General features: G+C 42.0%; 1 protein-coding gene across 4 annotated transcripts; it reads left to right on the top strand.

The window, feature by feature from the left end:
• Window positions 1-43,366: 43,366 nt before the first annotated feature.
• On the top strand, window positions 43,367-103,294 carry ephb3b (eph receptor B3b). 4 transcript variants are annotated; one of them, XM_080032045.1, is made up of 16 exons: window positions 43,367-44,091; window positions 73,895-73,959; window positions 78,453-79,125; window positions 82,116-82,271; window positions 83,246-83,581; window positions 85,798-85,922; window positions 86,295-86,457; window positions 86,927-87,035; window positions 88,607-88,659; window positions 88,952-89,086; window positions 91,098-91,345; window positions 91,793-92,008; window positions 93,224-93,373; window positions 93,762-93,958; window positions 96,666-96,821; window positions 98,831-103,294. In XM_080032045.1, the coding sequence occupies exons 1-16, from the start codon at window positions 44,028-44,030 to the stop codon at window positions 98,937-98,939; spliced, it is 2,955 nt and encodes a 984-aa protein (XP_079888171.1). In that variant the 5' UTR covers window positions 43,367-44,027; the 3' UTR covers window positions 98,940-103,294. The 4 variants fall into 4 exon arrangements, with proteins under 4 accessions (XP_079888171.1, XP_079888170.1, XP_079888173.1 ...); XM_080032044.1 differs by having other exon boundaries at window positions 88,952-89,170; XM_080032047.1 differs by lacking the exon at window positions 96,666-96,821.
• The last annotated feature ends 40,885 nt before the right edge of the window (window positions 103,295-144,179 follow it).

The following is a 144,179-nucleotide window of genomic DNA, read 5'->3' as shown; positions in this document are numbered from 1 at the left end:
ATCTAGACCGCAGCATGAATTCAGATTTCATAAATTCCCACTGACATGTGAGACAAATGTAGAAAATGAGCAGAAATCATAATATGTAGAGTGCTACTATTCCATATTTCTCACAAATAACGAAATAATGATATTAGATTCAATTGAAATTCAAACTACTGCATTCAAATGCAGTGATTATAGAAAGCCCATGAGGAAACCTTGCTTTGAGGCCAGCGCAAACCCCTCTGCTAATGGATAGGGAAATTGATTTCTGGGCCAGGTCAATCCTTTAACCTCCTTTATTGATTCGAAATTGACCACAACTTTGTGCCCTAAACATAAATTAACACTCGCTGACGTGAAAACTCAATCCTGCATTAGGGAGGACTTGGCACGTGCTAAGTAATGACAGGTCCTCGGCATCCATCTTGAGATTCATAAAACCAGACACCAGCTTATTACATATTCAAGTGGCAGAGGGGGGATGAAAGGTTTCTAAGTGTTACCACTTTGGTCTTCGTATTGACTTATTGCCTGCTTAATGTTCAAACCTGCACTCTGTGTTTAACAGCGTCAGTGTGAAGGGAAAATCTGATAGGCTGGGCGCTCAGAACAAGACATACAATCCCCTCTATACATTTGGGCCCCTCATTCATATTTATGCAGGGCAATCATTAAGGAAAACAGATTTGTGAGTTGAGTTATAAACAGGATGGCCATCCTGACTGTACACAGTTATGCCATTGCAACACCCAGACCACTTTTGATCTGAACCCAATGTGTCTAACCATTAGGGAATGGACAGGGAGGCTGGGGCTTACCACTGGTAGCAACTCATGTGCATGTGAACACGGGGCTTAAAATAACGTTGTTAATAAAGACCTATGAAGTGAGGGATCATTGAGGTTGAGTTGGAAAAAAGGTGTTGAGGGACTGTGCTGTCCCCAGGGATGGCGGTTGGACTCAGTCTTTCAGGTTAAGCTACCAAATAGGTGCTTGTTACAGGATAGCAAGGGACGTCACAGAAAGCTAAACGATATGTACCTCAAGCCCGCCCTTACATTACATCGGCATCGCAGGCCTATCCATCTCATTGACAGGTCTGTGGCGTCAAGTGCCAGGGAGTGTGACATTGCTGACAGTGGAGTGAGCCCCCCCCCCAACACACACATACACACACATTACATGAGCCCCAGGATGTCCCCCTGACTCACATCTGGAGGGAGGGAGGGGGGGGGGGCAACTTGATCTGTATCCACAGCGTGGGAGGTCGAAGCAGGAAGGACGAGTGGGGGCCCTTTCACTTAAGCTGATCCCGTCCATGCAACTCTGTGGCACTTGCATATGAGGTCAAGATCGTAAAACCTCAGAATGTACAGTTGCTGGGGTTGCAGGGGATCTGCGGGGGGAGGGCCTGATTGCAAGGGAGGGGATTGAGGCCTATTTGTATCCCTTGGTGGGGTGACATGTTTGGGTGTTTGTGTGCATGCTTTTACATTATGTGTCACGGCTTGTCCTTTCATATGGGGCCAGGCCTAGAGAGGAGCTTTTCTGACGTAATTTGCCGTAGATGCAACCTCTATGATCTCTGTGCTCTTTGGAAAAAAAAATACTTGCAGTTTTTCACTCTGAGAATTTGAGTAAACATTAATGTGTGTGGGTGGTGGTGGAGAGCAGTCCATGGGCAGTTGAGACTTTGCCCAACCTCAGCTGACCATAACGGCCCCATTCATCCTTGTCATGCGAATGGCGTTGCATGCATGTGCGACTGTTTGACTTTCGCCTGTAATGAAAATTCCACATGTGGCACATGGTTGACGCTAGCTGTCGTCACTACTTACTGCTCATCCCGGTCTGAGGGGGCCATGCATATTGCAAACTCACCAAAACACACATGCAGTACATGACCCTGGAAAAAAAATACAAAAGACTTTTTATTTTCTCTTGGGAGATATAGTGACAGGCTAAACTGCTTATGCCAGTACTTCCAACCATTTTCAAAGTACTTCTCTTCCTCAACCATTAAAAAGCCAGCAGAAAACCTATCCAAATGTCCCTTCAACCTATTGTCCCTTGGATCTAAAATGAAGGCATCCTTTATCCTAAAAGGGATTACTTTTAAAGATAATAGTAACTTGTAAGTTTGTGGTAAGTGTCATCCAAACACTGTTTCAGAAACTATTTCAGAGACGTCAAAATCTTTTTGTCGATACCACTTTATAAATGGTTAATCAATGCAGTGGCAAGAGGATCACTTCACAGAGAGATGCATTCTATTGAGCTGCAAATCGACCAAAGAAAATAACCAACAAGTTAATGGCAAAAAAAAGGCTCAACATTGAATGTGACTGAACATTTTCTGACACAATGTGAACCAGTGTTCTGCAGGGCGGCTTTCGGAAATTACTTTGTGTTTTGGTATTCATCCCCACTGACTTCCTCTCTCTTCCTTTTCTCTGGCCGTCTTTCTCTCCGTGTGCTATTTAATAGATTTGTCTCGGGCAGCACAATGGGAGGAGGAATCGTTGTTAACATTATAACGTATCGATTGCTTCGACTCCATTTCCAACGGCCCTGTCAGACAGGAGCCATTACTCACAGCAGTCAAACCCGCCTCCTCCACACATACACGCACATCTCCTTCTCATGGCAGGCTGTGACAGTGCCTGTCTTCTATGTTTCACTATGTCCATGTCTGATGACCCCCTTTAACTCTCCTTGTATCCAGCTTCTTTACAATTTGGTCGTTTTCTTTCCCTCGTCTGCCTAAACAGCATGGGGACATGATTTCAGCTTGAATGGTTGTATTGTACAGTATGTATGCCACTCGAAATACATTTGTTGCATTGTTGATGCTGATTTGTATCTATGCACTGCAGTGTGGTGATGATACCCAGGTTCCCATCATACCAGGGAATCATTGTTTTAAAATAAAATAAATGTTGATTTGGCAATCTTATTAACCTGTCATCTAGAAGAACACAACACATAGTCACTTTCAGTATGGGAGCACATGCACGCAGTGAGCTAAAAATATGTCCGCTAAAGATAACCCATAACCCACAGCTGGAAAACAAATTAAATGACAGTAATTCAAAATCTGAAAAAACACAATATTACATGAACACGGGTTGGACAAAATATATTATGAAAATGATTTGGCACAGTAACAAGGAAACTGCTCACCAAAGTAAACACTAGCTGTCCAATGAGAACTGAATTCCATCAGTTAAGATCAAGGGTAAGGCTCCATATATCCACAAAAGTAAAAAGGGTAAACTGTGACACATGAAAAAGTGAACTTAGTATTGAGCAGTGATTTGTGATTTCTGACACTCCTAATCATTAAGCCTCACTGCCTTCATCCAGAATGTCAGTATGCGTGGTGCTACGTACAATGAGTCCCTTTTATGATTTTTCTACCTGTTTCCATTGCAGTCAGTGTTTGTACATAGACACTGATGACACTCAACACAACTCACAAAATAAGGCAGGATAAAGACAGGCTAGTTGCTCCTTCTTAATAATGGCTAACCAATTAGCTTTTCCCCATCTTGCAAAGCAGTTTCCATTACACACTCTCTCATTACCGCCATCACTACTGCTCTGCAACATAATGCAAATGCTGGAAACTATGAAGGCAAATACTTACCATGTAAAATGCACAACCTTCCCATGTAGTTTTGCGATGCAACACTCAATGGATTAGGCCTCCACAGAATTGCCACTTTAGGTACTTATAACAGTTATGCACGTATTTACACAGAAGTATAATTCAGCTTTTGTTCTGAGCATGGTCTATCAGTGATGGGCAGATATAGGATTAGTAGGAAAAGACAGAATTGTCTTTACGGGCTGCAGATGTCTCTCAGCTGTACAGGCTGTCAAGGATGCAACTGACAGGCTTGAAACGTCCAAAGACAATCGGCTTCAGAGGGACTGTCCAAACCAATATCCAAGGCAATGGATCTTCCGGATTTTAATGAGTTGCGATTGTTACCCGGCTACAGGCTTGACCTTGTTTAAAGGCCAAGTTGTGTGTGTGTGTGTGTGTGTGTGTGTGTGTGTGTGTGTGTGTGTGTGTGTGTGTGTGTGTGTGTGTTTGTGTGTCAGTATATATATGAGAGCCAGTCATGTAACGTAAAACATACTTTTCCCCTACAGACTCAGGGAAACCTACTATTTATTTTTTAAACATTTGAAAACATGCCTGTTCTCACATACCAGAGAACTAACTACTTCAGATCCCAGCTCTCTGTCCCATTGTTCCAAATGTGTTCCAAAATATAAAAGCCACCCAGCAGCCAGCAGTGGATCCATCACAATGGGCGAATCCAATTGCCTTGGCCTACTCTGTCCCTGCCCATTTGATGACCTGGCGAAGATTGATGAGCAGAGCACTCCAGGGTCAGAGAAGATACCTTCTTTGCCCCACCACCATGACAGTGAAAATGTGTCTGTGATCTTCAGGATGAAATCTGTGCTCTTTCTTTCTGCCGATTCCCCTTTTTGAATGATGGTATGGAAAATGGAGAGTGAGGCCTGATACTTAAATATCAATTTCCCGGACGGTCACGCATCACCTACAGGTTATCTGTCTCCTGTGTTATTCTTCTGTGGTTTGATTTAGTCCAGGCACCTACGTTTCACAGCACTGCTGTTTGCGAAATTTAAGTTTTGGACTTCTCTTTTGTTTACTGATTTGCCCCCCCTCCCCCTTGTTTGTCTGGAAGCTGTTCTACTTTAAATACTTCATTATTTTCCTACAAACTCACAAGCAATTTCTGTGAATGGAGTCATTGAGCACAATTTTCAGCATGATGAAATACAATTGCCATCGTGTCTTTCGGTGTCAGTCACACATGGCTTTTTGAATCCCCTCCTCTCAGCTGACTCACTAAATGTTCAGTCAAAGATACTGTCCATTTTCAATGTGCTGGATCATAGTGTACCGACAGTTAACTTTTGTCTGCTTGATTGCACATTGAACACACTGTAGCACAGTTGGGCCTCACTCACGCTTTGTTATGTCAGTTAGTCTACTATGCCTTGAGCCAAGAAGCAATTCACGTTAAGTTTCACATACATTTTTTTAATGTTTACTGTGTGCACATAGGCACAAACATAGGTATTTGTTATTTGTTTTACTGTGAGATCATATTTAGTGTGAGATTGTGGTTAGACTTATAAGCAATTCTAAGCAAGAATGTTAGCATGTGTGTCCCTAACACACATTTTCAGCTCTTTGAGAGGTGACTGGGGCCCCGGCGAGAGAGGACCAGTGCACGTAGCAATCACTTGCTCGCATCCTATTCGGAGATAATTAAAAGGCAATGAAAAAGGAAACACTTTCTCTGCTGTTGAAAAAGCACCCACTCTCAGTCTCCAGGACATGTTCTGGTGCACATCTTTTGTGGACCTCGGCCACACAAAAGGCTGAATGAGTGACTACGCAGCAGGGTTTGAATACTGACTGGCCCACTGAACAAATCACTGAACACATATTGAAAAACAGTTGGTGGAACCCCCCCACTCCCCTCCCCCCCCCACACACACACACACAGAGGAAGCAGTGAGTTGAAAACCAATACAACCATCCCAAGAAGGAGTCACAGCCCAGAGAAACAGCTGATTCAACAAACATGACATTGGAATTTTGTCACACAATCACTCAATGGAGGAAGAACATGAGATGGTCCCTGGAAAGCCTACTGAGTTGACCTTGAGTCAAGTTTTTTTCTTAAATTTTCAAATCATCATATATCATTTGGTTATATTATTTATTTACCTTTATATGTATATATTCTGTCAGTGGATGATTATTTTAGATGCCTCCTGCATCGTAATTCAACACAGCATCTGATTTTCCCCTGTGCCAAGGTGATTCATCACACTTTGCTGCATGCCCTCGTTTGATTATACCTACACTATGCCCTGATGCTATTTAGGAGCATCTGGTAAGAATACAGTCACAGGCACAGACTTACCAAGCAATTACAGGATCATTCTCACATTACCTACTTTTCTCTTACCTGCCTCCTGCCCACTCCGTCTCCACAACTCTATCTTTCTCTCAAACTTCTCTTCTCTTCCCGTCTAAGTCTTCCTTTCTCATTAAGGTTGTTTTGTGTCTCTTGCATATTCTGCTTTCCCATCTCTTATCTCCATGTGCTTCAACACTCCCCCCCCCCCCCATCTCTGCCTGTCATCGTATATTCTGTCTACTTTGTCAAGCTATCACCATAGCCATACATGGTCTTCCAAAAGAGGGCCAGACTGCTCTCCTTGAACTGGAGGGTGGGTCAAGAAACTAATTTGTTATTTGATTTTTGAAGCTACCCAGGCCAGTCACTGGCCCCGACCCTGTGTGAGTCGTGTTGAATTTAAATCACGGCTGAAGTATTAGTCAAGTAATAATGCAGGGTTGTCCCTACCTGAGGGACAACATGTGAGTGCCGGCAGTTCCAGTCCTGACTGCATTGTGAGTAGTCCAACTTACAATGTGTGTGTGTGTGTGTGTGTTCAATTGGAATCCAGGACATATTATGGAGGCATCATGGCCGAGACGTATTGACAGTCTCCAGAAATGCACACTGCATAACATGACATGCGACCACACATACAGTACAGTGCAAACTGACTGCTTATGATAGGGTGTCTGTGTCCGTCTACATGTGTTTGAAAACACAGAGTGACAGAGAAAAAGATCAGGCGATGTACAGATAAGTAGGAGTATTTTTGTGATAGCCCTCAGGCAGGGAAAGTGAAACCGATCATTATTTCGATTTTGCAGGAGCCCACAGTTGTATGGATGCTAGCCATGAAGGTCTTAGTGAATCAATGTGTGCTAAGCCAAGATGCACATACTTTCATTTAGTTATTTTGAATTTGGGCAAGTTAAATACATTGTATTTACGTAGATGTTTAATAAAAATCAAAAACAGTCAAAGAAAGGAGCTAGCCATTTTTCCTTCTGTTTCAATTGTGCTAAGCTAGCACAACCAGCTGATGGTCGTCTTAACAGAAGGGAATCGGGAAAGTATAAACTTGTTTCGCTCTTTGCTTGAAGCATGAAACCCCTGATTATGTATGGGACCTAGTAGCACCGTAAATATCCAATCCAAACTAACACCATGCTAATTTCCAAAATGTCCTATCTTCAATTCAAAACGGTTCACCGTTGTTTTTTTGTAAAACATTACCAGTGGTCTGGGAAGCACATTTGGGGATACAGCGCCATCTTAAAGCATCTGCTTCCATGAGCTTGTTATAAGGCCCTGTTAGGAAACTGGTTAACCTTAATAGCTCATCTTCGATAATTAGGGAAACAGCAAATATTCCTCTGATCGGAGACACATTGTCAATGGATGTCCATTATTTGGTTTTAAAATGCAAGGCTAAAGAAGATAGTTTCAATAGGAATTCATGCTCTTATGATCGAAATGTGGAAGCAGCAATGACAGACTAACTTTGGAATTATAAATTCCAAAATAAATTTTGGTTTGCGTAAATACTGTGGCTGCTGACTTTGCTATGTTTCAGTGTGTTGTTTCAACAGCTAATAGCAGTGTATCACCTTAGTTACTAGTACATGTCAAATATTGGATTTTGCTTAAATGTAGAAGTGTGTTGTTTAGAATATTGCCTTAAACTGAATATCATAAATTAGGTTAGGTTAGGTTAGGTTCAACTGTATTGTCCCTGTGGGGAAATTTGTCTTGGGCACAGTGCATCATTGCTTTCGTACACAGAGTACAACAGAACAAAACACAAACACAACCAGACAAACTAACATTTAAACATTGAGAACATGGAGCTTGATATACTTAAATGGCACTTTGATGTAAAGCATAAAATAAAATACAGTATGGAGATAAAGATAAAGTACCAGTGTGCATTGCACTAGAGCTTATGGATAAAGTGCTTAGTTCTAAAGTGCTATGTGCTAAAGTGCTATGTGCTAAAGTACTATGTACTAAAGTGCTAACCTATTTATTGCACATTATTCTATTGCACATTGTTCGTCAGCTTAATGGAGGCTGGGACAAATGACAATTTAAGGCGGTTAGATTTGCATAGCGGCACCCGGAGTATTTTCCCTGATGGCAGGGTTTCATATTCAGGGAAGAGTGCAGGTGTTGTGAGTTGGAAATTATTTTCTTTGCTTTTTTCCTAACTGCCTGCTCATAGATGCTCTGAATAGGCTCATATTCTTTCCGCCCTACGATTTTCATTACCGTTTTATGCATGCCGGCCAGTTTGTTTTTTAGCTTAACGGTTAGGTTGCCAAACCATGAGGTGATCCCATATCTAATGATGCACTCTACAATGGCATGGTAGAAAATCATCATGATGTGGCTGCTTACGCCGTACAATCGTAATCTTCGCAAAAAATGTAGCCTCTGTTGCAGTCTATTGCACAGGTTGTCAATATGTGTATTCCAGCAGAGCAGATCAATGTGAACCCCTAAATACTTATATGAGGATACCTGGGTGATTTCCTGATTTTTGATGACCACTGGCTCATGGTCAGTCACTTTCCTCGGATCCAAAACAATTTCCTGTGTTTTGGTCACATTTAGAATGAGATGGTTGGTATCACACCACTTAATGAATATGTCTATCTCATCTTGGTACACAGAGGGGTCCATATCCTTGTGTAGAAGGCCCAGGAGCATGGTATCGTCCGCAAATGTCACCATATAATTGTTAGGGTGCACAGTCCTACAATCATTGGTGTACAATGTAAACAGTGTTGGTGATACAACGCAACCCTGTGGGACTCCTGTGTTGCAGTGTTTGGTGTCTGACAGTGTTCTGTTGACCTTCACTTGCTGTGTTCTGTTCGTTAAAAAAGAATAGTACCATTTGATCAAAGTGGTGTTCACACTCATGTTTTTGAGCTTCTCTAAGAGTATGTGAATTTGCACTGTATTAAAAGCTGAGCTGAAATCAACAAATAAAATTCTAGCATAAGCTTTTGTGTTTTCAAGGTGCTTGGAGATAAAGTGCAAGATGCAAAGGATTGCATCGTCAGTACTGCATTCCTGCTTATACGCAAACTGGTACACATCTAGCTTTGGCTCGACATCCTTCATGAGCAGTGACATGAACACATTTTTCAAAACATTTCATAACAATCGAAGTGAGAGCTACGGGGCGGAAATCGTTGTTTACTGTGGCACAGGGCTTTTTAGGCACTGGAGTTATAATTGACTTCTTCCACAGAGCTGGAACTGTGTGAGTGTTAAGTGACTGTTGGAATATTGGACACCATGCTGTAGTGAGTTCCTCTGCACAGCTTTTGAGCAAAAAAGCTGGTAGGCCATCAGGGCCTGCGGCCTTGCCCGTACGTACTCTACTGAAGAGACGGCGGATGCTGGTCGGGTTGACTTCCAGGCAGCAGGTGTCATCAGTGTCTGGCAGGACTGCAAAACACTGTCACACTCCTGAGAGAAGTTTTGACAGTCGAATCTCAGGTAAAAGTCATTCTGCTCGTTTGATTTTTGCCACTTGTCAAGGGTGATGATTTGTTTCTTTGCAGGGTTCATATTAGTGACTGATTTCATTGTGTCCCAAAGTTTTTTTGTATTTGACATTTTGAGGTTATATTCCATTGTTTGCCTATGTTGTTCTCTTGCATTAGTGAGAAGTAGTTTGAGTTATTTTTGGAAAACTGACAGTCCTGCTCTGTCTTTACTTCTAAAGGCCTGCTTTTTCCTATTACAGTCTTTTATTTATTTTGTTACATAGGGTTTGTTATTGGGGTAGACTACAATGTTTTTCTTGGGAACCACATTGCCAACACAAAACTGTATGTAGTCCGTTATAGTTACTGTTGCCTCATCTAGTTCGAGTGCATGGAACAGAGACCAGTCTGTGCACATGAAACACCCCTTTAATGTTTCAATAGCATCGTCTGACCACACATTAACTGTTTTATGCTCAGGTTTCATTGATTTAAAAACAGATTTATATGTGGGTATTAGATGTATGGTGTTGTGATCCGAGTTGGAAAGGGGGGGCTTTTGTTTTGCTGAGTATCCTCCCTTTATATTGCCAGGTTTGGTTCAGAGGTTTTCGAGGAAATTCCTTTTGGCGCAACTATACGAGCTCAGACACTTTGTGACAAGTAATACATGAACAGTGTTGTTGTCTTGGCGGCCAAGACACACAGGGCCGACAGACTGCGGGGGAAAGTGCGATAGTCTTGGGGGGGCCCAAGGCAGAGGGGGGCCCATCAATTTTTTTTTTATTTTTTTTTTTAAACAAGCTGAATGTGGGGCCCCGATCTTCGAAGGCCCTGAACAATGCCATTCCAAAAAAAGAAATAATTGACTGGCTCATGATAGGCCCCTGACCCTTGCAAGGAGATCAGGGGCCTGCGCATGACTAAGGCATGTGTGCGGGAGAGTAAGCAGGAGCAAGCCGACATTGAATTGAACTGGTGGCGAAAATAAACGCAGCGATGTTTCTATGGGGATATTTAGCTGTACAGAAATAAGTGCTGGCAAAGCTACAACAGTTTAAGACTCCACATCACTGTGGCAACACGACCTATCTATCAGCTCAGAAAGCGCAGAGAAAAGTATGATAAAAAATACATGAAGTTTCAGTAAGTTTAAAGAAGTGCCACACTGTTACTGTCTTTGAAATGCGTTTAGACATTTTAAGGGGAAAACACATTGTATTTATTATTCAAGTATTGAGTTATTTGTAGAACAGCATGCTAGTATAGGCCAACAAGATTTATTTTCTGAATTTTCAATGCTGCTTTATTTTTACGTTTTAAATTGGGAAAGACATGTTCCAAAACGACCAATAACCTCTGCATTTAAAAATAAATCAAGCAAGTAGGCTAATAATAACCATTAATGAATCATAGGCTATCGCACCACAGTAGGCCTATTCTGCCCTACAAAGGCAAAAGACCTTAACTCACCAGAGTGTAGAACTGAGAAAAATGAGTTCAAAGTTATTTTGTTGTCCTGCCAAATCAGTTGTAGGTAGATACTTGAAAATTTGGCATGTTATTGTATGAAAAGGAAGTTATTTATCCCCCAAAAATCTAAAATTTTAACTTGACCTTTGACCCTTATTCGGAAGTTACTGTACTCTGCCTTTGTATTATCTGCGAAACAATAATGGGTCATGCAAAGGCAAAAGACCTTAAAGGCCTACTTCACCGGTTTGAATATGAAGGTGAATTGAATTCTGAGATCCTATGTAGTATAAATGTGCAAAGAAAATTAAAATCGGTTCATCCTAGCCTGAGAAAAGGCAGAAAGAGTGTTTTTTTTAACCCTATATTTCTCCTTCTCGTGACATCACAGAAAGAGAAATATAGGGTTAAAAAAAACGTACTTGTAAATATTACTGTGATGTCACAGTAAAAGACATCACAGTAATATTTACAAAGTAAGTTTTTTTTTTTTTAACCCTATATTTCTCTTTCTGTGATGTCACGAGAAGGCCTTTTCTCAGGCTAGGATGAACCGATTTCAATTTTTTTCGCACATTTATACTACATAGGATCTCAGAATTCAATACACCTTCATATTCAAACCGGTGAAGTAGGCCTTTAACTTCTATTCTATTGACAATTTGGATTTGTATCACTCTATATCAACATTTCCTGTTATAACAATGATAGCATTAAGTGAGTGGTGTCTTGTTAGGCATAATACTACACAAATTGATTATATAAAAAAAAATAATAATAATAATGTTATGGCTAAAATTATTAATTTTTGGAAAATTTAAAAAAAATTATGGTTGTACTTATTTGAGATAAAATAACACTTAAAAGTATCCAACTATATTTCTTACATTTGAAAGGTTGGATGTCAGTAAAATGTATTCTCTTATATGCCATTTATAATTTTCTGATAAACGTATAGGAATATGTGTTTGATGCCATTATGTGCAAGTTTTCTAGAGTCAATGAAAAACACTGCGTTTTTGATGGAATAGAAAATGTATGTATATTTGTAAGAGAGAGAGAGAAGAGAGAGAGAGAGAGAGAGAGAGAGAGAGAGAGAGAGAGAGAGAGAGATAGAGAGAGAGAGAGAGAGAGAGAGTCCGGATTTCAGGGACTTAATTCTTCCCACAACTATTCTAATAGGCTACTCTTTATAATTATGAAAAAACATTTTGTAATACACACTTTCACAAACACATTGGTGTTTGGTTAGGCCCCACTTCATACCCTGAAAATCCAGAGATAGCACGAGCAAATTTGCGTTCTTGTATGAAGACATACTTTTAGACTAGGCTACATAGATGTTTAAAAGTGGTATTCAGCAAGTACCGTGAGACCAAAATCACTTTATGACAGCTGATCACTTTATGGCACCGCACCGGAAAATATAGGCCTACAAGCCAGCGAATGGACTAATAATACTGATAACTCTTTGTGGATTTAGACAATGGATTTTTCTACTCGGTGGATATTTTTTTGCCATGGATTTTGACCAGATTTCAAGAAAAGGTAAACTGCGATCTAGGATCTGGATTGGTTTATCGTTCAGGCTATGTTTTCTCCGAGCCAGGGAGGTGTGTCTTGAGGCATCGCCATCTCGCTCGCGTTGTTTTCAGTCAGTGAGTGGACTGGACTGTCATTGGCAGGCAGCTTATTAGCCTACTTACTTTATTGAAGTTAATGTGTGTGTGACAGAAGTAGGTTGACCAGATGTCCCGCTTTGTGCGGGGCAGTCACGCATTTCAATTACTTTTGAGACGTTGTCCCACATTGTTAATTACAGTGAGCCCGCATTTTTAAATGCATGTTTTATAATCTGGCATGTATCCGATAGCTGTGTGGAGACAGCAGTCTTGCTAGTTGCTACTGGAGCGCTGCCGAGCTCAGTGGTGGGCTCTGTGAAGGTGCTGTCCACCTTCCTGTTACTTCAAAATAAAAGCCAACTCACGTTTGTCCAGTGAAATGCTAATGTGATGGCAGTGAAATGCTTTTAATGTGGAAGCGCAGAAGTACTTCAATTACATGCAATACACAGGCAAATCACCGTAACTCCAGCGCTGTAAACAGTAACTCCACTGTGGTGCTTTGTAAAACCATGGACATATAAAGAAGTAAAACAAAGGCAGAGCGCCGTAACTCAGCCGTAACTTCATCCGAACGTTCCATAGCGACGCAAAAACAAAGCCAAAGGACCGTAACTGATGTTACGGTCTTCTGCCTTGGCTTTCCCTCTGCTTTTGGAAGTTACGGCAAAAACAGTATCTTATTTTGATAAGAAAACAACAGAATTGACCCAAGATATTTGTTCACATGATAAAACTGATGGCCAGTGTTCCAAAAATGACAAAAACTAATTTTTGAAAAAAATGAAGTTACGGTCTTTTGCCTTTGCACGGCAGTATTGTCCACAATAATCACAGCCCCCCCATCCATAAAGGAACTTTAAAAAGTGTAATTTGCACTTGATGTGCATACACACGTGTATGGTCTATTATTTGCATTTAGTGTGTCTGCATAGTATTGCACCAACACAGTAGAAGTTTTATTTAATTGTGTTTTGTACTGTCTGTAAAATTGTACCTGCACATAGCAAACAAAATTGCACAACTGTAAGGTCTGTTGTATTTTTGTAGCATCCTTTGAGCCCTGGCCAGTGACTACCTTGACTAAGACATTTTCTGAGGGAAACACTGGTGAAAGTAATGATTTGGTCATTCATCAAATAAAATATTGTGGAGTTGTCTGGCTCAGAGAGCCATGTGTATTGTAAGACCGCCTTTCAGGGGGCCCATCAGTACTTTTTGTATAGGGGCCCAGAATTTGGTGCTACGCCCCTGAAGACACATGCAATGCTGATGCATGCAGTCATACAATCTGTAAAGCTTTTATGGTCTGTATTCCTTAATTTGGTTGGATGTTGTTCACAAATTGTTCCATCGTTGTTGTTGTTATACTTATCTTTTTGATCAAAGGCTTCAATCTTGTGAAAGTGATTCAACATTGTGAATCCAAAATAAGCAATAGTTTCCACAATTGTCTTTTGCCCATGTGACATACTGCTGCTAGATCCACTAAATGATCTCTTCTATTCAGCTGCTGAGGTCCCACACACCTCTCCTGTCTTTCTTTCCCCTTCTATCCATCCGGTCCTTCCTCCTTCCCCCAAACACTCAGCATAGGGGTTGTGCTTGAGTGAAGCATTATAATAGCTCAAGGAAATGGCCCTTCTTGAGAAACTTTCAGGGAGCTGTCAAAGGGAGAAGATTAATGCCTGGCCAGGCTCTCCAGGGGACTGGGGACCCACCCTCCACACCCCCACCTTTCTCTCTTTCTTACCCATTCCTTTCACACCCCTCCTTCTCCTCCCCACTCATCATCTGCACACAGCCAACAATGGCATGTCCCACGCAAACGAAAGATTCAGTAACAGAATCAGTCTAAATACCATGCACACATTCATTCAGTTTAGTCTTTATCCCACAGTTAATATTATGTTAGAAAAGTGCTTTGAGGACAATGCAGCATGGATGTGCTCATGACCCATTCCTAGATGTGTTAATATCAATCAGGTTGACGCAATGGGGCAACAATTAAACTTGCTGTAACCTAAAAACAAATCAGTCACTTGAATCGCCCAGATCTTTCTGCAGGGGACACCAACTTACTCCTCACTCTCCTGTTCCAGCTAAAGAAATAACAAAGTTGAAACCGCAGAAATCATGTGAGGGCAGTGACACCAGTCCACTCACACATTTGCCCACCACTGGCTTGTCTCTGCCTGTCATCAAAACCTCACTTCCTGCCGTTGAGACTCCAGACAAGGAGGCCTGTTCTGTCTCTAGGACTTTTCTTCCTATGTGTTTCCCCCTCACTTTGTCTCACCACTTTCTCGGTTATGTGCTCCACCATCCCTCACTCGGGCTGTCTCTCATCATTTCTGCACATTCTACAATCGATGTACTTGACATTATGTCTGTTTTCCTTCTCCGTGTCGTCTCTCTGTCTCCATCCTTGTCCATCTGCTCCCAGCCTTTCCCTCTGTCTCTCGTCATGCCTTTTGAAATTGATGGACTTGACATATAGGTTTGTATTGTCTGAGATGTGGCCCATTTTGTCTTCGCTGAGCTGTGATCATGGAAGACGGAGCAGGACGTTCCACTAAGTGTGCGTGCGTCCCTTTCCCCTCTCTGCCTCCCTCCCTTGCTATGACTTTTTTGCACTTACCTTTTTTTCCTGGCACAATGAGCTGCATCCTATTTGTTAGTTTCTCTGGCAACTGTGCATGCAACTGAAAAAAAAAGGTACATGAATCATCTTGGATTAAAAATGTATGCCATGCGATCAGTTCCCACATTCCTCCCAGCTACCATACATTCTACATGTGTTTGACAAGAGATGAAGGACACAGACATATACTTGTTCACATGCTTGTGAACTCAGACCCATCCTGATGCACAGCTGTTGCGAAGATGGAAGGATGATCAACTACTCAAACATTCCTCTCTCTCTCTCTAGTCCCTCCTTCCAGCGCTGTCTCCCGCAGTTTTCAGAAAGGCAGGGGAGGTCTCGGCAGGGTGCCTTTCGATCTCTTCTGCGCTGTAGAATCTGCTGTCCTCCTTGGGGACTGCTTGTTTGAACTTTTAGAATCAGAATTTGTGAGGATGTTTGGCAAAGCAAAGACGTTGCGGCTATAACACAGCGGCGCACATCAGACCGAGACAAGGAGGGGCCAGATCAAACGCGCCCCCTTAGGGAGTGATGATGAATCTCAGGGCGAAACCTCCAATCTCATCCCCCAAATCATGGCTGCGCGTGAGACGCCTTTTGTCTCGCAAGCTATCCGAGTTTGTGACCTCAGTCTATCATTTGCATCCAAGCAGAGTAAACAAGTGTGTTATTTGCGCGGCAATCCCCGGGCCACCCACCCATCCCTTCCACTGACAGCAAAGAAAGAGAATTAAACCCTGGGGTAATCCACATTTTTTCTGCAGCATAGTCTTTGAACAAAGAGAGCAGACTGAAACTCCCCCTAGCATGATCTCATGAGCCAAGATATTTCTTTTTTTACCCCAATTCCAGGTCACTGTTGTACATTTGTGTTGGCTCGGCTGCAGTGGCTGTGTGATCGAGATGACAGGGTTAATTACATAGCTCAGAAAACGTACAGACAGAAACGAAAACAGTCATGTTTTTCTGAACACAGAGTTGAAGCAGACAGCCGGTGGCAGTGACCCCAATATCACACCGTATTACTCTTCTGAAAGAAAGCAGCAACATGGTGCTGATTTGTGCCACTAGGGCTTGTCTGCATTGCGGGATCATGCTGTTTTTAATTTCTGTTGAGTCCAACTAACAAGTTGAAACAAACCTTTCTTTACTCTTTAAAGAAAAGACTGTCTTGACAATTGGAGAAACTGGGGCAGTTCAGCTCTTAAGAGAAAAACCTCCATACACAGTATTCTAAAGTCATAGCCCAAACCTAATCTGGGTGTAAAGTGAATTTGCCCTGTGGGAAAATACTGGGAAGACCCTTTAACATTGGGTCTATCATGGATTATGGGGAATAAAAAAGGATTTTCTATAAGTGCTCTGTGAAATCCTTTTCTTCTGCATCTAGTAACCACTGCAATATGTAACAATTTGTACAGAGCAGCACATTATGGTAGAGCGTATCAGTTTAAGTGTGTGTGGGTCTGTGGAAAACCGAATACCCTACTAGCAGCTCAAATCTTTGTGAGAAGGCTGAGAGAAGGTTCCAGAGGTTAGACTCATATTTCACTTTTTTTCAATTTGACTCAATAAATGTCATGTTCACTTCTTCAAACACCCTGTGGTCTGGATTTGTTTGGGTTCACCCCCTCAATGCAGATGAAGATATCGAGTGCAGTAATACATTTGTGTGTGCCCCAGTATGTTTGTATGTTTTCTTAGATGAATCGAATTAGCAAAAAATAACTATGCGCTGTGTTTGTGCATAAACATGCACAGTATATACTGTATATGTTCACATGGACTGCTTATTCACACTGTAAACGGTGTGGTCCATCATTGCATCCAAGACTACATTAGGTCAGGGCCACAGTATAATCTCTTTCTTGACATTGGCAACTGCGACAAATGGGCGTGTTACTCCGCTCACATGCAGAACTGCTGAGACAGAGGTACACTGCAGTATATAATGGTATGACTGTGATGTCCAAGATAAGGTCACACTATTAAGACAAAACTTAGACATGGGCGTTCTCACTGGGTGGCTTGTGCTGAGTTTTGATTCATCTGTTATGTGGTGTGGCTGACAAAGCCCATGCTACAACATCCGATGCAAAGTGAAAAACCCACAAACCCCAAAACTAAATCGAAGAGAAAAGCACCGCTTATCCATTCAACACAATGGAAGTGCGATGGTCGCCGCCACAGTTATGCCAAAGAAAAACAAGCACTAACACAGAAAATGTCTAAAATAACCATCACATGATGCAACAAATTGAAGAAATAAGTACAGGGGCAAGTCCCTATAAAGTAAACACAAAGAACACAAATAATTTAAAGTAAATGAGATATTGTGTGATTGCACAAGACATAATAATATACATACCCAATTATCATTTTCAAAAAAAATGTATCCTATGTTGTACACTGAAGTGTTGACATTTTTGTGCATTTACGATATATACTGTATATACTGTATTTTTTTTTGCTTGAATGAAGTTTCACATTTTACAAAAGATTGGTCCCCAGAGATTCTTTTTTCAGACATGCAAATTTCTCCAAGGACATCGACAAAGACCCTGACATGGGCTCAAAGTCATTTCTGGTAGGTCTGTCAGCACCAGGAGTGATTAAGCACGCTTTGCTTCACCCAGCAGCTCCAAGTGCTGAAGGTGTGTAAAGTGTTATTAGCAGTAGCCTTTCCTGACCTCCCCTACACAGCTGCCGCCCCTTTAACCGACGAGGTCGCACAGGGTCACAGCTTAGCTATCCATGTGACTGCGAGGGGGTCACAGGGGAGAGGTCAAAAGATCATGTCCACTTCCAGAGAGAGGCCAGAGTTTAGGGGCACCACCAGCACAGTGAATTCAGTCACAAGGCTATGTCGCTGATAGTTGTGTTGCTCCACAAACAGTGGACTTTGGTTATTGCTTTGCTGCTCATGTACTTTTGTCAAGTAAATGAATAAATGAAACTCTTCCCTCTCTCTGCACATAAAAAGGGAAATCACAGTTCATTATGGATATTTTTAGTGCTGTGGATGCCTGTGTCCTGCTGAATAAAGCATTGGTACGAAAATACAAGTCTCTTTTCTTCTGACTTCAAAGACCATCCCTGGCACACACACATGCACAAAATCACACGAGGACTCTCGCAAGTGTGTCAATATGCATACATGAATGTATCTCCCTTTTCTTCTTTGATCAACTTTTCATTCTTTTTTTTGTATATCAGCTCTTTTTCCCCCGTTTCACGCATGCACAAGGACACACACCTGCATACATAAACAAATCTCTCACTTTCACACACACACACACACACACACACACACACACACACACACACACACACACACACACACCCACATACATACAAACACACACACACACACACACACACACACACACACACACACACACACACACACACACACACACACACACACACACACACAGTTACTCCCACTTCCTCTCTTCACTCACACAACCTGCCACATGGTTTGATTTCCTGGTGTCTCCTGAAATAATAATATATTTCCTGCTCATGTAACCAGCCTGTATGGGCACTTTCTCATTTAAAAGCAGTAGGGAATGAGATCTCATACATTTATGATTTACATTTATGATATGATTTAAACATGGTGGTTTGAAGCTGTGTACCAATAAAGATTAAGATTTTGGTTTGCTCTAAAAACTAAAGAAATGCAAAAACTCCACACACTTTACACTAGCAGTAATTTGGCTTAGGGGCCACTCACACTAGGGCCGCGGCCCCGTGCCCGAGCTCATTTGCATACTAAAGTCTAGAACGTTTGGCTAGTGTGACCACGCCATCCGTATTCCAGCACGGAACAGCCCCTTGGCCACGGCACACTTGGGAGAGGTGTGCCGTGGCCAAAGTACAGATGCTATTGAGATGACACGCGCACAAGGAAGCGCACAAGCAAGCGCACAGGCGGTGTTCCTGACGTGAATTTATCAAGGATGCATTGTCCGTTAATGTCCGCTGCCTTTCTAGTCGGCACCAGAATTGCCCACCACTTGGACTGTAGCTACATAAAATGTGTGAGAATTAACGTGTGTGTAGGCCTAGGTGTGGGCTAATAAAAGAGGGAGAGAGCTAAATAGGTGAGCGCAGAAAGCAAAGCAAAAAGGTTTTCGTGTTTACTCACGTTCGTCAGATGATTTTTTTCTTTTTCCTCCCGCCAGCTGTCATAATACTGTCTTTACGCATGGCGGTGGAGACAAACACAAAACAACACACAACGGGACTCCGCGGCCCGGTGATAAGGAAACAGTAGCCTACACTAAGGTTTAACAAGAAACTTTATAAAGACAGTTAAAAAAACGATCTCTGCCCATACAAAAAGTTCTGACTTGGATTACTTGATGGAGCGATCGATGTGTATAAAACCATCCGGTACGTATGGTGTGATGACGGGCCGTTATATTAATAATAAACAGCGTGCTGCACAAATATGAGACTGTCCATCGCGACCTATTATGTCAAGGCTATATAAAAAAAAAAAACAAGGGGGCGCCTTTAGCTCAGTTGGTAAGGCGTCCCCCTCCCGGGCCGGGCCCAGCAGCAGACCTGGGTTCGATTCCCACCCGCGGTCGTTCTCTGCGTGTCACTCCCCTCTCTGCCCCATTTCACCTGTCTCTCTGCACTATCAATAAAGCATAAAAATGCCCAAAAAATATCTTTAAAAAACAAAAAAACAATTAAGGATTCTCGTTGCTCTAATTTGGAAGTGGAATATTTGATGCAAATTTGGCCGGATGAAAATATTCACAAACAGTCGTATAGCCTACAAGTAGACTACGCTCCGAATCCTAAACGCGCACGGTGACGTAGGCAAAGTGCAATCGTGCCCAGGCCACGAGCAGTGTGACCACGGGCCAGCGGGGGGATTGGGGAGGGGGGGAATCGTGCTGAATCTTCCTGCAGCACGGAACAGGCAAACGGCCCTAGTGTGAGTGGGCCCTTACATCACTTTAAACAGTGTGATGTAATATATTGCTAGCACAGGCACCAAGGATGCTCATATTGTCAGGATATCGACTTTTATGTTATCTTGTGTAATCAAACATCCATATTATTAAGCCTTCAGAAGTCTTGAGAAAAAAAAACTAACAAACAAGAGCAAGACTATGTTCACTGAACAGCCTTTTTCAGTCTCTTTTCTGGATGATATGTCAAACCAAAGTGTTGATTTGTCTTTCTCCTATCAGACTGGATCTAGGTAAGGTTTGGATTCTACATTCTAAATTTATTGAATATGTTAACAGGTCACTGTCAATCGAATCTGGTCAAACCACACCCATTCAGTCCAGTTGAAGAAGATTGGCATTAGAGTTTTTGACTATTTTTGAAAATCTAAGAATGTTTTTTTTCTTCCTCCTAGATATGGAAAACATGGATTTTCCCTTAACCACAAGAGGTGGTACGGAATTCCACGGACTATATGCATTTCCATGCCTAGAAGACATTCAGACTCGTCTCTCCCATGGGAAGTACGGAGTAATGCATCAGAGTCAGATAAGACGATAATATCCATCTGTGAAGGTTTGCATCCCAGGTACATCACAGGCACCATCTTACAAATGACTTTTACTAGTTAGTGTTATTGGTACATCTCATACTTTTGTTCAACATTTATCATACTCTACATTAAAGGACAACTCTCACTTCTGGAAACCCGGGGGTTGTAGGTGATGTATTGATAGTAATGAGGTTATTCTATGAAAAATGTATGGAGGTTAAGTAAAGTGGGATCATATATTGGTTGTAACTTCCACCTTTCATGGAAGACACACACACACACACATGCTCATGCGTATTCTCTTCTCATCTCCTGGCTCCTAGCAGTCACTGGTGCTTGACTTTGTTCCCCCTGTCCACCCACATGCTAATCTCCTTGCATCATTGATGGCGGGCAGTCGGTGTGACTTCTGGCAGATAAAGTAGCCCCTCAGATCAACTCCCCCATCCCTGTCCTCATTCTCCATCCCTTCCTGGTGATTTCATCACTTCCCTACCAGCCAGCCATTGGACATTTAGCAGTCGACTCACAAAGAAGGCCTGTGTACTTCATCCATGTCAAGATTAAACTGTTAACTAAGGTGTGACAAGTAGGAGAGGCCGTGCCTTTGAAATGCAGAGTGAACATAAATGGGAGCTAATAACCATGATGTTTTTCCCCCGCTTCTCCTCGAGAATGTTGGTCTGAATATTGTCAAGGATTAAATTCATTGCTCACTATGTATAAACTCAATACTGGAGAATGTTCTTAGTCTCGATAGCCTTGGGGTCTGGTGTGACTTTGAAGTGGTTTTGTTGCAAAAAAAAAAATTCAGCAGCATTTCTTTAAGCCCTGAGAAGTAATAAAATGGTTATAGCTGGAGAATGAAATTACTGGACTGTTACATTCCCATTCATCATGTTAAAGAATGTAGTCATCCAGAAAAAAAAGAATGAATAAAAGAACACAGGGGGATGGAGTGGAATACTCCTCTATCGTACTGGAGCTTGGGCCAATCTTTCTCCTTAATTAAACGTAAACCAGGTCGCTTTTGACTGTGTGTTGAAAGGAAGGATGGCCACGGCCATGCGAGAAATAACCTCAACGCCTTGTCACTAGCAAAGATTTTAACCGTATTTAAAATGTGTCTGGTACGTCTGGCCTTGTAGCGACAAATAGGCACAGATGGTCAGGGGTTAGAGGTTTTACAATACCACACTGCTTTGTGCCGCAAAACCAGACTGGTGTAATAGAGAGTGAGCCCTAAAAACCTGAGGTGACAGATGAGGCAGGAAGTGTGAGCCACTTGGCCACCAGGACGTCCTGTGTGACTCATTTTCAAAGGGATAGTGGCCAAGCTGTTTCTGGATGGCTGGTCTTCACAGCAGACTGAGTGCAGGTATCCATTAGACAGTCATTACATCTAATGCGGCCAAAATCTCAAGGAGTTAGTCTGCACACCATCAAAAGGCCCCGTGCCGAAACAAGATCTGACTCTGAATAAAGCAATTATGAGGTGAACACATATAAACATGAATAATGAATGACTGCATGCTGAATAAATGCATTTCCAATCCTGGCATATTGGCTGAAAATAAAGAGCGGTTTTATGTGTTGAAAGTCTAAATTCATGTTAATTCTCATCCCTTAGTATACAGCACTGCGAGCAAAACGGTTTGCATTTCAATGACAAATGCACACTGAGCCTCCACTCAGACATTTAAATCCAAAGTTGGAATTTCAATTGGAGAATTTTCAATTCAGGTTCCCTCATCACCCCCACCCTAGCTTGCTTCCTTCTCTCCATCTGATTGACACCCAGTCTCATTGTCTGTGGTCTATTAAATGGAATGGATGTGCACTTTACTGTCAACCACATAACGGGAGAGAATTCTGTTTATTTTCAATATGGTATGGCAGTTAAAACAATTCCAATGCCAGTTGAAACCCTGGATCATATGATTTGCTGGGACGCAGAATAGCCCACATAACAGTACAAAGAAGCTGTTGCCGATCGGAGGGCATGGGTGAAATGGTGCCATGGGCCAAAAGATGGTTGCAATAAAAAGATAGTCGTGAGAGATCAAACTCAGAGATAAAATGCCTGTTTTTATGTATATCTTTGACTAATGTGTAATGGAAATATGGATGAGAACCCATTTTCTAAATTGGCTCCATCAACATACTTTGAGTTTAGGTTCACAAATACTCACTGCATAATGAGCCAGGTCCACCCTCTCAATGACAAGTCATTGCCAACTTCTTATTCCTTACCCCTGAGAGCACATTCTTTACATGATGAAATGAAAATCCTCTTTTTAATTCTTTGCCAGCAAGTTACTTTCCCCGTTTACATCAGTGCATTTAAAATTTAAATTGTAATTTAATCAAGCAATACATTATTTATTTGCATTTTTCTAAGGCAACATATAGTGGAGTCACTGGAAAGAGATGTGGAGAGCGTTTGAATGAGTTTTAGAATGACTGGGATCATTAAGAAATTGCTGATGTCTGCTAAAAAGGGTTTTTGCTCTTGTATGCGCAATAGCCACTGGCAACTTCATATATATTTTCTTTTTCAAAGACATATGACATGGTAATCCAGTTAGACAAGAACCACATTCACATAAGATCTATCCCTGACCTGAACAATCTTTCACACAATGTAAAACACATTTAATTTTGTGAAGGACTTTACTTATATGACAAGAGTGCAAAGTGGAGCAACACCTTCAGGTTCCGAGTACTCTGTGTTATTTCTCTAACTATTCAGAACTGTAAAGGTTAATAATTCCACGTAGACCAACTTTTTTTTGACAATGTCTTTTTAGTGAGGCAACATGTCTCTGCATAAGAGGTAGGGGAAATGTTTGTCTCTTCTATATCTTGCTTTGATGTTCTAAAGTCTGTTATCTGTAATATATTTGGAGTTTCAGGGAAAAAAATACAGCCATGACTGACATAGTCCATTCAGCCATGCAACTTGCTAAAACAAGTATGTTTGTATGCGAGATATATATCACAGCTGGAAAACAGCCAACATACCCGAACTCTGAACTCCAACAGAAAAAAAACTAATTTTAAAACTTGTGTTCTCTGAGTCTTGTTCCTGCTTTTGGCACAGTTGTCTGGAAGTTAAACATGGGTTATATTCAGATGTTACGTCACAGTAACATAAATACCTCACACAATGCATAGACCCACCTGAAGCGATCACCTCATCTCCTGCCGGCTGTCAAACTGACAAACAAATCCCACCAATCAAAGCTTACTTCGGGGCACAGAGGTAATCTGTCCTCCCCACTGCTCATCAACGGCTCTTCTATCTCCTTCCTCATTCATTATCTTCAGACTAAAACGGACCCTCATCCATCAAAGACCCCCCAATTAAGCCTGTGGATTCAATTTGTCATTCACCCCTTCATTTTATTGCCAATGAGGTGGAGGGAAAATATGTCTTATGTCTGAAAACAAGCGGATAATTGTAACTAATTTGACACTGGCCACAGGCAAAGACGAGGCCGCCTCCGTTTTGTATATCTGTATTTTATTACTATCTGATTTGGCAGAGTAGACACTTCTCTGAGGGAATAGCGATTTCATCAAACAGGTGCTTCATAAAAGAGCTGATCTGATCTTTAAACAAGAAAAGACAAGCCGTCTTAATAGATGAGAGTTTGGGCAGCTTTACAATTATTGATTAGTGCTAAAAGGCAGAGTGGGGTTGTTAGAGATTGGGCTTGTATGGCTGGTGGAGCACTTCTTGACTGAACTGCATTTACTGCATCAAAGCCAGGGACAACACAAAAGCTGCAGTGAATGTGAGTGACATAATTGCCATAGATTATGGTTGAAATTATTTATTTATCTGTTCTCTGTGTATCCAGGTAGATCTCACCCTGCAGTCCAATGTCGAGCAGCACAAGTTTTCCCTAATTCCAAATATGTGTTAACGTTAACTTGAATATGTTTGTGTCCTTTGTTGATTACAAGTAGCAGATATGGAACTCTAGGAATTGATACTTCACCTGCTTAAGGAGAAAAAAGAAAATATACTTCTAACAACAGTTCTTCATATATATCGCAAGGATGAGTTTCAATGATCCCATATCATTCCATTGGAACACTTGTTTTTGTATGTTGTATCCCACTTCCATATTTGATCAGTAGTGATAAATGTATACAACATAATTGTGTAAATAGAATAACTTGGGCCAAGATGGGTTTAAACAGAGCTAATATGTCATTTTACCTTTGTAGCCCTCTCTCCCTCATAAAATTACACCCAGGCTTGTGCGCAAGGCACAAATTCAATCAAGGAAAGGAGTGTAGGCTGGAAGAGGGGGCTATTCTGAGGCTACAAAAATTTAATTTGTTTTTTTTCTCATTCCAGGGATGGGAATCCAAGTGCCACTCCCATACTCGCAACCATCCCTGTGAGCACCTTTCAATTTGCCAGATTAGCACCCCCTTTTGTACCTCTGGCGGGTTCCAGAGACACAGCGCCGCGGCTACACCCAGAAAAACAGCAGCATACCCTCGCTCCTCACCTTCTTTGCTCCGACCACTCCCTGTCTCCCCAATCTTATTAAACTAATTAACTCTTCCCACCAGTTTCATTCCATCTCATTTATTTGCGTCTGCCATACCCCAACCCCTTCTTTAATCACGTTTAAGGTACACTTAATATGCCTTTACCACAACCCTTGCTCTCAGGCATCGGGTGAGCGGTGAGCGACAGAGATGAGCTCGTTATGTGTATAGAGTGGGGTCATAAAAACTGTACAAACTCTCCTCAAAAGGAAAAAAAAGCCTCAATGAGACCAAAAAATATTCTGTTTCCATGGCAATATGGTCTTAGTCAAGCTTCAAGTAGCATACCATATGAGTGTTTAAGGTCTTTTTCGAGCCAGGGAACCAACTGAACAGATTCTGATACAAGTTTTTTTTCTTTCATTTGAATGTTTCTGGTAGCAGCTGCTATGGGAGGAATTACTGTATGCATTCATTAATCTGAAATAATTTTTTTGACTCAAAATTGAGACATTGCCCAATAGAATAGAGCAAAATGTGTCAGCCTTTCAGTGATTATTATTATAGTATCGTATAGTTATAATATGATAAAGTATAGTACATATACACTTTAACAGTGTACATTTTCAGAATACATACTGTATGTCTATAGTAAAAGCGGGATTAATTGAATATATTTGGTTTGGACACTTTAGAAATACAATAATCCAGTGTCCATCCTATCAAATGTTAATATCGGTATCAGTACAAGTATCTGACATAAAGAGTTCATCTATGAATTGTGTGGACGGTACAAAAAAAGGTGCGGGAGTGGAAAGTTCTCTGTGTATTTTATACAAGCCAAATTATTTCTACACATCTGCTTTGCTGTTGGAAACTGTATAAAATTTCCATCACAAGCCAAGAAACCTCACCTTGAATTTAGTTTACCTTGACATGTCTATCGATCATGCCTCATACCATGGATTGCTAGGTGAAATTTCAAATAAACAAGTGCAGTCTACCTTTAATCTTCTCAGTCTTGGTGTTTACGCCAACACAAACACTCAGAGAAAGAGAAAGCGACACACTCCCCTTCCCCACAGCACATGTCTCGTTGCAGGAGAGGATGTGACCTTTTCCTGTCAGGAAGGAACACTTATGTGTGATGAGAGACATTTTATGACAGTCTTAGCCACTGGAATCCAGGTTGCTCTATTTTAAGATAACAATCATGCAGGTAGGATTATTTAGGTATGGCATGCTTTACATTACCTTCACAAACACATTTAATCAGCTTCCTGTTGCTGCCCTCTTCAGAAAACCGGTAATATGTGTTGAATGAGCTATTTACGTCTATGAAGAATTCCTACTGAACATTTACATTTTAATTATTTTTCATATCCAAGTTTACAGGGACATAAATCCCATTTCTGAACGATCTTCATTGTCCTGAATTATAAAATGGAAGGGTTGGGGTTAGGAATTTCACTTAATTTTTTGAAAGAACAATGCACTGTTCTGGGGAACCTTGGCCAGCTCCATCTGTTGATAAAGACTGTGGTATGCAGTCGAAAGCTTCAATAAAGCCTCAAAAGTGGACCTTTTGAGTAGAGATTATTTTGCCCTACAAAACGGTTTTGTTTCAGTCTGGGCCATGATTGGTTTGCTGAATACGGGCCATTGCTGTTAGTTTCTTAAACCAAAAACCTAAAGCATCATGATTGACCAGCACTGTGGAGGCTTAGGCACTCCCCCCCCCCCCTTTACTCCAAACCCTTATCATCGGAGATGAATAGTATAAATAACTGATATTGGACTCATTTTTCAGGATTTATTGGAATTATTGGGTTGATTGTACTGGCAGAGGCACTTATCATCGACCCTTCCATTGTGATTTATTAATTTCTGCCATTTTGAATCGTCATATGCAACTCCTCTTGCACCTTCAGCTGTTCACTGTGTGTGTGTGTGTGTGTGTGTGTGTGTGTGTGTGTGTGTGTGTGTGTGTGTGTGTGTGTGTGTGTGTGTGCGTGTGTGTGTGTGTGTGTGTATGTGTGTGTGTGTGTATGTGTGTGTGGGGGGGGTATTTCTATTTGCTTTGCCTCTCTGGGGCAGAGATGTTTAAAGAAGAACTTGACACCCCCTGAGAATCTTGTCTTGGCTGACCCCCAGTATTTTAACCCCAGGACCCCATGACCTTATTGTTGGGTGTGGTTACAGGTGCAACATAGCACATATCTGAACACACCTATTGCACCTGTGGTCAGGGGAGAAAAACGAGCTTGAAACCTTGAAACCGAGATGACACTTGCTTTTCTGCTTGGTGTGAAGGAAGCTACTCTTTAACATCATTAATCTCTCCTCCTAGAGAACCATACCCTTGTTGATACATTGCAGGCAATTTTAGAAGCCTGAACACGGAGGAAGGCAAAACCAAGTGGTTAGCACCTTCATGAGAATGGCAAAGGACTGTTATCTGTGTGTAAATTATAGCCTGGCCCTAGAATGGAAAGTCGGTGTTAGGAAAAAAAACACCTTTTACGAGTGGTCGATAAACAAGCTGTCCAAATGGTTTCCATGACATTAGTCACACATTCGTCATTGTCTGGCCTACATTAGAGAAGTGCAATAGTTTATATCCATACCGTGAGGTCATTTAAGTTATCATTTTGTCTGTTTGCAACTCCCTCAACGAGTTCCTCCTCTGTGGCTAAACCAACAGTTCACCTTGAAAACAAAGCCACATCCTAGCCACACATCCCCATCCAACTACTGATCCTTGATTTTTGGATCCTGCCTTTTCTTTTCACTCCTTTCAGGGCAGAACCCCCTTGAAGGATTAGAATAACGCAGAGACAGGAACAAGGAAGAAACTGAAGAAAGGATGAGCCCCTGGTAATGGCTGCTGGAGCGGCAGCTGACAGAAGCCACATTGTCAATAGGGTGTGAAATTCCTGCTTGGATGGGACCTCCGTCTGGTAAATAGCTAAAGGACAGAGAGGGGTAGGAAATGTGTCAGCCAGTCTGCCTACACTAGTCCCATGAGCCTTCCCATCATGCAGGGAGAAGAGAGGAGGGTTTATATGTGGTCATCCATGCCCAACCAGTCTCCCCACTGACCTGTGTTGAAAACCAGCAGGGCGGCTGCCATAAGGGCCAACAAAACACTAGGTAAAGAGACCTTGTTGTAGAGGTGTGTGGCCTGAGCTGTTAAAGAAATAGCTTAGGGTACATCATAAAATAACAGCACCACTTGGGACCAAATGGCAAGGAATAAAGGAAATGCCTCACATTAATGAACCCAAGAAGGCACAGAATTCGAACACACTTATTGCCCCAGGATATCACTGTCATTTCCAAGTTGATGTAATGCGAGGACACGCATCCTTTGATGAAAAAAGTAAGGGCTTGATAGACTCAGTTTTCAACTCAAATGCACAGCTGTCACCAATATTTTACTCACTGCCATTATAAAACAAAAAAAATACAATATTAACCTTTTTGGACAAGATAGCCCAACAGGGCTAAACAGTGTGTGCTTTCTGTCGGAAATATGAATTAGGTAGACCGATTCAAAAGCTAGGCTAACGGAGGATTGAAACTTTCAGTCAGTTAAATGACCCGGTTCCATGCTATTAACAAGGACCTCAACCTTTATTGGACTGGGGTCACACCGCTCCACATCGCCTCACCTCAAACTCAGTGACACATTTCTCCAATAACAGCCCATTAATTAGCTGAGCACATTACACTGTTCAGAGGTGGGACACTTTGTTGCCTGGAGCTGGCCAGCCCGTCTCAGGCGGATAGACACATGCAAATCTGTTTGTTTCATCAAGTGTGAATTCAATTTGCGTTCTTTTTAATCTAGAGCACCTTTGCCCCCAGCGCATTGGAGGAGACCGCAAAGCTCCCATTTTGCAGAAGTTCTGATGAAAAATTGTAAAGGGAAGGGCAAAAGGAGAAGGAGAGGACGACAGAGAGGGCGGTAATGAAAGGCAAAACGTGGGCCGTTGTTAGGGAGGGAGAAAGACTGAAAATCCTGCGACCTTGGGAAGACCATATGAAATGCTGCCAGGTCCTTTTTTTCCCATCAGCGCCCATGGGAAAATAATAAACATTCACACAGGGCAGCAGAAAAATGTTCAAGACAGAATGACAAACTATGACACAGTACTGAATAGAGACGGTGGGGGAAAAGAGATGAAAACAAAAGACTGACATTATCAGCATTTCTGTACAGTTGTTTTTCTGTTTGTCTGCTTTGTTCGGGTGTTTCTCAGGTTTTTTCTGTAGAATGTGTTATGTTCCCCTGGTGGATGCAGCCACTTGAGAAAACAGGGATTTGCCACAAAGGCAGAACACCACATTTTGTGCTGAAGTGGGAAGAGGCGAGATCACAGTCCCCTGTGAAAAGTTTTCTCAAAGCATAAGAGGAGAGGTGTGCATGATGTGTTCACTGAGATGTGTCGAAATACTCACTTACATCCAGACCCACATGCAAGAATGTACACACACACACACACACACACACATAACACCATAAGGGATCTCACACACCAAACACTTTGTCCTACAAAACAGATTGTCGCACACATATCCATTTGAGCCTACATTTTACACTTGTTCGTCCAAGCCAGTCACAATATTTGCATACACACACAAATAATAAACACAACTCACACTCCTACTCATCTTCCAAACTGACGATCTCTGTGACTGAGTGCCATGGAATGTGTTTAGGAAGGCAACAGGAGACACCTTACGTTCTACCTACAATGCCTCATTCAAGACAGAGTGGGTGTAGGCCAGGATGTGTCAGTGTGCTCTGATGACAGACAGCCAACGTTGGCCCTACAGTGTTAAAGTTGAGGCACGCAGTAACATGACATAGTCTGTTATCACATGAATGTGAATCAGCCCCAAAAGCAACAGACCACAAATCACGTCATTGAAAGCAAGAAGACAACATTTACCATTTTAGGAAGAGTTTACAGGGATGAGTAAAAGGCTCCCCGGGCCAAATAGAGATGACGCCTGTACTACTATTGTATCTATTTGTTTGTGTCAGGCTGCTGCTTTGTCATTATAATGACAACATTCTGTGGAATTTGTGGGTGCTATAAATGATATCACAGCTCCCCCCATTGTTTTCTTATTCTTTCTTTCATATTTCTTATGTGGCTGTCTTTTTCACTTGGTTTTGGGGGAAAATAACAAATCTAAGCCTTTCAGTCATGCTATTTATAACTAAATAAAAACTGTCGGCCCGCAAAGTGTCACAGAAAACAACACAATGAGCAATTACAACTCAGAGGACTGCATCTTCCTTAATGGTACAGGGAACGGAATCCCCAAATGGATGCATTATCTGTTTTCCTCTCCCTTAGCTATTTTGAACAAAGATAATACATTATAAAAAATGAAGAGGAGGGATAGGAGGGGGGAAATTGGCTTGTTAGCAAATATTAGAACAGCAAGGGTGCACATTTCTGGACAGTAAATATGTTGTCTCATTAAAACCAGCAAAGGGAGGTGTGAACCATCAAATGCGGGTGTGAGAAACCATGATAAACTTGTTCTCAAAAATATTAAAATTGAACGAGGACTGACGACTTTCAAAATAATGTTCTCATATTAATTATTTGTCAATTTAACTAATTTGAGATTTTTTTTCCTATATAGGATGACTATGTCTGGTGTTGTGGATATCAACATGTATGCAATTATAATCCATTTGAATTTCTCAGATAATCAGTAGACCTCTTAGGATATTAAATCCTCCAGTGAGTTATCATCTTCTTTAAAGATCGTAAAGATTATTCTATGAATTTCCTAGTGATGAAAAAAGAATCATAAAATGGATGGAAACATTTCTCTCCTTTTCTTTGGCTATATGTAACAAACACTTTTTTTTTCATTTTAATTCATACAATGGATATTCTGTGTGATGACCAACCATTTTTTTCCCTCAGTTTAACAGTGTGAAGGTTTGGGATCTGGCTTTGCTCTGTGTGGCTAACTGTTCTAATGACAAGTCCCACAGCCTGCAGGGATGAGGACAGAGTGTCTTGACACACACCACGCCGCTGTTTTGCAGCACCTCAGAGGGTTGCAGTAATCCTACCGTATACCATTACACATGGTATAGACTAAACACAAGGCCAGGTGAGGGAATGACGGAGTGTGTGGTGTATGTATGTGCATATTGTGCATGTACAACTACACGTGCATTTAAAAAATATATTTTTTGGTTTGTTTGTTAAAGTATTTGTGTTAATGCGTGAGCATGTGTGCACGGGGACCTGCTGGCCTGCTGGCCTGTCTCACCCAGAGTCTCCACGGCCCCTATACATTTGTGTTGAACAACAGTGCGTGTGCGTGCAAGTATGCTTGTGCGTATGTCTACATAATGCAGAACAGCCTTGCCGCCCACCCCAACTTGAAAAAAAGTCACAGCCAGGAGGCCACTTTGAAATACCAGGTGCTCATTTGGCAAATCCAGGCAACGGGGTTGTTTACATTTCAGCGACTGAGAAGGGAAAAAGACCAGATGCCCCCTTGAACTGCTCAGCAGCGTTCATACAGAGATCACTCACATCGCCATGGGTGAAAGACCTATGTGTGTGTATGTGTGTGTGGCTGGGTCGTGGGAGGGGTAGAGGTATATAGAGAACACTGGGCAAAGTCACTAAACACCCCATGATGACTTGCAGCAGGGTGACATGATACAATGCAACAATGCTGAAAATCAACCACTTTGGGGAAGTTTGTTTGTTTGATCGGCACACATTCTCTGTCCCCCTCAAAGCACATGCAGATCTCACACACACACACACACACACACACACACACACACACACCTGCACGCGCGCGCACACACACACACACACACACGCACACACACACGCACACACACACACACACACACACACACACACACACACACACACACACACACACACACACACACACACACACACACACACACACACTAAAACTCCTGCTCCTGTCTCCATTTCTCGTTCCATCTTTCCCTATGATTACCCCGTTCTCCTTCTCTCTGGCTTTTGAATAGCTCTATTGTCCTCTCCCATTGTTGACACACTGTTTGCAAACAGCCCAAGTACTTCCTTATCAGTTAAGGAAACAATGGGGCATGAATGAGAGTATGTAATGTGGGGGTTTGGTGAATTGAAAGGCAATGTGTCTTCTCTGACACACACACACACACACACGCGCACGCACGCACGCGCACACGCACACGCACACACACACACACACACACACACACACACACACACACACACACACACACACACACACACACACACACACATTAGCAACTACACAGCACCTTGTCCCAGCCCGGCACTGCAGACATTTTTTATTGTTTCATTGTCTACTATCAATTTAACTGCAGTAAATTCACTCTGCTCTGAGAAAACATTGCCTGTCAATTTTCTTCACAGCACCTGCTCATAACAAATCACTGAGGCACTCTATATGACTGATTGCTTCTTGGCAGAGCGTTCCGTGTTGTCTGTTTGTATCAGTGGCAGGCATAAGGCGGCTGACTGGTGGTTATGGGTTGGTGAGTGGGTAGGTGCTGGCAGGGCAACTGTTTACTTGTGCGTGTATGACTGTGCCATAAAAATGGGTGGGGCCGCTTAAGAGGGTAAAAAAAGAATTCATAACTTGTGCCCGTGCCTGTGCATGTGTATATGCCAGCATGCATAGTTGGCTAACATTTAAACATTGAATAAATCCTTACATGAGGGACTGCACCCATGTACTGTACATATCACCAACGTTCTTCCTTTAATCTGGAAGCATTGCTTTGTAAAATCAGAAAACCAAACACCATTATGATATCAGCTCACATTTTCCAAAGCCGCTTTAATGTTTTTTTAGTGAGTAAACCTGTGTCATGTAAATGTCATTTGGGATTGGAAAGTGGTTAAACTTGGCCACCTCCTGTGTGTTGCTGTCTGTCAAATGCTTGTTGGATACAGTCATGTGTGTGTGTGTGTGTGTGTGTGTGTGTGTGTGTGTGTGTGTGTGTGTGTGTGTGTGTGTGTGTGTGTGTGCCTGCACAACTGCATGCATTCATCCCTACTGCCATGTGCATACTGTGCAGGCTTGTCTGTGCATGTGTTCTAGAATTACATATCCGCTTTACTAAATTACCTTCTCTGCCTGGGATCTTGCCTTTCTATTGCTCTGCCAGTCGGTTGTCACAGCATGCATGAGTAGAGAAAGTGAGAGAACAACATGCTGTACCATTATCCTAACCTCATATTTCAACCACACAACCAGCTACAGCTTTCATTCAGCTTTTGGCTTTGATTTTGTGTATCATTTAGACCGTATAGTAAAGGATAGGACATTTGAAAGTGGTATACTTGGACTGTAATACAAAATGACACAGTACAAATAATGTATGAACTAATATGTGCTAAAGAATATTTTTCAGTCCCAATATAAGTAAGTTCAAGTTGAATAAAAGTTTAATCAACATTAGCAATCGCACACGTTTGCTTACAGTCGTCTGCGGTCGGTCCATGATTATTGGTTCTAGTGGCTGCTTTCTCTGATACCAGACAAAATACAATAGTGACTAAGTGTAAAACAATGTACCCGTATCTATAGCAGCATACCTTGTTGTGACTCATAAGTGGGTGAAATATTATGAGATGCATCCTAGCAGCACTCGTTTCACGCGTTGCCCCAAATATTGATGATGTAACCATGTGCAAGTGTATGGACAAGTCAGAGCCCCGAGGCAAAACAATAACATTGCCCTGCTTTGTCTGCCTCCATTCCAGAGGAGACAACTGTTAAACTGCAGGTGTGAGTGTTAGTTTCATCTATGGCTAGACTATTATGTGTTAGGCTAATCATCAATATGTATGCAAACTATGTAGTATGCACTGCAGTATAGACCGTACAGTCATATGGATATGAAACTGTGCTGCATTTGCACATACATGACAGATGGAATTTGAGCTGCCACAGTTGTTTGCAGCTAGACCTAATTTAGTGTTCAGAATGTTTCTATCAACTCTTGCTTTTTGTGTACTTACAATCTTACATTTACATTGTTTCACTATTGCATACATGCATTAGTACCAGGTGATACTGCAGAGTAAATTACATTTCTTGGGGCACACCCAATTACATTTTTTTTTTTAAATCCAGAAACGATCCAGGATATCTGGATACATCCACAAAATAAGATTTCAATATTTTCGAGGGAGTATTTCTTTCTTTGCATCTGAGACCCCCACTCTTTTCCAATATCTGACAATTTGTTGTAACGGACAACCTGACGTTTATATACCAAATCACTATCATCATCGGTTATGATTTGTTAGTAGAAACTAGGTAGTGCATTCTATAGCAATCAAGACTGTGAGTCTGAGTATCATTAACAGTTAACCTTTAATAGGGTTAAATATGTTTATAAATGTGGCAGTCCTGGCAGAATCCTGATTTGTTTTTAGTTCATGTACATGCAAACTATTGCTCAGGGAGAATATGGTACAGAGGAAGAAGCTAATGGGGACAAACACACGCACACACGCATAATGTCGTGCCAGGGTAATAGGTAATAAGTACGTTGGTTACATTACGCATATGCTAAGGTAATGAGGACTTGGCACGCACGCACACACAGATACAGACCACCTCACACTCACCCACACTGAGGTAATAAGGGCTTGGCTTACACATAAACAAACTCACAGACATACACACTGAATGACTACAGTCTTGCACCATCTTGCCAAGTGTCTGCTCTCTCACCACATGCCAAATAGCCAGCGGGCTAAGCAATTGCCCAGCTTACCAATTGACCAGCTGACTCTCTGTACCAGTAGTACTACCTCTGCAAATCAATCTACTCTCATTTAGCGGATTTTCTTTCAAGTTTCAGATCATTCTGCAACAACCCTCCTTCCCATAAAGGCAGATTATTTACAAATATTAAAAGCATTTACCCTTAAGAAACGGATGACATTTCTTATTTGGTATCCAGATTTGGGGGTGGTGGTGTTAAGGCTCTCTGCTTCCCATTACGCAGCGTACAAGTCATGGTATTTTGTATACCGGTTGTGTGATCGTGCAGAGAGAGAGAGAGAGAGAGAGAGAGAGAGAGAGAGAGAGAGAGAGAGAGAGAGAGAGAGAGAGAGAGTACGACCGGATGGGAGCCATGTTGAATGGTAGGGAGGGCTAAACTAAAACCATGTGCTATTGCGGTAAGCAAGGTTGTCATGACTAACTACCTCTGGGAGAGCCGGAGCAGAGCTGGACACTGAGGGGGAAGAAAATCCCTTTTCACCTGACTGACAGTAAATAGACAGGGACGACTTGTTGTGATTTGATGCTCATGAAAAGTAGACACCGAAGCTATTGACCTCCTGCTTCTGTCGACGGCCTCAAATAGGACTTCTTTATGATATATGAGTGTAGCAGTAACTATGCTATTATAGATTTTTATTTTCTTTCGAATGGCAGAAAATTCCTCCAGGCCTATGTCATGAGCTGATTTCCTGACTTGGATTTGAGGGTTGTTTGTAGTGACCTCCAATCACCTACAGTAGAAAGCATCTGCCACCATTTGCCACTGTTGGCAACCCTCCGGGTCACACATTGCATGGAAGATTACATTTTGCAGCTGGACATGCTGAAAGGTCAAGGGTCAGCCGCGGGTTTCAGGGTATAGAGGAAGAACGGCGCCCACGAGGGAGACACTGTGTTGACATTGTGTTTAGGAAACTTTGAGCAATGTTATCTCAGACAGTGTGGGGCTCTGGGCCAATCAATCATTATGTTATTGGACCAGCACCGGTGATTATTCATCCTGGTCCTTTGATATTGTCCGACGGCGAGCGATTCCTGCGCGAGCCTCCTTTTTTCCCTCTATGCCGGGACTTTGTCCTTGATACTTTGGGTTTTCTTCAAAACATTTAGTTATTTAAGTAAATTGAGTCTCAGTCCAAAGTGAAAGTACACCACTGCTGCGATAAAAATGTCGAAATAATTTATGAATCCGAAGCAATTTTGTTGGCACAAGTTAAGCTCGAGAGATAGGAGCCAAGTCATGGCTGTAAGGAGACAGCATATAAATCTGTAATGTACTGGCAGGCGTACCCCAGCAGCAGATAGGGAGCAGGTTACACATTGAGAAGGCCATGGCAATGATAGTAGCAACATACTGCACACACGATTTTCCATTGTGTTAATGGGAAAAGCTGTGAAGCGTACACTAGTGTTTCTGTTGGCCAATGCACCTGCCTTTACCTTCCCCCACCCACACGCCACACGGGAGGTGAAAGAGCAGGCAGACAAGAAAACATATTTGTGAAATGAAAGCGACTAACTTATGGTTGGTTTTAGTAAATGTTTCTAATATTTAGATCATATCCATTTTGGAAGCATGTTGATTAAACATGAATAATAAAGATCCCCTCCAGACAGTTTTAAAGACATGAAAAAATACGCTGCTCGGAATAATAATTTGTGTAGTGTTAGCACAAACAGAAAGGTTCAACTTAAATGACTTCTACTCTTTTTGAAAGAAATGCATGTGCAAATAAAGTTGAAGTGCTAGACACAAGACCTCACTGAAATATCCATTCTTAATGTAAACCTACTGAAGGGTTCAGGTTCCTACATCACACTTTTGATGATTGCATATTGCAATTTGATTGACTTTCAAACTAGTTAAAAATCAGAAAGGTACATACCTTCATTCCAGGCTTATGCTGAGCATAGATAAACACCCTGCTTTCAGCAGATGAACTTAATGAACTGCCTTCAAGTATCACATTCTATACATACATCATACTGCACAGTAAAGGTCAAACATTCAAGTGAAGTACAAATAACCAATAGACATTTTTGTATTTTATACCTTTCTTTACTGTGTACAGCTGTGACACACCCTGTACCCAGTTATTATTTTGTTCAGGTCTTGGGAGATGTTTAGATGAATTTATGCTGCTTGGGTTTTTTAAATTTCCCATCCAACAGCTATTTCTTTTAAAAAACACTGACTCACCCGGATTATGAATGTGCACGCAAACACTGTGACAGCGTTAAATTTGAAATGCTAATTTTCAAGTCGTGCGGAAATATTAGCAAATCGAGTTTGAGCAAGTTAAGCAACTCCGGCTATAGGCAGCTGAAACACTCGGTTGAGTTTATGGGTGAGGCTTTTGCTGGGGCTTAAAATCTCCCACTACAGTTACAAGCTTCCTGTGACGACAGGAACTGAACATCAGTTGCCGGAGATGAAAGCAAATGTAATCACTTATCCACCAACTCAACCTCAATACCCCAAACTGTCCGTTCCCGTCCTTGTTGTCTTCACACAATCCTGTCATGACGTTGAAAGGTTATTTCTCTCACTTTTTGTCCACGCAGCTTGTAATTTACATGCTCAGGCTGTTTGTCATCCACGGATGTGTGTGCCTGCGTGACACAGTGATCCTCATGCGTGTATGACTGTGTCTATCTATGCCTGCCCGTCTGCCTAAATGCGTGCCTGTCTCTCTGTCTGTCGGCACAAAGACAGTGGGGTCGCGGTGATGGCAGGTTGAGTCATAAATCCACAGTCAGCTGCGACAGTGAAGTATAGCTTTTCTGCGTTAGGTAGAGAAGGTGCTGAAAGGTGATGGATACTCACCAGAGACAGACAGTAGCTAGCTGAGGCAGAAGTTGGGGCGTCAATGGTGGTAAGGGAAGAAGTGTGTGTGTGTGTGTGTGTGTGTGTGTGTGTGTGTGTGTGTGTGTGTGTGTGTGTGTGTGTGTGTGTGTGTGTGTGTGTGTGTGTGTGTGTGTGTGTGTGTGTGTGTGTGTGTGTGTGTGTGTGAGAGAGAGAGAGAGAGAGAGAGAGAGAGAGAGAGAGTGGGGGGTTGGGGGTAGTTGGCAAAGAGGTGCTGATTTACAGTGGCAGGAGTGGAGTCTAAAGAGTGCAGGTTGTGTTGGGGGTGTGCTTTAGCTGGGGTGTGCAGAGTAAGGGTGGACGAAGGTGCTTGTGTGTGTGGTGTGTGTGTGTGTGTGTGTGTGTGTGTGTGTGTGTGTGTGTGTGTGTGGGGAGGGGGGGTCCAGACGGGCCTGCATTTGTGATCCTGTGTTAAGTGCTCGGTCAGTGGTGAAGGCCTTTAGGATTAGACCCCCAACCCCTCCCCATTCCCCAAAAAAACTCTTGTAAACAACCCCCCTCTCTGTCTCTCTCCCACACACACTCACATGCACACCTCCTCTCTCGCCTGGATTCCAGCTTTGAGCCCTTGTGAGATTCTCCAGAGCCATCCACCACCTACTCCTCCTCCTCCTCCACCAGCACTACCAGTACTCTTTGGCTGTCCACTCACACACAGACATACATACACACACATTCTAGTGCGAGTGTGCACACGCATGTCAAAAGACACTTTAACATCAGCATTGGCTCGCCATTCCCTTAATATTGCCCGGGTAAAGCGATCCCCTCACACTCACATCACATTAGTGCTGCTATTAGACCATACACAGACATGAGAGCTACAGAGTGTGTGTGTGTGTGTGTGTGTGTGTGTGTGTGTGTGTGTGTGCGTGCGTGCGTGCGTGCGTGCGTGCGTGCGTGTGTGTGTGTGAAGTCTGCTAGGGTTTTATGCATGTTAGAGGTGGTGTGTTTGTGTTTGCGTCCGGGCATGTGATTTGTGAGGGCGGAAGGGTTAGAAAAGTTTAGTGTGTGTCAGAAAAAGGTCTCAGTTGGGTCTATGTTTGTGTGTTTGTGTGTGTGTGTGTGTGTGTATTTATACGTGCTGCGTTTTAAGAGAGAAAGTAGAGACACTGATATCCTGGCCCGAGATGAGTGGGAGGAAGGATGAATGAGGTTAGCGAGGGTCTGGCGGGGGTGCAGTAGGTGTAAGCTTGAGCAATGTCCATATGGCAGTGTGCAATGTCTGCCACTTTAATTATTGAGTTTCTAATGTGTGCCAGGTGCTTCTAGGGAACACTTAGTGGGCCATTTATTCGGGTCTGTGTACAGTACGTGTGTATATGTGTTTGTTTTAAGTCGCATTTGGAACAAATTGTGGTGGACTCCAAACAAGGTCAGCCAATGCCTCAGGACAACATTGGTTTTGTTACAGAGAGGTGGCACTCAGGCACAGCTGAAATACCCTCATTGGGGTTGGATTATAGGGTAAAGGTAAAGGCAGTGGTTGGGATGAGGCCTGTTTTGGTATTAGGTAATGTTTAAGGTAAGCCAAATAGCATCAATGTTACAGCTCCAGAAAGCTGTGTGTGTGTGTGTGTGTGTGTGTGTGTGTGTGTGTGTGTGTGTGTGTGTGTGTGTGTGTGTGTATATGTGTGTGTGTAAGTGTGTAAGTGTGTTGTGTGTTTTTCTCAGCAACAATTATGTAAAAAAAAGTCTGTTTTTATGGTTTGACTGCTGCCATTCATAGACAAGGAGAATCTCAATCCTCTAACCGGACCAAAATGACACACACTATAAAAACGTAGAAAAATTAACCATTATATGTTTTTTAAAAAGCCAAACCATAGCTTTAAACTACACTACCGCTGATTTATTGATGTGGACGTTCCAGTCACTGGATTCACCCCCAACCCCCCAACACGTATGGTTTGACACACTTATTTTTTTACATTTGCAAACAGTCGGGGGTTCTTTGAGACTCACTCGTGGTGATCTCTTGTTTATCAAAGACCAATATTTTTGCTTGCCGAAAAACCTTCCAATGTGTAACAGACTCCCTGTAAAATCTACTGTATGTTTTCTTTTTCAGCAGAGTTTCTCTAAAGTCTTTCTACCTCATTTCCTTTTAAGAGCAGCCATAAGAAGTAACAGAGGTGGCCGTCGTGAACTCAGTGTGCTTCTGGTTGCCCTTTAATGGCGACCAGGCAGGAGAGCCGGAGCTTCAGTGGTTTTGGCAACAAACGAGACGGTCTTCTTTGAAGCCGCCGCAGATCCCCTTACCCACTCACTTATAAAATGATTTTCCTTTCAAACGGACTTAGTCCTTGTGAGGTATAAAGAATTTCACACGGGAATCTGACAAATTGCGGGTCAGTGAGACTCACCCCCGAGAATACCTCGACTAAGTTTGAAACCAAAATGCTACAATTATTAATCCTAGAAAATAGAATGAAACCAAACTTTGTTTTTAAATTCATGTAAAAAGTGAATCCCTCGTGTACCACAGATAACAAACAAACAAAAAACATTTGGACGTTAAGACATGTTTATTGTAGAATCTATTCACAACAACAGCTGACACCAACAAAGCACTGGTAAAGACACAGTACTGTTGCTAAAGGTAAAGTTGAAATAAACAATTGAACATCAATGTCATGTACATAAAACCAACATCAAATCATTGTAATTAATACAGTTTTATTTATGTTAATTTGCATGTCTTATACTTCGTATCATACTGTACATGCTGTAAGGCTATACCATCAAACAACTGCAACATTAATCACAGGGAAACACTGACACTATTCAAAGGCACATGCAAATGCTCTGTTACTTACAGCAGAGATTATTCTTTAATTACTTTTATTTAGTAATTTGGTTGATTTTGATCTATTAGCTGATCGCTATTCATAATAAGAACAGTGTGGATCAGTAGTTTTTTTTCTTAGAATTTTAAAATATGTATACTCTCTGATATCAGCCAGGTGGTCGCTCTGAAATGTAAAGTTAAAATAAGGATGAGTTTTAGAAAAGTTCTGAAAGTGTAAGAAATGTTAGAAATTTGTTTAGTACAGGAAGTACTTATGGCTTTATTTTGCTAATTAAATCTGTGTTAGGGTTTGCATTCTCCCTTCAAATCATGAATTGTATGGAGGAACCAAATGCAATTTGAATAAAATAACTTGCACTGTTTATTCCTATATAATTTTCAACATTTCTGCCATTGCACTTATAAACTATCATAGAGGGAAAAAAATAAAAAAAAATATTAAAATTATTCTGACATTTAATTGGAGTTTTTGTGATGACAAAAGCAACAACATTGCAGATCATTGTGAACTCAAATGTTACTCAAGTGAGCCAAATGACACACTATTATCCCTGTGAACTAGTTATTAGCAGCCAACTCGGAGACAGTGGCAACACTGACACATAAAACGGAGAGACACTCCGCAGTGCACAGGGTTACATCTGTCTGCCTGCACCTCTCAGGAAATGGCATCCAATCACCTTTCAACGTTATACTAACAGACCAGTCGTTTGGCTTCACTCCGACATTTCACAGGGCTATAGTCTCCTCCTAACACACCTAAACCATCTTCATAAGCCTGCATAGCAGAAGGCATTTTATAAACACAAGTGTTATTCTTTGCATACAGAATAAAGTAAATAAGAGACTGATTGACATTGCATTACAAATCTCTCATATTAAATGTAATAACTGTATTGGAAGAGTGTTCAGCCCCCCACTCCTTATAGCCAAAAACAGCAGAGAACACATCAATATTCAACACAACAAATATTGAAGTCGACTTCTGCTATTTAGCAGCCTAATATTAATGCTGACTGTGCCATGTTCAGCCTGTCATCTCTGACTCTGTTATATAGGTCTGACTTAATTAAATGCATAATTTGCTTATTGCTAGAATAAACAAAACCAATTGACCACACTATGTCAGCATCACGATAAGTGTGGATATTATTTAAACAGTCCCTATACAGTATCGTGTGCCTGTAAGATGTGTTGAGTTACACACCAGCCATTTAATTTACCCATAGATGACAGGATTTTATTTGAGTAGCCAAATGGCTATTTCCGTTCATTCAAACGACCTCCTTAAACTTAAAAGTATGAGAGAAAAAAAGTAAAGTAAGTAAAATGCAACTTATAATAAGGACTGACATGCATATTTTCTTGGCAGATTCCTTAACTTTGTTTACGGCTGTTTTAAGAATAGACTGGAGCACTTACGGCTCCAATAAAGCAACTGTAAAGGCAGAGAGATTAAGGTGAAAGGCTGTAAAAGCCCGGTCGTGACAAATGCCCCCTTCTCCCACATCTCCACGGAGGAGGAAAAGTAAATTGCAGCTCTAAACCTACAGGAAATAAACACTGCCTTCTACCCCCACCGATCGGGTTAAATGTCTCGCAGTATTATAAACACAAACGAGCGATTTAAACAACAGTGAGGTTATATGTGCCGCACAAGCGACAGCGTCGCGTCTCGGAAAGTTTCTCAGATTTGTTTTGCTTTAAATCTAACGGAGAACTTGGATTCCATAGACTCTGAAATCGAAATGAGTGTGTCAAGTTACACTTTTTAATTGCTTATTTTATTCACCATTTATCTCTAGAATATAAACGCATTGGATCTGATGTCACTTTCACACTCACAGTTTATCTCAATTATTTGTTTATTTGTTTTTGATATAATTTAGCCGAATTATTATTATATATTTTTTTAAATGTAGGCTATATTATTTTTTTGTTGGGGGGGAGGGGGGTAATTTAAAGTCACGCATTGGGAAATAATAGCCTATTTGTTTTTAATCAAAGCAAACATTGAGCAAAAAATGTCCTTTCTCCCTTGCATCGAAATGGCGCGACCCGCAGGGAGGCGCTGTGTGTCCATGTGTGCACATGGGCTGGGAGTCCCAGGAAAGGAAAGGGACAGAAAAGCAGTGTCCATGAGTTTGACACACGCTGCAAAAATACATATATATATATAAGAGTCACCATTAATCTCAACTCCCATATCATTGAAATTCTTACATTTATTTTGCTAATTATTCCACAAGTATCCAATTATTTTCTTTTTTGTGTGTAATGAATCAAGTGTCCCGAAGAGAAGATTGTTTGGTAAAAATGGGCCGATAAGAGTTGCGAGAAACATCGACTGCTATTGGGAAAAGAAAAACAATAGCATAAGTTCACGCAATTGTTTGAATGCATTTTGCTAATAAATATGAGAGTAAATGCTTGTCAAGGTAGAATTTTTTTTCAATGCAGCTGCCCCTCCTCCTGCTGTGCCCCCGTCTCTCTCTCTCTTTCTCTCTCTCTCTCTCTCTCTCTCTCTCTCTCTCTCTCTCTCTCTCTCTCTCTCTCTCTCTCTCTCTCTCGTTCTTCCTCCACAGCCGTGTGCTCTTCATTCCAGCGCACTAGCCGAGCGAAGCAGACGGTTCAACACAGCAGCCAAAGCTGATCAATTTGCTCAGGGAATAATTATCTGTAAACCGCGCGGCTGATTGTTTCTCCACAGGAATATCACTGGATCGTGGACGCATAGCCTACATACATGTAAGTGTGCACATGGGACTATACGCCATGGTTCTGACACAAGTGCGGCTGTCGCTGTATCTGCCTCTCTGACAACAGAGAAAGTATTTGGATCTGCCCGAGACGGCTGATATTCTTCTTGCATTCATTGACTATTAACGGCAGAGTGCTGGAAATATTATCCGGATGGTGACCGCGGACTGGACTACCCATTTTCAGCTGATTCGCTCAATGCGAGGGGAAGGGACTGGAACACTTGCGCACGTTGCTTCCTCCCTGGTTTAAAGTGGCACGTTGGAGCTCAGCGAAGAAGGCGAAAAAGAATACTGCTGTATTCACACATTTTTACACCGAGGGCGTTATTTCCTCCCAACACTCACCTTTATGCGTTTTGGTGAATGGGGGTGACTCTCTTCCTGGAGGCTTGACACAGCTGGGACCGGGACTTGGACTGGGACGGGACTGGGTGCGTGGAGCGTCGGCTCACCCAGGATTGTAATTCCCTCCTCTCTCGTGGGTCTATTTACATGTCCGACCTGACTGCTTTATGACAATGGATTACTTTCTGCTTTTATGCAGCCTCTTGCTGCCAGTGGTGTTCGCTATTGAAGGTAAGACAATATTTCTTCTTCGGTTGGTTGCGGGTTGCTTAAAGCGTAGTTTCTCTTCCATGCCATGAGTGAGCCAGCACCCGTGCCAATCTGAGGCTGGGCGCCGCACAGGGCACAACCCCACATCTTCATTTTCTGTCATCCCCGAATTAAAACCAACGTTTAATTTTCGAAGTGGCCATATGGCTCTTTTTCAGGGATCACTATAGGGGCATTATTGGCTTTACGCAGCCGAGCGCTGTGTGACCGGTGGAGCTTTCAGTACGCAATTGTTATGCGCGTCAACGAAAGCTCATCCATTTGAATAGTAACTGTGTATTCGTTTTTGTTAGATCAGCTCTTGTCGGCTGCTGCTGGTGCTTTCTTCGTCAGTTGAAGGAAATTAGCTCCACACTGTATCTCATCGGGGAGTCGCGGCTCCAAGCACCCACCCCCTCCCCCAGACACTTTCCCCCAGGTCGTCTGCGTGTATTTTGGGGCCGTGCGAGTGTGTGGCCTCTTGACAACGTGAAGTATCAGTTTGAGGTCAAAGTATACATTCAAAAATAAATATATTTTTTTTTTAACTAGTTTGATTCGTTAATATATTCAAACGTACTATGTTAACTATGTCTTTCATTTATCTATGTCTTAAATTATATATGTTTTTGCGTTGATGAGTTTTTATTGAAGTAGCATCGATCTTTTATTCAAAATTGTGTTTTATAACAGTTGCTTCCAACAACACAGGCATCTGTTTAAACTGAGTGTTGAGGTTTGCCGTGCGTAAAATCGATGGGCAATTCTATCCGTCTCCCCCCCCCCCCCCCCCCCCCCCCCAGCGAGGAATTATTCCCTTCATTTTCCAATGTTTCACCATACTGTGTCTGGGCAAAGTAAGAATAACAGTGGAAATAAGGTTGAGAGGGGCCTAAAGCTTGGAACTCTGAAGGCTGAAGCCCAAGCGAGGCTCCCGGTTGGCGTGTGATGCCAGTTTGGAAAGTAGGACAGTGGGCCACTGGCTCAATACACGCCTTTATCTCCAAGCTCGTTTCTCGAACTGTTCGCACTACGTCTTCAGAGTTGTTTATCTTCTTCTTTTTTTAAACATGACTTTACGTTAAAGAGACAATTTTTTTTTTGTAATGGAACTTTGACTTTGCTTGACAGTTTTTCCTCGACGTAAATTATTTGACAATAAAATAAATACGTACAGTAGATAGGCTACTTATATACAATAGACATACTGAAAGGGCAGTTAAGACCTATAAAACATTAAGGTGAAAAGAAACGGTTATTTTTTTTCTCTCCATTGGAGCCACATATACCTAAATTAATAATTTAAAATTACGTTTAGTCGTGAGGTTTTGTCATCTGGGAACACGCGCATTTGAATCGCGTCTTATTTCTTAACTCACTACCAAGTGTCTATGTGTAGTCAGCGTTGAAAAGTAGTCAGCACTGAAAAGTGATCACACTGCTTCTTGAACTTTCGATGAAATCACCATTCTGACTTGCTTTTGACACTATATGCACTACCTCCTCTGCCATCGAGAACATGAGTGGGTGAAAATAGTGCACGTCCTATTTGATTTAAACAAAATGTTTTATTGGTACCTCTAAATAACAGGGCGAACGAAGTAGGCCACGGTAAGAGTCACAATACAGGAGGGACTCAAAGATCTCTCATCAGAATCACCACTGGTAGGTGATTCTGATGAGAGGCCAACAGTTCTAATTTTCTTGAATAGAGTACTGCAATCTTTACCGCCCACTCTGTAGGTGGATGGGTATGGCTAGCATTTATATTTTCCAATACCAACTTTTCCTTAGGAAAAAACACATTTTGAAATTCTAGTTCTTTATTTTGACAGGGACCCCCCTACCCCTCTCAGTGACCCCTGGAGGTCACCGGACCCCCAGTTGGGAACCCCTGACTCAAAACACATGGCTTGAATGGATGAGTGGACTCTTGTTGTGCAAAAGTCTGGGGGCTCCAGAGGTGGCTAAACAGAGGGAGAGAGGGAATAAAATGGAGAGAGGCAGAAATAGGAGAGAGAGAGGTAGAGAGAGGGAGAGAGAGAGTGAGGAAAAGAGAGCTTTTCTTGACAATAGCAGCGAGTTGGCTGAGCACATGCTCGAAGTTGATGTATTTCGTTAGAACAATCTATTCCCAACATAAGTGATGCCATAAATTGTACCCGGGTGACCTGGCCAGGGGTTTACCAAAGCTTTTAACGCAGTTGGATGATTAATGGTCGCTGTTGAGACTTTTTTTCTCCCCTGTGATTTCGCTTCATGGTGATTTTAAAGAAGAAACAAGCGGTCTCTTGGGAAAGTTTCCCCGGGCCCACCGTGCCTCTCTGCGGGTACAAGGGTCACATTGCCCGGGGAAAGGCTCTTGAATTAATTCGTGTTGTCTTTTCTTTTTTCCTTGACTCCATTTCCCCTTTTATTCTCGTTCTTTTTTCACACCCGCCCCTTGAACTCACATGTTATAGTTAAACCCAATGTCTTCAGTCTTGTAAATTTAGTTTTCTTTTAATTATTTGATTATGGGGCCTATTATGCCCACACATAGTCTCGCCCGTTTCGGATTTCTAAGTGGCTGCGAAAACAAATATCCAAATCTAAATATTTTCATAGCCTACATTTTATTTCATTTTACTGATTGGGTGCTTTTTACGTGGCACAGATGAGACAGAAGAAAGACATATTAGTTTGTGTTTTTCAGGATTTGCCATTCCTGCCATAAATGGTTTTTATCGTTTATTAATTGGATGGAAGCAGTTTTTTTTTAAATATTATTATTGTTATTTTTTTATTGTTTATTTGTATTTATTATTTTATTGTCATTATTAATATTTAATTTTATAACGCCTATTTAAGAATGTCACGGTGTCTTTTTCCACTTCCCTATCCCCTGTTTTTTTCTTACGAGTAAGGGAAATTCATAAAGTGTTTTCTTCTTCTTTTTATTAAAATGAGAAGGTGATGGATGTGACGCTGGTGAGGTCAGACTATTCGGAAGGCCCGGTACGTGTCAGCGAGGCCTTGACTGTTGAACCTACAGCTGCTATCAGTGCGCTGTGGAGACAAATTGCGTCGATGACAGTTCTGTGTAGCGAGCAGACGGTGTGGTTGGCCCTCGGTGTAAATTACTTGTGATGGAGTGAGGACGCACAGGAAAGAAAAAGCCTCACACACAGGCACCATAATGATATTTAGGCCAGGCACTTCACCCATTTCTAAAGGCCTATTGTTTTGTTTTTTTAAATACATTCTAGTTTATATTATGCTGGAAGGAGATATTTTACTCATATCTAGACTCCCAACAGCCTTTGAACATTAGAAGGGTTTTCTAGTGAACTAACTTTCAAGTGTAGTGGCCGAGGCTGAATAGACTTGATTGAAAATGACGTCAACCCTGTTGCGCGCTTGCATGTCAAAAAACCCAAACTCCCGGAAGAATTCCAGTTGAATGACTCTCACCTGAAATAATGTACTGTTTAAACTCAGACAAACGGTGTTTTATGGCCGCTGCTCGGGGTGCCTCTCTCTCAATCCCCATGATGTAGCCTAGTATTTACGGCGGTGTATCTCATGGTGTGATTACGCACCACTAGTGCACATGTTTATGTTTTTACGTGGGTGTGATCACACCTCCACGGGAGCTTCTTTGTGCCTGTTTGCATTTGGCACATTTCACATGTAACTCTCTCCCATCAAGCTGTATTCTCTCTCCACTGCTCTTAGTAGAGAAGGTATCCTCCTCCTTCTCCTCCTCCTCCTCCTCCTCCTCATTAGACTATTATTTCCCTTTCAATATTATCAGACACATCATCAGACAGAGGCAGTGGCGAATGATAAAAGCTAAGGGAAGAGCGTGTGTAACTTAGTACTTCGAGTTGGTGATGAACAGGCACAACAACAACAACAAAAAACTCACACAAATAGTTCATGTTAATTTCATAAAATAATAATCTTCTGTTTCATCACATACAAGGGAAACCTGTGCGGAGTTGGATTTTTAGCCAGAAGTGAAACATGTGCATAGACTGAAAACAGTAGGCTATACGTTACATACAATTTAGGAAGAGATGGTTTTAGGAGATTATTATGGTTATGGTAAAGGCCTACTGGTAAATGCTAACGTCATGTCCCTTTTTCACCCCTTTATGTGATCCGAGTTCCCTTTTATGTTAATAAAAAGTACAACATCAACGTTTTACGTTCGGAAAGGCTGCATCGTCGCTGAAACTCGACAAACATTATCGATAAAGGGACTAATTTGGCCATTTCTTTCGGCACACTTGCTGCCCGATTTAATTTCAGAGCGCAGCGTCAGTCTGTGTGGCCTGAGCAGGACTGAATGAAGCTGCTATGTTAAATACTTTTCTTCAGGAGGTCCTCTACATTACATTCAAAAGCAAACTCCTGAGTCCTGAGCAAATGTATTTAGGGGAAACAATTGAGGGGACAAAGGGTACTATTAGTGGCTCTATTGGTGGCTATCACCCAGACCATTCAAGGGCCGAGTGGAAACGTAGGCTACTAAAGAGGCGTGAAAGTGAATTTGCAAAATAAAAGCAAAGCCATTCTGGCAGTTCTACTAATGAATCATTCCCGAGGGCATTGTCCAGGTCAGCGAAATGGTAAATCAGTCGGTTCGAGAATCTATCTATCTATCTATCTATCTATCTATCTATCTATCTATCTATCTATCTATCTATCTATCTATCTATCTATCTATCTATCTATCTATCTATCTATCTATCTATCTATCTATCTATCTATCTATCTATCTATCTATCTATCTATCTATCTATCTATCTATCTATCTATCTATCTATCTATCTATCTATCTATCTATCTATCTATCTATCTATCTATCTATCTATCTATCTATCTATCTATTCATACTGCTTTAATAGTTCAATATTTAACAACGTTTTAATAAATATATAAAAGTATAGCCTACTTATCAAACAGAAAAATATTTCTCACGATAAGAAATAAGATAATGTTGGTAAAGGCAGTCGCTTATACGCACGAGCGCGCGTGCACACACACACACGCACGCCCACATAGTTCAAAGTGGCAATTGATGCGGTCTTATTGATCCAGGGAATCAGCGCTGCTCACCCTTTTAAAACCGCGGAATCAGGATTGATGCGGGAGACTGCCTAGCTAGCTGTCTTCTTGCAAGAAGCAATTACCAATTCATAAGGATATTTATCAATGCGTCCTGAATCAATTGGCAGGGTGAAGGTTAACTTCGCCACGTGTGCAACAGCCATAAATGCACAACGGGTACAAAGAGTTCCTGCCATAGGCCTATACTGATTGTATTAATGCCACTATAGGCAACTACTTTCGATAGTATTAATAATAATTTGTTTTAATAATATTAATAATAAAATCCACATTCATAGCAATAATAATAATAATAATAATAATAATAATAATAATAATTATTATTATTAACTGTAAGTAAGATTTTAGACTGATCTAATTATTATTATTATTATTATTATTATTATTATTATTATTATTATTATTATTATTATTATTATTATTATTATTATTATTATTATTATTATTATTATTATTATTATAATAATACTAATTGCAAATGTATCAATGTATCAATGTAAATATTCACAGACATGCACTTGTTTAATAGAATAAACAAAACCACAGAGACACGAAAGAATAACAACAACAACAACAGCCAACCATCACCCTCAGCAGCAGCAGCAGTATCCTGGTATATATTTGACCTCGACATGGCAACCCAGCCTTGGTATAGGTCATATGCTAGTAGGCAGCCGCCATGTTGAACAGATGTACAGTGACTTAAACTCAGGTATGTGTAGGGCATTCAGGAAGAAGAAGGGGGGGGGGGGGGGGGGGGTGACGAAATGTTGGCAGTATGGGTGGGGACGTTATGGGGGAATCTGTGAGGTAGTGGTAGCAGTGGTTGGGATGTGGGGCTGATTTGGATTCAGGGACCCAGGGAGCAGCAGCAGTAGAGTTAGACAGACTTTACAGATGCCACGGGCCTATGGGAGGGCGCTCATGTGCACCGACTGACGGGTCATTGCTCATATGGCGGCGCTGGAAAAGATTCACCGAGCTGGAATTTCACATTTAGGCAGGCAACAGCCGCGTCAGGGCCTGCTGCTGCTGGGGCCTTCACACACACACACACACACACACACACTCACACACACACACACACACACACACACACACACACACACACACACACACACACACACACACACACACACACACACACACACACACACACACACACACACACACACACACCAGGAAGTGGTCGGAGCAGGATGACCGGTGGAAATTAGGCAGCGGGGAGGAAAATAGGGACTCCACTCAGCTTTGAATCTAATAGGAGGACATTTTACCGTCAAGGCTTTTATTGAAGAGGAGACAAAATATGACGAGGGATGTCATTAAGTCATGCCATTTTTACTGTGTTTTGTTGACGGCTTTACAGCATAAAGGCCATTCCTATCCTACCTATACGGAGCTTGTTAAACAGTCTCACCAGAGGCAAAATATAAAACTAGCAGAAACTATTATACTGTCAGAGAACTATGAGTGCAAGCATATTGTTATTGCAGCAATACAATATGTTTTGTAGGTTGTTAAGTGTTAGTTTACATTGACTTTCACATGTAGTTAAATCCCACCGTTGTTTCCCGCAGCTGATATAAATATTTGGATATGAATGTCAATGACTATACCCATACGGGCAGTGTAAATACTAGAAATAGTTTATTTGAGCCATATTTATGACAGTGTAAAGTGACACCATACTCGTTTATGTGACATAAATGTCAGTGTTGTGCTCACAGTTAAATAATGGTGATTAAGGTGAATTTATGGTTTGTCTTATACTGTATTTTACCGCAATGTACAATTGCTTTTACAACATAACCATACTAATATTGTTGTGTGCGACACTGGAATGGGTCCTGCCTTTCTTACATTACTGTCGTAAACAAGTTAAATATTTATGCTCATATAAAACAAGCAGTACGAGTCAGTATATTACAGTATGTCAGCTTTGTGAGAGTAGGATATGCTAAGGATATTTTCTGGACAATTTCCTTTGTGTGTGTGTGTGTGTTTGTGTGCATGCGCGCATGTGTGTGTGCATGTATTTGTGTGTATGTACGTAGCTTTGCGTGCGTGGCTGTTTTGTGTATTAGCGTCTGCAGTCCATCTTGGCATCCGACAGAGGGAAGGTCTTTGCACCTACTGTCAAGAGCAAGCAGAGGAGGGTGAATGTGTCTGGGCCTGCCCACTGCACAGACACACTGCTTGCTGTCTGTAGCTAACCAAGCAGAACAAGGGAGAGAAGGAGACACACATACACGCACGCACACAGACACACACACACACACAGATACACACAGAGTGAAAGCGAGGGAGAGAGAGAGAGAGCTTTTACCCTTAGAGAGAGACAAAGGTGGTCGGTGCATCTAGGGGGTGGTTGTATATCTATATGTGTGTTTTTGCTGTGATACAGTGTGTAACAATATGTCCACTACTCTGACTAAGGCAGATTAACTTAAAATAGACTAAAACTTTAATTGACAACAAGTCCTAATATGTATATTCCTCTCAACCTATTCAGAATGTGTTAATTGTTGTCATAGGAAAGCCGAGCATATGATCCTTTTATAGTGTGTGTGATAGTTTGTGAGGAAGTATAATGAGCATTTCTCATTGCACGGCTCACGGAGACAGTGATGTCCCCCTCTATGGTCCTTACTCAAATATATTAATGGCTTTCAAAATACTGATGAAATGTCTGACATAATATTAATGACCGTCAGATTTGGTGTTTTATGGGCTCTGTCGGCACCGGATGTCCATTTAGTGCAGTTAAATTTGCCATGTGTCAAAATGTCCAGATCATAAGTGAGTTAGGACCTGCTGTGCTTTCCACCCACTCTCAACCCACGTCCCGTGACCCTTACCCAGAGGTCATGATGAGGGAGTCTTTTTGGATACATTTGTAGCTCCACAAGACTAGTCTTGTTCTTTTCTGGACAATAGCTGTTCTGACACAATCAAGCTCCAGGGGTTATCCATTTCCAGCGGCGAATGAAAATACACCGAAAGAGGATGTGTATATTTAGGGGGACCAACTGTGCAACTTTCAATGGCTCGTTGACTCACATAAACACTCACCCAAACAGACCAGGTCAAAAGCAGTCGGAGACTGGGTCAGAGATGTACGCTTGACATCATTTTGTCATTATGGCCAGCCAGCGCGTCAGGACAGTTTCACTATTTTCATGTAGGGCAGGGAAGCACTTATGAGAGATGACTAACAGCTCCAGTGGCCCTGCCATGGTCACTATGCTCATATGTGAAGGAACACAGAGTGGTGTTTGGGGCAGTAGACCTCTCCTAGCAGCAGCTTGATCCACCCCCTCCCACAATTTCTTTACGAGCTACAGACTCCTGTAACAAATTTTGCAGATGGAGCAGAAAGAGAACTTTGATATTTGTCTTTAAAAAATAACTAGTTACATCTGTCTTGGGAGTGGACGCCACTGTAAAACAGTGCCTTGGGCGGGGGGAGGGGGGAGAGAGGAGGAGGGGTGGTGGGGAGGGGGAGAGAAAGGCCACATCACCTGGTTTCAGCCTTTGCCGGCCTTGTTAACTATAAGAAGAAAAGACAGATGGGGTGAATTTCTTTGTTGAGTTTTACTATATCTGCTTAGTGGACGGTGGGACTTTTCAAGGAGCAGGGCTTAGCTCCAGGCCTTGTTCCCTTCAAGAGCAGGAAAACAGCTTTTGCTAATTTTCCAACAGCGTGCTAAGCCTATGTGTGATGATAGGAATGGCTTCAATGGAAAAAGGCAAAGTCATGGCTGATGTCCATTGTAATTAGCCATAATGCATCTGTAGGAACAAGAGTGTTTGACCAGTGTATATTTTACTTAATAAGGGGTCTGTGTGTGAGTGTGAGTGTTCACGTTGAGTGCAGTGTTGCAGCAGGCTTCTACTACAACTTCTTCTGCTGCACTTCTCATCCTTTGTGTCAAACACACTTACCACCTGCACTTCATCTACACTTCAAGAAGCCCCACAGGCAAGAGGAGGACTTCTATTAAACATTTCACTCTGTTCCCTTTTGTCTTCTCAGAGAACGGCAGCCGGTTTAAGGCCCTATTATCAACAATGCACCAAATTCACTTTGAACATGCGTTTCTGCACAGCTCAGACACGGTGAATCCAACACATTTCAGTGGCAGCCCGCACCAATCACACACGACCTTTTGTCGACATATTTACATAATCCCCATGGTTCCACGATGCAGCCTCCTGGAGGTACTGCCAGCTGCGGGGAGCATTTATTTAACCTCAGCTCAAGTTGTGTGGAGTTTCAGTGACTTAGTGACTTTAATGTATAAGCGAGAGCAGTATTTAGAGGGCAATGCGAGGAAGGACAAACACATCTAACTGGCTATTATTAACTTACACATTTTAGAAGGGGCAATGTAGCAAATGTGAAGGTGTTGCTCTTGGTCTTCTGACACAGATGGTCCAACACCTCTCCATTTGGTGGAACCCTAGATTGCAGAGCTATAAAGTGGAGTGTGTGTGAGTGCCATTGCTGTTATTCCAGCAGAAGACAGAGGAAGAGAACACCCTGTGGGTTTGCCATCAGCTTCTCAGTTCACAAAGCTTTTGTTCAAACTTTTACAAGAAAGTCTGTAATAAACTCGTTGAACATATTCACTTCCTATATATTCCTATATAATCCTCCTACATATGTGTTCTTGCCTGTGTGACATGGTGGTTGTTAGCAGGGATTCTTACACGGATTTGACAAAAGGTGCTGTGAAAGACTAATTGCAATGAGCCAGATGAAAGCACAGGAGAATATAAGCTGCCCCCCTCCTGTGCCAAGTCAGGCCATAAACAGCCTCCCTGTGCTCTCTCACACTCTATGTAAATCCCTCCTGACCTTTAAACTCACTCATTGACACGCACGCACACATGCACACACATACACACACACACACACAAATGGTTGACAGTTGCTTAATCACACAGACATACACACATGCACACATTACCTCCGCCCAATACACATGCACACAGGCCCCCTAGAGTCATAACCCACACATCCACTTACTTCATAGGGTCAGGGCACCACGTTCACATCCCCACACTCCTCCAATAATGAATCAATCAGCGGGTTCCATTCACTTCAACGCTGTCACATTCTATCGATCATGCTCCTTTCTCCCCGCCCCGTCAAAGCAGCAGGAAAACCAACAGAGATTGAGAGAAGAAGCTTGAAAATATCATTGAGGCAGTTCAAAGAATTTCGTATCCGCTTTAGTGCACCAGAAATATGGTGTTTTTGATCGTGTGTAGTAGTGTGTGTGTGTGTGTGTGTAGATGTCTGTAATGAAAAATAAAGAAGGGATTACAAAATCATCAAGGAGGCAAGATGTCTTCTCCCAGAGTTTATATGTGGTAGCTGACCTTCCTTTTACCTTTGCGAGACAAGCGTGTCAGCACTGTGGATTCTAACATCACGGGGGATAGCAGGTGGCGGATTTGAGCCAAGTGCAAGCTCACATTGACTTCTGAGGATGCCTCTTCTACCATGAGGTATAAACCGGCCCCCGCCATACTCTGGTGTTTGAGCCTCTGGCTTGACTGTGTGAGCGATGTGTACACTAGGTCCAAATCTCACCATGCACTATTCCCCCTCCTACCAAGTCAAAGTCAAAGGGTTATCAGTTATTAAAGCCCCTCAAAGTTGGAGCTGTGTGTGTGTGTGTGTGTGTGTGTGTGTGTGTGTGTGTGTGTGAGGTCATGCAGTGTGAGGGAGATCAAGGGAAACAGAGAGCGTTTTCACTTTCAAAAGCCACTGAAGTTGAGGTTTTGTTTATGGCAAGCCACTTCATTTCAAAAGGTGTTGATGGAAGCAACTATGCAGGACAGCGGTTGCAGGGTCAATTATGCTGATGTGTGGGGGGTGGTCTACAGGCTTTGATGCTGTCTGGAAGGATTCTGCTGAAATCATATTACTGAATCTGACTGGCAAGCCACTGGCAATCAATTGAAACATTGTGTGACAATATCAAGATTTCATTTCCCATAGTGAAATGGCAGATGGCACCAAATAATTACAGCTGAGAACGAGGCAGAGGCAGTGAGAGAGTAAACAGAAACCTCATATAAGCCGCAAGATTGCAAGCTATCTGATAGCTGAGCATTGTGCTTTTATTATCTGCTCCCAGATAAATGTCTGAGAAATTCAAAACCTTGTTGAACTAGGTTATCAAACAGGACAATGCACAGTGTCAGTTTACAACATAAGTTTAGAGATAGGCTAGGTTTACCTTTGGTTAATATGGCCATTGATTTATATGGAGCAATATATGGTAGTGCCTTTTGATTGGAGGAAGTGTAAGGTTGTACAACTGAAGAACGGAATTAAGCACAACGTAATCTGGTACCACCAATTTAAAGGTCCTTGCATGTATTGTTCCAACCAAACAACTTGGCGAACTGACGTGCCAAAGAGGATCATGCTAAATCTACAAGGACCCAAAAAGGGCCACAATAAGCAGACTCCTCTGCATACAAGGCCTCCTTTTATATGTTGTTTACCTTCCCTTTCTGCACCTACCTGTCACTCTCGTTTGGCCTTGTCCTTTTCCCAGCCTTGTTTCCAGCCTATGATCTCTGTGCCCTTGAACTGTAATTCTCATCCTTTTCTTTCAACCCATCCTTTTCGTCTATCGTTCTGCACTCATGCCCCTCTTGTGTCCCCTCTTCTGTGAGCGCAGCTTATCACAGTTACGGTAGGTCCTAATTGCAGTATAATTTTTCTTTCTGTTATCTCACACCCATGTGATATCGAAATCCCAACAGTGACGGAGATGCCTGGGAGACATATGCTTTTTTACTGTTCACTCCCTCTATTGTGTGTAGATAGAAGAAAGTCTGCAGTTAAAAGGCTTCTCCTCATTCCACAGACAAAAATTGTTTCCTTACATGACAGGTCTGACATGCACTTTTCTTTCAACGTGTCATTGTCGCCCTCGGCTTTGTCCACGATACATGTTGCTTGCCTGTCAGCTTAGACAATAAAAAAGATTAGTGCAGAAGAAACGGCTACAAAAAAGAGGCAAGAGTGCCTTGGTGGGCTGTAACTCAATATGTTGCTTTAGGTTGCAGAGGGTGTCTAAGTGGCAGTCGCATGAGGCTTTAAATACCTCAGCGAAACAGCTTAGAGTGTGAAAACAATCGGCTGAGACATGAAAGTCTGAGTGCGAACACACACTGGGGTCAGATAACCCCTGGACAGATGGGGATGGTCAGCAGGGGAAAAAAGTTGCGGGGGGTTCCAATGTTTATGCCACTAGTGTCAGGAAAGGGATACAAAAGCATTACCCCCTGTGCCACTTTTGGCCTCTGTAAATCCCCAGGGGTGCTGAAATAAAAGGTTGGTGATGATTAGAGATTCAATTTGGCTTGCCATCAATCAATGCCACCAAGATAGACAGGATTGCTGCCGATAGCCCATTCGGGCAACCAGATTGGGTTAGTGCCTCTTGGGATTCACGCCCTTTTTTCACGCTTTGTTAATTAAGCGACCAAGCTGCTCCTGCACTTACTTATTTATGAATCTTGGCTTCGACCAGTACTGGAGACCACTTGGTCTCCCCTAATTAGTCCCTCACTAATGGCCCTGCTTCCAGACAATCCATACAATATCAATCCAGACCGCTGACCTCCATTCTGTCAATGCACACCCAGTACAATAACACCCATATGACCTTGACATTACACAACCCACATTGTCAGGTGTTGTGTTTCTGTGGTACTGGATAAAGTGCCTCAACTGGGATAATGAGGCAACACTTAAAAAAAATCAATTTCCATCTCTGTCTGTTTTAGTATTTCTTCACCTGTTAACCCAACAATAGAGCATGGGTTGAGCCTCGACAGTCAATATGTATGGAGGGTAACCTGGTGGGAGAGAACAGGAGGATTGGTGTTGGTGAAATAATAACACTTTCCCAGAGCACTAAGGGCTTTGCACATTTAACTCTGCCATGATTTATTGATATGTGTATCCACTTTCAAACATGGGCGTGTTGCAAACATGGGAAAACAACAGTTGCATATATACTGATGACTTCATAACAGCTTTTTGAATAAAGTTATCATGTAGGCATCATTGATTTAACCCCAATCGTATTATTACTGTAACTACCAATCAGTCCTGCAAACACCATGCCCAAAAGCCTTTTATCCTCCTATCAAAGACGTCACTCTAAGGTTCAGCAAGCCCATCCACAGTGGCCTTGTGTGGTGTGGTTTGAATGCCATAAACACTGATCCAGAGTCAGATTTACTTTGGGATTAATTTGTATTCTACCTACTTTGGCTGGTTCAGGGTCAGGGCCAATGACTAATCAGGTCAGTGCTGATCCACACCCTGCGGTTGGAGCATTAACAACCTCACCTAACTCACTTAGACCACCACGAGGTCTGGCTTTGGCTTGTGTGTGTGTGTGTGTGTGTGTGTGTGTGTGTGTATATATATATATATGTGTGTGTGGGTGTGTTTGTGTGTGTTGAAGGTAGGTGGAAACATCCAAATCTTTTTGGTGCATCACATTTCCCATGTCTCCATCATGGGGAGAAAAACAGTCTAGCACCATGTTGTGTATTCCCTTCAGACTATATCACCACAGGCCACAACATAACTGAACCCAGGTGAACACTTGTGCTAATGGATGAGTTTAGGCATAAACACTGGGATTGTTATTTTTTAACCAAGTTCGCCAGAGGCTTTGTAATAGGGATCACAATAAGAGGGGTGGGTAGGGGAAACTTCTGGGTGAGTTAACCATTGCTTCTCTTGGACAATCCAGGTGTGAAACAATATTCCTCCTGTTTTAGAGAGAATATTCTAAAAATAAAATACTGCTACCTTTATTGTAGCTGTATAGCTTCACCTCTGAACACTTTGTCACGGACACCCTGTCAGTCAAAGTTTTCTGATTTTTACACACACATACACACAATCTAGCGATACTACAATACTACTGTGGTCATAATGACATTCCCAAATGACCTTTTGTGTCACTGCACTACCACATATGCCCATCCATTCAAGATGAAAATCCATGTTTTAGATACAGGAACATGTTTGCGTGTATATGAGTGTGAGTGTATGTATGTGCGCAGACAAGTACTGTGTGTCAGCACATCAATCAATGGGTGCCTGGCGGCCTTGTGGCTAGAGCCACTGCGTGTGTATGTATGAGTGTGTGTGTGTGTGTGTGTGTGTGTGTGTGTGTGTGTGTGTGTGTGTGTGTGTGTGTGTGTGTGTGTGTGCAGGTAGTGGTGGTGTGGGGGTAATTGGTGACACCCTGCTCCCTCCGAACTGCCAGCTTTAGTTACACATCAATGAAGGGTGAATAATACATTAGCCAGGGTAGCCCATATTCCTCCTACATATCCCAAGAGAAAGACAGACGGATGGAGAGGTAGACAGATGTCAAACTGAAAAACATCTGCACAATGTTTCTTTTACTGGGAATAAACAAACTCAAACAGATATATTATGTTAAATATATAAGCCAAAGATCCCTGTCCCCCACCCCAATCTCTTGTGTCTTCCACATAATTCAAACCATCAAACTTTAACCTACCTCACTTCTTGTTTACATGTTGTCCCTCTCCTCTTCCCGTCTGCTGATGTACGACCAGCTTCCCTCATGTTGCTGTTTAGATGCTTTAAGGAAATCAAGACACCTTCATAAAAATAGAAATAGGAGTTGAGGCATTAACTGATTCTCTAATCAAGGTGTGATTATTTCGTCATCAATCTTACTAGGATGACGACAGGATGGGTTTCCGTTTGTGCGTTGGAGAACGACAGAGAGCTAATTTTGTCTGTCGTCCTCTGTTGTGTGTGTGTGTGTGTGTGTGTGTATTTCTGTCCTTGCCAGTCTGATTCTTTCTATGAATGTGTATTTGGATATAAAGGCAATCCGTGCGCGTGTGTTACTAACCACTGTATGGTCTATTCCCTCTTTTTCCTGGTGTTGCCCGGGGCCCTCTGTGTGTCATGCCAATGCACAGAGGTCTTTATGTAATTGAAGTGGGCCTCTGAAGGCCCCCTGCCATATGGACCCCAGCAGCCTTGGATGTCTGTCTGTCTGTCCATCCCACAATTTATTTTAATTGCCAAGAGCTGGGATTCTGGGTTGTGTCTTTTCCATCGAGTGGTTTCTCCATAGGTTAAATACATTAATATGTAATGAGGTTTGGGACTTCACCAATCCCTGACCATGAGATTGACCAGATAATGCTGAGCTGGGCTGAGAACAGGTAGCGTGTGGATGTTGAAGGCTCCTAGCCTTACTTTCCCTATCCTATCTTGTCATTGTCATCCCCGTTTAATTAACATCCTCTATGGAGATTTATATTTAAAAAAAAAAATGTATTGCTCAAAGCTACCACCCAATTTCTCATTAAAAAGTAGCTGCTGCTGAATCCCCCTTCCAACCTCATTATTAAGTTTAAAAATATGAACCAAAAAAAACCCTTTAAGGTATTGCGATCATGTCATTAAAATAGTGTAACTAGGATTTATGTATTTGAATTGTTTGCAATTTAACATTGTTATTGTTTTGTCTCATTATATGAATCTCCCTTTGTACTGAAGTGTAAGGCAATATCACAACTAGTACCTATATGCTAGGATATATACACATATTCTCCTTCTCCTCTGACTTATTTTTTTCCATCTAAATCCCATACTACCGCTAGAGTCACACGAAGGTCTTGTTGCATCTGTTGTCAGAATGCTGTAATAGCTGACGTTCACATTTTCACGGATCATCTTGCAAACTTGGCAATCCTACCGCGCTGCCAGACTTGAAAAGATGCCACTTTGCAGCAATGTAAGCTAACTGGCTAAAATGTAAATGGAATATGCATGTAAGGTCGAGCCGATGATTCAGCTTTGACCTGGCCACGTTTTAAGCCTTCCCCTGTATGCTCCCAATATCTTTTTTTCTCTCTATGATGCTCTCCTGGCTGGCTCATTACTGCTGCTTTTAGCTGCTAAAGAGGCGAAGTCCATTTGCACAGAAGAGGTCTAACAAGTCAAGTTATTACAGCAGCCAAGTGTGAGATTAATTAACTTAGCGGCGATTAAGAATGCGGGGCAGACAAGAATCTCGGCGGAAGCGAGAAGAGAGGCAGTCGAGAGAGAGAAACAAAACACAGAAGAGTGCGAGAGAGAGAGAGCGAGAGAGAGAGAGAGCCTCCTACAAAACAGATCACTCTGTCATTTGTGAGTATGTGGCATTTAAAAACAAAATAGCCATAAATAATAATGATTTCTCCCATGCACCTCTTACTTAGTTAATGATGCCACAGAACACAGTAAACACATTTATCTGCCACCACCGGCTTCAAAAATTCAATAACAGCCTGTTCCCCAAAAATAAGTATATCAACCTTTTTCAACAAGCGACCCGCAGCTGTTTGTCATCATACACCATTAGCCATCGTTCACAGTGCAATATAACGAAAAAAGGCAGACAGAAATGAGTTTTATTTCTATCAATCTGCGCAGGTTTTGTGGGGTGAACACTGGAACTGCTTTACTCCAAAGCTCCAAAACTGGTTAGTTAGTTATTATAGCCCACACACACACACACACACACACACACACACACACACACACACACACACACACACACACACACACACACACACACACACACACACACACACACACACACACACACACACACACACACACACACACACTAGGGAGAAGAAGAAATAGAGACAAATGGGAGTGGAGCTGTATGTGTCAAGGAGATATTCGGTCTTGAATGTAGAGACAAAGGAGAAACAGATGAGAAAAGGAAAGAATGATTTGTGAGGGAAAGAGAAAGGACAATACCAGTCAACCTGCCCAGGTCAACCTGCCCAGTGTTTTATATAAACAGTATCCGGTGTGTAAGTGCAATGTGACGTTGCCTGTGACAGAAGGATTTTAATTGTTTTTACATGAAGTGCCACTCCCCCAATACTTTGTGTGTGAGGGAACAGAGGAAGCGATATCTGGGCTTTTATGCGATCTTTGTGTAGATAGATTTGCCTGGCTTAAACAGAAAGGGTGTGTTGCACGCATTGGAGTATCTCAGTCACACAGGCCCACAGAGCCCCGACCTGGCGGGTTGCATTCCTGACTTCAACTGCCCCAGCCTCCCCTTTGTTCTCTGTGCCTTTGACCTGCATGGTTAATGACTGGGCAAGCAGGTAAACTGTAGCAAGCCCTCTGCCTGCTTAACGAGCTGCTGTGAAGAGCAGCAGCCTGCCCGCAGGGTCTGCATGTCACCTGGTCCTCCTTATCCTCCCTTTGGAAAGGAGGAGTTGGAGGCTGATGATGTGCATGTGTGCTGGGGGTAGAGTATAATTACTCATCCACTAAAATTCCCCATCTGCCATTTTTTCTCTTTTTTCTTGTTCATAGGTAAACGAGGGCATACCTGGGAAATTAACATGACTGGCGGTGATAATTGACTTGATAATTACCTTGAAACATCTTCATAAATCATCAGCGATTGCTGGATGAGCCTTAAATGGATTTTATTTTAAACTGTTGGTATTTCTAGCTGGAGTCCACCCTAATAGGGTAGTCTCAGTTCCTATTTTGGTTCTGTTTTTTTTGTTTCCTGTGCAAGTTTCCAAGGAGAAGTAAGAAAGAAACAAGCAAACCTCAAAGACTTTTGGTGTCTACCACTGTAACATTTTTTAAACTGTTTTAAAGTAATTGGAAGCCACCAGCATGCAGAAAATGTGGGCCGCATCGGGGCATTGCCCCTCGCTGCAGACGCACAGGCAGCTGCTCCGGGTGTAGCAGGACGTAGCCCGCTTTAATTAGATTCAACACAATCCTAACATGCTGCAGTGGAAGTGCATTGTAAGGTGATCTGATATGATGGCAGGTGACTGTATTAGGAAATGCTGTATTAAGAGACACAATGGTAGAGGGGCAGACAGAGATATAGACAGAAAGAAAGAGGGCATGTGTTTGTGGGAGCGACTCGGTTGCTATTGATAACGAATGGCAACGCTGGGTGCTAAGCCCCTTTCTTGTGGTGCTCAGCCATTCAAAAAGCCACAGCTTTTATTCTATGCCCGGTTCTAGCTCTTTCTAGGCTACACCCCCAGTGAACAAACAGGATTTGTGTGTGTGTTTGCTGTGTGGGCACCTCTGTATGTGTTTGAGTCTTATTAACAATTCTCATTTTCTTGCACGTGTGTTGGTGTTGTTCTTTTTAAAACAATGTAGTATGCATAATGGGTATGTATTAGCATTAAGTGTACAGTACGGGTTTCTGTTCCCATGTGATTGAGGTCTGTGTGTTGAGTCAGCCACTGCTGACACACACAATTGCCTCAGACCTGCTATTAGAGCTGTGAGGTAACTGCTCACACCAAATCTGACTGCACAGGCAGCACAACAGCCCACTCCCTCATTAAACAAAAAGAGTGTTTGTATAAGTATGTTTGGGCATCTAGTGAGACTGTCGGATAATCACTAGCTTCCAACCATACAAGCAAGTACTCATTCGTTCACACAGGTGAGTGTGTATATGCGCACACAAACAACATTCTCTCCACCAATGAAATGTCTCCACTGAAATGCACACATAGCTCCCCAAAGACAAGCTGCTGCCATTATGTTTCCATATCTTTGGTCCTGGACAGTAGTCGACGGCCCCCTGGACTGCAGGGAGGCGATGAGCGAAAACAGCTCCCATCAGGCTGCACGTTAAAAACAGACACTTCAAGCAGAAACACAAACATACACTGGACATTGTAGACATTCTCACACACACACACACACACACACACACACACACACACACACACACACACACACACACACACACACACACACACACACACACACTGTCTCTGAAGGCCACTGCATGTCACCAAAACAGTGGCTATAAAATAAGGCTGTGGGGAATACAACATATATTGTAGCGGCTCTCCATTCACTCATCACCCTCCTTTTTCTCTCCTCTGTGTTCGCTCCTCCCTCCTGCTCCCTCCTTTGTTACCTTGCAGCCCCTCCAGCCTTTCCTTCTCTCTCCTTCGCTGCCTTGCTCCCTTCCTTTTCTCTTTGAACCTCTCTTCTTCTTTTCTTTTCCCTTTCTTGTTCACCCTTCCCTCCCCCTATTTTTTCTATGTTTTCCACTCTTACTTGTCCCCCTTTTCTTTTCTTTTTTCTTTTGCTGTTTGGGGACATACCAGCGACCCTGGTATAAATGAGTGTGCACTGAATTACTATATTCTTCTTGTTTTCTATCACAAGCAGCCACACCCAAATCTGGGAATCTCTCCCTCTCTCTTTCTTTTATTCTCTCTTTTATTCTCTACACACACACACACACACACACACACACACACACACACACACACACACACACACACACACACACACACACACACACACACACACACACACACACACACACACACACACACACACACACACACACACACACACACACACCTTGTCCTCGCTTATCTTGACAAATAAACCCATATTAAATGGTTATTTCCTTTGTGCTGTGGCTGTAAAAAGGGCGGGAAGTAATGCATTGTAATTACAGGCGACTGTTGGCACACATTCCATTCTTTGTTTCACATGGCTCAATCCTCCTTCATTGCTTTTTGTATAGCTAGCGTGGACGTCCCAACAATTTCATTTCCATGCAGTCGGTTTTGCTAGGTGCTCCCAGTGCAGAGGGACTTACAATCAGCTCAGCAAATAGAAGTGTATTTCCTTTTTCAAGGACATTTTAACGGTCTATTAATGGACACGCTGACCTTGATGACCAAACCTGTGAAGTTGAAGTTTCAACTTGGTCTCTGTAACCACAAGGACACATCATTAATGGTAAAGTATGAAGGCAGATTTCCCGAGCCCCAATGGCACACTTGGTATGCTAAATGTGACCTAGAGAAGGTTACTGAGTCCCGACACTAACCTGTCACAATGTTAGCCTGCACCACTAATACCCAAAATCCCTTAGAGGCGCAGAGGCCCCAGGTGAAATTCTGCTCACAGACAGACATGTAAAGACAAACATGCTGGGCTGCTGTCTTTGTTGGATGAAGATATTACGATTGATGGATGGAAGGAGAAACAGACAGACAGACAGACAGATAATCAGAGATACGTAGATACCGTAGATAGATAGATAGATAGATAGATAGATAGATAGATAGATAGATAGATAGATAGATAGATAGATATATAGATAGATAGATAGATAGATAGATAGATAGATAGATAGATAGATGGATAGATAGATAGATAGATAGATAGATAGATAGATAGATAGATAGATAGATAGATAGATAGATAGATAGATAGATAGATAGATAGATAGATAGATAGATAGATAGATAGATAGATAGATAGATAGATAGATAGATAGATAGATAGATAGATAGATAGATAGAAACATAGATAGAAACATAGATAGAAACATAGATAGAAACATAGATAGATGGATAGAGAAGATGTGTATGCTCAACAACTTGTGTGTGTAAGCATGGCTGCGGGCCTCTAATACAGGAATGCATTGCATCTAAATCAGACTGTTGAGTAAGAATTAAACTGATTTCAAGACTCTCTCCCTCTTTCCATTTGACCTTTGAGGCACTTCATATTTATTAGCGTCCCTCACATGATCCTTATCGGGGTTGAGAGATACAGAGCGCCGTTTGTTCATTAGCCTTATCCACAGAGGAGCCATCAGAGCACTCCGCATGTTTGGCCAGACCGAGCAGCAAATCAAAAGAATATCGGCACTGCTTTATCTCATTGATTAAATTACTCCACCGCCCCGTTTGATGCCTCTCTCTTTGTAGAGGAACATAATGAAGCAATTGTTCAACATCAGTAGGTAAATGCTGAAGCACGTGGAATATGGGATGGGTAGATAAAGAGACATGAATGTGTATCAGAGGATGTGAAATAATATTTAACGTCATGCTGGCTGAGTTAGTCTATTTTACCGCAGATAATGTGCAAAATGGAAGTTTCTTGAAAAACAATGTCCTTTATTACAGTATGCTTTTGTGTCAGAAACACCTATGGTGGAGCTAATATTAGGAGCTGCGTTGCCTGCTTGCTATTTTGGTACATGTCAAACAAGTGCCTTCATTGTAGCTGAAGACTAAGAAGTGCAACGTGCACCTACATGTCTCAGAGTGCCTGTGTGTGGTGTATTTGTTTGTCTTTGATGTGCGTGGCAGACCAGTAGATCAATCAGAGCTTGCTGAGGCTGCAGTTACACTACATTGTGTTTTCAATATGAATCGTACCCCCACACCCAATTCCCAGGAAGCCTGAGGTGAAACGGAATGAAATCAACGACTGTACCGACACACACATGCACCCTCAATAATACACAAACACATATGCAGATAGACACCCACATTACTCGGTCTTGCTTCTTTCCTCACGCTGACAAATACACAAATGCACAAATAGCCACAATACGTGAGAGAGAGAGAGAGACATTTTTCCATATGCAGATCCTTGGGGCAAAAGCAAACCTCCACGCAAAAGCTCCTGGCTTGCTTGTTTGCATTTTTCAGTTGCAGTTGGCTGACTTATTTGCCAGGAAATTAGATGATGGCATCTAGGCGTCTCACGCACTTCACAAGTCACCCCTCACTCAGACAGTCACTCAGCATTCTAATTCATGACTAGAGTGTTATGCTTAAACAGTGTTAACTGTTAGCATACAACGTTGCATTTTATTTGAGGGAAACAAATTATAACCCAGACTGATTTATGAAATGTTGTAAAACATATATACTGTATTTAGAGAGAGAGAGCGAGAGAGAGAGAGAGAGCGAGAGAGAGAGAGAGAGAGAGAGAGAGAGAGAGAGAGAGAGAGAGAGAGAGAGAGGTGAGGAGAATTTCCAGGAAGTGTTAGAAAAAGTAAAAATCGCTTCATTTATGGTAAAGGTTGAGGCAATAGTTTCCATGTTGGGTGATGTAAACATCCCGTGTCCCTACAGAAATCTGGTTCTGTGCCCGTTTCCTGCTGGTGGTTAAACACAGGCAGACCTGATGCCCTCAACATAATCCTTTGCAAATGAGGAACATGTCTTTCCAAACTGAAAAGTAAGTGGTACATGTGACACCAAACCTTAAACAAACATTGCTGCAATGAAACAATACAAGGCATATTTAACTTTGAATTATTTTAGGATGTTTTCCTACCCATAAGAAAGAACGAACTCTGAGAAGGTCATATCGAACGAATATCGCCATTCAAATGCACAAGTTATATTTACAATTCAGATGATGTCAAGATCAAATATGCGGCCCCAAGTTTGGTTTCCAGTTAGAGGTGAGTAAAAGCACCGGCAGCCCTAATTAGATTACGCCTGACGAGGCTAAACCTCTCAAGTGTCGTAAACCAGCAGGGTCTGGGATGACTCCGTCAGAGGAATATTTCAGTGGGGAATGAAACCTAGTAAACTTCGAGACACGCAGACTGTTAAAAAAAAAAAAAAAAAAAAAAGAACAAACAAAAGAAAGTGGTTAGACAAAAGGGCCAGTGCTCTGTTATTAGGTCACCATAGTCATAGCATCAGCAGTTGGGAGGAAGCAGCACTCCCACATGAAGATAGCTGTGTACACGTTGAGTAATAGGGCAGAGAGACAGACGCATACAGATAAACGTGCAATGTTACGGACAGTGCACAGAAAGCTTCACATTCCCTTTGGAGTGCAATATGTAAAGTGCGGCTCTCACAGAATGTGAAATGAAGCGGCGACTGAAAGGTTGCAGGTTCAAAACTTACTCCAGTATTTAGCTGTGAACACCAAGTACGTCAGCTCTAAGTTTAACTGCATGTGCAATCTTGGGCTATCTGCTGTGCTGTTATTACGTCGACATTTCCATTTACAAGCTAACAGCAATAGAAAATAATTAGCTGATTAATCGGAGGTAAACTCAAAGGTGCAAAGATGGGACTCCTGATTGAAATGGAGACGGGCACACTAATTATGATTTCTACTGAATCTTTCCGGAATAGGATTTTGAAGGTAATCTAAAGTGCTTGTGTCAGAGAGCAAGTAGCCAATATAAAACAAATGCTGATGGCCCAACCTCCCACCGCGAATGTGTGTGTGTGTGTGTGTGCGTGTTATGTTGTTACCGTTGAAGAAGGGGCTGCAACTTATTCAATAGCAACCGAACACAGAGCCATTCAATGAACCTGCGGGACAATGCAGACAGCTGTGAATGCAGGGTCTCGGGAAGGGTGAGAGGTTGGGTGGTTAACTAGAAAGTTGGGGAGGAGAATGGAGAGAATGTGTGCATTGACACACACACACACACACACACACACACACACACACACACACACACATACACACACACACATGCACACACATGAACACACACATACTCAAAATAATCAGAAGGCAGAGAAAGGGAATTTGCGGGCAACGGTAGTTAGTGTTGATCCTAATCCTATGATATAAGGGTAAAAGCTCCGGTGACAATGCTGTTAACAAAGCAGGAGCTCCGGTTTCAAACAGTCACCTTTCCCTGCATATACATGGATGACTCAGACAGGCACACGTACCATCACTCATACTTAGTACAGCAAGACACACAGGTTTGAAAAGACCGAACATGAAGTCATACATATACGCACTGATACAAACATGCTGAGGCACATGTTTTCACGCACACATTAATGCACGCATGCACACGCACATGCACACACACACTAAAAGAGGAACACCTGGTTTTGTAGACAGATGCCCTTAGGGCTACCTGTTCGTCAGATCCTCTGTGGTTTGTAATTAGGAGAGTTAGTGAGAGAAGGGAATGGGGAGGAGTGGAGAGAGAGAGAGACAGAGAGAGAGAACGATGGGGGATGAGTGAGAGAAAGAAAAAAGGGAGGGGGTACAGACAAAGACTCAAATTCCATCAGCAGCACAGGAACTAGACTAGACTCTACGAGCCTTTGAAAAAGGCAATATACGTGTTTGCAGCAGACACACCCACCCTCAATCTTACGCACATATATGTCATCTAAAAAAAGCAGCTTCACTAGCTCACCAAGTCATTTTTGCAATCACAGCGTCATTGTGTTTTGATTCATCACAAGAAGTCCCAGCGTCATGGGGTAAGAGCTGCTTGTCAAAAAATACCCCTGCAGACATGTTTGGCCAAGCAGGCAGACATAACAATGCACAAATGCTACAATCCAAATTCAATTCAATTGAATATTTTTGATGAGGTATCTTTGGTGAGGGGGTAATCATTGCGTGCATTAGATTTCCCTTTGGGGAGACATGATACAAAAGATAAAACGAGAGAGAGAGAGAGAAAGATCAATCTGGAAAAAGAAGGAAAAAAGAGACAAGGATAAAGAAAGAGACAGACAGGAAGGTAGAGAGAGAGCGTATTTCCTAGGTATCGACAGCACACTGTAAGCTCGCACATAGGACAAACCTCTTGTGTGACAGCCATTGTTGGATGACTGACAGTGAGTGGTAGCAGGGTGAAGTGTGTGTGTGTGTGTGTGTGAGAGAGTGTGAGTGTGAGTGTGAGTGTGAGTGTGAGTGTGAGTTTGAGTGTGAGTGTGAGTGTGAGTGATGGAGAGGGAAGGGGAGGGGGTTTGTCACGGTAGGAGAATCCGTTCAGGAATTCCACAGAGGAATCACCTCCTTGGCCTGTCCATGTTGCAGCAACCAATTACTGTGAATGTGTGTGTGTGTGTGTGTGTGTGTGTTTGGGTGGGTGGGTGCTGAAGGGGAGGTCTCGCCAGAAAATGGGGACTCCTCCTAATCATCGCACTCTTGCCCCGCACAAAGGCAAAAAGGCTGCTCGGACAATTTGAATTTGAATGGCTTCTCTCCTCCTGCTCTCCTCTGCATCTCCCTTCCTCTTTCTCTACCTCTAGATGACAAAAGCGAAGCCAACAAAGATAGCGCACAAAGCGATCAGGCTAATAGCGCTAATAACTTGAGCGTGGGGTCCTTGCTCTCAATGTTGACACATTTCACTGTTTCTGTGGCTAAACACAGGCTCAAGTGTTTGCCAACCGGACGCCATAGTATTTTAATGGAGTGGCTACCCCATGCCAGGTTGCCATGTGCTTGGTCTGTTTGACTGTGGAAGAGCACAACAAAAGCAACCCGGAGAGGAGGTGGGGAGAGAAAGATAATTAACTGGTGGAGAAGCCCGAAGGGAAGGATTTCGGGGAAGGAGTCATTAGGGGGTTTGAAGTTTCCGTTTTTTTTGTATTACTTTTTTCTGGCTGAAAACAAAGTCCCGCTGTCATCGTGTTTTAATAATAGAGCAGTTAATGCTGGAGTGAGGAGAAGCCATTTTGTTTTGGGCTCATTGCATTGGAATCAAGCCAACAGGAAGCTATTATGTCAACAAAAAGCTTTTGGTTGCCTGTTTCAAACATTGCTCCGCGTCTCTTCCGTTAACCCTCCAAGGTTGCCGTGACATGTCTCTTAGCTCCACCAGGTTTCGGTTCAGTTATCTTTCAGTTGTCATCCCACGGGGTCACGCTAACAACGACGGGCATGCTAAAAAGCTCAAAGTAGGCGCGGCAAGATCCAAGCTAAATCCCTCACCTGTCTGCTCCTCTCAACCCGGGGACTTAGTCCTGTGAAACGACTAGACATTCCTCTCTCTCCCTCAATAATAGCCTTTCTTCCCCCTTTCCTCTTGCTGTCCTTCCTTTTTTTCTTTCTTCTAAGAAGTCTGCTTGTTTGAACAAAGAAATATTTTAAGGGGCTTGTAACTCTGGCTGCTGTGTGTGTTTGTGTGTGCGCATGTGGGTGTGTGTTAGACGTGGCCATAGGGACAAATGCTTCAGTGCCCTCCCCTGTTATTAGGCCTGCCCTGTCATTACAGGATTAGAGTGTAGGGGTTGGCTTTGCGTGTGTGCATCTATGTGTGTGTGTGTGTGTGTGTACACATATTTGAATGCATATGATTTATCCTAGTCTGTTTGTATTGCTGCATGTTTTCTCACACAATCAGAAACTCACAGGGAAAACAAATGTCACTGCATTTTCCCCATCTGTGTTTGCTATGCTAATCCCAGGTGCATTTGGCATGTATCATAAATAACACTTTACCAAAGCAATCCTCAGGTTACTCAAACAGTGACTCGATAATTAAATAATGTTCATAAGCGGTAGGAGGTTGAAGAGCATTTCCCTGTACACACAGCACGTTGCATCCATCACAGCACAGTGTGAAAACACTAGCGCAGATATATAGAACTAGAAAAGGTGGATGGAAGAGAAAGTGCGAAAAGACAAATGAAAAGAGGTCAAACGTATTGCTTCCCAGTGGAGGGGAGAGAGAGAGAGAAAGTTATTGATTAAGATGAGGAGAAAACAATGGAGATAAGGAAACAGTAAGAGGTGAATTAGAAGCACAATCTATAATTTCACAGGGGCGATGTGATGGAGATTTAAAACAAACGCAGACAATAGTGAGTTTGCACACGAGGAAGCTGGATTAAAGAGTCTGGTGCATTGTGTGTATCCTGATCCAGCACTATACCAGCCACATCTGCACACTTCACTCTCACTGGCTTTGTTTTATGGTGGTGCATTTGCATGCTCATTTGCCTAAATGAAGTCTGCTTTCTCTTTTTTTACTCCCTTTAACCTACAACCTTTCAGTCAAGGGAACCGTCTAGAGCTCAAAGGCAAAAGCACATTCGGTGTACAGGTGAGGGTTTCCCTCAACTTGTCCTTCTGGTTTTCATTTCCGCCTGTCCTTTATTTATTCTCTCTCTCAGCCGGGCCCATTAGGCAAGCTGCCAGCACAGTCTTAGAAGCTTTCAGAGGTAGTTGTTTAAAAAAAAACACCTTTCTCTCTTTAATCTCTCCCTCACTCTGTCATCCTTTGTCACCCATCCAGCACGCATTTGTGGGCTTGGTGCGCACAAACTGTGGCTTTGAGCGTGGGCATATAACGCTTCATTTTCTAGTTTGTTTTGTTTCCCTTTTTTGTGTGAGAGTGTGTGTGTTTGAGAGAGAGAGAGAGAGAGAGAGAGAGAGAAAGACAAATGAAACGTTTTCTGTGCCAGTGCAGGTGTCCAAAGTTGCTGTACGGTCATAAATAGTGCAGTGCGCTTATATTGCCTGATGCGTCATCCCCACACACGAACACGATGCACATAGACAAATGAGGATAACAGCTACCCACCTGCACATATACAGTATATACATTTTACACACACACACACGCACGCACGCGCACACACACACACACACACACACACACACACACACACACACACACACACACACACACACACACATGTGCACGCACTTGCAGAGAGGGAGTTGCCAGGTTAGGTCGGGGTTATTCTGTGCTTTTGCTCTGGCCCATTGACTCAGGATTGGTGCCCCACTTTGGCCACAATAGAGGGATTTTCACCAAATACACATATTCACACAATTACCTTCACACACGACTGCGCATACACACATTTATACACACACAGACACACAGAAAAGTACAGAGGTTAAACAATGCAGATGCATCGAGAATGGAAGGGTAACTGCTGCACATGCATTCCCAACCGACCCACTGTCTAAACCACTGAGTCAGGCTGCATGGCTGAGTGTGTGTTTGTGTTTTTGTGTACTATATCTCTTTTTGCTTTACGGGCTCTCGTTCTTTCTCCCTCATCTCTGCCCCCCCCCCCCCCCCCCCCTTTGACTCTCCCAGTCTGTCATTGTGTTTCACCGCGTTGTCATTTCCAGCAAGGTCAGCTCTAATGACAAGCCAACGTACCGTACACAACACGGCCCAGTCATAATAATAAACAGCAGGCAGCAGAGGTGTATCATTTCCACCATGCCGGCTTACTTACCTGCATAGCTGTAGGTAGCAGGTCCCTAATCACACACACTGTCACGGTATGAGTCAGGGGGAAGTCCCGCAGCCAATATGCAATGACACACTTTTCTGAAATGAAAACACTAGGTGGCCCTTATTTGCTCAAGTGACAATTGTGAATGGTTACAAAGAGAACAGACCTCGTTCATGATTTGCTTTAAAGCATATCCACTATCAGCACAGGAGAGATTATTTGAGTGACTGAGGAGAAAGGGAAAGGAGTGTTTGTATAACAAAGATTGCAAGCTGTTTGTGACCCCATGCTTCTATGAGTATGTGATATTCACTTCAGCTCTCAGAGCCACTCCCGCGGAGACACATCTCACTGGCTGAACTGGCTCACAGAGACGAAGGTTCCAGACCATCTGATAATATGTGTGTGTTTTTTGCTCAGAAAGATATGTCTTTTTGGAAGGAACTCTCTCAGGAGTCATGTTTTCTCACCAGAGCGAGAGGCTAGTACACATGTCAGACACTCTCACTGTCGCAAAGAATGAGTGGCCCAAATTCATTGAGAATTCCCAGCTGTAGTAGCATTCCGTCTCCGGAGAGCGAGACATAACTCACGAAAGGTCTTTGAGTTGGAGGGTGTTTGCATTTGTCACTACTGGTGCCCCTGAATCCTGCGGTGGTGACAGCAGGTATTTGGAGAAGGTACAATGAAATCCCAGGGTGTACTCTCGCTCCCATGTCTCATTTTATGAAGATGAAAAGGGAGACAAAAAAACCTTAAAGGTGTTAGAGTAGAAAAGTGGACTGAGAGGCATTTTCCTGTTTTTCCCCTGCAACGTAGGCAGGGAAAATGGATCATCCCACACTTCCCTCAATGACCAGGGACAGGGGAAGCTCATTTTCTGCCAGTGCCCGTTTCATCATCTTTTACTATCTTGTACAACAGCACAGCGGTTGAGATAATAAGGGTAGCTGCATACTGCGCCTTCAGCGCCAGGTAGTAAAATACATTATAGTCCTCCTTCCCTTGCTCTCACAAAGCCAGCGCCTTTGCCTGCATACATGAGAGTGGGAAGTGGAGAGAAGTAAAGAGACAAGGGATTTGCAGTAGAGATCCCTGTCCTCCATTTTGTGCGTGTTTGTGTATTGTGGATATGATGTGTGTGCATGCCTCTACAAGGTCCAATTCCCTTGCGTATAAGTAAGGTAAACTGCAAGTGTGTATGTATACAAGTATTGACAGCAAGTGAGTCCAATTGAAGTGTATTGACCCCTGTTCCGCTCAAGAGCGCCTCTTTTGTGACGCCTAACTTTATTACCCCGTCTCCATTCAAGCCTTCTGTTGGGTTATATATCTTCTTGAGTTTTACAACCTGTTACTTACTGCATGTGTGTGCATGTTATCAAGTGTGTGTGTGTGTGTGTGTGTGTGTGTGTTGCAGTGCCCTGTGGGAAGCTGAACTGTTTCTCAGGGAGATTTGCTGTTGTTTCCTTTACCCCTGTATGAAAACAAATGTCTAATTGAGATTAATTAGCCCGACAAGGAGATGCAATAAAACGTTGCACGGTACTTCACAGATCACCCACCTAGATATCTGTCTCACTTTCACTTAACGTAACATGTCCCTAAGCCCGCGCTTTTTGCCATGGAGTTATTCACTCACTTAACTGAGAACAACTTTGGTCAAAGCGTCTTATCTCTCCCAGGGAACAAGGTTTATGACATTGTTGTAAAGCTATTGGAAGTTCTATTGATCTCCCCCGCTCCTCATTGTCTGACCTGGTTGTTTTCTTTCTGCTTCCGTTTACAGAGACGCTGATGGACACGAAGTGGGCAACAACAGAATTAGCCTGGACTTCACACCCTGAGACCGGGGTAAGTTTACTGTGGGGTGTGTCTGCGTGTGTGTGAGTGCCTTTGTGTTTTCATGTAGCCGAAGACTGATTTATTTACAAAGACATAGAAAGACGTGATAATGATGTGTCCAAAATAACTGCCTTTGGAGATTTTCTTTGTAATTAAACCCTGTGTCATGCACATACCTGATCATTTGTGGATAGTAACTTTGACTCTATACTTCCATTCAACGGGGCAGGTCAGTGTTTAGTGTGTGCCTGTGCAAGTTTCTTTGAAGCTGAGCAGTCCCGTACGCGCCCATCAGCAAATCACTCAACAGGATAGGTTTTAGGATTCAACAGGATGCGCTTTTTAGCGAGCTGAAAAAGATACACTCCAATTCAATTTCACTGATCCGCCCAGTCACAGATGTCCCCCTTCCTCTTGCCTCAGTGCACTCAAAACACGTGAAAAACACCAGCTTCCTCATGAACTAGCCTTTTAAACACTAAACTATCTCTTAGCGTTGACCCATTGCACATCCAGGCATCCACATCTACCACACACAAAGTGCCAGTGACAGCCTCATCTCGCTTTCCCATGTGGTCCCCACAATGGCCTAAAGAGGAGCAAAAAAAGAGAGTCTTGACCCCCATACTTCAAAGACCCCCAAGCAACCACCCCGCCCCTCTCCCTTTGCCTTTGTGCGTCCCCTCTGACTTGGCTCTTGTGTTTTGAAAGGTGGGCCCCCATTTTTCTTATTTTGTTTTTAACCCAATGCTCTTGCGGGGAGATTCCGGACCCAGCTGTTCCAAGTCACCCACCCCTCTGTATTCTCCTCATCCTTTACTTCCAAGTAACTAAGCACTAATGAAGCCAGACACTAGCCACCTCAGCTCCAACAATCAGTATAGGACAAGCCCCCTTACAGCCCTTTGTGCCTTCCGTTTTCCTTCTTCCATCCTCCCGTCCGTCCATCTTCCTTTGCCCTCCTCCATTGAGCTTTAATGCAGCAGTGACGCTCCCACCGGTTCCATGCAGAATGGCTATAGGCACGCCTCCCTGTTTATTTTCCCAAGCAAAACCAGCAACATATGCTCCTTTTTCAAAAGATATACATACAGCGGAGACCTGCCGAAAGAATTGAGATGAGTTTCTCCCATGTCTTTTTTTATTTTTTGTTTTGCAGCAGAATTTTCCCTGAGGTCCCTTTTCAATCTTAATGTTTTCCCCTCCTTTTATTTTTCTCTTACACTAAATATTCATCAATAATGCAATCCTCACTGTGGCCTTCCTTGTTTCCTACACAATGTATTGTATGTGTGTTTATTTGTATGCAAAAAGGAGCGGCACAACGCTCTTTTGTTAAAGGGTGACAAGTGGTTAAGAGGAACCCGATACAGTGGCTGAGAGGACAAACAAAACAGCTCACTGAGAGAGCAGAAAAGACAGGGGAGAGAAGTGAGACTGAGATTAGGTAAATTCTAGAGAAATTGCCAAACAAAGAGGGGAAGACAGCACATGAGAGGGGGAAAAATCTATTTCTTACCAGACAACACCACTCTCCCATTGACACTGTACAGCCAAATCTGAGTCACAGCATCTCTTACTTGATTCAGAATGTTACACAACACATACAGATATAGGAACAGACTTATAGCTACGCAGAGGGAACATCAGCTGTATGTACGTAGTTGTGAAAGTGAATCCAGAGACAACCAGCACACAGGTGTTACACTTAATGCTAACATAAAGGCGTAAAAGATAGGTTTGAAAGCTCTTACACAATAGTATTTGTAAGAGCACATTCAATTATTGATATGGGCAAGAACTGCCTTCACATAGCTTGTTATTTGAGTGTGTGTGTGTGTGTGTGTGTGTGTGAACCGGTGTTCTTTCATATTGTTTGAACGCTGTGTCTACACTTTGGTATGTGGATGTGTCAGTCCCACTGTCTGTATAGCCTGTAGCTTCTGAACATTATGCATGTCTGTGTTTAGGATTGTGTGTGTGTGTGCGTGTCTGTGTCTGTGTATTTGTGTGTGTTTGCGTGTCAGCACCTACCTCAAGCTGCACGTGTTGTAAGGACTATTTATTTTCACGATGTCTCTTTATTTTGTGTGTGTTTGTCCGTACACCGTATCATTTATCTTACAAAACAGATGGGCTATGGAAGGGGAATTCCGCTTAATTGCACGGCTCCCCTCAGACCTGGGATGACACCCACAGGGGTTTCCATAACCATACACTGATAACAATATACCAAGTTAGTTGGCTTGTGGAGATAATAACTATTGTTCGTGTATCATTGTCTGCTTTACAGACCCCCAGCATGCTTAAACATGTTATGATAAATTCAAATATCTTCTAAATTAGCAGCGGAGAGTTTATTCATAATAACAACAAACTGAAAAACTAAAAGCACACTAATTGCCATCACTGAGCTTGTTGGAACTACAGAATTTAGCAAAACATCTATTACAATGTATGAGGGGAACTCCTTGTGCACAACCTGCGTCTTTGTACTCGATTCACATTTCAATCCATAATTTATTCCTCGCCGTTTTGCAAATATTTATAAAAAATATATGTTTCCAACTTTGCACTTTCGGCTTTAAGGAGAGTGAGTGTGTGTCACTGAGGCATTGTTCATTGTCATCTGAAAGTAAAATTCGAAGCTCTAATCGGGAAGGACAAAGAGAAAAATGGAGCGGATGGCAAATCTTGCATAACGATTGATCTTGTTGGAAATCGATGCCAAGAAACTTGACCCTTTTTCACATGACTTAATTCTACTTAATGTATTCAGACTTGGTAAGTATAGGCGCTTAGAATGTTTGGCCACTGGCGGTTGTCTCTCTTAACAAACACATAGGCAAATAGACACACACACCTACACATACTTACACTCAAACACACAGAGCAAAAACACGCTCAGGCAGACAGAGTCACACAAGCAAACACGCACACAACCTTATACACACACCCACCAACACTTGGCAGTATTGCTCTTTTGCAGCGCGTGATTTATTATACTAAACTAAAAACCCATTGACACTTCATGCTTTTAGCCCTCCCATTGACCTGGCTGGTGATTATTGATTCCCCCGGTAGCTTCCTCCTTCTCTCTCTCATTGGGCTATCGTTTTAATGCCACAGCCGAGCTTCGCCCATTCTCCCTCTCTTCCCCCGTGGCCTCCATGGGTCTTAGATGAATAGCCTTGTCTGCACCACATCCATATTGCAGCTTTAATTAAGATGCTCAGAGCTCAGATGGAAACAACTGGCTCTGGAGAACAAATTGGCGCCTTTATGCCAGAGTTTGTAGAGACAGTCAAATGTTCCGTGGCAAACTTCGGACACAGGAGAGAGCAACCATAGACACTTTATTACGCTATAGACGTGTCTTGGCATACAATACTTAAGCATGCCATTGTTTTAGGATGGGGGGTGATTTATGTGAAATACCAACATGTCAGAGCATTATAGGTTCAGTCTAATAGATTTAAGCAGCAAGTTCAACGACACCAATGTAAAATAGTTCAAACTTTTGGCATACATGCCTGCACCGCTCAACTTTTGATCCTTTTTCTTTCCATTTAATTTTCTTACTCGTTGTCATTTTAATTATTGAATGCATTGCCAAGATTTATGCAAATTGGAATTGTCTTTGTGAAAGGTGCTCTGCTGGAAAACCTGCCAGGCCTTGGCTTCGCTAAAAAAGATAAATGCACTCTTTAGCTTAGATATGAAAGGGAATCAGATCCCTCAGCACACTTGAACACACACACATTTATATTATACACACAGGAATTGCTATTTGAAGTGAAATTATGTAATTGTGGTGTCCTCATTCGAGATTGAAAAATGCATTAGATTAAGGCGTCTCACAGCAAAGCTTTTACACTCTAGTTTGCTTGCGCTCATTTAATGAAGCTGGTAATCAAAGTTTAGAGAATTTAATCCCATTTTTATCCAGAGTAATTCACCCCCTGGGCACTGTAGTAGCATTGAAATATGTAGAGGAGTGTAAAAACAGAGAAGCATGAAGGTTAACCGGCGTCTTTTCCCCCGTCTTTATTAGAGGACGTTGCGATCATTGCTCTGTAATTGAAGTGTAATTGGTTGTGAAGCAATGTGGCTGCTACTTCCAAACAGATATGAGGTAAACATGCGGCGGTGGCTCTGTGGTGAGGAGGTGACAGGTAGCTGTAATTGTGATGAATTTGTAGTCCTTGTCCCTGTCATGTTGCTACGCTCACCAGAGATGAAAGGCGTGTTATGGCAAAAAGCAAGGGACAGTAATTGAAAATACCTAAAAGGAGAACCAATAAATAAATGGTGTTTTGCTCCTTACACTCAAGTTCCTAACATATGCCCTGTGTCCTCTATAATGCAACTCAGAGTAAATGTAGAAATTCATGTTTAAATTTTTGTTTGTATTTGTCAAAATGAATATATCAGTCAAAAATATCAACACACATTGAAAGCCCCTCTAACCAAGTCATGTTTATCTTCTGCTTACTTTTCAGTGGGAAGAAGTTAGTGGCTACGATGATGCCATGAACCCCATTCGGACGTATCAAGTCTGTAATGTGCGGGATATTAACCAGAATAACTGGCTACGCAGTGACTTCATCCCACGGAAGGATGTTCTGCGCGTATATGTGGAGATGAAGTTCACGGTGCGCGATTGCAACAGCATTCCCAACATCCCAGGTTCCTGCAAAGAGACCTTCAACCTCTTCTACTATGAATCTGACTCAGACTCGGCCACAGCCACCAGCCCGTTCTGGATGGAGAACCCCTACGTGAAGGTGGACACCATTGCCCCTGATGAGAGCTTTTCCATGCTTGAGAGTGGACGAGTTAACACAAAAATCAGAAGTTTCGGGCCATTGTCCAAAGCTGGTTTCTACTTGGCCTTCCAGGACCTCGGTGCTTGCATGTCACTCATCTCAGTGAGGGTCTTTTACAAGAAATGCTCCACCACCATCGCCAACTTTGCCGTTTTCCCAGAGACGGCAACAGGGGCGGAGGCAACGTCCTTGGTCATTGCCCCGGGGACCTGTGTCCCCAATGCCCTGGAGGTGTCCGTGCCAATCAAGCTTTACTGCAATGGGGATGGCGAGTGGATGGTGCCTGTCGGAGCCTGCACCTGCTCTTCTGGGTTTGAAGCAGCAATGAAAGAAAGTCAATGTCAAGGTGAGTGTTTTCACAACAAATACTTCAGGCCAGTCCAGGATTGTTTGACTCAGTGTTTTCTGACTGTGGATTAATCTAGAGGTTAGAGAGACATACTTCAACAGGGTACACAAGGTTCAAGCCATGTTTTAGCTGCTGAATGGTTGCAGAGTAAATTCAAAGAATCCTTTCGAAAATCTACAGAGCAGTTTGCTATTTAGTTAGAATTTCTCTATGGCAATCAATAATGCATGACATTGTTACTGCTGAGAAAAGTAGCCTCTGCATTCTAAGCACATACAGTAGTATCTGCTGCATGGTGAATTACAATGATTGAGTAGTATGGGGTCATTGTTTTGCTGAAGGACACATCATCTGGACACATGACTGTTGTGGTTACACTCATTTTTTGGAGAGATTGAATCTGTATTGTTTTGGCTACAGGTAATAGCCTCTAGCACTAGATAATCCAACCGCCACATTATTATGACCCATTAACATTCCTTGTATACTTTCAAACATTAATCCATTGACTACATGGTAGAATAATACACACTAGGTGACACTGTCAGCAGACAGCTGTTCATTCCTCCGACTTTGGTTTTGGCGTGATAGCTGGTGGCCAAATAAATGGAAATTCAGAGGGAGCTGTCTCCTTCTGAGCGCGGGGATGGTTTCAGGTCTGATGGAAAACATGACGGGTTCACAGAGGTTGAGAGCAAGGTGAATTTAAACAGCGAGGTCTTGTTTGAAATGGAGTGCAGGTGACAGCATGAGAATACAGAAAGATAAATGGAATATCTGCATGTCTTCAGAGGTATGGAGGCGGCTTAGGGGGTGCTTAGGTCAAATGGAGACAGCACAATGAGAGAGAAGGGGAGCTGACAGGGTTATTGATCAGCAGAGTTTAAGGTGTCATGTGCACGAACAGTTCATCTATAGTTTGCGGGTCATCCTTGCCTGCCTGGGTTCAGGGTGCTAATTTTTCTTCTTAGAGCAGAAAGAGAAAGAGAGAGAGAGACAGAGAGAGAGAGAGAGAAATAGAAAGAGAGAGATAGAGAGATGTTGTTTAAATACCTTTTGTTCGGTACCCATAATGGTGATCAGGATTCAGCTTCTGGCAAATGCTAAATGTTAGCCGTGTGCACACTTTTAGAAGGAGCATCTGTACGATTGAATGTTTCAGAGAGATAGAGCACAGTGAATTTAAAGCCTGGTGTGTGCGGTTTAAAACTGATTTGTTTGTTCCTGGCAGCTCAAGGTTAAAGCCCTGGTGACATGGGCCCTGATAAAATGCTCTGTGATCAAGCTTCACTGGAAACCACAAAGGAGGATACATCTATGTCTCCCTCTCTTCTTACATCCCCCTGTCCTCGGGTCCACTCTCCTCTCCCACTATTTTACCACATATTCCTTTCCTCATCATCTCTTCACCATGACTCTTCCTTCTCGGGCTATTCTGTTGTTGTTCCGACATACAGTATCCAGCATGCAGTGTCTTCTCCGGTTCCAGTACTATTGTGGATATTCTCCTCTTCCCTTTCCTTCCCAATCTCAAGGCCGTTGCTCTCATTACTATGCCACCAGAGTTAGAGTAGGAACGTCTGCATTAATATTAATCAATGGGGCTTTTTTTGCCTTTCCACCCGTTTGCTGCACATTTTTCTTCCCCAATATTCTTCACTTTTTTTCTTCATGCTCCACACTTTCCAATTTCAGCATACATTCTAATCAGTTACTTAAGCTCTATGTTCTGCATGAGAGGATAAGACACAGGGGAATGGGGGGGGGGGGGGTGCCTGCAGGATTAGCATTTTCTATGCCTCCACCTCTTCCACCGCTCCCTCCCTTTTTTCTCTAGCCCCTTGTCTCTCTTTCTTCCTCATTCTTTAGTGGTTCCTCTGAGAGTAAAATGTATGAAAGAAGGAGGATGGCCCCTTTACTCACTGGAAGTGATTGATCAGCACTTTCAGTTCCTTGCCTGAAAAAAAGAGCTTGTTTTAATGGGAATGCTCCCTCAACATCCTTCGTTAGGCTAACATGTTCAAAAACTCAATACGTTCATCCCCTGTGAGTTGAAAATGGCTCGTAGTTTACTTTTTGTTGAGCAAACTTTACTTAACCTTTAAGGGTCATGATACAAAATCGAAGTGCCTGTTCTCCCACCTGGTAAAACCCAAGGTCATTTCTTATCAGTTTATCAAGCGTTACTTCCTGTTAGCCAGAGGTGTGGAGGACTCTGATTAATGGTGGAAGAACAAATACACTCAGTTCTAATGTACACAGTGCTGTTAACTGGTGGTTTTGTGCTAATATTGAACCTTCAAAATACGGGACAACAGCAGGGGCAGGAATTGGTCTGCTGGAGAATTGACATCCAATCTTGGTTGTTTTCAACAGGGAATCGGAAAAAAACATAGGAACTAGGGTGATAATTATCAGTCGTAGAGACAAACATGGCAGCGTGTCCTTGACATTGACGAGCTTACACACTGGTGGGTCAGCTAATCAACTGGCTCTTGTAAATTTTGCCCGTCTTGCCTACTCTCGTCTTTTTATTAAGCACTGCGGAAAACTCATTCATCTTTTAACAAGACAGTTTATCACAGATATGGGGCTCGTCAAAGTGTTCTTAAGCACATTGCCACTGTCAGTATTTCAATGCATGTCTGCAACTTATCAATTGAGTTCTAAACATCCATACACAAGAAAGGCTAGCAGTGTTTAGTTTTGGTTTGAATATGTTGAAAATAGGTTTGTATGGTATGGGAGTGATTTCAAAGTAAAAAGGAGGCATACTCTCATTGTATATCGTAGATACTGTATATGAGAGTGGCCTAATAACTGCTCATAGGGAAAATGTGACTCACAAAGTTGTAACAGAAATGTTTAATTAAGTAACTTTTACCTGAAATTGTTATGTACAATCCTTTAACTCCTCCATTGCTAAGTTCTAAACGATTTAATTATGTGTCAACATCTTCACACTTTTTCTTTCTTGTTTTGTTCAGCTTGCAGCCCTGGCACCTTCAAGTCTAAACAGGGAGACGGTTTTTGCAAACCCTGTCCAGCAAACAGCCGTGCCAGCTCAGGAGCAGCCAGCATTTGCTCCTGTCGAAATGGTTTCTACCGCTCCGACACTGATCCTCCCGACTCACACTGCACCAGTAAGTGAAGACTCCTTTTAACTGATAGCATTGCACAAGCATGTTTGAAAGTCACAGTGACAATGTCATGACAGTGTATTGGGCACCATTAACCAACATTATTGTCTGTGAGGTATGTTTTCCCTAACAACTTCCCTCTCAAAATGTGCCTTCAAATGTTGACAAAAGCCCTTCAGAATATTTTCCCACCACACGGATGGCAAACAAGTCAGCTTTCCCAACGTTATCCAAAACGTTATCATCCAACCCCTCCCCCGTCTGCCTCTCCCCGTCAAGTCTATCTGTTCTAAATGCTGCCACCCCTTCATGGCCAGACAGTGGAGGGATTTTTCTAGTAGCTGTGCCTTTGTTAAGAGCAAACGTAGAAGCATATTCATTTGCTAGGAAAGAGAGGAGTGGATCCTTTTTTTTCTGTTGAGTTGCGTGAGCTGACTCTCAGTCGAGTGAGAGATAAGGCTCCGGTAATTGGATAAGAATTTGCCAAGGCTCTGCCAATAGTTTGTCTCGCTCGTCCACCCCATCACTTACACACACACAAACATATTTTAAAGCCCCTCGAAACACACACACACACACACACACACACACACACACACACACACACAGAGTAAATGAGCATACAATTTAAATTTGAACTCCTGTCCTCGTTTATTCTTAAGAACTACTGGAACAGTCTTACCATGTGATAGAAAGAAACATCTGTTCTAGTTAATCCATTATAAATACCACAGCGCAAGGAACACTCCTGGGTCATGAACTGTGTTGACAGCAACTATTGAATTATTAATGCATGTATGTATCATGATATGTAAAGTGTGTTTTGCGATATTAAATTAAAACTATCTATTGTCAGTATGTCTCTGCACTGTCACCAAGGCACATTTCTTTAAATCTATTATTCACAGAGATTAAATTCATTCTCATTCCTAACCTGTTTTCCTCATCTCCTCCACGCTTTTACCTCCCTTCTACAGCTGTTCCCTCTGGGCCACGCAGTGTCATCTCAAGTGTGAACGAAACCTCGCTTGTGCTGGAATGGAGCGACCCACGTGACTTGGGCGGCCGTGAAGACATCTTCTACAACGTCATCTGTAAGAAGTGCCTGCCCGAGCGGGGGATGTGTTCGCGGTGTGACGACAATGTTGATATCTCGCCACGCCACCTGGGCCTAACCCAGCGCCGCGTGGCTGTCCGTAATCTACAAGCCCACACACAGTACAGCTTTGAAATCCAGGCGGTCAATGGTGTGTCCAACAAGAGCCCCTATACACCCAACTTCTCGACAGTGAACATCACCACAAATCAGGCTGGTAAGTAGAGCTGCAGCCTTGTGGCTATACCTGTCAAAAGACCGTTATTCTACTTGTGGGCGCTTCCAATTTCAAAGCTTGAACAAAAGGCACAAAGGAATGTCATCTGCCATGTTCTGTGCCTAAGAAGTATAGATACATGTCTTGTATTCATGTAGGAGTATGGTACATACGTATATTCCCTTTGAACAAGGATTGAGAAGAAGACACTATTTTCAATGAGCTTGGAAAGGGACCTTTTTCACACACCCACAGCATGCTCTGTACTAACACTGCTTCAAATAGCAATAGCGAGGCAGTGTGTATTGAAAGTGTTGAACCCTCAGGATTCTAGCTGCCTACTGCATCCATCTCTTCACTCCTCCAGCCCACATTGACAACAGTAACAAGGCCAATGTAGCCATCAGAACTGAGATTTATTTACATTTAATTTTTTGTACTGCAACCTAGCTGATGTACAGTATGTACAGAATAATGTTGGGTAGCAATAAAAAGCTATTATCTGTGGTCAGTGAGATGTATAATGCAAATTCAATGTCAGGGTAATGACTTTAAATAGGTTGGTAAGCATGTGGGTTGGTCATTGGTTCGTTAGGTAGGTACAAGATAGAGAGATAGATACATAGATAGATAGATAGATAGATAGATAGATAGATAGATAGATAGATAGATAGATAGATAGACAGACAGACAGACAGACAGACAGACAGACAGACAGACAGACAGACAGACAGACAGACAGACAGACAGACAGACAGACAGACAGACAGACAGACAGACAGACAGACAGATTGCTTGATTTAACTTAACAACATCAATAACATTCGGTGTTGTTGCGCCTACTCTTCACTTTTGTTCTTGTGAGTTGGTCTCTTTGCTGAGGTTCTCTCTTGGATGTGTTTCGTCGCTATGTTAAATAAGCTATTTCTGAAGGCTCAGACAGCACCAAGGATTATCCCTCGCTCCTTCCCCCCATCATCTCTCTCTCTCGCCCTCACCTCTAACCTTGCGTTCCTGCTCCTGAAAGATGCTTTAGGAATGCCGTCTGCCCCATGAGAGGGTGTCATTGTTTTACAGGGGGTCTGGTACTGGGCTGACAGGGACCCCTGTCCATCCTTGGGTGCTTGGGGTCAGTTGGGTGCAGCAAGAGAGGGGAAGGGAAAGGATGGGGCAAGAGAGCATAAGCTGTGATCAGATTATCCCCCGGTGTAGTTCCAAGACCATCCCTCCATGTGCATTCACCTTTTAAGAACCAAAATAAATACCAGGGTGGTGATAAGCCCCAGAGGCCACCCCCATAGTTACTGCAGTGTCTTTTCTCCGAGGAGGGCCCCTAATCCCCTGGCTAGAGTAACCAGGGGATCGTCCTAGGAAGCATTGTTTACTGGGGGAGAAAGAGAGATGTGGAGGGTCTGGGTGGATGGGGCAGGCTTGGGAAGGAAAGAGGCAGGGAAAGTAAGGTTTAGGGAGCTAAGAGAGAGAGAGAGAGAGAGAAAACAGAAGGATGTCTGGCCACATGAAATTATAAAACACAACCGATGGAGTAGACTGCGAGGAGGGAGTGAGTCAGAGGTACAGAACAAGCCTGAACTTTGAAAAATGCGAAAGAGAGACAGGGAGGTAGACAGCTCTTGGTCATTAATAGGCATATGAACAAAGCATGAAAAACTCAGGTGGGTGGAGTGCCAGTGTGTTTTATGCCTGTCTGTAAGTGTGGAACAAACCAATGCATGTATATTTGTATATTCTGTACCAATTATATAACTCATGTAGTCTATATAGTGTGTCTGGACATCATTTATTTTACAACTTGAAAGGTTAACAAGTCTATGGATCAACAGTGCAGCAGTAGTTCAGCAAGCACACAGTTGAAGGGTCTTCATCTGTATGGGTTGTTCCTAAGCTTACCTACAGTTGTTGTTTGGAATAGGCAATTGCATGTACCAGAGACTGATCCATCAGTTTTGCATTTTGATTCTCTTGTCATCGGAGCATTAGACATCCCTTCTCCCTCCCTGAGGACCCTGGGAGGGAGGCATTAGTGGGGAATGGCTCTGCATACTAACTACTGGCCAAAGGTTTTCAAAAAAAGCCCACAGCCAAAGACTTTGTATCTGGGCTTCTGTGGACACACAAAGGGTATAGAACTTGAAAAGACATAACACAGAAAACGCCAAATAAAGCTGATTATACTTTATGTGTCTTGCCCTATCTAGCTCCATCTGCAGTGCCCACAGTTCACCTCATGGCGGCCACAGCAGGCACCATGAGCCTGTCCTGGCTGCCTCCTGAGAAACCCAACGGAATCATTCTGGATTATGAGATTAAGTACCATGAAAAGGTAAACAGCAATGTAAATCACTGCCTCTAATTCCTTCCAATTTCATTGACCTCCATAGTCTATGTTTCATTTATGTTAATGTGGAAAACAATGCCTCTGCTGATAAACACATGGTTGAAATGAGGCACGACACCAATCACAGCTTGTGTGATCATCCGCCCCTATTTATGTTCCCCCTTCCCGTCAATCTTTTCTTCCCTCGTGCTCGCTCTTCCCCTCCAATCCAATATATACAGTATATGTGATGTTCTGCCCTTTAATCAGTCTTTCAGGAAGGGTAGAGCATCATGAGGGGAATGATGATGAAGGGTAAAGCAAAAGGGGTTGACCTATGGTATTGTTTTTCATCACCTATTTTCTTTGTCTCTACAGGATCAGGGTGAAGCCATTGCCCATACCATGACTGCCCAACGTAGCAACGCCCGCATTGAAGGTCTCAAGGCTGGCACGCCCTATGTGGTACAGGTCCGTGCCCGAACAGTGGCTGGTTACGGCCGTTACAGCAGCCCAGCCGACTTCAGCACCAACCTGCAAAGTATGTTTCTACCATACTTCATTACCTAGGGGATATAATAGAATATTCGTAGCTTAGCAGCAGTATATTTATAATAATGCTGTGCGTAAGCCTATGAAAATAATGGAGGCTCAAGAGCTTACAGGGGTACGAGCTACTGTGCCTATTTTTGATTTAAAAAACAAATGAAATCCTTGTAGAGAAATTGACTTGATTTGAAGAACATCTATACATTATTAGCAACCAGTCAAGGTATCAGCCTTGAATAGTCTTGAATAGAACTAATATATTTGTCCCAGGTTTGCTCTTTGCTTAATACAGCCCGAGGAACACAAGGGCAGGTTTTTACCTATGTATGCATACAATTCTCGAGAAGGTGTGAGAGGCATACAAATCTATTGGTAGACTTGCAGTGTATCACAGTCTTCAGCTTTATAAATGGTTGTGTGTGTATGATTTCGTAACCACCTTTTCTCTTTGACCCACAAAGGCGACCCTCCAAAGTTATTGCAGGCCCAGCTGCCACTCATTGTGGGATCAGCCACTGCCACCTTGGTCTTCATCATTGCAGTTGTCGTCATTGCTATCGTCTGCCTAAGGTCAGGATACAACTCTTTTATCACCCTCTCAAAAAGTCTGAAAAGATGATAACGAGCAGCATGGGTAGCGACAAACAGTGTAGCAAAACATTATTATGACTCAGTCATTTTAACCCATAATTTAAAAAAAATGGGGACTTACAGGAACAATTTTGGAAAATAATTTCCCCTTATGATGGAAAACATTGATATTGCTCCAAAATGTCGACTTTGTTCACATTTCCTCCATACCAAGACAGAGAAGTCTGCACTGATTGCTGTGCCACTTGTAAAGGCACTGAATCCCAGATTAGCCTTTTGAATCCGTGAGTAGAAAACAGCTTTGGCCAAAATGCTACTTTGCTCACTGGACACAGCATAGTGGAGCAGCTGTTGGGCCTGATAGGCCTGTCCTCATGGCCCGGCACTCAGAATCAACTGTGCTGTTTCCCCGACTACAAAGCACCCAGATGTGCCGCTGTCTGCTGGGCCCAATTGACTGGGAAGATGTGAGCAGCTGTTCAGACCTTTCAAAAAGTCTGATGCTGTATCAGCCGGGTCTAACCACACTCGTTTATCCGTATACCACTCATTTGTCAGGCAGCAAATGTAGTGCTTGTGTCTATATGTGTGAAAGGTTGGCACCCACTGCTGACTGGCGGCCAATGGGTTCCCTCCACAAGCCAGTTCAGTCAGAGGCTGACAAGCGTGGGCATTGGTCACGCCAGGCTGAATAATAATCTCCCTGGCTACCCCTCCTCCCTTTTCTCCCTTTTGCCTCTCTGCTCTATTCTATTTTCACACCCCTACATTGTGTCTCTCTCAGGGTCTTGGCTTAGCTGCCACAGAAGAAGAAGGAGAAAATAGTGATAATACAAAACGCAGAGCTTCGGCATATTCCGGAACCAAATTAGAATTTGAAATAAGATGCAAATTACTATCGGGTATTATTGCCCTGGTTACTGGTTAGACAACAAAGGGAGCACATTAACATGTAATTTTAACAACCCAACCCCCTTTGCGCTGTCATCATCTTTGCACACATGCTGGGGGATGGATGAGGATACAGAGAGAAAATGATAGCCGATAAATTGATAAAAAAGAAAAGAGAGAATGCCAGCAAGCGAGTGAAAGTCCATGAGGAGAAAATAAGAGGCAGATTGAACCAAAATGAACATTGTGATATCCGTAGGGTGAGGAAAGCGAGACAGCTGAGCTTGCTGTTTGAGACTGCTTTTGTCTCCACTGCTCAATTTAGGGGCACCGGGAGTGAATGGCTTTCACTTGTGGCTTTCAGACAATGGTATGATATCCTTTTGTTTACACTTGTGTTTTAGTCCCAAAGTATGAATCATTGTACCACCACCAGCCATTGATCTAATCTGTATCTACACTGTATCCCTTGCGTCAAATGTAAAACGACGAAACATTTTCACCTTGCCACATTGTTGCGTCGCTGTATCTCAACATCTATACAGCAGACACTATTAGGGATCTGTCTCTTCTCCCCGTGCCTTTGTTCAATTTGAATATTCACTCCCGGCTGTGTGGAGTCCATGTGACTCAGTTTGTACTTTCATCTTTCTCAACAGAAAGCAGAGGAACGGTTCCGAGTCGGAGTACACAGAGAAACTGCAGCAGTACAGTAAGTCTCTTTGCTGAGATGCCCTTCCCCTTTGAACTCGTTAGCATTCCTACAAAATTATTCTCCTCAATTTATCATCCCGACCAATATACAATAGCTTACATGACATAAATTGGCTTGATCATCTAGTCCACAATGAGGTATATAATGATATATCTCTCATAGCACATACTGTATATATTTGATCTAGGCTTGGTTGATAAAGAATATTTTTCAGAATTGTACTAAAAACCTTATCTTTTGTTGACATTTTGTTGGATGCCAAAGATTCACTTTCCTGTTCTTGCCACTGAATCCCCTATAGTAACGCCGGGAATGAAGGTCTACATTGACCCCTTCACCTACGAGGATCCCAACGAGGCGGTGCGCGAGTTTGCCAAGGAGATCGATGTGTCCTGCGTGAAGATCGAGGAGGTCATTGGCGCAGGTAACCCACCAAAGCTCCTGAGCTACAGGGGGAAGGCTGCTAGTCACCTCCAGGCCATACCGTTAGAGGACTTCACACCAAGCGGTACTTCCACTCAATTCATCGCTAGCCCTCTCCTTGCTCCCTATACTCTCCCACACTCGTCACCGTAGGAATCCCCCTTTTCAGTCTTATAGTATATGTCTCCAGCACTACCCTGTGTTTCAAGAACTGCTAGCTACAGTTGGTGCTCTTTCAGTTAATGTGAAATTCCCAGTCCAAGCGCAACAACTTTGTTTACAAAGTCAATGTAATGCCTTATGTACAGTGGGTTATCAGTTTATCTGTGTCCTAAAAGCAGAGCCCAATCATGGTACATGTTATAAATCAACAGTAATTTTTAACTGATTGCCCCCCCCCAAAAAAAATCTAATGGAAGCAGGGTTTGGACGATGTGAGAATCGCCCCGTACAGACGGGATTTATTTCATTAAGGGATATACGGAGCGCGTGTCTGTGGGTTTTCTCTTATCACTTCCAGTATTAGTTACAGCCTTATTGTTTTGTTTTTTTGACACACTTGTTGGCCGTATTTGTATTAGTCCCTATACAAATAGACACTTACTTATCTCTTATCTGCACATGAGGTTCTCTATTTCCATATAATTGCAGCGGTCACCAACATTTGTGTTCTGCGCATGTAGCAATTTCTATTAGATTTTTCTTAGTAACTGAGTTGAGTAACTGGGTTTAACAAATCAATAACTTTTAATTAGAAGCATGGCTAATAGCATCCCCTTGGAGCATAATTCCAGTCTGGATGGGGAATAAAATATTAAAAGGTTCCTAGTCCAGGATTGGCTTTCTCTGACCCTATCCAAATTTTAGTTTCTGGATAACCTTTTTATTAAAGAGGGCTTCTACCACTGTATTTGACCCCTGTTTCTGGCACTTACACCTGTTCCACTGTGCGGTTGTTCCCCCTCCTTTAGAAACCCTCCCCAGTATTTGATGTCGTAGATAGTAAACTATTTGATGTATTTGATATATTGCATAGTAATATCTCTGCTCAAAAGCTGCAGGACTGTGCCAAGTGAGGTTGAGTTTTCTTAGCATTGTATCTGAGCCAAAATGGAGGACGGTGTGATGGCAGAGATGGGAGTCCCTACTACTGCTTCTGCTACTACCATTACTACTGCTACTACTACTACTACTGCGACAGCTCTTCTACTGCAGAGGCTACTTGTAACCCGCCGTTTCCCAGCATTCACCTTCAAAGTGACGAACCCTCAACCCCTGTCTTCCATGTCCCCGTCCTCTCCTCTACCCCATTCCTCCATCCACCCCTCCATCCCCCGCCCTTTCTACCCTGACTTCCCCAACTTTGTCACCTTTGCACCCAATTTTGACACACATCACTCTCATCGCTCAATTATTCTTGCATTTTTTGCACACGCTTGGTGTAGACTCTAAACGAAAAGCGTCTGCCACCCCAACAACCCCCAAGCTTCTGTCTCCACCTATCTCTTCCTCTTGTTCCCGCTATTCTAGCCCCTCTCAAGCTTAGCACCGCCCCTTGATCCACCCCCTCTGTCCACCCAAGCTTATTTCACCCTATCATCCTATTTTCTTTCTTTCTTTTATTTCTACACCATTTTTTATTTAATTTCTTTTTTCAAATCGTATGTCTTCTCACAGTCCATAATCATTGCAATCACGGCCACACTCCATGTTGTTTTCTTTCATTCCTTTAGCTTAACAGCACAGCGTGACTGTATGCTCCATTATTACCACCATCCCTTTGACACTGGCCTAGAGTCCTGGCTTCTCTGGCAGCTCCCCCCTGTCCCACCCCGTCCTGCTACCCTTCCCTGGCTCCTTGGTTCTAACCATTTAACTGTTCCCTCTCCCCCCTCTTTGCCTCCACTCTCCTCCACTCTTCCGTCATTCCTCTCTCCCCTCCCTCTTTATCTCTCTCTCTCCTTCCACCTCTCCTATTTCCTCTTTTTTTTGTCTCACCTGGACTCTCGCAGGAGAGTTTGGGGAGGTGTGCCGCGGTCGCCTCAAGCTGCCTGGGCGCCGGGAGATCATCGTGGCCATCAAGACTCTCAAGGTGGGCTACACCGACCGGCAGAGGCGGGACTTCCTGTCCGAGGCGTCAATCATGGGCCAGTTCGATCACCCCAACATTATCCGTCTGGAGGGGGTGGTCACCAAGAGCCGGCCCGTGATGATTGTGACCGAATTCATGGAGAATGGGGCGCTGGACTCTTTCCTAAGGGTGAGAAGAAGGAAAAAAGGGAGAAAAAAAACAGGCACAGAACAAATGCATTACACACAAGAATAGCTCTTATGCGAGCCACTTCCTTTAAAACATGCATCTGGGATTGTTATCAATAATGCAAAACTATCCAACAAGTTAGCCTGATCTTACTTTTAGTTATCTCACGTTCTTTGGAGCCATACAAAGGTCTACTCGAGCTCTGCTGCAGAGCCCACAATGGATACTGTTATGTGCCAAATAATGCATTCAGGCCATTTGTGAAATTAACAAAGAGCGTATTCTCCAATGAATAACTGCCTCAAAGTCACATCACACAAATTCAGAAGACATATGCAAAGTACTGTAAGAGATACCAACAAGACAGAAAGAAAGAAAGAAAGGTAGTACACAAACATGTCTTCCTTTGATATACCAAATAATCTATCCTTTTCATTATTTTTTCAGCTCAATGACGGGCAATTCACAGTGATTCAGCTGGTTGGCATGTTGCGTGGTATCGCAGCAGGCATGAAGTACCTTTCAGACATGAACTACGTGCACAGAGACTTGGCTGCCCGTAACATTTTGGTCAACAGCAACCTAGTGTGTAAGGTGTCTGACTTCGGCTTATCTCGTTTTCTGGAGGATGATGCTGCAGACCCAACCTACACCAGCTCCCTGGTGAGTCAGAATATAAATGTGCACATGTGTTTGTCTAAGTGTATTCATGTTTGAAGTCAATGTTTAAATGTGCTAACATGTAATGTTTTAACATCAATATATCCAACACTAGTAAATATCAGACCCTTTTACCAATGAATCCAAAGCATTGTGAAAAGACAGGTGCATTAGAAACTTTGAAAAGTCTCTTCCCACATGACATTACCATAACCATTATGGGTGGAAAGAGCCTTTTTCTCTCTCACTATGGTGCAGATGGGAAAAATAAGCACAGTTATACTAATATAATGCAGCTGAATTCATGTTTATTGCTGAATTTGTTACAATTTGGAGACACAAAAATGCCTAACAAGGGAAGAATTGTGGACACTTGCGAGACCTTAAATGTTTTTGACTGCATGTGTCCACTGAAACTAGCCGATTTCCAGGTATCTTGCAAGACCCGTAGCTGACAAGTGAATTATTACATGACACAACATGTCAAATTGGCAAAGCAGGTTAAGGCACATAGGAAAGGGTCCTTTGAGATTGATTATATTTGTCATAAATCAAAATGAGCTCTGGTATAAAGATAGAAAAACCTCATCTGACCTGTATATTATACAGTAGTTTATGTTGTGTGCTGCCGGGTATGTTAATTTAAAAAAAAAACGGAAACGGACATTCCTCTTCCAGTGCAAACGAGTTAAAGCTTTCTGAATATGTTACATTGGCAGAACAAAACAAGTTATTTAGGCTAATTAAAAAGTAGCTTCTAACATGTCCTGTTCTTGTTCAGTAAAGGAAAGCAAAACAAATCCCATCTTTAAGTTTCTTGGTGATAGGAAGCAATTCAGTTATTTAGGAAGTTATTTACTTTGAGAAACCCTGCTGGCATGATATGCCAAACATCTTGCCCACAGTTCAATTAGTCTGCTAGTGTTATGAAAGGATTCTATGATGGATATGTTGATGTTGAAAAATACAGGTCGTTGCACATTAAATATTCGTATAGCTTCATGTCTTTGTACGTATCATTTTCTGTAACTGTGGTACTAACCTTGTGTGAATGTGGTGTTTGGGTCCTTCAGCATGCGTCCATTTGTTGTGCATCAGCATTTCCCTCAGACGGTGTTTTTTCTCACCCTCTCTCTTCCTCTTGTATGTGTGTGACTCTGTGTTTGTGCTCCATCCCTCCAGTATTTCATGCTCACATACTCATTCGCATATCCACAGGGTGGCAAGATCCCCATTCGCTGGACGGCTCCCGAGGCCATCGCCTACAGGAAATTTACCTCGGCGAGCGATGTGTGGAGCTACGGCATTGTCATGTGGGAAGTGATGTCATACGGCGAACGGCCGTACTGGGACATGAGCAATCAAGATGTAAGCTGGGATGAGGAGGAATTTTTTTCTTCAAACATGTCAAATATGTGTACTTCATTATATTGATAATATGTTTTCAATTGAAATATTTAGCAAGATTGCTTTTTGCTGTGACATATATAAATATAGGTATTTCAAATAGTTTTTTTATACCAGTTTTGCTATCACTGCCCACAAGTCTCTTTACTAGCCAACCCACAACTACTACTGGAAGTCAATGTTTTCCACGTTTATTTCTATGTATTCCCTAAAGGTTTTCTCCTGTTTATCCCTGACTCTCCCACCATTTCGCTCATCTGCCGACCCCCCCCTACCCCCCCCACTGACTTTCTCTTTTCTTCAACACATGTTTCTCATTGTGCTGATGTCTCTGCCGTCCTTTCCTCAGGTGATAAATGCCGTGGAGCAGGACTACCGACTGCCCCCACCGATGGACTGCCCCACAGCACTGCACCAGCTCATGTTGGACTGCTGGGTGAAAGAGAGGAACCTACGACCCAAATTCACCCAGATCGTAGCCACGCTGGATAAACTCATCCGCAATGCTGCCAGCCTCAAGGTGGTCACCAACAGCGCACAGTCTGGGTAAGTTCTGATACAGTGATATGAAGAGTATGTTCAGAAGCAGTATGAAGGCACTGTCACGTAACGCTGCGTTGTGTTCGGTGGTACCGCTTATTATAAAAACTGATTTTGAACTGTGATACTGTTTCTGTTAGTTTCCCTGGATGTCCTTGTTTAGCGGGATAAGTTATCTTCTTAACAGGCAATAATATCCAATTATGGTCAAAAAAGATAATGGTATTTTAATATTAATATAATAATATTAGTGCTAATTGCCTTCTAAAACTCTTTCATGCTCTTCTTGAGCCATATGTTGGAGGGGATCTTCTGGACTATTCTCATATATTCCAGTAACAGGTCATTAGTTTATTGAATGAAGTAACTTGCCAAGCCATTTCATTTGCACCTTAGCCAGACCAACCGTGATAATGATTTCCACTATCAAATATCCCTTATCCTGAGTTGATACGGTGTACATGAGTCACTTTGATTCAGCGGTAACAATCTCTTAATGCCTATAAAGTGCAGATTTCCTCCCATACAACTCTTTAGATCTCACAAATGCAGCTTAGGCCATTATGCAAATCCAAATTACCATCACTCAATACAGCCCTTAAAGCTTCTATTCCGCCAGCTGGGAGCTCAATCAATGATGTCACATCTACATTTAGCTGCGCTACCTCTCTCCACAACCTGTTTCTTGGAAAGAATTTGGAGGATAGAAGGTGGCAGAGTTGGAGCGATAAGGAGGGGGGTGACCTACCTATCTGTCCCTGCATCAGGGTCTTTCTGTCTTGAGGGAGGGTTGCAGACAATCCTGGTTTGGGCTCATGGGGGAAACCAGGGTCTCGGTTGGCCACTGGAGTGACGTTCTAAGAAGATTAAGCTTGCGGTTAATTAGCTCGATTAAGGCGATGCAAAAAAGCGATGGGAGCGCCTTTTAATTAGCCACTAACGAGATTTTAAAGGGGCCAGCGGAGAGGTGGCCTCCTGCCGACAAACCCAACAAGGGAGGAGTGAAGGATAATACCTTCGCCCTGGTCGGCTTTGAAGGGTGGCTGGAGGGTAGCTAACAGTCTCTCACAAAAGTCCTTTAGTTGTGTTTACTTCACATGCATTATTGCACGGTTGTATTGCCGGTGTAAAGTTTGATAGCAACTGCTTGTTGGTGACCTTAGGCTTGCAGCATCAGTGTTGTGAGTCTGCAGTTGAGTTTGTGTTGCAGAAATCCATTTGCTGTACAGTTTAACTTACCTTACTGTTAGGAGAAACTGCAAGTCCCAATCATGACCCTGAATGGAGGCAAAGCCTGTAACTGTCTCATCAGCTAGTGAAACATATTACCCAGCTTTCCCGCTGTGTTTCTGCTCGGGGCTCGCATGTCGCCAGCAATGGTCTGGACTCTTTTGAAGCCAACTTTAGAGAAAGAGGACTAACAATACTCCATTAAGGACAAGCCAGAGTCTAGCGTTAACGACGGCCTGAGGCCTTGGGCTCCGAAGCACAGGCCTTATTAAAAATCACTCCATCTACACCACTCAATGGAGCCTCTGTATCACTGTTATTAACTCCCCCTCTGCGTCTTTTCTCCTTTCTCCCTCTTTCTCTCTCCATTCCTCTTTTAATTGTTAATGGATTTAATGCCATCAAAAAGGATGACAGGGATCAACAGAGCAGAGAGGAGGGGATACAGTGGTGCTCTTTCAGTTTGCCTGCTCCTTCATCTGTTACTCCTCCTTCACCTCACACATCTCCCCCTCCACCTCCACTCTTCTTCATCCACTCCACCTTGCTCTGAGTTGTAGCAAGCTTTTTATTAAAACTCCCAAGGTGGCCTCTCTATCTACATCATTGATCAGCACAGGGGGTAAGGTCCTCCTTCAGAAAGGCCCTTTTAGGCTTTCATCAGGTGTGCAAGAGCATGCAAAACACACACACAAACACATTCACAGGAATAGGCACACCGAACCTATCAAGTGACTAAATACTGTATATTCATATGCATATGCAACCATCTGTGTTTATTTTCCTCAATATGTTTCTCAATTGTCATTAAGCAGAAGAAGTATGTTTAATGCTACTACACAATGTACTTTAAAGCTTATGGTTTGGTTTATAGACGTGTGAAGCTCATATTTAGACATGAAGCCCAGCCGGTTTGAGCTGAGCACCGAAACCTCCCAGAATACAGTCTTACCTAATCATATCCAAACCACATGTTAAAAAGTGCAGCTCAGAACGACAACTCAGATTGGATGTCAAGTGGATTATTTTTCTATCAGTTTTGCCGGCCCCCCATGCAACACAGTGGCATCCCTATTGAAGCACAAATAATATAAACCAAAAGCAGGAATAGTGCTATTCAGACTTTGACTACAATAATGCCAAATGTGTCACTATGACACCTGTTGTAAGAATTTGCGCTATGAACATACAGCCACCGCACCATACCAGCTGCAACAGAGCCTACACCCACCACCAAAGCCTCCAGCCAGTCTCTCTACAGTGGAAGGAAAATCCCCCTTTACACCCCCACCTGAACACAACTCCTTACATGTGGAGAAGAGGAGTGGAGGAGAGAGGCGGAGAGATGGAGAGATGGAGAGGTGGCGCTCAGGGTGGGGCGTTTGGGTGAGGGTGAGGGTGAGATTGGCCGCTAGAGGCAGTAGAGTAACCCTCTCTCTCCCTCTGTTTCTCTTTCTCCCTCCTCCCTCCCTCCCCAATGTAGGGTATCCCAGCCCTTGCTTGATCGCTGTGTGCCAGACTATACCACTTTCACCACTGTGGGGGACTGGCTGGACGCCATCAAGATGAGCCGCTACCGTGACAACTTCATCAACGCCGGATTCGCTTCCTTCGACCTGGTGGCCCAGATGACAGCAGAGTAAGTGGAGAGAGAGAGAGAGAGAGAGAGAGAGTAGATGCAGCTAATCAGGCCTAAAGTGATTGACTGGGCCGAGTTTGAGAGTCAAATTAGTGTTGTACAGATTGACCTTCAGGAAATAAAAATAGTCGCAATGCTAAATTAAGCACGTTAAGATGTGGAAAAGGGGATAGGAGAACGCTCAGACATCAAATGAATAGCACAAAGGATAAAAAGAAAAACACATTATTATACCATATTGTTGCATGTAGTAGACACCTCAAATATACATTTGTTTTAAATCACACCTTTTTCTTTTCATTTCTTCATGCAGACAGAAATAACAGCACACAGTTTTAGAAAGGAAAATATGACACTGACTGGCAACACAACAGGTGACATAAGAGTGATATTATACAGGAGTGCAAAATAAGAAAAATAAAATAGAAGCTCATCTATGATGTCCTGTAATTCGGCACGTAAGGTACCAATCAGGATAGGTTTGCTGTAGTATGGGAAGGATTATGTAATCGGGAAGGGACTAGTATCAATCGGCTGCTTCAGAAGCCCACAAATGTAAGAACGGATATAAAATCTACAAACATACAGTACAATTGAATAGCTGTTTTATTTATACAAATTTCTAGCAAGCACTATAACGGCTTCCTTAACTCCAATCTCCAGTTGACCTTGATGACTCATCCACCTTCGGCCGTGTTTACAAACAGGAAATTATGTAATGGAAATCATGGAAATTGGAGGCCATTGATGACCAAATAAATGAATTAGGAGTATAATGATAAATCAATTATCCTCATTAGCTGCATAATAGGCAATAGAGGTGGGGGTAATTTGTTTCAATTTAGCCAGGCTGACAGGTGTGGTGTGGTGTGGCTCTCTGTTGCCCTTAATGGCCAGTAATTCCTCTAATGGTGCCCATTTATTATCATTTCATCCTCCATCGCGGCACTGATGGGGATGGCAAAATATGAAAAAACAAAAAAACAAAACCCATTTATTTGTGTGAAATTGCAGTGATGCACCCTTATTTGGCCTTGGAGAGGATTGATGTGCAGTGTGGATTTGTGTGTGGACATGCCCAATCTGTATGTGTGTGTATGTGTGGGTTTAGTCGCACACTTTTGTACTACAATGGATGGGCCCATAAAGTCATTGAGACAAGCAGAGTGTATGGTGTCTGTGTGTAATATTAGATTATCCACTATTTGTGTGTGTGACTGAACGTTGAGGACGCAGACTCTGGCAAAGCCCCAACAGTCAGCTAATCGCTGCCCCAGACGCCGCCCGCTCTCTCTGCTATCGACTGGGGAAATCAAACAAGCGAGCGGAAAAGAGAGGTTCTCCTGATATTATTGTACAGTGTTAAACCAACATGGCCATGCTGATTAGATTATGCTGTGTGACTAATGACTGCCAAGCAGGTGCACTCTCCCAGGGCTTTTTAAGGATGTAGTAATGTCAACTGCATGTCAACATTTTCAAAAAAGAGGTGACGGTCCATTCTTGTTTTCTGTTGCCTTTTTGTTGTTGTTGATATTTTGAAGCACTGAGGAACATTCTTAGTGTGAATGACTAGGCTCCTAACTGTGAAATCCATAGTATGTTACACCTACACCTGTTTTTATAGCTAAGTGCCGGGCTGATTCGGACTATGTGAAGTCGTCCAGCTGCCAAACAGTAGCTGAGTTTGCTCTTTAATCATTAACTATCACATTATGGCCCTTTGACTCCCCTCCTCTTGCCCACCTGCCGGGCAACACAGGTATATTGCATTAAGACCAATATCCACCATAACTGGTTGAGTGTCCCCATTTTGTTTACATAGCCTCGGTCAGCCATTTCATGAGTAATAGCCTGTTCCCACCTGGTGGAGAGTGTGTTTACCTATCGGTGCAAAGTGAAATTTGCACTTCTACTTTGGACATGTGATGTTTGTCCACTTTTATTTTTTTTCCATGACTGAGCCACCTGTTCTTATGTTTTCTCTTTGCCTTCTTCTCATTCCACAGGGACTTGCTGCGGATAGGGGTAACGTTGGCAGGCCATCAGAAGAAGATTCTTGGTAGCATTCAGGACATGAGACTACAGATGAACCAAACACTTCCTGTCCAGGTGTGAGCGACAGGACACAGATCGATGCAGTCCAAGGACAGCCAGACAGGGAAAAAAGAGCGGGGGGGGGGGGTTGTGGACTGTGCCAGAGAGAGCCATTGGAAAACCCTAGCTGCCTGACCCATCTCTGCCAATTAGACGCTACGAAACTGGCTTGCAGTGCCTCTGACAATTTTTCTCTCTCCTTTTTTTCCTTACCACTTCCACTTCCTGTTCCTGCTTTTTCGTATACTTCATTGTTTCTTTTTCCATCCAATCAAAATGAGTGTGTTTTTGAAAGAAGAAGAAGGAGAGTAAACCCCCTTATATCCCACACCAGGCTTCACCAGCTCAGATGTGGGTTGTCGTTTGCATGCATGTGTGTTTTAATGAGGTTGGCCTTAGCCCTGCAACTGAAACGTCACACTCTGACCCTCATGCAAGAGTCCCTCCCCTTAACCTCTCAACCCAGCTTTGATGGACTTGATAGCTACTAAAGAATGAACACCAAAAACACAAACAGAGTGTATGGACCCACGGGAGATAGAGGACAACTCTTTTCCCTGATAGACCTTGTTTCACTGTGCACATGTGTGTCATTCTCCATCTTCATATTGAAGGTGCGATATCTAAAAGGGCACTTGCTGGAGAAGAGTGAGGTGGTGGAAGAGGAAAAAATTATGGGCTGAGGTCAAAGGTCAAGAGGATGACAGAGCTCCAAAAGGTCAAAGGAAGGCAGTCACATTTATGGACACTTGTATTGGCTGCTGACTCCTCAATAGGTCACCAGGCGACCTCTTCACCCACCTGGAAGGACTCAGGATAGTTCCACAGCTTAGGATCAACTGCTCATCAACAAAACAATTTTGTGTTTGTTTTGTCCACAAACTTATTTTTCCCCCCTTTTTTGGCTTTTCTTACACATTTTTGGGAGATTTGTGATTTCAAAATGGCCGGTCAAACCTAAGTACCCCCACTGGACACTTAATGTGATTACGGGGAGACAAGGACTGTGGCAACACTATAGAAAGACCACTTGGCCTTTTGTGTGCGTTTTTGTATGTGTGTGTGTGTGTGTGTGCGCATGTGTGTGTGTATGTGTGATTAAGTGTGCTTGGGTGTGCGGGTGTGTCAAGTTGCACACAAGTATACTGTACAATACAGCTTCCGCTATTTGCCACCGTGGAGAATTAACGCATGAACTGAACCGTGACATGGAGCAAATATATCTGAAACACTTACGCTATATTCTGTGGACAACTGTTAAACATTCTTTTTTATTGATTCCAAAAAAATGAACTTAGGACATCCATATACATATATATATATATAATTTGATATATATATATGCATCATGCAGAAACTGAGAGAATCCATGATGGACACCTTTCTTTCTACTTACTATTATCTGGATTTAGAAATAATCAAAATTCTTGTTTTAATTTCTTGACATCCTGCCTTATGTATTTATTTGTACCTTGCCCGCTAACCCCCACCCCACGCTCCCCCACCAACACCCGGATGGACTGTAGGCCATTTGGGAAAGTGGACTGAGAACAATCAGAAGGAAGAGAAACTCCAAGAGGATTCACCTAATGAATTCATGATTATTAAACAAAAGAAATTGCATATAAATTGGATATTGTATTTTTGTTGATGTTCTAAACAGCCTGTACACGTTTTATAACAAAAATATGATAAATAGCAAAAGAAAAATTGGTGTTTTGACAAAATGGAAGTGCTGCTGTGAAATGTCCAAGTGAAATAAACAGGAAGCAAAGGAAGGAGAGAAAGAGGGGAAAGTCAGGAGGCAGAGAGGAAGATTTGAACAACGCCAGTTGTTACACTACTGGTAATACAATGTTGGCCTTTTGCTCTCTGTCCATTGTTGTGGAAGTGTACGTGTAAAAGTGTGTTCAAGTTTGTGTGTGCCACCAGAACTGGATATATAGCTTTCCCATGCCACTCTCAGTCACAACATAAAGAGCATTTGTGAAGCACTGAACTGTTACTAATTGTCTTCCAGGTACATTGTTTTCACCTCCAAACCTCCTGCTAATCACTCAAATGCATCTCTGCAGTTTACCTGTTTTAATTTTACCTATATATTGACTATCACCTCAAACAGTGGACCCCTCCCTCCACCCAACCCATTTTCTGTTGGACTGTTAAGGGGGTAAAAATAATATAGTGATGATGCAGCCTACCTGCCAAACATTTAAGTGTCTCGGGAGGTGGAGCTCCATCACTAGAACTGCAGTTTGCCCTCCCTTCTACAGGACCCTCATCAGATAATCCAGAGCTGTCAGAGGAGAAACCTATAGGCCTTTGTCTGTTAGGTCGATTAATGCTGCAGCCAATCTGGCTTTGAGGGGGGAGGGGGGGGGGGTGGATATGATCACGTAGCGAGCACACAGACATACGGCGGTCTGACCTATCATTATCTCTCTTCATTTCCTGTCTGGCCTGCAATCATCCTGTCTCAGCACGGGCTGCCGCATGATTAGTACAGTGCAGGATCAACAGCCCTGGCACGCAGTCAGCCAAAATCTGCAGACCCCCTCATCCTAAATGATAGCAGCTGCATCACAGAGGCCATACTATTTGCATTTTCTCACAGAGGGGTGTTTGAAGGTAGTGAATTAAGGGATGTGGGCCGCATCACCGGTGTGATCATTTCTTCCAGCAAGTCTCCATATTATTTGGGTTGGAGCTGATCAATGCAATATGTGAATAGTATTAGTTAGGTGTGTAATGATAGCGTGATGTTAGTGGCCATGCAGTGTGGTCGATTCCATATTACATTTTGGAAGCCCTTTCTTGAGTCCCCTTCGAATGTCACGGACGATATTATGCAAAGCAACAACGTGTTTCCCGTTTCATATTGTTTCATCTTAGTCCACATGCAGATGTTTTCACTTCAACTCGTAAGCTCTGTAAAAGGGCCTACTAACCTGTAACAGTTGTATTACACAATCAAGTATTAATTTAACTGTTGCATACTCCAACAGGAAATAAGTCTCACATCCTTATATATTTTTTTTCATCAAAGTGTCTGTTCAGATTTCCTAACGGTGGAGGCAAATCAGAAGCGCCGGTATCGTCAGCATTGTTATCACAATGAGAAAGTGTTGAAAGTGCCTGTTAGATGAGCAAAGCTTTTTACTAATAGCATAGTGCTGACTATTTGTATTTCTCTCCAAATAATCAAACATTTAGACTGGAAACAAAAATGACAGACTACATTTGGAAATGACAGAAGAGCAGAATTAATGCAATCAGAAGCTCACGTTTACCCAAATTCTCCCAGGAATACACAATGTTCCTTCATTGTTCTGCACTGAACCCAATCACTCAGTCAGCTAAGCCCCACTGCTACAAGGTTGCATCCAACACCAAAACAAAAAGACACAGTTGTTGATGAGCATAAAGATAGCGAAAGGGGGAAGGCAAACGGGGGCTAAACACAATCACATGGCAGACATGACCACTCATGAAAAATGGCAGTGCCGTGGAGCTTGCATGAACTATTGATGAGCTGCACATGTTGCACTGGGGTCTGGAGTTGTGCTCACCAAAGTCAACCAGCCGTGAGTGATGAGCTCAACTGGCACTGTTGCACATCTTACAATGATTAAACTGCCACCACATCAACTGCAAACAATTAATCTTAAAGTGGATTTTTTTTTTCACTCATTCATTCAGGATTGTTTAATATACAACATTCACAGAAGGGGGGAAGAAACTCACTCTGGTATTTTTTTTTTGTTCATCCTTCTGACAGCAACGTTGATGAAATTAAGATGGACTGTTACGTTTTTGTGTGTGTGTTTGTGAGAGAGAGAATGTGTGTGTGTGTGTGTGTGAAATATAAGGATTGCCGTTTTATACAGAAACACTCTGAACAGCAGAGTTAAGGCTTTGTCAGATGTGGTTATCTCTATGTGTGCCAATAGGATTCAAACTATCCCAACATTCCTTCCACCTTTCTTTCCTTATTTGACATCTTCTAAGGATCATCAGAAACACATACCCGCCGTCCCCATAACCCCTTTCATGACATTTTTAAATTGATTTTCTTCAGTTATCTGTTTTAGATAAATATGTACAGTACTGTCTTTTCTTCTGTCTTCTAACAAGCTCACTCCACATCTGTTGTTTGGTCACTTTTGAAAACCCCCTCTTCATATAAGGAAGTGATATGTTTCCCAGGGTACTGTACATGTATAAGGAACTGGGAGGGGAGGGGGGATGGAATAAGGCTGAGAAATGCAATTGTTAATTCCTCTTTGAAAAGCATTAAGATGTATTTAATGGTGCAGACATACACAACAAATTACTAAAAAAAAATGATGATGCATTCTTGTAGAAATATTTTTAAAAGACCCTTTTGCAATTAAATTATTTAAGAAATGTGACCTGATCTCGGACTGAGTCTTTATGTTGTGTTTTGAATCGAACACTTCATCCATGTGGATAAGGTATACCATGCCAACACATAAGCACACACACACACACACATAAGCACACACACACACACACACACACACACACACACACACACACACACACAAACGCATGCACACAGGCACACACACACACACACACACACACACACACACACACACACACACACACACACACACACACACTCACACACACACACACTCACACCACACATGTTCTGTAGTCAAGTAATTGCCCAAGAGAAACACATTCAATTTCACTGCTTATCATTTATGGCCATCTCTTGCTCTAATAATCATCACCCGAACGTCATGCAGCTTTTCACCAGTTATCACAATAACTACTTGCTGATAAAGTGGCACCAAAGCCCTAGTTCTTACCTATCTGCTTCAGATTAACATACCACACTCTACAGATTTAACTCAAGCATATTTCTGTTGGTGTCTGGTTGTGCGTGTAAACAAGAATTGTTCATTATTCTTTCAACACTTTCTGATATGCTGTTTGTGTTCTCTTGCCTGGGAAAAGCCTGAGGACGTTTGGAGTGTCTGTGAAATAAAGAATTTACATCGCTGTCTTTCATCTTTATAGTACAGGCATCCTCGAGAGAAGTTGCACAGAGTTGATCTATATCTAAAGTTCTTTGAGCCGTTCCCTTCCCATTATTGAAGTTGTTAATAAAAAGACCACTATCCTAAAGTAGTTTGCCAAATTCATCTTTGAAAGTTAAATCGCTATCCGTCAAGAGGAATACCAAAACGCAGTGGCGTCATTCTTCCAAATCAGTATTTCTCAAAAGTTATACCATCGCAATTGTTTTGATTTTGCTGCCATATCTTGCAACGTTTGCAAGCCACACTGTCACAACGAAAGCAAAAAGTTCACAATCAACAGTAATAAATAAATACCATGAAAACATGAAAAGCTCCACATATTGTTTTTCAAGCCCACTAATTTATATGAGCTCCACTCATCTCTGCAGGCACCCAGCCAACAGTCTTGTTTTCCCATGCAGCGAAAAAGGGGAGAGATGCTCAGATCATAGATTCTACCTCATCCAGCCCTCGCCTTGTCCCCTGGCTCCCCTCTTCTCCCTTTCCCTGTCCAATTAAGTCCAGAGCATTGCATCGGGTGGTCTCGGTGGCTGGGTTCAGCAGATATTTCTGAAACACTCTCCCCCCTATAGATGCAACAGTTTCAACAGAGGATTATGTGAGATTGTTGTGTTGCAGCCAGCAGAATAAATTCCATCTCATTCTCTTATTAGACACTGGGCTCACATGTTTGTGAAGGTCCAGCAGCATTTATAAGATATGAAACCTGTGTGTTCTTCTTTCTTTTCTTTTCACTTTGACACGTAGAAACCCCATTTGGAAGAACAGAAAAGGAACCTTTATTACTACAGTATGTGTATCCCGAGACAGATTGGGGACCCTATCATAGGTATTAAGTTGTTTTGGACCAATGCCAAGATGAGCTGGAGCGCTGTATGCTGTTGACATAGTGTCGCACATCTCTTTTAGTTAGGGACTATTGATTGTATGCAGGCCTATTTCATCAAAATATGTCATATAATGCGAGGGGAGAATTATTGACATGTCTATAAAAAATACATTTATTATCCCTACTCGGTCACTGAGGCGAAATTAGCATACATATTGCAAGACATAAACTTGTCTTAGCTACATGTCGGTCAGGGCGAGGATCAATGCAAAACATGATCATACAGCAATAGAAACAATAAAGAAATCCGCTCACTTATAACTCTATCCTCAGCCTCTTTTCCAAAGCCAAGCTCTGTCTCCCTTTATTCTCTCTTATTCCCTTAAGACCATCCCTCCGCCTTACGAGCTCCACACTCACATCCCACACCAGTTCTCTGTCTGCTTTCTCATCCTCACCCATCTTCTCTGCCCTAATCCTTCTCTTTCACTTCAGCTTGGCACAGCTAATTGGTCACGTCTGTACTGTGACATAGGGACCTGGCATAATTGCTGGACAAATAGTGAGGTGCTTAGCTTCGGACCTGTCTCCGCTTAGCTGTATACAGACACCAGCGGAATGGAAAGCCTAATTACCAGGCCAACACTGCAACTTGCTAATTGGCAAATACTTCCAACAAAGAAATATGTGTGTGTGTGTGTGTGTGTGTGTGTGTGTGTGTGTGTGTGTGTGTGTGTGTGTGTGTGTGTGTGTGTGTGTTTGTTTGTCTGCACCTTTGTTTCCTTCCATTATTTAACGGTCCTGTGAGACTCAACACAAAAAAACATACAAAAGATTAATAAGCGATATACATGGTAAAAGTCATCACAAATTTGTCCACTAGAGTTTGAAAATGTGTCTTTAATTTCTTTAAATTTCCTTAAAGTGTCAGTTTCAGTGTGTCATACATCAGATTTCTCATGGCTGTTGTATTATTTACCACACGTCACAACAATGCATTTGATTAGCTTAGCTCAATCTAGACTTTTTTTTTCTTATTTTATACCAGTTCAAGATCCCTATACTATATGTTAAACACATGCACTCACATATAGACCAGTTTGAACCAATTTTTACCTCCCACATTTCTGGCACATTACATTCATTTTTTTCTATTGATTTAAAATCAGTTAATTAAAAAAACTTTCCTAACATACTACAACTGGTATGAGGCATTTTTTCGGAATTAGTCACATGTCAAATCCTTCTGTGCAGAACAGAATGCACACTAAGTAGATAAATAGTATGTGATTTTCACTTTGTTGAATGCTCCCAAAATCTGTAGACGATCGCTTCCATTTGGAAGGAACATCACAAAGGATTATCTTTATTTACTAGTAAAAAAAAAAATTAAATATTTGACCACCAGCTCACATCACCCCCTTCCCCAAAAAGGGGACCCCCCTTTTCTGCCCCAGAACAAGCATCCTATTGTTTGGTGTTCGGGTGCAGCTGCATGCGTGGTTCATTCTGTCTGATGAGCTGGGCATGTCTAGCAGGGATACAATATTGGACTGGACTGCACCCAGGGACTGTGGAGTGACCTGGAGTTCACGGTCTGAGATGGACAGTTGGTGGGAATCTATCACGTGTGAGGTATGGCGGCCTTCAGGTGCGCCGAAGGCCAACCAACAAGGACATCAAAATGCTGCTGTGGGAAGATAAGGTGTCCACATGCCTGCAGTTATCAAGATAGAGCTTTAATTGACTGTAAACAGAACGTAAAAGCAGTACCATGATGCAATCACATGGTCTAGCATGAAACCGCACTGACGTGGGTCCGCTACACATGGGGATAGGGCTCAGACAGCAATGTATGTATTGCTTGGTGAGATAATGATTTCACTTTCTTCCAGCCCCCCTACCGAGCTCATGACCTCAGTTCAGCAGACAGCAAGCTTGTTTATGGGTTTCATTGAGGGTTTTATGCATGGCAGTGTCAGGCATGGTAACAGAAAACCAGTGCTGTGTCATAATGCTAGCAAAAACATAAATTCTCTTTTTTTACAGAAATATGAATCATTACCATTTTTTTTTATATTCAAATATTACAATTGGTGGGTTTTAGACTGCATGCTCAATCATGGCTGTCAACTTAATATTTTAATCAGCTAATTGACTTGCCTGCAACAATGTTGAGTTGACTGCATGTTGTGTCTGAACCAGTTGTCAGAGAAAAACTGAATTGTGCTGAATGTATGTTTTAAAATATACAATAATCATTCTCCGTTCAGCTGATGTTAATTATGAAATAATTTCCCAACAAGCATCTGCTCGCCACTATGTATTTGATGTGAATAATCCAGCTTCACCATTGATAATCTCACGTGCCAACTAAAGATTATAAATAGATTGTGCGTATGAGAGACGGTCATGATGACATTGCCAAGTCGAGGTCATTGTTTCTTCTCCGTTGGTGTCATGGGTAGGCGTGGAGGGAAGAGCCTTGTTCTCGTTTGACATCTCATTAACTGCTTGTCGATATTTATCAGTCTTAATCAGAGCCGTGGCAGGTCTGGCATGATTACTTCCTGGGTGTGAAAGCAATCACACCTCGTCCTCCCCTCCGTCCTTGCTTTAAGGAGGGAGAAAAATTGTCTGGCATGTTTGAGGAAGTTTGAGAGGGATGCGTAAAAAAAGGAGATGGAATTGAAAAGAGCACATTCCCAGCGTCTGCCTTATCTCTCCTATATTGCAAACATACTGCGCAAGATAAAATATATCATATCAGCAACCAAGCTTGGCAATAATGACAGACTATTTGTTTTCATGACAATTCGGTGAAGGGCTGATTTATTCCCTGCATTAAAAAAAAAGAGAGAAAAAAGATTTTACATCTCAGAAATACAACACATTACCTGGGTACGGGAATTTTTCAATTATTTGGGGAATGGAATGGATATGGGATTATTGCCACACCAATTTTCTCCTATTCAAACACGTACATTTTGACTGAAAACATATCGACATATTATTTAAGAAGGGATTTCCAAAATGATTACTGGCATTAGTTCTACAAAAAAATTGTAGAAATTATAAATAGCTGATTTTGAATATTTTAGACTAAATAAGATTAGTACTATCTGTTAATGGGTACTGTGGGTACTAGGTTAGAAAACAAGTGTAGGGTAAAACTCCCACCAATAAAAACAATTTTAATATGGATTACTTATCATATCAAGATCAAAATGGAACATTTTAATTAAATTTAAAACTAAAGATTTACCCCTGCTAATCACAATATTTCCTATTAGATTGTGTGTATTAAGGCATGTCCTCCTGCTGGCCACCAAACAATCCAATTCACTATATCTCCTATAGAGAGTTAGATTGTTTCTTGTGCATTCTATGAGAATGACTATCGGAAAAGCTTTGATCACATTACACCTCAACACAGTATATAGCAGCAAATGTTGTCATCATGCAATCACCAGGAGGGGAATATACCATGTCATCAACACAAAAGAGACAGCACGGAATGTTGTTAAAGTGGAGGGCACAATACAAACCAACAGGAGGTGAAAGAAAGACAGATGAAGAAAAAATATTTTAGCGGCTGAAAAACCCCAACTCATATGTGTGGTGTGTTTATTTCAATTGTTAACAACGCGGTACAAATTGACGTTTTATTTTTCTGGAAACAAAATCAAACCGAAGTCTGACAAACTCACGCCAATTTAGGACTCTAAAAATCTATGTCGTTCATGTCTACCATCAGGTGTCCAGTCTTCTTGACCTCACTGAGGACCTCTAACGAGGCCAAAGTGAAGCAGTCTAATGTCAGGTGGCAGGCAGACAAAGATGAGGCAACGGGGGGTGTTGGATAATGCGCTAACATTCTTGTTAGCTGCGCAGCTGTGTCGGCTCGAAGGCCAGTGAGGTGTATTTTGTGTCAAACAAAATGTCAACTCATTACGAACTCAGCCTCACCTCGCAGCATTGCCAGTGACCTATAAACCGCGCGAGTCGTCCAGAGTTGTCATGAAACAAAGACAGAGGGTAAGGAAAACGCAGCGGGAAAGCATTTTCTGTCTCGTGAGAAAAGGAACATTTTGAAAAGTGGGATGGTGTCTGATTTCACAGATTATTCATCACATTATGTTTCTTGTTTTTTAAAATTTCCATTTCTGTTTGTTCGTTCGCTGCGACGCTTGTCCAATCGCGTCGCTGGACTCAGTCTGTGCACCAGTAGCGGCCACTCAGTCTCAGCAAAGGATTCTGATTGGACAAATGTAACCGATATCTGACCCCGCCCGTGGCCAAACACCCGCATCATGGCGAACAAGGTCATACAGAGGCCAGATCGTGATGCATCTTGGGTAAAATTTGTCCCCTTTTTCCAAGTAGGCGGAGGGCAGTTGTGAAAGCATGAATGTAGGACAGCTGGAAAACAGAGAAGCCATCATGCTGTTAAACTAGACCCAGATTTGAATAAACTAATCAGACATTCACGCTTTAGGGATAGTTGTTGCCGTCATGCAACACCAGCGAGCGCTGTATTTAATTGCTGTATTGAGACAAACCCAAACACAGAGTGCTCTCATATCGCTCAGTAATGATTTGCATCAAGCCTAATTTAGCAGAGTGTGCGATCAGAGTGTAAATAGTGTCCAACAAAGGACAATAAAGGCTTTTGGTAGAGGCATAGTTAGCGCTGGCAATTACTTCTCATTACATCCAAGATCGTTAGAGCCGTAATATTAAACACATGGAAAATGTGAAATAAAAACAATGCTTTTTGCTTCATAGGCTACCCATAAACACAGCTTCTATAATGAAATTAAAATTGCTTATTATAATGTAAATACATTTTTTAAAACAATATTACCTAGTTCTATGTTGCAAGTGTTGATCAAAGAGGAAGGCAACATTAGATTTTAAGGGCAAATTGCTTTAAGAGAGTGCATTTTAACAGCAGGTGATGTCCTGTTTGTTCGGTTGTTCTCTTCTACTCTTAATCCTATTGTCCATAATCCTATTGGTGGTTAAAGTACAGTTTAGTGGTGTGGATTTAAAGAGATAGATGGAATGACTAAGCCAATGTTTTATAACAATCTGACTTGGTATCATAGTAAATAAGACATTATATGAAATTGAGGTTTAAGTTGTATAAATGTTGACAAAATCTGCTCTCATCTCAAGTGTTTTTGTTGAACTACACAAATTGTAATTTTTGCATCCTTAAGATCCTTGCACCTGTACCACACACATGACCTCTGTGTGTGTATGTGTGTGTATATGACTTACACTGTGTGTGGTCATACCTCTGGCTGTTCGTGTTTACTTTTGCATGTTCATACTCAGCTGCAAAAGTGTGCGTGTCTTCAGAAGAGCCGGTTTAGCTGTGTTGACATATGAACACCATCCCTCCCTGACGAGAGCATAAAAAAGGATTAGCGGCAGGTTTAGAAAAAAATCTAGACATGCTTGACAACAACAATACAAGCACACCTCCTACCACACATGCTCCAGTGGTCCCGTTCGATGTGATAAAAACCGTCACGTAGACTGAGAGGCATGGCAGACCGTTGGAAGACATGCACAGGCAAGGCATAATCCAATATCTATCATTTGTCTGTGAACACTATGTACCACTGAGCTGTAGAAGGCAGTACCTGCACCTTACAAAATGGGGTTTTTCAATTCCATTTATTTCCATAGAAAGCATGTGGGAAGGGTTCACATCTTTATATTTTTTCACTCAGTTAAGTCTAAGTGTTATCTTTGGCTGTAACATAGATGCAAAGTTGCATATTGAAAAACAATAATACATTATTTGCTTCTGGCTTTTTACACAGATGTTTTCATTGCTTTTAAAGGTGCAGTGTGTAATATGACATCATCAAGAAAGTTCTACAAAGTTCTAGAATGCAACACTCCCTGGGTAACCCCAACCCTTTCGAATAATAACAGAAGCTACAGTGGCCTTCAAGGACAAGAACAATTCTAAATGTTAAACAATGCACCTGATGACATTCCAACTATGACACTTTCAAGATGGCGGCACTAGGCCTTGGTCCAAAATATGCAGAAATATGGACATATGTGAGACCCTTTCTAAGGGAAAAAAATAATTAAAACATTTTTTTTCAGCTATTATGAACTAAATTAAATGTACTTATGGATATTATAATTACTTTCTACAAAATCTGCTAGGAAATAAAACCCAAAATTCTACACACTGCAGGTTTAATCTTCTAAATCTATTACTGAATCTTATACCCTCACATATTTCCTAAGAGCTGACTCGTGTGCATTATTTGTGTGCCACTAGCTGCTAAATTATAGCACTTAGAGGGTCACGTCTCCTTGCTCAAGGGCAGAAAAATAGAAATTACGGGGGAGTTGGAGGGGCTTACAGACTTCTCGCACACCTTTCTGTTTAGACATACCAAATCGGTTTGAACCACTGACCCTCGGGTCAAAAGCTTAATTCTCTCACTGTTAACTTGCCGCTGTGTGTAGTTGAGAAATGTGACCGTGGTTACTGGCTCAGTAAATTTTTCCTTAGGATACACACCTTACTGGACTGGTGATTATTGCCAGACTTTATTGCCCTTGCAGCACTGTTTGTGTGTGCATGTGAGCATGAATGCTCACATGCACACACAAACAGTGCTGCCAGAGGTGCAGCCTTCTCACCTTGAACAAACACATACTGATGTTTCTCCCAAAGGACTGAGAAGGGGAATCAAATCTATTCCATGATAGTGGAGAACGGGTGATTACCGTAGTACGTCTCGGCATAGGTTGTGGCATTTAGAAAAATTAAAGACACACACACACACACACACACACACACACACACACACACACACACACACACACACACACAGCTATGCAAGGAATGCTAATTTCTCAATACTCACCACTTTAAGCACCTCCTCTTTGATCACCCAAGCCTCTGGCCCGCTCCCTCGTCTGCTGCTTTCGTTTTAATCCTGATCACCATCTGCCCCCTGCTCCGAGGGTCAAAGAGCGGTCATGTTTGCTAAAATGGAGTTCAGCTGAGAAATTATGATGCAGTGTGGTTTATATTACAAAGCCATTCATCCGCGGGCCATGGTGTTCTTCATCAACAGACTCTTTATACCAGTGTCCTCCTCCACTCTCCTCCCAGCAGACACACACTCTTGGCTGGGTCAATTAAGTGTTCATCAGAATCAGAAATACTCAATTGATTGCATGTTATCAATGTAGCCTAGGAAACACACTGCACTGTCTGTCTCGTGTAAAGTTTCTCTCTTTCCACCATTTCAATGTAATGTGAAAGCACACTCACCTGAATGCTCCCTACATTTTCTTTTATGTTATCTACTGTACATGTGCCCAATAACTTAACGTAGTTTGTATATTTTCTGTACCGACAGGCATATACTGTTGAGCTCTGTTCTGTAATGTAAGAAGCTTTGCTGATAACTTAGACGTGCACGGCCCAGAAGTGAGGAGACTGCCAACCGTGATGAATAGCTTTCAATCAGGCCACACAATGGGTTCACACACCTCTTGGAAGGGGTTTAGTCAAATAATTGCTGTTCAGAAGAAAGGCTATTATGATTACTTTGTAGGAAAGGCATTACAATCTGATGGGGTTCATCAGCGGTAACCGTAAAAACACATTTAACCTTGTATGAGACAGAATGTATTTTTAAATGTTATTAAGATCATTTGTATTCACATTGAAAGTTGATCTGAAATTGTGCGAGGTTTGAAAGTTGTTGAGGTTAGCGAGTAGGGGAGAACGGGGTAATTTGTCACATGGGTTGGATGTCACATTCGTTATATCTCGCCACCAGAGCGCGCTAGCTCTGAAATGTTGATATAAAAAAGGTCCAGAATTGGGATCAGAGGTCACATACATAGACTTCCTTGGAGGAAGACAGCTGCATTTCAGGTGAGAGGATGTTTTGTGTGTTTCATGTCAAATTCAAAATATTTTGCTTCTCAGTATTTTTCTTCTAGGCTTTTACACAATGGGTTTATAACAAAACACTTGTTACCCTCAGAAAGTGTGAAGGGTAAACTATAGTTTAGATTGTGGTTAGCAAGCTAATTAGTTGTCAGATGGTTGTTGGCCTTGATGCTAGCAAGAAATTCAAGTTGGGGTTGGTCGTCAAATTTTTTGGGGGGTCGGTTGTCACATGTTATCTCAAGGCTGCAGCCAGAAAAGGAACCCAATAACGAAATAAATTGTCAAGCTGTATCCTCACTGACACCCCAGAGAAGGAAAGAATAGAGCAGGAAAAGGCAGCTAGCAAGCAAAAGAAAAAAGGGCAACAAAATCAAAACAACCCAGTGCATCCCAAACTAGACCAGCTGCCAAGGCTACAGAACGTTATGTAGGCCTATTTGTCAACTTCACGATGCAATTAAACATTCAAATTTGGTTCTGCCTCCTTGCCTTCTTTTTAAGATTTTTCCCATTAAGATAACATTGTGACAAACAACCCCATAGTGTGTGACAACCGACCCCTTGATGGGGTTGGTAGTCACAATGTGTCAGAGTGTCTTTGATGGTAAATTACTTCTTCATTACAATAAGTTGGAAAAAAAGAGAGACACACATTTCTAGCCAACACCTTAAGCTTCAATTTAATGTAGGAATGGCTATTGACAGATGTTTTGGTGATGAGCAATTCTCACTAGAGTAAAAAGTGTGCCTACTTACCCCGTTCTCCCCTACTTGCTGACTGTGGACTACGGAACATATGTCATCGATCTGTACAGTTTAATCAAGCTGAAGTGAAGTTATAGTTTGATTCATTTGTATTACAACATTATGTTATGTTATGTTATCCTTTCTTAAGTCATTTTTTAACCTTACTTTGATAAAGGAAAATAAACTACGACTATTATAAGATAAAATATATAAAATATGCATGAAATATGGTAAACATAGCCTCTCTCAATGACACTGATTTGTGATGATGAGTGATCTTCTGGATCTCTGGATAGTGCAGCACAAAAATACTGCAGAAATAATGACCACTATATTATAAGAATAAAAAAAGAGAAGGTTAAATTGTTTATTTACTCATAGATTTACTTCCTTGCGTGCTCTTGTGTCAACTGGATAAGTAAGAATACTTTGTTTCGCAGGGCTTGGTTTATGTTATCGTATGCAACTGATTGATTCGCTTAAATTAAATTGTCAGTTTATACATTTTATGACAAATACCCTTGTGACTGATATTTTAACAAGGCAATCTGGCAAAGACACACACACAAAACATAAACAAAAGCATCTGAAACCAAAAATAAATGATACCCTCCAGAATCAACAGTCAATCTCTCTCAGCCTTAGCTGTTGGTCTCTCCCGTGTAACAGCAAGTGAGCACAATTTAACCTCTCCCAAGCCAGTTAACCTGATAAGGACAGGTGTGCCAGCTGGCATGATGGGAGAGAAAGCAATCCCATTCCATCTCCGGTTAAAGCTCAAAGCGTGCCCAGCCATGCTGCACCATGTCAGCGTGCAGGGCAGGCATGCTTACTCCTGTCCTGAGGCAATCAGCCTGCTTTGGAGCAGAAGGATGGATCTACTTCCTCTCTGTGCCTCCAGACAGTAATCAACCTCACCGCAAAGCCATTAATAACAAGTTTTACAAGCATCCTGTAATAATTTTAGAGCTTGTGTTTTTTGTTAAAAAAGAGAAATATTTATAGGGGAGAACGTGGGAATCTGAGGCATCGGGTAATGTGAGCCACCCCCTGTATCTAGGCAACGGAAAACATTTGTGGTCATGTGAGACCTCATGGTGCTGTGGTAAGCATGTTCTTTTCACCAAAATAGGTATTTTGCATGTAAAAGTTAATTTTCTTGCTGTCAACTCAATCAACTGTTGTGCCAAAGCAAATGTATTCACGTAGAACAACTTCTATCATACGTGTTGATGAACTACCAACATATGAAACCATGTGATGCTGATAACTGAAGATTTGCCTGAAATGCTAAGAGAGGTAGTTTTTTCTCAAATTGTGGTGGTGGGGGAAAGTGAGCCAAATGCTGTGGGGGAAAGTGAGCCACTGTCTCACTTTTCACCGTGAGGCACAAGTTAAGTTTAGTCTTAAACATATTTTAATGTAATATTACATGACATATGTTTTATTTTAATGCCATACACATTGTGGAAAAGCCATCATGCCAAGGAAATACACCAGGAAGACGACCTGGGGCAACCACACGGAAAAAGCACCTTCTCATCTTTCCCTGTAACCTTCAGGGCTGGAATGTAGAGTAGGCCTAGTTGTAGAGTATGACAGGCTGATGTTATAATCCAGTTGGGTCTTCTCCTGTGTTCTGAGTCCCAGGCTGTTCTCGCTGGTTCTGATTTTCCTATGCTTTGACCCCCAGACACTAGCTGGCTCTAAGGGTCCTGTGTTCTGACCCTCAGACTGTGTTCTAATCTAACTGTTTCATTTGAATCTTATTAAAACCTTTTGAATTATAATATGTTGTATTTGATTTTGTTCAGAGTTACTTTCAAGTGTTTAGAAAATTTGCTTTGTTTAATTGACCAAACCCCATCATTCTTTTACTAGTCCGACATTAGTTCTGGAATGTGTGGCTAGCTTTCAGGATTCTTACTGCTACAATATGTGTTGTTATGGTAGTTTCAGAGTGGAAAAAGTAAGTGGATCAGTTTACCCCACAGCTGGGGTAAAGTGAGCCACATGACAACTTGTTTTAAAACAATCATATTTTCACTGCCCTTTGTCTTTAACAAATTCTGCTAATGCCAATTTCTAGGAAACATCCTGAATTAATGGGAAATGTGTAAATTTGAGTGATAAATCATTTTAGCTCGCTTAGAGGGGAGCAAATGTAAAAAGTGGCTCAGATTACCCCGTTCTCCCCTATATATATATATATATATATATATTTTTTTTTTTAAATAATAAGCATTATATAGTATATGTTAATATGCTGAAAACAGGTTGAGGGAAGAAAGCCAATCAGTAGGCTAGCATATTGCCCAAAGAAGAGAGTAAGGCTGTAGCAAAAGAGGCTGATGACATATTTCACGTCAATGTCGTCAGAAGACCAATGGTCAGGACAGCAAACCGGATCTGAAGCATTGGGCTGTCACTCTGCCAACCTGTGCATTCAAAGAGTACGCTGAATACTGCCCATACTGCGTTAGAAATGTTAATCCATTTCAATGGGCAATATAAATTAGTTATAGTCCTAGTTGTATAGTTAGCATGACCATCATTACAACACTACTTTGCATGATGCAGGCTAGCTTAAGGCTTTTAAGTTAGCACAGTGAACATATGAAGTTCAGCAGTCATTTCAGTATGAATACGGCAATAATCACATTGATACAATTACTACACATGTTTTTAGCACACACACACACACACACACACACACACACACACACACACACACACACACACACACACACACACACACACACACACACCATTAGTTACATGTTTGCATTACCTCCCATCCATAAAACCTACCGGTCCAAACTGCCAAACAGGCATGCTCTAGCATTGCCAAGCCTAGCCTTGCCTAAGCTAACAATACACATGTGAAGATTATATTGTACAACTTACATCATGTAAGGATTTTGTTTGCTATAACTACAAGAATTTACACCAATGTTAAATTAACTACTGTATGTGACCTGTTACCAGCTCAACCACAATGATACATATTTCAATGCTGTAGCTGAATTATATATGTCTTATATCATTAATATGGGCCAGCGGTCGGCCAGGCAAGGGCAGCGAAAGACGATAATGAGCATGTACTAATGGTCAGGGGACAGAGCAAACTTTATTTGTGCAGGGTGAGCAGCTTTCATGGGAATGAATGGGCCACCATGTTTAGAGCGCTCATCCAGTGTGTCTATCGATGTTGAAACTGGAGCAGGGTGAGGTGGAGACAGGTCGGACTTAAGTTGACATTGTTGGCCTGTCTGAACCAGTGGGGGAACACCACAAGGTCATAGCCAAACTTGGAGCATGGCGCCAGAGGTCAGGATGCCATTCAGCTCCCATGGGGTACAGGACATGGTGTGCCCTTGCACCCCAGGATGCTCTGTTCTATGGACATACAATTACCCAGACATGCCCCTTTTGAACTTAAGCCCTGTCTGCTCCAGACAACATATGATAGTAGTTACTGCTGTTGCCTCTGGAAAGCCACACAGGGTACAATGCAAATAAATCATGGCTAAGATTTGAAGATTGAAGATATTTTGATCCGAGTGTATCATACATTCTTCAATATGACACAATTAGAACATCATAGCCAAAAAGAAACATATATTTTGTCATTTCAGAAAATTAGAGTTACCTTTTTTTCTACTCACGTGTTAATTTCTGTATGTGTACACGTTCAGAGATGCTGATTTTGTTGTCCAAAACAAGTTCTTGGAGCCAACTTTATGTAACAAGTGATAGGTGTATGAGTGTGAGAGTTTGATGCTGGTCCCATTTCTTTGTGGCTTTTTTAAAATGCGATAAATAAATACAGTTTGAGATTAATTCTTAGGGATAAATCAATGATTGTATTATGGCAGCATAACAGCACATGATCTACAACGGTTGCCCCTTTGAAACTCAGTAGTACTAAAATACTGTACAACTCCATATTGTTTCATTTGCTACCCCTAAAAGACTGGTACATTATCCAAAGCCATTACCTGCCTCTTTCCAATTCAAGCTTACTTTGCCCCAAAGTGGAATAAAACGCGATTAATGATTTCAATTACTCTGACCCTGCTCGCCGTTTACAGTGCCTGGAGTCTAGGCGAGGGAGCTGTGCTGCATAAAAGCCGATGGTGAAGGACATTTACTAGGGGAATGATTCAGTGAGGGGACTGGCAGTTTGTGCTGGCTCATCAGTGGGGGAACAGAGCTTCTCTTTGTCCCGGAGCCTTCCTGTTCCTCAGCTTGGAGAACACATTGTAGATTGATGCTGCTGATGCTGCTCACCTGCCATTCTCTTGTAAAGGTCTCGTGGAAGGTATACCTGTGAAATGGCCGATTGGTCTGGTGAAATTTCAAAAACAAGAAGAATTTCTCAAAAATGTAAAAATGTATGTATGGCTCAAAAGGAAATATACATTTTAAATGTATATAAAATAGAAGTTGAGGCAAAATAAGGATGGGTCGATGGTCATGCATATTTCTCCTCAACAACGACTGCAATATTGTATTCAAATCAATGCAAAGTCAGTTTCAATTACAGACTGAAACCTGATCATTGATTATTCATTATTTAACCTTGTGTAGTCAAAATGTGACCCCAAGTCAATGGCTCATCAACATGATTTATTTCTGTTTCCTCATTCTGGAAGCTTGTGCAAATATAGAGCACTATTCCTTTTCTCACCATATATCTTTTGTTAAATGTATTTTAACCATGCTATACCATATGTATACATACTGTATGTTAATATGGGTGATAGGGAAACATGAGCATGTTGTGCCGAGTCAGCATTGTACAGTATAATGTATAATACATCAATTCCTTTTTCTCGAAATTTAAAACAAGAACAAAGTGAAACATGAAATACACTTGCCATGAAAAATGCAGTGATGTTGACAGGTTTCAGTGTAGTGAGTATTGAATTGGGTCCCAGGGGAAATTGAGTGGATCTATATTATATATATATTTAGTATTTTTGACAAATTGTAATATCAATTAATTCAAATCATGTTTCTTTATAAATGGTTATAATTATTGTTAAATTTGTGTAGGTTGAAAATGTATCTAGAAATTACACACACAGTCCCACATTATTTAATAACAATACTCTTTATTGGTTCTTTCTATTTTTGATTAAAAATGTATGTATATTTAATTAACATTATTGAGTTGTAGCCAGCCTTGTTTTGAACAAATCAGGATTACACACTATAATGTGATAACTGAAATGTAAAATAAATAAAATAATTAGTTACAGCAAAAGCTCTCTCTTTTTTCTCTAATTTTTCCAATACCGAGAGCAGAACTTAAAATAGGATCTGTCCATTGATGAGTTTATTGTATACTATAGGATTATAATGCTTCGGAGATGTTGCAAGCTAGCAACATCACCCCCCCCCCCCCACACACACACACACACCCCATCTGCTAGGCTTTAGGCCAGGAACAGGCTGAAGGCTTCAGATGAACTGATGCACACTCACTCTAAGGAGCCCATCCTCATCATCTTCTCATTTAAAGAAAAACAAAACAACTTTAATGACAAATACCTCAGGACACCTTGGATATTTAAGAGTGACCAGAAAGCAGCTGTGAAGGCTGACAGTAGGTTTTTCTTAATTACCTGAACTGAACTGCTTCTGACAAGAAAAAAAGACGGATTGTGATATCACAAGGATGATGATAACACAACATTAACTGCATTTAACAATATGAAACAACTAGATTCAAGAGAATTGATACAATTTAAGTGTTTGATCTCAGTTTGTACTTGAATTTATACATCTACATTAGCCAGTGCTAGGGGAGAAATCGCCCAGCAGGGTCATTTGGTGTTCCTGGTGTTCTTCCCTCTGCCTCAACATTGGATACCAGCATGTTGTGATCCAAAACCGAGAATCCATGCCTGTCATTCGGCAGGGTGTTAAGTATCAGTGGTGTTGAACAATTATTACGACAAGGAAAAAAAACACAGGTGTCTCTCTTCAAGCTGCACATCAAAGCGCTCTGGTGGCCTTTGAAGTCGTAGCGTGCCAATACCTGGGTGCGACAGATAGACAGCGATCCCATTTGTGCAATATTTCTCCCTTTCGTATGTCCACCGCTGAGCAAATAGGAAGAGAAGAAAAGACAGAAATGCAAAACAAAGCGTGTTAAGTGGATTCTTTCGTCGCCTGTAATCTCCCGGCGCTGTTGAAAAAACGCCTCTGGAACTCGGCGGTGAGGTCGGACAGTAACAATGTCCTTTTCAGCGGCCGATGAAAGAGTTTCGAGTCATTCCCTATTCTGTGTGGGGCTTTGTGCCCTTTATCCACTTATTCAAATTAGTATAAACGGCAATGTGTCATATTAGCCAGGCTTGGCAAAAAGAACAGAAAAATGCTTTGATATGTATGGAAACAAAAGTGAAAAGACTTGCAGAGAGGGCAACGTGAGCACACAGGCCCAATCCACTGATCCTCTGTAGGCCGCTTTGTGACACTCTCGCTTTGCTAGAGGTTACAGACAGCCAGTGTGTGTACATGTGTGTGTGTGTGTGTGTGTTTGTGTGAGTGTAGTCGTCTAGATATGCACATGTGCGCTTAGGAGTAATGGATTTAAACTTGAGGCCTTTGTTTTTAATACCACATACAATGCCCTCCTCACACGCAGACACCTCCCTCCCGATAGGGGTAAAGGAATCCTGGGAATATCAGTCAGCCCAGACTGGGGCCCAGATTGACACAGTGGACTAAGAGTGACAGACTATGAGAGAAAAGAGAGAGAGAGGGAGGCTCTTGGAGCAGTGTCAGGGGGCTGAAGATGTCAGAACCATATCCATCATCCCCGCATATTAGTGAATGCAAGAACTATGAAGCATAATCGTTAATTAGCTGGGGCATGAACTCGCCTTGAAAGAAACCCTGAACATTCCAAGGTCTTCCCACCATCCCCTGTGCTTTCAAACCCCCCTCCCCTCCTTCCCCGGTCGCACTATCTCTCCTTTTACACAAGTGAGGATAACCGTGTCCCCTCTTCGCCCAGTCGCCCCGTTTTATCATTTGAAAAAACAAAAGAAGAGGGGGGAGAGAAAGGAGAGAGAGGGGTGAGGCCGTATAGAGGGGGAAGGCCATTCAGAGTTCTGAGAATGTTGCTAAACAGGATTAGAATTGGTAGGAATAGGGGTAAACAGTAGCATGCTGCATGGGGGGCCAACGGGATGGGACTTTGCTGGAAGGGGCTGGGTGGGGAAGACAATGGTTAGATTAGCCATCTGTGGGGCTTCTGGTGCCCGCCGTCATTAACCGGCTTAGGGCCCCACAGTAACACCAGACACCCTCCTCCACATGCATTAAGTATCAAGCCTTTTGAGACTTGTCTGTGTGTGTGTGTGTGTGTGTGTGTGTGTGTGTGTGTGTCATTGCAGGGACGGTTGGGTGGCAGGGGAGATGGTTGTGATTTGGTAATGTCTGACGAAGCTGATAATTGCATATGCATACACACATACGCACATGCACACATGCATAAGTATACAAATGTGTGTTTGCGCACATCTGCTTGCACACTTAAGCCCTTGCCAGCCCACACACATACACACACACACACTCACACACATTTAGCATAACCTCCCCATGACACCAACATGCCCCCACCTCTGCACCCGCCAGTCCCAGTTCAGAGGAACACAGTTTGACATTTGCTTTGTCTCCGTTTTTGTCTCCTGAGTAGATCAGTGCCATTTTGCATATCACTGCGCATCGGTTGGAGGGGACACATGCCTAACACTGGGACCTCATTCAAGTATTTACCAGCGAGCAGAGGAGAGGCAGTGAAGCGGAACATCTAGCCAGTTCACAATGGGCATTGATACTGTTTTAATTCCCAAACGGGGACATTTGAAGAGTACACGTTGACTGCCATGTCCCCTTTATCCATAGTGTGTGCAGCAAAATGTATTTTCCCTTTACCGTCATACTCATTTTATATGGAATAACACTGATCGTCATGGTTTAGTTTTCTTGATTATTCATTTTTTTGCTTTGAATATATTCACATTTTTTGTGTATGTATTTAATGATGCACTCCATACATAAATGATGAAAATAGGACCATATAGAGAGAAGATGTAGGTTGAACAGATGAGATAAAACGAAACACTAGGATAGATTCAGGAAATAATGAGCTGAGATGATGTGTTACATGTCAAAAATAATATTTTAACTGGATGGCCATTATCTTCCTTATGACTATAAATAATTTGGTGCGGCACTGTTAACAGCTCTCCATGTTGACTCATTAAGACTAACCCCCTGTCAAGTGTTAACATTATGGCCCAGACATTTATGCATTGTTCACTGTATGGGGTAGAAATTCATGTGGTGTGAAATAACTGTGTAGCAATTACAGTGCTAACCTGGCACTGTCAACCTAATCTGTATTGTTCCGTGGCTATTTGTGTTATTTTGTTCTTATCAACATGTCTTGGTTTTCATCACTGTTATTGGACTGACACTCAGTGCGTTTACATGCAGGCTCATAATCGGGTAAATAAACGAATAAGACTTCAATAGGACATTTAAAATGCATGTAAACACCTTTATCCGATCTACTTCGCACACAAATCGGCACATTAACGGACAAGCGAAGTCGGATAAGAACACCTATAGATAACTCGTTCATTGTCGGCATTCTCTCTGCATGTATACAGGGATCGGATATCGCATATCGAAGTTCTCGTTCTGCGGAAGATTTCGCAAGGAAATGGAAGGAGACGACGTAAAAAATAGTAGGGTTATTGCATAGATAGTATATAAAAATATAAATATAAATAAATATTTGTATATATATAATAATTTATATATATAATATAACTATATATACCTATATAAAAAGTATTGCCAGAAGGGAACCGGACGTGGCTCTATAACCACTTGTTGAAAGGGCTACAGCGCCACCTAGCATAGTGGAGACAGCCATGCATTGGACATTTATCCGATTTCTGAAAGGTCATGTAAACTCAGACAAGTGACACGGTCCGTTCGAGTCTAGTTCGATATATGTCTTAATCCAATATAGTTGTGCCTTGGAAGCGCACTGAGTGTCTTATCGACCATTTAAAATGCTTCCATTATTTCCCTAATGTTTGTGCCTGTATGAATTTCTTTTTTTATCAACAGATAGCCCTTTAATAGCCTAAGAAATAAGCAGAAATGTGCAGAAACAAACACAATCAAACCTGCCATACCTCTAGAAGCAGACTGCCCTGCAAAGAGACAACTGGGGCTACTGTCATCTGTTAAATTCAGTAGGACACTGAGATTAGGTTGTACCCCCTTAAAAGGCATTTGTTCGCCCTTAGCTCAGTTGGTAGGGCGTCCCCCCATGGGCCTCGGCCAGCAGCGGACCCGGGTTTGATTCCAGCCCGCGGTCGTTCTCTGCATGTCACTCCCCTCTCTGCCCCATTTCAACTCTGTCTCTACACTATCAATAAAGCATAAAAATGCCAAAAAATATCTCTAAAGAAAAATAAAAGGCATTTTCTCATCATGAAAACAGCTTCAGAGTGATTATACTTACAGTATATACTATCTTTGTACTGTTGGTGTACAACTTTCATGGATATACAAACAACATTGAATTTCTCTGTTTTGTAATGTTGGGATCACTTGGAAAATAAAAAAAGTAAAGGAATATCAAGATGAAATAATGAAATTTAGGGCTTCATCTCTAATGTTAAACACATTGGCAGGTTTTTTTTTATCCTCACGATCACACAAGGGTTAAAGGGTCGCCACAGAAGATGTGAAACTGTTATCAATGAACATAGGCATTTGCAGCTGATGTGTTACCTTGGTAAAAACATCAGTTGAGTGGACCTAATGCAGCGTTAAACTATTAGGAATGTATATTCATTCAGCACAGTAGGACTTTTATTAGATTGTATGTGAACCATGTTTGCAATACAAGAGGATATTACTGATACCATCAAGATGCCATTTTCATTATTTTGATCTGCCTCAGAGTATAGAGCTTTCTGCATAGGGCACTTTCTTTTGTAACACATCAGTAGTCACCATCTTTTTCACCAGCCATCTTCTTTTTCACCTCTTACCATCTGGTTTTTGACTGGAGGTTACCTAATAGGGTCATGTCTGGGACAGCCAGAGTGTGCATACTCTCCCTTTATGTTTAGCAACAGGACACCTAGGTGTGTGCCTCCTGCTTTGTGTGTGTCATTGTCAGCTCACCTTGTAATCCTCCGTGACATCTCAATCCTCAGTACTGGTTAAAAGACGGTCTACATAGCAGGCAGAAAAAAAATACATTGTTTGGTCTAATTGTCACCATGCCTTCCCATGAGGAGAGGGGAAAAGAGTGCTGGCACTGAGGTACTGACCGATTTCTCATGCTAGCAGTGCCTTGAATGGACTTGAGTGTGCAGGATTTTCCCTCAGGTGGTGTGATTTTCATCCGAGGACGATCACACCTACGTCAACATATCACAACATCATCATTGTGAATAAATCATATAGTTGGGTCAATACACAACGCCTGATCTTTTAGTCCCCTTTTGCATGTTAGGTATTGACACTATTGATGCACATTCATACGTTTAAACCCAGGACCCCAATCTGCCATGCCTACCTGATTGGCCACTGGCGAATTTAAACTGGCGGAGAGCTAGTTGCTTAAGACTGATTAGTACCATTGTGTCCATTAACCCTTCTGTTGGAGCCACGAAAAACCAGCAAATTCAAGTGCCACTTTGCGATGACGGCCATTCACAAACGAGATCCCTATTAATGGATCATAGAATTGTCCATTAGCACTCCACCTGGCAGAGCGGTGCTTGAAAAATTCAAATTGGTTGTTGTTTTTCCTCCTCTCCCCCCAATCACCTTTCAAGTGCAATTTGAAGTGCAGCCGCGCTATTAGTAGCATGTGGGTGCGAGTGACTGGACTAGGTGGAGGTTCAGCTTGGACCCACTTCCACAGAAAATCACTTTTTTTCAGTGCACACCAGAGCTCTCCACCACTTGTTTCTGGCCACTCACTTCTACAAAACGCCCAAACCAGATGAATGTGCTTTGGATGTCCTTCAGTGGCAGCCAACTGAATTATTAAATGTCAGTCCTTGAAGACAATATCTGATTCTAAGTGTTGGGGGTGTGACTGTACAAGGATCAGATTCAGAGGAATGTATTATTTATTGTCTCTAACACTAACTGCCACTCCTTCTTTAACCTAAACCCTTATTGAAATATTTAGGTATGAGGAAAGGAGAGACATTGATCGGAAACTGCTTCGCCAATGACAGTGGTGTGTTAATAATGGGATACTATTCACTATGATAATAATATAGAGTCTAACATGAACCTTTAGCACTTAATGTAGCATCTGGACTGGATAAGTGTATTTGTCGGATACCATGTTGTACATTGTGATTTAAACGGCATTACTTATTTATTTAAAAAAAATATATAAAAGATTTAAAAAATATATAGTATATAGTATACTGATTAAATTAAAATCGCTGTCAATGATTAATTCAAGTAAGGCAGTAAATCAATGAATAGGTTATGTGGTTATGGAAGCCACCAGTGCAACTCATGAAACTTTGAGTTTGAGTTTCTTGGTATTGGAAACTTGACAAGTTATGAGGGCTTTCCTAGTTGCATTAAGATTAAATACGAGCATCAGATGGTTCACAGCAATACAATCGCAAAAACACTTTTTTTAGACTACTAAAGACTCCTTCTTTGAACACTGTTCCTGGTACTTTTCCATTCTGCTTCATCAATGATAATAAAATAAATAAATAATGCAACCCAGACATTATAAGTAAGGATTATACATCCTTAAAGTATTAATATTCTCTTGCACCAGTCCTGATTTTTTTTATTTAATTTATGTTTTTTACATTGGAAACAAACGCATTTAAAAGTGTTTGTGTGATGAACATGAGATTTCACATGCTTGTACATTTGAGGAACGAGATTGTTGCAGCTGTTTGATAGAGGTACTTAAAATTTATATGGGAATTTAATGGGGTGATGTGTCTCCCTATCTTCTCAAACAACTATACCACAAAGGTAACCATGGAAGAGTATTAATGAGCAGGAGAATAAACTGTATTGTTATAAAAATGGCTGTCTAAATGAGTACATTTCACTAATAACAGAAATAGTGTGACATTGTAGTATTGTAAACATAATATATTCTTCCACCTCAGTACAGCCAGAGAAAATGTTTTTTTTAGTAAAATATGTGAAATGCTTGAATTTAGTCACCACAATGAGATAGGGTCAAACATGTGTTGATGGTTGATTCGGTTAAATAGCTAAATATTTTCTCCACAGCCATGGTGTTGGGACTCATCATATTGTAATCCGAAAAATACACAATTACAGTAGTTCTTAATTAGTCCAGAGCTGGACTTTGGGGGCTTGTGGTGGCCCAGACTATCTTCTGGAATGATCCACAGTGATACTGTCAATTGCAGTCGTTCAGGTGGTATTCCTCTCCATCTGGGAGTGATGGAGAAGGCTCCGTGGGGGATTGTGGGGATTTTCTTCCTAGATTGGGGCCAATGGCTCATCTCCTCTCTCTCCTGGGTATTTACACAGTACTTGGCTTGCCCACAGGTGGCTAATATGGGCTTGCTTCACTCCCTATATGGATTGTGTACACACACACACACACACACACACACACACACACACACACACACACACACACACACACACACACACAGATATATATCTGTGTGTGCGTGTGTGTGTGTGTGTGTGTGTGTGTGTGTGTGTGTGTGTGTGTGTGTGTGTGTGTGTGTGTGGAGAAACAGAGTGATAGATAGGGAAGTATAAAGGGGCTGAGAGGCAGCTGGATAATCAATCAAACAAACAGATAAAGAAGTGTGCACACACAGATGTGTTCACACTACAATATCACACACCGGAATGCACCTATAGACAAATACGCTTACACACTTTCACAAACGCAGTCAGTGCTCCTTAACTGCTCATACACACCGTAGCTAAAGGCTTAATGTGCTTCTTTTTTCTAAATGGTTGCAGGTGGTGTGAAAGGCAACAGTCCAACAGCTGCTAGGTAGAAATCTGCTGATACATTTTGTCCTGTAGCTGTTGCTGCCTGTCGAGCTATAGCATTACTAACAAGGTATAACTAATCATATGTTTGATCAAAGATAAAGTACATCAGTAAACAGCCAGGGGATGGAAATCCATTAACAGGGAGTACTTTCTGACAAGTTCAGTTCCTAAAAGACTTAAATAAGTGTTTTTTTATCATTTGCACTCTGTTCAGTATACAGCTTGATCAATGAATGGTCATGACTGACAGAAAACTGTTGCCTATTGATTATGCCCAAAAAGGTGGAAATGCTACAATATATTGTTAAAAGGAGCTTTCAAAACCCTGCTAGGAGAATATGATGGACACACTTAAGAGTGTGCCATGAGAGGTGGTTGGAAGAGGTTGCCAAAACGTGACTCTTTGGACTATTGGGGTTCCAGTCTTTTCACACTTGTGGTTTTCTAACAGCAGGTAGGTCCAACTAGATAGGACTTAGGTTGTTAGACGAAGAAGCCAGGGCAGCAACAGCTCTCATTATAAAGGAAATACAGTATATTTTGCATTTGGTATTATTCTTTGAAACACCATCCTTTTTGTGAAAGCACAGAACAGTTATGCAATGCAAATCACAAAATTGTTTTCTGAGAATGCAGAGACGTTGCAGAGAAAATAGTCTTAAATCTCTTGTTCTGGGCTTTTACGACCTGAGCTGGCAGGAGTGGAGTTTGCATGTACTTTCTTCTTGTATTTAGCATCCAGGGAGAGTGTTGGTTAATCCTACATATGGTTCTTATCATGGCTTTCTGTGTTTATGACTGTTTTTATATGAGTAGAGAAAACACATGGAGCATTGTCTAAATTCAGGTAGAACAGTGAAATTGCCTCAGCCAATAATTAATTTGTACATCATGACCAATTCTCACAGCCTTTTAGCAACCATACCGAAGCTCCTCCGCCCAAACATTTCCTCTTAAGGGGTAAAGCTTTTGGTTCTGTTCAATAAAAAACCAAACGATGATGCATGTGTGATGCTTGCAGTGAATGAGTTGCTGCAGCAGAATACTTGTTGCTACTCAGATTCAGTTGATTATTTAGTACACAGTGCGGATGGGTGGTTGAAGGTAAATACAGAAAAGTAAACAACCCAACAAATTCAAAATGTAGCTATCATCTGTAGTCATCATAGTGCAGTTTATCATATCCTGAGTAATTGTGTGTGCGCAATTATGCATCGTGTAGATGTGACATATGCATCTGCAACGGAAAATGCGCACGTACATTCAAACATCTCACGGTACACCAAGCAGAAAAGAAAACCCAACCACATGTTTCATGTTGCCACTGTAGTCCGGTAATGCATTTTTTGGTGTTTTCTCAGCCTCTTGGGGGCTTGTTCATGAAAGCAATTAATTTCAGCTTGTGTATTTATGTCAAGTAGAAAGTATTGTTATTCATCATATTGAGTAAGAGTAGCTTCTGGTTCACTCGCCGTTTTAATCCATTACAAAGTGAGCCTGCTATGACTGCAGAGGGGTTGAAAGCAAAGAGAAGCAAAAGCCGTAATGCCTGTGTACATAGTAACACGAAGGGGGAAAAGGCCAGATGGGAATTCCATCAGGTGTTTCAAGCATAGATATCACTTAACTGGGTCTTTTCCAAAGGAGAGAGATAGAGGGTATGTGGTGTAGGGCAGGGTGAGTAAGTCTTGTACTAGAGTAGCAGCACACACAACTTGCAGGGCAGTTTTCACTTGTAGACATTTTATTTTCTGTTATTTCACAGCAAATCCAACACACCTCGACTGTAACACTTCTTTTACATCAGAGCTGTTTACTCAGTTGATTTGTTTGCGGAACAAAATTGGAAAGCATGCATGACTTGCATTTTAAAATAATTATTTGGAAGAGAAAGGTAAAAGAACATGAGCTGACCCTGTCATCCCTGCAGAAGCAAAATATTCTCCTCAAAATCAACACAATGTAACAATCTACACATTCAAATAAAAAATAAAACAACAGATATTGGTTACATAAAGGTTGTTTTGCTTTTCATTCTTGTTTGTCTCTTTTGATTGCATTATATATCACACTAATATATACACCATTAGCATACTATATATGGGCTATTATGTATGCATGCCGCAATTTGCATAATTCCTTCTAACTGTCTGCTGTTATGTTTGTTAATTAATTTACAGTGAATGAGTTTATTATCCATGCCTCCGTGACTAAAGGGCCATTCATTTCTTGATTGAAGCCAGAAAACCTGACCCCATGCTGCAACAAAGAAGAAGGTGTCTCAGCAAAGCTCCAAACAGGGCCAATAAGGGTTACACCTGTCATTGGATAAAACCCTGAAGACAGCCTTTGCATTGACTATTCATGGAAAGAAACTGCAGACTACACTGTCTTTGATATTGGCTGTTGTTGGGAAATTATGCACCTGGCTTTTCAATTGGTCACCTCATCTTATTATTTTCGATAGCAGTCATGTAAGCAATGCAATGGTTAAATCTACAGCAGCATATTGTTGCCGATAGCAAAATAGTAATAGTAAATCAATGTCATGTTAAAATGTGATGTGTATCACGCTATAACATGATATACAGTATATCTCATTAGGTATAGCGTGATACTGAACTATTTTGCCCAGTGGCATCAACACACTGCCATAATAGTAATTCATTAGGTTACTTACATTTAAAAAAAAACACATATCTCATATATTTCCAGCACATCCAGACTCGCTTGGTATGGCAGTGTTACTATGATTATTTTAAAACTATCAACATGTTTGACAGCACAACGCATAAGATAAGAAACCTGATCACTCACTAATATACTTGTGCATTCGAACACCTTCCACTTAGCACATCATCAAACCGTATAAGTATTGATCGAGCCAGGCAGTGCCGGGAGCATTACCACACTGAATAATAAAGGAATTAAGTGCACACTCCAGTTCCAAGGACAACATAAACTGAAAAGAAGCACTGATATACTACTGTCTCTGCTTGCCAAAGTGGCATATTCAGGGGGAAAAAAACTGACAAGGGAAAAAAGAAAAATCCTGATTTCCTCCTCTCTCTGACCTAGAGCTTTTCTGGTTTAAAGGATTGTAAAATGAAATGCCACTGACACATTCTTTGAAGAACTAAAAAAGATTGTTTTTGGTGGATAAAGAAATGTAACACTTAAAAGGCTCTCTAATCCCAAGTGTTCCCCCAGACCCAAATACAAATAAACAAACCAAACACAGACCGTGTCTCCTCATCTGAGACAGATTTTGCTGCTCGTTCAAAATCAAAATGAGATACATCAGGCTACATGCATGGGTTTTCACAGTGGCTTTTAGTTTTGTTAGTATACACACTTTGCTGGCATTTAGAACCCACAAGCCCTTGCTCCCCATGTGGTTATTGTACACTCAGCTTGCACAGTTGCTACCGCCGTGTGCTACAACACATCAACAGATGGGAGCATTCCAGTCTTGTCGAGTCAGTTGCTGCTTGTTACAGATACATCATGCCAGGTATATTGTTTTTTTGTATTTGACTGAAGATCAGCTTGAAACCTTTAGTGCAGCACGCACAGCCGTGACACCTTGTGAGCAGATGTGCCCAGGATGTAAATGAGCAAAATGGAGAGGGGCGTAGTAGCCTATGTTTCAGCAATGCCAGTGGTACATTTGGCTGGGAACGATGTTCTTACGACAGGCCTAGATAATCATAGGAAGAGCGATGATGGTAATAACCATTACTGGGCTGCGTGATAGGGCCCCATGGCGATACTTGTTTACAGTTATTAGTCAGCGCACTAACCCATGCTGCATGACGCACATTAATAATGTGTGTGAGTGAGAGAGATGAAGTGTTATGGGTTAAATGTCTGCACCTTAATGCCACTTTTGGATTAAAGTGTCTGACTGTTTATGCGCCAGTGAGATTATCTTCACGCACCAGTGTGTATGTACGCATCAATTTGTGAGTCTTTTCATAATGGTACCCTTTGAGTGTGTGTGTGTGTGTGTGTGTGTGTGTACACACACACACACGCTAAAGTGTGTTTTTGCAGCTCTGTTTCTGCTCAGTATCCATCTGCAGCAAAGCCATCCATCAATCTGTCGACTCCTGAGCCCACCGTATCACCTTTCCTCTTCCCTCTTGCATTCCTCCCATCCTTCCCTTTTATCTCACACCTCTCTCTCTCTCTCTCTCTCTCTCTCTCTCACCAAGACCCCAACCCCTCTTATCCTACTTCATCCCTGTCACTAACAGTCCCATTTAAGGCATTGCCCTACCGTGTTGCTGCTGTCGAACAAAATAACATGGATGTGCAGTACGTAAAAAAATAGAATCTAGATTTTATTTTTCTCAAGATACAAGGGTCCACCACCAATTAATCTTGTTTGCACACTGAACACTTCAGTCAAGCAGAAGAAAGAAAACATTGCAAAGTAACATTGCAGGATCGCTCTGCTTAACACACTCGAACAGGCACACATGCACACACTTATCGAGATCATTTCATTCAGCTAAGGCCATTTCCTCTGCTCCTGGGTTGCACCCACTGCAAGGAACTAGCTGAGGTCAGTGTAATTGTAGCGTCCTTGATCAATGCTGATTTGCCTCTATGGCTGCCGTCTCTTACTCCCTCGCTCCCCCAACACCCTTACCAAAATTCAGCCAGCCATGCATCATTCATAAGGAGTGTAAAGAGGACCACAGCAACTCCCAGGCTGTCTAACCTCTAGGCCAAGGCCGGCCCCCTTGTGCCCTTTGTGAGTTATGTTCTCTCCTGCCTGTCTAAAATGAGGACAAGGTGTTCAGTTGCCTTTAAGTGTCATCTGGGTGAGTTTGACCGTCAAAAGACGAGTCTGGAGTGACTCAGGTTGGACCGGGGTTTGAGGCAGAGGGTCGTCTCATATGGCACGCTATGGTAGATAATGTGAATTACTGTGTCTATTTTAACACTTGCCCTATTTATATCCACAGAGAATCTCCCTCTTAACTCAGCTATAGGCGTTACCTAGAGCGTTGTGTGTACTGTTTATGTCATTATGTGGTTACAAACGGGTTAAGTCCATGGTGTAATTATGAGAAACTTGTAAACAATAATAATAACACACACATCAGCTAAATGTGTGTGTGCAAAAGGAAATGATACTCATGGATAACATGGTGTGCTGTAGTCAGCATGTGAGTAGTTGTAAATGTTGTACAGTTAAGCTATAATGCAGTGATACTTAGACTGTACTTTTTATACAAATCGCAGATGTCTACAAAGTTGTGTTTTTACATCCAATTCACGGTCGTCATGAACATTAGCTCTTCTATTTCTACTAACTCTATTTGGCAAGGCCACCTTGGCAGAAAATACTTCATAATCAAACTACTCACAACAAGGTCTGAATTGTTTTGAGAAAACCTGCCATAACATTTCAGTTGAGCTTTTTATGGGTAACATTTTGCAGGGTTAAGTGGCAGAAACCAAATGCGAACTACTGAATTCTTTCTAATGTTAATTGTGTACTTTTATGTCTCTCATGTATGTCTCTTTAAAAAAAAGTTATTGAGACAAACTTGCTTCAACTTTTTCATACCAGGTCAATCTCTGACTCACACAGTTTTATGCATACATTTAAATACAAGACACACACTCACCAGCAGCGGAGAGATGCTAGCTCAGCAAATTCTGAACATACTTGATGAAATGGAAGTCTGCTACACTTGTAACCTAAATGCAAGAAATACATGATTTGGAGTAAAGCTTTGACAGCCGTGCCCTCCTCTGGGCGATGCTGTACATTTTGATGTTGGACCAAACAAAAAAGAAAGTAAGACAGTAAGAACTATGTTTAAGTTAGATAAGCAGTTATTTCCCCCGCATTAGAACTATAGTGGTCTTTTTCAGTCAAATGGGGCAGGACATATCTCATTTTGTTCATACATTGCAAGTATGGGATATTGGTTTATTATTGAAGTGTTAGGATTGCAGGATATCAACGATTAAAGCCAATAGCTGAACTCATATGAGCATGAGTAGTTTAAAGTCCTAACAGTGCATGAACTGTTTAATGTAAGTATTGTTTACAGGAAGGCGAGGGCTGTACTCTTTACTCTTATGATATGCATGCAAATGTGCACAATGGAAAGCATTACATTCAGAAAAGTTACAGTCAACCAAACTGGAAGGAAATAACAGCCATTCCACATCTCCCTCATCAAATCAACAAATGCTTTCCCTTTGATTCAAGCATCCCGAGGCCATGAAAGTCAAGGTTTGCAAATTAATATCTCATTACCCAAAACCAACACCGTGCAGGAAACCACATTTCCTACTTTTTTCTTTCTTTATCACCTCATCCCCAAGACCAACACATAAAAGTGAAAGCAGGCAGGAAGATGGGTAATCAGGGAGGCATTATGTAAATAACTTCCTTTGCTGCCGTGCGGGAGCCATGTGTATTTAAACTTTCCTGCTGTTCCGTCATTTTGACTTCCACTGGTGCGCCTTTTTATTAGTTAGGCCAGCCCGGCAAATGTGGTAATGCGCGAAGGCCCATATGGCATTTGCGACATAATTTAGACTTTTTTTTTTTAAATGTGGCTATTCTACAGGCAGGATAACAAGGTGAAGCTGTGACCACATCTATTATGGCTGCGGTGCTCCCCTTGCCCGGCAGATGCAAGGCTGATATGAAAGCTGGTGACAGTGTGTGGGTGGGTGGGTGGGTGCGTCCTGCCAGGCGAAAAAAGGGGGAATAGATCATGAAAGAACATTGCCACAAAGATAGCAACTTTATTGTTTTGTGCACTATGCACACACAGGCCTTGTGGCTCTGATTGTACCTCCCACTCTTCCCTGTGTCTCTCCTTGCCTCCACTATCGCCTCATCTCTTCTTTGATCACTGGCCTTTCTTTTTACAGCCCTCGCTCCTTCTGTGGCTACACACACACGCACACAAACACACACACACACACACACACACACACACACACACACACACACACACACACACACACACACACACACACACACACACACACACACACACACACACACACACACACATACTGTGTATGTGTATTATTTTTTCTCCTCCTTTCTTTCTTTCCTTCCCTCCCTGGGTATCACCTAGACTTTGATCTGCATCTCAGACTTGCACATCCCTTTCCCCTTTCTTGTTCCTCCTTTGCTGTTCGCATGTCTTTGTATTTCCCTGCATCATGTGAACATATACCTTTGTTCCTCTGGGTTCCTTCCATTGCTTACTTCCTTATGTTTTCTCTTGCTTACACATAATCACACACCTACCAAAGTCAACCAAGATCCCGCGGTATTATCTTGATCTCAAAACAAAGGCTTGAAGCCAAATTATAATTTTAAATAATTTTGCGTTTGCTCCCTAGCACCCCAAAAGGTCAGTCTTGAATTAATAGCGATATCAAATACCGGCGACTTTTTCTTTTGTCTCTGATATGAGGTAAACAATTACAGGATGTACGGGGCATCAATGAGGTTCGGCTCTGGCCCTTGTTCAGCATGACTTTCCTCCTGGCAGCGGTTAATTGAGGACTTGAAAGAGATAAAGATTTAAGACGGGAGCGAGAAGGACACTGATGAATGACAAGAGTAGCACAGGCCCTCTCTATCTTGCATCGGTCCTCTTGCCTCCCCGAACCCCATTGGAAGAAGACAGTAGCCATGGTAACAGGGGCAGAGGAGGGCAGAAGAGGGAAGCAGGAGGGATAGGCAGTGGAAGAGTAGCATAGTGTGGATGGTAGAGGAATGTGAGGTGGAGAGTAAAAAGAGGACAGAGACAGAGACACAGTGGAAGAGGGAAGGCATGAACAAGACAGGTCACCTCCTCAGAGATCTGACCCCCAGCCAACGACAGGTCCTTCCTGCTGAGTGAAGATTGGAGCCCCGCGAGGACACTGACATTTACAGGCATCACGTCTCAAGGGAAGCAATTTAACAGACACCGTGTACTGCTGCTAGAACTTCCATTTAGCAAATTTGGCCCTCCGGGATCATAAAAACCTCAAGGCCATTTTGCTACCTTCCCCGACCTTTGATTTTTTTTTTACCTGTGTGTTCATTACCGTGACCTGTCCTTGTTATGGTTCTTTTCTATCTGTGTTTAGTGGAAAGTGTCACAAAGCTTGATGGATTGCAGATCCTTTGGCATGCACATTCTCCTACTGCGCACGCCTTACCAGAGTCCATTCCTAGGAGCAAGACAGCTGTGATGCTGCCAAGTGTTCGTGTGCATGGCAGTCTCAGTGGGACTGTGTTCCCACAGTGTTTTCCCCATAGGCACAACCTTGGGAGGTACAATCTCCTTAAGGACCTAGAACTCACACACACACTCGAGCTGTGGCAGCCCATAGCCAAACACTACTGAACTGAACTGAACACTGCCAAGACAATGCAGAAAGGTTGAGAAAGTAATGTGAGCCAAGTCATCTGGCATCTCACTACAGCTGGATTTGTCAGGGGGAAACTTGCGGTACTTAAGTTGCTGGTTCTGCTCGACTCACAGTTTATTTACCAACTATTTCAGAGGTCAAAAAGGTGTTGATGTAGTTTTTTAATAATGCTTTCTAAATGAGAGAATATGGAACTCATAAAGAAACACTGGAATGCATCATATTCCTGTTATCATGTAAGCAGTTGTATCTTGAAACTGTTAAGAAATATTACCTTTAATTGCAACCTCTGTGATTCCAATTGTGTTGGTGATGAGTATCATGTATTTTTTGAGTGTGGGAATTTGGATGTAATGTACTATAGAAAAAAATACCTGCCAAAATATTATGTTTATTTACCATCTAGGATTAAACTGATTTCGCTTTTGAGGTCAGAAAAACCAGAGGTTATTGTTAAAACAGGAGCCTTCCTGAGAAATGTCCTGCCATTGTTTAAGTAATGTTTTTGTTTTTTTGTTTTTGTTTTGTCCTTGCCGTACACCATTGTTTGTTTGTAATGATATAATTTGAATCGTGTGCTCCATGCCATGTGCCATGGCCGTGAGCCGTAATAAATAAATGAAATGAAATGAATGAATTCTGATATTTTGCCTGAGACAAGGTAAGAAAAGCCGATGCTGCTCAACAAAAGGGCCAAGCCACAGAGATATAGTTGCCTTTTGCAGTATTTTTTTTTAATGTTTGAAGTATTTTCTACACACTTGATATGTTTTTTATGTGCTCGGGCTTTTGGTCAAAGCACAAATCTGCATAGAAAGATCTGTTTTCAATATTGCTTCAATATGAACATGAATTAATAATCATAATAAGAATGATTAATGCCACATTTGTTTTGATCTTGTCTGCAGTCAAGTTTTCAAGATGGTGTGTGTGTGTGTGTATGCACTTAGGTATGGGACTCTCATCCTCTAAATAACTTTTGACAACATAATAGGGAATATCAAGTGGTAGAACACAGCAACTTCAAAATGCATTCAAAAAAATGTTGTGCTAATTGGTCAACAAATGTATGCTTTGAGATGTAATTATTTCTAACCGCCTTGGAGGTAATTAACACATTGTGTATCCTCGCATGACTGTCTTATTTTGGGTCGGAATCCAAACATAGCACGTTGAAATACAGAAAGATTGTGAAACGCCTCCTCAACAAACAGTTCCCCCGAGGCAATGAAACGACTATAGTGTAAACAGTTTGTATTATTTATTTATTCCAGTTTAGTTAATTAGGTGTAGGCTATCCATGTGTTGACCTTAGGTGTAGAGATGAGAGAATGCAAATGTTTTTATCCTCATTATTATTGATGCTACAGCATTACAGTTACAGTCTCATGGGGAAACCCAGATGTGCTCTGCCATGACATCTCTGCCAATACATTCCAAGTGTGGAAACAGGAATATGGAGCAGCCTTGACCCATCAAGGTCTAGGTAAAAAAGGTCATAATCACTGAATTTTTTCTGTTAGGAACTTAATATGTGTAAACGCATCATAATACACAGCAAACAACAACTGTAAAAAAAAACAATTAGGCATAGTGCATTATGTAGCCTAATGCAAAAGTTGGTTTGGCATGGAGTCCAAGAAAAATAACTATATAGGCTATAAAAAAAATAATGATAAAATGTCCCAAAGTAAATGTCCTACAATCTTAGTCCCTTATCCAATCTAGAGTTGGAAAAATATATATCTATGCCCCTAGTCCATCTCAGAAAAAAATAAGGTACAGACCAAAACTCCCACACATGACCAACAGTGTCGTTGTAGTTAATAGTTCTCCACACACTTGTAAGGCCTTCACACGCATCACAACCTCAGTAGCACAGAACACCTCACACTTGCTCAACTGCCACTTAACTTTTCTTGAAGAACGGTCCGCTATGGTACACATACTTGGTACTTGGCAGTTTTAAAAGTGTAAACGTATAGGGAAATCTCATGCAGGGTCAAGTGAACAGGGTTAGTTTTAACAAGGTTCTTGTCTCAGATCAGAGGCCAAATCCAAGGTGAACTCTCATTAAGGAAAGGCAGAACTATCCTGGTCTGTCACTACCTGCTGTACAGCAAGTCAAACCTAACGTTTAATCCTCTGCCAGATCCTTGTCTGGGGTTTCTCTCTAATCTAAACTGTCTCTTTGACTGCTGGAAAAGACTGTAGGAAGTTGACCAAATCAAACTTCCTTGCTTGAGTACGGATGTCATTGAGCAAACAACAAAGGAATGCCTACTTAACTTCTTTCAATTATGAATGTGATGAAAATTAAGCCTGTGAAGCAAAATAATTCATAACTAAAAAGTCCATGCTCCACCTCATCATCACCCTAAGCGTACCTTCCCCCCGGGGTGCATGTTATCCTCAGTCCCACTCAGGCTGAGCTTGGTGCTTTCTCATATCTATTTTCCACCAAAGACAGTCTTCGGGCCACCTTGGAGCAGGCGCCCACTTACAAACCAGGTCTTTGCGTTTCTGCAGCAAAAGAACCGTCCAGGATCACCTACTCTTTGATGGAAAGGGTTATAGCAGGGGCCAGGGGCAGGATGATTTTGAGCAGCCAGACCAATTAAAATGTGTACTTAACAATCACGATAAGTAGCACATATACATTGGACCAGTCCTGTTTGGATGCCTGTGTATGCTCACAAGCCAAACACAACACCGTTAAAGCTGCAATGATGTCCGCTGTTGTGCTTGAAATTATCACTAGCTTTAGCTGGGAGAGCAGTGACATACAAAGACGTACTGTATACAGTAATGGAATGATGTGGCTCTCTAGCATTGCCGAAAAGTAGACCAGTTCATAGGAAGTTCTCACGCTCACCGACCCTTGGACCAGCCTAGAAGTAAACCATTTTTTTGCGTTGGTGGAAAAGGTGTATCATTGGAAGTATAAATAAACTTTCCATCTGAGTTGGCTGACAAATCTGTATGAAAATTGTGGACACTGCACACAATACTACCTCCCATATAGAAAATTGTCTTTATTTCAGTTATTTTAGAGACTATAGGAGCACAGCTGAGTACCACAGTCTATTTGCTTGTGTTCTGTCCCCTGCCTTTTTGTTCTTCCTCCCTATGACTTTGTCCCCCCACATAAAACGGTTTGATTGGCCCAACCCAGGAGTCCCAAACATGGCGGTGAAACTGGCCATCTGTTCCATGCGCAGCTTGTGAGAAAAAAATAAATAAAAAAAATTAACTGTGTGAGTGTGTGTGTGTGTGCCTGTATGCATATGTGCACTTGTTTGTGTTGGTGAGTGTGTGGCCGTGTGGAAAGCGATAGCCTCTGTTCCTCATGCATTCATGCGAGCACGTTTAAAATGCAGCAAACATAATGCAGTTTGCTCTCTAAGAAATTGGTGCGGTTGAACTCAGACATTAGGGCGTCGACCGATTTTCAATCATGATTACTTGTGTCTAGAGTTCAGACACTGTTAATCAATCCACTTGAATAAACCCTGTCAAAATCAACCCTTGCTAAATAAATGTGTATAGTATAAATAGCAAACATTAATACCAACCTATAAGCAAAGCTCAATACCATTCCGTGGCTCCACCTATCATTCACTTATAATGCACAATATTTGACAGCAATTCTGCTTAACAATGGCTGGCATATTGGCAGGTTCCATCTAACTGCCACTGGCCTGAACCTTTGTGACCGAGAAAGCCCAAATTCATGTAGGTCTGGAAGCAGAGAGTATAGGGAGCAGATTATGACAAGTGGAGTCCATGATGAGGCACCCACAACTGCACACAAATACACACCCCTACACACACACACACACACACACACAAACAAACAAACAGACACAGACAGGCTGAACCACTGCATGCCCAGGCAGACAGTGCAGGATGATGAGGGATGTCAGCCCCTTTGCTTGCCAGTTCACTGCTGCCCTCCTTCCCTCCCAGGTCTTAATCCTCTCCTCCTCATTTTTGGTGTATCAGGACTTTGGGCTTTTCCTATAATTGGACAGCACTGGCTCTGGGAAAGGTGTGTGTCCACGCATGACTGTGTGTGTATGAATTATTGTGTGTGCGTGTGCCTGAAGATGCACATTCAAAGAGGACCTTGCGAAGTTGAAAGCTGCTGCAGAAAACATTTAAAGAATTCCTTTTTTTCATACTTTTTCAGTTTCAAGTTTCAACAATGCAAACATTTCTCTATCTATCAAAAATAAATGAGATAATGTCTGTTTGATAGGCCTTTTTTGCTTGCAGCTGATATTTTGATTTGTTATCCCAACATTAAAAGTGGCTTTGTTAAACGATTAAGTGCAGTTGGCATGCACATCATCAGGACCCTGAAACTAAAGTAGCTAATTGGAACTGTATTATTCTATTATTCACACTTGTGCTTTTTCTACTCTGACTTGCCCTTAGAATGCCTCTAAAATGTCCTCCATTTAAAAATCTATTTAATTTGTAATTGAATAATGTCCATTAGGACTTTCACAGTTTCTTATATTACAAGTAATTTAATAAGTGCATAAAAAGATCTGCACTTATTTAGATAGTTAAACAAATTTCCTCCACTGTCAAACAAGCAATATTGAATAGAGGGTAAGCTAGCTCATGTTGACTAGTTTTTTCTAGTTGCTTTCAAAAAGTCTGACCAGAATTTTTAATGAGGCTTTGCAGTCAGGGGAAGCACTGAAGTCTAGCTTTCATCAGTTGCTTTGCATTGCGCCTGCTGCTGATGACATGCAAAAGCCGATCATATTAAGTATCCTGTGGAGTTTTCTTGCAAGTACGCAAAAGATATTTCTATGTTCAATGTTACTGACCAAAGATAATTATGTGCATCCACAACAGCTAACAAATAAGATGAGTGGATTTTTCTCAAAAACACAAAACGTTTTTCAAAGCATTCAAACGTTTTGAAACCTGAGTTGCTCATGTTTACTTGCTAACATTCATATCCCTCATTGTGTGCAAATAGTGTGAACACACTGGCAGGACTTTTTAACAAATGAAATGCTCCATAGTGCGACCAGAGGTCAAAATAAGGATACATTTAACACAGGTGTACAAGCTGGTCATTATAACCTGACAGGTAAAACATTACTCTGCTGATACGCTCCAACAACGCTGTTTGCCGAAGAAGTTCCCTCCGCTGTCACACCATCAGATCAATGCAACAGCTTGTAGTATAGTGTAGTGTTAGCTCTATTTAAGGTCGACGTGTTTTTTAAGGAAGCATTGTTTGTAGAATCCGCATTGATACTTTATATGAGAGGCATGTCAAACTCTAACCACCTGTATACATGACCAATTCCTTCACATACAGCAAGTGTCCCTGACTAATAAATATTAATCATGTTTACATATTACCGTTCCACAGTAACCACTTGTTAAACTTGTTCCCTTGTTCTCGTAATTAATGAGCTTACTTTAGCGGCTCTGCCTCTGATGCGTGCCTGTGTCGCCCGCTGTCTTGTGTCTGTGTGTGTATCTTTGTCTGCATCATTCAACGTCTGTTTATGTCTGTCTGCAAGTGCCTAGTAACCTGAATGATTTGGCTGGGGAACAAAGCTGAACTTCCTCGCTGTGGCCTTCGGTGGGGACAAACATGTCAAGGCGCTAGCACTTTTTAATAACAACTCAGACCACATTAAAGACATGGGTGTCTGTCAGCAATCTGAAATGTTTGTACTTGTCTGTCGAGTCAACAGCAAAGCTAAATTCTGAATGAGGCAGGCCTCAGCAAAGCTTAACGAAATAAGACATTCCTTAGAAATACAAAAGTCATAGCACTGCTGCTGCTGCCACCAAGTTGTTGCATAAGGTTAATCATGTGGCATATGAAGCTTCAACTTTATACATTCGAGGCACTTACATTCAGAATTGGCCTTCCATGCACATTAAAATATGCAGCATAAAATCAACTGCTTACCAATGTTGTTTATTTAGCTTTAAAATTGTAAAGGTTCTACAGTTAATCTGTTTGATCATTCCTAAGAAGTGACATTAAGATCGTATGAGAACTTATGACTTTCCCACAGAATATGAATTCTCAGGGAACCAGCATTATATGAACCAAATGTGTCAAGCACATATGGTGGGATCAACGGCAGTGACAAGTTTTTGAAGATGCGGAAAACCAAGCGCATTGATGGACAAGAATGCTCTGTCAATCTGACACACATCTGTGCTATTGTCACCACAGAGACGCATGCTCAGACAGATACAGTCACACACGCCGACACTCACTGGTTCACACCCTTTGCAAGTCTCCCAGAGGCGCAGTCCGTCAGTCAATGTCAATCTGCAAGTGTCACTTAAAACGTGCAAAGAAAGCCAAGTCAGCTGCTCGCATTCCTCAAATGCAGTTTCTCTCTCAAACCTCATAATGACACATTTAGGAGCAAGGCCCGCGATGTGAAACCTTATCTATTTTCTTCAAAAATGTTGATGACAAGTATAGAGCTGGTTTGACATATTAGACAGCTGAAAACAGTCTGCCCTGTGGAAATCTCCTTAAACGGATACCATCAAGTGAAGGACTTCAAAAGACGTGGCTTATTACAAGTTGGATGTTATTTTTGTAGATTTGGCCGCCAATCCCATTAGCAATGATTTGAATGTAACTCAGTGAATGAAGTGGTTAGATCTGATAACACAGCACCACTGCTAAAAAAGAAGTCTGACAGGTAGACCAACAGCCGCAGACAGACAAACCCCCAGGTTAGATTAAAGGACTTGAAAGAGAATACCAACGAACACTGTTCAATTATTACCCAGACTGTCTGCTCTAAACACTATGGATGACCTACAGCACATGCTGAACCTTATTGTGCAACAGTGCACTTTTTGGGGTTATGAGGTATTACAAATATTTTGGGACGGGCTGACTTGCGGTTTTGTTCATTTAGCTAAAACTTTGGCTTGTGCACAACCTGTCTGATCATTTTTGGCATCGTCTTAATCGTGACTTCAATTGGAACATAACAGGTTAGTATTATGGCACCACTATCTGAATCATTTAAAAATGTGTTTGTCTAATGTTAACTGAACCGTGAGGCTTGGCGAGCCGTGTTGAAATCCAAACCAAATATAAAGTAAATAAACACGCAACACCGCCATTAGTTCCCAATGCTTTGAACTCCTGGCATAGGAAAAAAAGCAGGGGGATTAAATCTGGAGTTTGTATTAATGGTACAGTGAACTTTATGAACAACGGAGAACATAAAACAAAGCAAAGCAAATAGACATGTCCATCATGTTAAAATAAAATGACAGTGAGTAAAAAAAAAAGTTAGGTTTTTGGGGTCCGAGACTGTTGTATAGAGTTTGATTTACATTCAATTGTTAAAAATGGGCAATGTGAACATAAATAGACTAACGACACAAAAACAAAGTTGTCATTGCCCGGACCCGCATATGGATTTAAATATACCCATAACATATTTCTCTGGAAACCTAAAGTCTAAGAACAGCTGCCTCTAACAGATGTGAAGGAAACTCTTCCTACACTGTGGAATTCAGACAGTGTGCTTTCATTTCCCCATTCATTTCCATGAATAACTATGAGTGACCGCCTGGTACAAGGTGTTATTCCAGACATTCTGTATGCAGCTGATGTCAATAGTTTTGCACTTAGGTGAAGATGACTCTCTGAGTGATGTGAAATGTCTAAGTACTACATGCTCTCATCTCCAAACCTCTCATGTAGCAGGTGATTGCCTTTCTCACTCTTCTCTCTCTCTCTCTCTCTCTCTCTCTCTCTTTCTCTTGCTCTCGCTCTCTCTGTCTATCTTTATGTCTTGTTGTCAGCAGCAACCTCTCTGGGGAGATGTATTGCTTTAGGCGGTACAAGAGTCTATGTAGGGGAGAACGGGGTAATTTGTCACACGGGTTGGTTGTCACAATCGTTATATCTCGGAACCAGAAGGCGCTGTCTGTGAAATTTTGGTATGTAAATATCCAGAATTGGGATCAGAGGTCACCTACATTCCTTTGAGTTAGACTGCTGAATTTGAGGTGAGACGACTGTTTGTGTTTTTCATGTCAAATTGAAAATATTTAGCTGCTCAGTATTTTTCTTCTAGGCTTTTACACAATGGGTTTGTAACAAAACACTTGTTACCCATACAAAGTGTGAAGGGTAAGCTATAGTTTAGATTGTTTTTAGCAAGCTAATTAGTTGTCAGATGGTTGTTGGCCTTGATGCTAGCAAGAAATTCAAGTTGGGGTTGGTCGTTTTTTTGGGGGTTGGTTGTCACATGTTATCTCAAGGCTGCAGCCAGAAAAGGAACCCAATAACGAAATAAATTGTCAAGCTGTATCCTCACTGACACCCCAGAGAAGGAAATAATAGAGCAGGAAAAGGCAGCTAGCATGCAAAAGAAAAAAGGGCAACAAAATCAAAACAACCCAGTGCATCCCAAACTAGACCAGCTGCCAAGGCTACATTAAGTTATGTAGGCCTATTTGTCAACTTGACAATGCAATTAAACTTACAAATTTAGTTCTACTTTCTTGCCTTCTTTTTAAGATTATTCCCATTAAGATAACATTGTGACAAACAACCCCATAGTGTTTGACAACCGACCCCTTAATGGGGTTGGTTGTCACAATGTGTAAGGGTGTCTTTGATGATTAATTTCTTCTGTATTACAATAAGTTAGAAAAAGTGAGGGATACACATTTCAAGCCAACACCTTAAGCTTCAATTTAATGTAGGAATGACTATTGAAAGATGTTTAGGTGATAAGCAATTCTCACTTGAGTAAAAAGTGTGCCTACTTACCCCGTTCTCCCCTATTATACTCTCTATCTCAGTGGTTATCAAATGGGACCAATTAATGCCAGACCAGGCGATAGACATTGAAGAATAACTCAGATATAAAATTTAAACTTTTTTGTAGTGATTTTGGCCATTATGTTTGTAATAATAACACTGCGTTTAACTGAACTTATTTGCTAAAGATCCTAAAAATGTTAAGCCATGTTTGCAGAGTTCTCAGATCTCACAAAATATGGTAGTGAGTACAATGTTAGTACTGATATGAATGATGGCGAACCAGAAAATAAGACCAACGTTGAACTACATCTACAGTAAATTAACCTTTACCGGATTT

The sequence above is a fragment of the Ammodytes marinus genome (genome assembly GCF_949987685.1).
Source record: "Ammodytes marinus genome assembly, chromosome: 8".
Classification (NCBI taxonomy): domain Eukaryota; kingdom Metazoa; phylum Chordata; class Actinopteri; order Uranoscopiformes; family Ammodytidae; genus Ammodytes; species Ammodytes marinus.
The sequence above is the reverse complement of the archived record's forward strand: the minus strand, read 5'-3'. Positions and strand labels throughout refer to the sequence as shown.

What these genes read in the sequence shown, in the direction of transcription:
- ephb3b (XM_080032044.1), top strand. Translation starts at nt 44,028, where the DNA reads ATGACAATGGATTACTTTCTGCTTTTATGCAGCCTCTTGCTGCCAGTG. An exon ending in GAAAGAAAGTCAATGTCAAG is followed by an intron (nt 79,126 to 82,115) that starts GTGAGTGTTTTC and finishes TGTTTTGTTCAG; the next exon opens with CTTGCAGCCCTGGCACCTTC. An exon ending in AGAGGACTTCACACCAAGCG is followed by an intron (nt 89,171 to 91,097) that starts GTACTTCCACTC and finishes GGACTCTCGCAG; the next exon opens with GAGAGTTTGGGGAGGTGTGC.